Source organism: Nyctereutes procyonoides, unplaced genomic scaffold, assembly GCF_905146905.1.
Source record: "Nyctereutes procyonoides isolate TBG_1078 unplaced genomic scaffold, NYPRO_anot_genome, whole genome shotgun sequence".
NCBI lineage: Eukaryota > Metazoa > Chordata > Mammalia > Carnivora > Canidae > Nyctereutes > Nyctereutes procyonoides.
In genome coordinates this window covers 21188354-21317736 of record NW_026575034.1, presented here as the reverse complement: position 1 = coordinate 21317736, position 129383 = coordinate 21188354, and the positions used below count along the sequence as shown (strand labels likewise).

Below are 129383 nucleotides of genomic sequence, written 5' to 3'. Positions count from 1 at the left end.
ATGGGATGTGTCTTCAGCTATATGTTTTATCTTAAGAGACAGAGATGGTCTAAAATAATCATATTTTTCTATGTAAGGTAGAGAGAGGTTCATGTGTCTATACATAAAAAGAGTCAAGAAAGACTCAGCTACTGCAGATTGTGCATCTATAGATCACTAAAAGTGTCTTTTTTATGAATCAATGATGACTACAATATTGTCCCAAATCTCTGAACATGTAAGTTACAAAATCTGAAATGACAAGTGGACACATAACCCCTAGTCAGTTTCCTTCCAGATTCAAATCCACTTATAACTGCAAGTAACAGTAACATATTTTTATTCAGAACTCCAGGAGAATCTTATAATTACCAAAATTTGCATTTCAGTGCTTAACATTCTACACAGTGAGAATGTTAAGTCTTTGTCTTAACTACATCCTCTCTGCTGCAGGTTTTAGCCCATGTCTCAGTTTTCAGCTGAGGGGGTCAGAGAACACCTGTACATTTGTGGAAGATAACCCATTGCTTTGATAGGAGCAATGTCAGCAGAGCAGTAGAGGATGTAGCCAAAAACAGTAGGTAAAGGAAACAGCAGACACACAGGTACCTGAGTACAACAGCCCCTTTATGCTGTGTGATTTGTGAATTCAGAGCAAAAGCCTAGGACTATTTCTTAAAAAGTAATTGTTAAAGTCAACAAGAGATCTCCCCGTGATTCTTAGAGGAAAAGCAGACCAAACTTACTCCCAAGAACCTAAGTGAAGAGATATTTAGTTCTCTGAAGCAGAGGACAATTAGCAAAGAACTGAAGTTGTACATTGCTATTTATTTATTCAGATAAATCCTGCCCAAGTAACCTGTCTTCTGTAAAATCATCCCCAAATTCTGTAAGGCAGCATGTCATGTCTCCTTTTCTTTCCTATCAAACCACTTTATCTGTTGTGTCATTGCACTGACTCCCTTGCACTGGAAAACCTGTCAGTGTGTTAGTCCTTGAAGACCAGGGACTGTGCCTTGCTTGGGGCAGCAGTCCAGGGCAAGTTTCAGAAGTGCCAGAATCTAATTGGTACTTTTAATGTTTGCTTAACAAACAAATATCCACGTGATTATATTACAAATAAATAGATGAATATATTTTTTAAAAAAACAAGAATTACAGGAACTTGACAAGATAAAAACTTAAGGGATATGAGTCATTAGAAGATAGTGGATATCTGAGGGATGAACTGGATTGGGCCTCAGTGCCCCTCACCTGAAGTGATACTGTGGGTGTTTCATGGCAGAAGGAACCCTGTTGAATCTCTATCCCAGAAAGGCTATAGCAGAATCCTGGCTGTATGTCAGAATTGAGGGACACCCGGGGTCACTGCTGGTCACTTCTGCCATTGTCTCTGTCACTGCAGCCAGGGAGGACAGGCAGCCCACTGTGGGCTGTGGCTTGTCCCTATTTCCTTAATCTCCTTTATAGTAGCATGGACTTGATGATAGTGGCAAAAAGGAGATGCAGGGACGCAGATTATGGGAGGGCACAGAAACAGTGGGTTCACAATTATGACCTACTAGGAAAGGGAGACACAGAAATAAAACCCTCAGAGCCAGAGTTCAGGTGTTTAATACAAGACACATAAACAATCAGTAAAATATGCCTGGTGCAGCTGTGCCATTCTCCTGATCTCTGGGCTATCTCTGAGGATGCATACTTCACAGTTTTGATTCAGGGTTGAGGGAAATTTAGCAACTTGGAGAGAACTGAGAAAAAGGAGAAAATTATCAGACTCAAAGATTCCATTGTGATCCTCTCTGCTCAGCTGCAGAAATATCCTGAATCCCCAGTTTAACCTCTATGCTGACTGTCTGCCCAGCATGGGAATAACAATGATGAAGGGGATTTTATATTCAAAAGGGCTATACAAAAAATAATAATAATAAAATAAATAATAAAATAAAAAAAGAAGGGCTATACAGCAATCTCTGAATACCAAAGGGAAACCAAACAAATCACTCAAGTCCTGAAGATAAAGATTTCCAGGGTGAGCTCTTTATAACTCTGGTGGGTTTGGGGTAAAATGGGCAAATTAGTTAGGTCTACATGCATTATATATGATGATGAGGATGCCAAGATATGATACTAAAATTCTCTGTGAGTGACCGTGAAGATTCAGCCATGACTTTGGTAAATATTGTCAAGCTCAAAGCTTGTCTTACAGCAGTGTGTGGTCTGAAGTGCAGTAGCTAAGGGGAATCAAATAGCGTTAGTTTTGAGAAGTCAGACCTGGTTAGAACAGTTAATCTGAGGCAAAAGGAAATAAGTTTAAAACAACTAAAATGTGTCAGAACAGATGTATTGGAAGACTCAGAGCCGTAGTAGCCAACCAAGAAATAGCTCTTATCACAAGGACTATAACAAAGGCAGAAGCTAGCTGTCAATAGGCTTCCCCAAAACTGTAAGCCTCAAATATGACCTCAATTCCCACACCTGAAATCCTGTGCATGGACCTTTAGCAGGTTCTGTTATCTTCATTCTGAAAGGCAAGTCCATTCTTGATAGTTCTCCAAAGTTGGCGACTGTAAACAAGGCACTGGGCAAGCAAGATGTTATACCAATTGGCAGGTCCCAGAGGACACTGTAATATACCTGGACAGAACCCAAGTTAGCCTCCACATTAGCTAGAGGCATGCAGCACTAAGTCTACTGCACCCAGGATAGCTGATTGGGCAGGAGAGGTGGTTATTTCCCTGAAATAACCATCCTGTCCTATATAAGAGGAGAGAAAAAAACTAAAAGACACTTGTGAAGTTCACAGTCTAATAGACACTTGTGAAGTTCACAGTCCAGTGGTACTAAAACACTGAGATCTAAATACAGTACTATAGAACACTTCCCCTTCCTCTACATTTTACTACCATATTATGAAGGTCTATATATAGCAGCTGGAGGGGTGGTTAGGTTTTTGTTTTGTTTTGTTTTTTGCCTAATATATCATGTCCAGCTATCAATGAAAAATTACAAGGCATTTAAAAAGCAAAACACACAATTTAAAGAGACAAAGCAATCATGGGGCTCAGACATGGCAGGGTAGTTGGAATTATCAGACTAGGAATTTTAAATAATTATGAATAATAGGCTGAAGACTCTAATAGACAAAGTAGACATCATGAAAGAGCAGATAGGCAATATAGGCAGAGAAATAGAAATACTAAGAAAAAAAACAAAAAGAAGCGCTAGTAATTAAAAACAACACCAACAACATTCTATTTCTTTTCTGTAACAGAAAGGAAAAATGACTTTGATGGGATTATTTGTAGATTGGATATGGCAGAGTAAAGAGTCTCTGAGTTTGAGAATAGATCAATAGAATCTTCAAAAACTGAAAAGCAAAGGGAACAAAGACCGAAAAAAAAAAACAGAATATCCAATGAGGGGGGAGGGGCAAGATGGCGGAAGAGCAGGGTCCCCAAATCACCTGTCTCCACCAAATTACCTAGATAACCTTCAAACCATCCTGAAAATTTACGAATTCGGCCTGAGATGTAAAGAGAGACCAGCTGGAACGCTACAGTGAGAAGAGTTCGCGCTTCTATCAAGGTAGGAAGACGGGGAAAAAGAAATAAAGGAACAAAAGGCCTCCGAGGGGGAGGGGCCCCGCGAGGAGCCGGGCTGAGGCCGGGGCGAGTGTCCCCAGGACAGGAGAGCCCCGTCCCGGAGGAGCAGGAGCTGCACCAACCTTCCCGGGCGGGCGGAAAGGGGCTCGCAGGGAGTTGGAGCAGGACCCAGGAGGGCGGGGATGCCCTCGGGCTCCCGGGGACACTAAGAGACACCTGCGCCCCGGAGAGTGCGCCGAGCTCCCTAAGGGCTGCAGCGCGCACGGCGGGACCGACCGGAGCAGCTCGGAGGGGCTCGGGAGCGGCTCCAGGGAGGGGGCTGCGGGGCGGGAGCGCGAATCCCACAGCGCAGGCCCCGGAGCACAGGGCGCCGGGACACAGCCCAGGATCCGGCCTCCCCCTGGGACAGGCAGAGGCCGGGAGGGCCCAGGACAGCAAGGACGCTCCTGCCCCGAGCTGAGCACATCAGCGGCCCCGCCCCGGAGCCTCCAGGCCCTGCGGACGGAGAACCGAGAGCCCCGAGCCCCGTAGTTCCTGCGGAGACTGAATCCAGGCTTCCAGAGTTGCCATAGCAACTGCGGCTGATCCTCCTGGGGCCTCACGGGGTAAACAACCCCCGCTGAGCCCTGCAGCAGGCAGGGGCAGAGCAGCTCCCCCAAGTGCTAACACCTGAGAATCAGCGCAACAGGCCCCTCCCCCAGAAGACCAGCTGGACCGACCAGTGATACTCCCCCGTGTTCCAATACAACTTGTTTTTGGCCACTCTGCACTGAGCAAAATGACTAGAAGGAAAACCTCACTTCAAAAGAAAGAATCAGAAACAGCCCTCTCTCCCACAGAGTTACAAAATCTGGATTACACTTCAATGTCAGAAAGCCAATTCAGAAGCACCATTATACAGCTACTGGTGGCTCTAGAAAAAAGCATTAAGGCCTCACGAGACTTCATGACTGCAGAATTTAGATCCAATCAGGCAGAAATTAAAAATCAATTGAATGAGATGCAATCCAAACTAGAAGTCCTAACGACGAGGGTTAACGAGGTGGAAGAACGAGTGAGTGACATAGAAGACAAGTTAATGGCAAAGAGGGAAACTGAGGAAAAAAGAGATAAACAATTAAAGAACCATGAAGACAGATTAAGGGAAATGAACGACACTCTAAGGAAGAAAAACCTACGTTTAATTGGGGTTCCCGAGGGCGCCGAAAGGGACAGAGGGCCAGAATATGTATTTGAACAAATCCTAGCTGAAAACTTTCCCAATCTGGGAAGGGAAACAGGCATTCAGATCCAGGAAATAGAGAGATCCCCCCCTAAAATCAATAAAAACCGTTCAACACCTCGACATCTAATAGTGAAGCTTGCAAATTCCAAAGATAAAGAGAAGATCCTTAAAGCAGCAAGAGACAAGAAGTCCCTGACTTTCATGGGGAGGAATATGAGGGTAACAGCAGACCTCTCCACAGAGACCTGGCAGGCCAGAAAGGGCTGGCAGGATATATTCAGGGTCCTAAATGAGAAGAACATGCAACCAAGAATACTTTATCCAGCAAGGCTCTCATTCAAAATGGTAGGAGAGATAAAGAGCTTCCAAGACAGGCAGGAACTGAAAGAATATGTGACCTCCAAACCAGCTCTGCAAGAAATTTTAAGGGGAACTCTTAAAACTCCCCTTTAAGAAGAAGTTCAAGTAACTCTGAACGTGAATGGGCTTAATGACCCCATCAAAAGGCGCAGAGTTTCAGACTGGATAAAAAAACAGGACCCATCTATTTGCTGTCTACAAGAGACTCATTTTAGACAGAAGGACACCTACAACCTGAAAATAAAAGGTTGGAGAACCATTTACCATTCAAATGGTTCTCAAAATTTACCCTAAAAACTGCAGAACACTTCTGAAAGAAATTGAGGAAGACACAAAGAGATGGAAAAATATTCCATGCTCATGGATTGGCAGAATTAATATTGTGAAAATGTCAATGTTACCCAGGGCAATTTACACGTATAATGCAATCCCTATCAAAATACCATGGACTTTCTTCAGAGACTTAGAACAAATTATTTTAAGATTTGTGTGGAATCAGAAAAGACCCCAAACAGCCAGGGGAATTTTAAAAAAAGAAAACCATAGCTGGGGGCATCACAATGCCAGATTTCAGGTTGTACTACAAAGCTGTGTTCATCAAGACAGTGTGGTACTGGCACAAAAACAGACACATAGATCAATGGAACAGAACAGAGAACCCAGAAGTGGACCCTGAACTTTATGCTCAACTAATATACAATAAAGGAGGAAAGACGATCCACTAGAAGAAAGACAGTCTCTTCAATAAATGGTGCTGGGAAAATTGGACATCCACATGCAGAAGAATGAAACTGGACCACTCTCTTGCACCATACACAAAGATAAACTCAAAATGGATGAAAGATCTAAATGTGAGACAAGATTCCATCAAAATCCCAGAGGAGAACTCAGGCAACACCCTTTTTGAACTTGGCCACAGTAACCGGAGAAGGACAAACAGTGTATGTTCTCATTCATTTGGGGAATATGAATAATAGCGAAAGGGAATATAAGGGAAGGGAGAAGAAATGTGTGAGAAATATCAGAAAGGGAGTCAGAACATAAAGACTTCTAACTCTGGGAAATGAACTAGGGGTGGTGGAGGGGGAGGAGGGTGGGGGGTGGGGGTGAATTGGGTGACGGGCACTGAGGGGGACACTTGACGGGATGAGCACTGGGTGTTATTCTGTATGTTGGTAAATTGAACACCAATAAAAATTAATTTATAAAAAAAAAAAAAAGAATATCCAATGACTGTGGGACAACTACAAAAGGTATAACATATATATATAATGGGATTACAAGGAGAAAAAAGAGAGAAAGGAAGAAATATTTGAAGCAATAATGACAGAATTTCCTCCAAATGAATGTCAGACACAAAACCATATCCAGGAAGCTCAGAAAATACCAAATAGGATAAATGCCCCCCAAAAACCACATCTAGGCATATCATTTTCAAACTACCAAAAATCAAAGATAAAGAAAAAATAATGAAATAAGTCAGAGGGGTAAAACACCCTTTCTATAGAAGAACAAAGATAAGAATTACATCTGACTTTACCTCAAAAAATATGCAAGAAAGAAAATAGAAAAGTGAAATATTTAAACAATTGAATGACAGAACACAACAAACCAGAATTCTCTACCCTGTAAAATTAGCCTTCAAAAATGAAGGAGAAATAAAGATTTTCTCGGGCAAACAGAAATCTCACTGAGTATGACACACTACGAAGAGGACGACACATCTGCATTCCACATGCCCCACTGCAATGTAACATTGATAATTCCTCCCCTTGAATCGAGCTGGCCATGGTGATCCACTGACAATCCATAGAATGTGACAGAAGTCTGCACTAGTAAAGGCCATGCAGCATCTGCCTGCATGTCTTGGAATGTTTCCTCCCTGGATGCTCCCTCCAGTAAGCTCCCTCTTAGAATCTACCTGCTATGCAATGAGAAATCTAAACCACATGAAGAGGCCTTGGGTAGATCCTCTAGTCAACACTCCTAATTAAGACCAGTTTTAAAATAATGCCAGCCCAGGAGCAGACATGTGAGCAAAGACACCGTCCACTGATTTCAGCCTCTAGCCCCTTGATTACTTTTACCTGTTTGAGTAGAAGGAAGCCACTGCACTCCACTCCATTGTACTCCTTTTAAACTCCTGACACACAGAATCTGTCAGAGTGATAAAACAGATGTTATTTTATGCCACTATGTTTATGATGGTTTGTTAAAGAAAGTAGATAACCATAACCCTGGATTTTACTAAATAATTTGGGATTTTACTTATGAGTCATTATTGATGATTTTTTATTTTTTTAAGATTTTATTTATTTATTCATAGAGTCACAGAGAGAGAGAGAGAGAGAGAGAGAGAGAAAGAAAGAGAGGCAGAGACACAGGCAGGAGAAGCAGGCACCATGCAGAGAGCCTGACATGGGACTCAATCCAGAGTCTCCAGGATCAGGCCCTGGGCTGCAGGCAGTGCTAAACCGCTGAGCCACCGAAGCTGCCCTATTATTGATGATTTTTTAAAGCATGTGCTTCTATTTAAAAAATTTGGGAGGTGCTTGGGTAGCTCAATTAGTTAAATGTATACTTTCCATTCAGGTCATAATCCCAGATCCTGAGATGGCAGGCATTAAGCTCCCTGCTCAGCAGGAAGTCGGCTTCTTCCTCTACCCCTCCCCCCTACTTGTGATCTTTCTTTCTCTCTCATGCTATCTCTCTCTCAAATAAATAAATAAAATCTTTTTAAAAATAAACGTTTTTAATTTTTAATATAGTTCACAATAACACTAGCAAAATTCTTTTCTATTTGGCTGTGAACCTTTACTAAATCCTTTGTGTTTTGTTCCTTTAATATATCATTCTGCATACAATCAGAAGAGACAAGCCACATGATTATTTATTTATTTGTTTGTTTAAGATTTTATTTATTTATTCATAGAGCCACAGAGAGAGAGAGAGAGAGAGAGAGAGGCAGAGACACAGGCAGAGGGAGAAGCGAGCTCCATGCAAGGAGCCCGACGTGGGATTCGATCCCAGGTCTCCAGGATCACGCCCCAGGCTGCACGTAGCACTAAACTGCTATGCCACTGGGGCTGCCTGCCACATGATAATTTAAATATGGAAAGTTAAATATAAATAATTTTCAACTATAACAAGGAATCAGATTATCAAGGGATTGGCTAGTAAATAAAGAGTACTCCAAAGAATATATCAATAGCAGATGAAAAGAGCAGCCCTTACCACTAGAGATAAGACAGATTGCCCAGGAAGACCCATCCTGAGCTGAGAATCATTTCCTGTCAGAGAGGGAACAAGGTAGTACACTGAATAGAAAAGAAGTTGTTGTAATGGTATATCAGTGGAGTTGAAATTGCTGGAAATCCACATTCTAGGACGCTGAGGACAGTTGTTCACAAGAAAGTACCTTGCCAGATGCTTTGCCATAAACCCACTCCAGGGAGATGGTGCATGAAGCACCTGGCCACTGGGCACTGCTGGCTGCCAAGCACTACAGAAGCTGGGTACTTGGGAAGATGAGTGCACTGCAAGGCCTGGGCACTCAAGAAGCTGTGCATACTTCAGCAAAGTCTGCCAGACAATCATATAACAACTAGGAACCAAAACCCTTTCCGGTGACTTCAGTGAAATAGTAGACTAAGGAACTACAGAGCTTGTTCCCCCACAAAAACAGCAAATAATCTATCCCAAACTACTAGAATCAGCTTTATCAGAACCTCGGAAACTAGTCAAAGATTTGCAGCAAACAGGTGAACACTTAGTCAAGGAAAAGGTGGTTGAATCTAAGTAGGAGAGCTCTGTGACATTTTAACTCACCCTGGCTTCATCCCTCCCTCTTTAGTTCAGCAGTGCTCTTGAAAATGGTAGCCCATGTTACCCATGTAGATCCACGGAACTGAAAGAAGCAGAGCAGACCTTGTTCTCAAAGAATTATAGTTGTTTGCTTTGACCTATCTTGTGGTTTCCTGAGGATAGGTGCACGGAGGTTGCTTTTATTTTACATAACTCAGAACTTCCCCAGGATTAGGTGGTAGCTACTTATGAATATTTGTCAAAACATTTAAAGACAAATGGATTAGCCTCTGCCACCTGAGAGAAGGAATGATAGTTGGGGAAGCAATAGATACACCAAAAATGTTGGAGGAAGGCTAGGGAGTGAGAGGTCTCATTGGAATAGGGGCTTACTTTGAAAAGTTCTCCTGTATTCCTGGGAATCTAGAAAGCCTCAAACATGTCCAGGACTTAATGCATGCTCAGAAAAGACCTGAGAAGGCCCTTAACTCTTATCTCTGCTGACCCTTGGTCTCTGTGCAAGCAGAAAATCAATACTAAGGTAGCATTGCAAAGTGCCTAGCTGACTGTTGAAGGTATGCTTTAACACACACAGAGCCCACCTGCAAAGAATGGAAGTTTTTCATTCTAGACAATTAAAGAAATTTCTGTTGAATCTAGCTGACCACTAAGCTAGTCCATAGAGACTTTAGTAACTACAAAAACAAAAACAAAAACAAAAACAACAGCCTTTACAAAATTTGTGTGGAATCACTAAAAAGCAAGAGCACCACCACAAGGAGTCACTGTTTAGTGTCCTTTCATTTCATCCTAAAGGACTCCTTTCATCCCAGGGTCCCACAAATTCCAGAGGGGGAGAATTTGAATTCCACAGTTGCTACATTATAATATTCAAAATGTTCACTTTTAACCAAAAATTATGAGGTATGCAAAGAAATAAGAAATATGTCTTATACACAGGCATAAGAAAAGGAATTAATAGAAACTGTCTTAAACATTTTTAATGAGCAGAAGAATACCATGAATAAAAAACTAGAGCAAACCAATATAACAATATCTCACCAAATCAAGAATGTCACTAACAGGAAAGAAATTATATAAAGAGACCATATAAAAATTCTGGACTTGAAAAGCACAATAACTCAATTAAATCTCACTAGATGGATGCAATAGCAGATTTAAGCAGGCAGAATAAAGAATTTATTAAACTGAAGAATCCATTGGGATTAACCAAAATGAGAAGCAGAAAAAATAGAATGAAGAAAAGTGGACAGAACCTAAAAGACCTGTAGGACACTAATAAATCACATCAACACACACATAATGAGAATGGCAGAAGGAGAAAAAAGAAAAAGGAATATTTGAAGAAATAGTTACAAAAAGCTTCCCAAATTTGGTGAAAGATTTGAATCTATCCATTCAGAGTTCAATAAATTATTTTAGTGTAAACTCAGTGAGATCTACAATGAGACATATTATAATCAAACTTTAAGAAGACAAAGAAAAAGAATCATGATGGTAGCAAGAGAAAGGTCTTAAGAGAGCCTCAATAAGACTAACAGCTGATTTCTTATCAGAAACCATGGAGACTAGGGGCACCTGGGTGGCTCAGTCAGTTGGGCATCTGACTCTTAGTTTCAGCTCAGGTCACAATCTCAGGGTTGTGGGATCAAGCCATGTATCAGGCTCTATGCTCCAGGTGGCATCTGCTTGAAATTCTCTCTCTCCCTCCTTCTGCCCCTTCCCCTACTTGCCCCTGCCCCTCCTCTCTCTTTTTCTCTCTCTCTCAAATAAATAAATAAAATCTTAAAAAAAAAAACATGGAGACTAGAAGTCAGTAGGATGGCAAATTAAAAGTGCTAAAAGAAAAAAATCTCAACCAATATTTCTGTATCTGGTAAAATTATCCTTCAAAATAAAGGAGAGTTAAAATATTCCCTGCCAATTCCCAAAAAAATAAAAACAGAATTCATAACTAGTAGAGCTACCCTACCAAAAAACGCAAAAGGTGTGAGTCCTTTAGGATGACATAAAAGGACTCTAAACAGTAACTCAAATCCATATAAAGAAACAAAGAATAGCCTTGGTCTGGCCAAGAGGCATGGCGTGGGCAGAGGTCAGGCCACTGAAATACAAAGGGAGGAGCCTGAGCCACTGCTGCCACCACCACTGCTCCTGCCAGAAAGAAGCAAGTGTGCAACTTGAGCCAGGAAAATGAAGATGGCCACCAAATCATGACTCGATTACAACTAACAGGTTCCTGTTGCATGTAAATCTTGTCTCTGTGGTTATGTACTTATTAATAGGAAACTTCTAAAAATAAACATCTAAGATAAATCATCACCTTTTACTGATGTGAACATTATCGTATCTTTGAAAGATTTCTGAATACTTTTTTTTATATGATCTTAAACAAGGATACAATGCATCTATAGTAAGTAGAAACATCAAGTCTATCTTTTGAGAAGGCTCTGTTAGTAAAAGGTCTATAGAGTGGTGGCATGAAATTTTTGTTTTGGAGAGCTGAGTCTGAAAAATGACCCTGTAGGAAGACCCAAATCTGTTTTAAATGAAGATCAGCTGAAAGCCATGGTGGAAGCTAACTCCAAAACAGTAAATCAAGGCCTTCCAGCAGACTTCAGAATTTCTGCTACAACAGTTTCTCAACATCCAGCTTCTGGCTGCAATAGGAAACGTGAAAACATTGGACAAGTGGGCAGGTATCACACCATGATGGATGATCACAGATGATTAGAAATGTGCTCATCTCTTAGACTTGAAAGAGGAGAGAACTGTTTTGGAGAGGATCATGAGTTTTGACAAAAAAATAAAATTGAAAGTGATCTGGACAATAGTTGGATGTTGACAAAGTTCCCAAATACGTGTTAAAGCCATCATTGGAACAAAAAAAACTTCCAGTAAATGTATGGTGGCCTGCAAAAAGGGCATTTCATTACTGCTTTTTAAATAAGCTTAAACTAACTTCTTATTGTCAAGAAATTGAAATTGCATACCAAAAATTGTTTTAAAAGCCCTCTGCTTTGGTTAGTAAACATGCACCTATATTTTTCCATGATAATATTTGACTATAGACATCACAAAATACCATAATAAAATTAAGTGAATTGGGCTAAGAAATTCATTATACTCACCTGAATCCCTTTCAACAGATTAACACATTTATTTGTCATTTGAATCTCTTTATAAGAAAGAGACATTCAGAGGCAGGGCAAGATGGTGGAGAAGTAGGATTCCCAAGTCACCTGTCCCCACCAACTTACCTAGATAACTTTCAAATCATCCTGAAAACCTATGAATTCGACCTGAGATTTAAAGAGAGAACAGCTAAAATGCTACAGAGAGAAGGGTTTGCGCTTCTAAGAAGGTAGAAAGTCAGGGAAAAAAATTTAAAAAAATAAAATAAAATAAATAAATAAAATTAAAAAAAAAATTTTAATCCAGTGGGGGAGGGGCCCCCACGAGGAGCCTGGCTAAGGTCAGACAGCGAGAGCCTCCAGGACAGGAAAGCCCTGTCCCGGAGAGGCAGGAACTTTAAAAATCCACGCTGCATTCATCCCAGATGGAAAGGTACTCACAGGGAACTCGGGCAGAACCACAGGAGGGGCAGTGGAGCCTCCAGGTTCCTGGGTCACTAACAGAGGAAGTGCGCCCCAGAGGAGAGCGAGGCACACACCGCGGGATGATCTCGGTAAAGGGCTGGTGCGCGAGCCCTGCCTGGCCTCAGGAGGAGCTCAGGTCCCCGAACCCAGGGCCTGGGGGACACAGCCCAGGATCCAGTGCTCCCCGGGGACAGGCGGAGGCGGGGAGAGCACAGGACAGTGAGGATGCTCCTGCCACCGGGCACCCTGAGATGTGCAGATCAGCACCCACCCCCCACCTCCCCCAGCATCCAGGCCCCTCCAGACTCGGAGACCGTGGTAGTTACCTTAGGTGCTGACTCCAGGGCTGGAGAGCTGGCCGCCGCTAGTGTTGTTCTCCCTCCTGGTGTCACCCGGTGCCAGGGACAGAGCGGGGCCACCAGGGAACAGGGGCCTCACAAGATAAACAGCTTCCACTAAGCCACGTACCTGGCAGGAGGTGGGGCAACTCCCTCAGGTACACACACCTAAGAATCAGCACAGCAGGACCCTCCCCAAGAAGACCAGCTGGGAGGATACGGGAAGAGCAAGTTCTTGGCCAAGCAGCACTAGAAAGCTCCAGCACAAGTCATAGGATTTACAGTATACAGAACCAGAGGATACCCCTCCTTGTTTTCTTTTGTTTTGTTTTCTGTTTTTTCTTTTTTTTATTTTTTCTTCCTTTTTCCAGTATATTTCCTTTTTAGCCACTCCGCATGGAACAAAATGACTAGAAAGAAGAACTCATAACAAAAGAAAGAATCAGAAACAGTACTCTCTGCCACAGAGTTGCAGAATTTGGATTACAATTCGATGTCAAAAAGGCAATTCAGAAGCACAATTATAAAGCTGATTGTGGCTTTGGATAAAGCATAAAGGTTTCAAGAGACTTCATGACTGCAGAAGTTAGATCTAATCAGGCCGAAATTAAAAATCAATTAAATGAGATGCAATCCAAACTGGAGGCCCTAACAACAAAGGTTAATGATGTAGAAGAACGAGTGAGTGACATAGAAGACAAGTTGATGGCAAGGAAGGAAGCAGAAGAAAAAGAGAAAAACAATCATGAGGAAAAGGTAAGGGAAATAAAAGCCTCAGAAGGAAAAATCTACATCTAATTCAGGTCCCAGAGGGTGCTGAAAGGGACAGAGGACCAGAAAGGGTATTAGAACAAATCATAGCTGAGAACATCCCTAATTTAGGGAGGGAAACAGGCATTCAGATCCAGGAGATAGAGATATCCCCCCCTAAAATCAATAAAAACCATTCAACACCTCGACATTTAATAGTAACTTGCAAATTCCAAAGATAAAGAGAAAATCCTTAAAGCATCAGGAGACAAGAGATCCCTAACTTATATGGAGAGAAATATTAGATTAACAGCAGCCCTCTCCACAGAGACATGGCAGGCCAGAAAGGGCTGGCAGGATATATTCAGGGTTCTAAATGAGAAGAACACACAGCCAAGAATACTCTATGCAGCAAGGCTCTCATTCAGATTAGAAGAAGAGATAAAGAGTTTCCAAGATAGGCAGAAACTGAAAGACTATGTGACCACCAAACCAGCTCTGGAAGAAATATTAAGGGGGACCCTATAAAAGAAAGAGGAAGCCCAAAGAAATAATTCACAAAAACAGGGACTGAGTAGGTATTATGATGACACTAAATCCATACCTTTCAATAGTAACTCTGAATGTGAATGGGCTAAATTATCCCATCAAAAATGCAGGGCATCACACTGGATAAAAGGCAAGACCTATCTATTTGCTGTCTACAAGAGACTCATTTTAGATGTAAGGACACCTACAGCCTGAAAATAAAAGGTTGGAGAACCATGTACCATTCAAATGGTCCTCAAAGAAAAGCAGGGGTAGCCATCCTTATATCAGACAAACTAAAGTTTATCCCGAAGACTGTAGTAAAAGGTGAAGAGGGACACTGTATCATACTTAAAGGATTTATTCAACAAGAGGACCTAACAATCTGAATATTTATACCCCTAATGTGGGAACTGCCAAGTATATCAATGAATTAATAACCAAAGTAAAGACATACTTAGATAACAATACACTAATACTGGGAGACTTCAACACGATGCTTTCTGCAAATGACATCTCTTCTAAGCACAACAACTCCAAAGAAACAAGAGCTTAAATGATATACTGGACCAAACAGATTTCACAGATATTTACAGAATTTTACACCCAAAAGCTACTGAATACACATTCTTGTCAAGTGCACATGGAACTTTCTCCAGAATAGACCACATACTGGGTCACAAAACAGGTCTCAACCAATACCAAAAGATTGGGATTGTCCCCAGCATATTTTCAGACCTTATTGTTTTGAAACTTGAACTCAATCACAAGAAGACATTTGGAAGAAATTCAAACACGTGGAGGTTAAAGAGCATCTTGCTAAAAGATGAAACACTCAACCAGGAAATTAGAGAAGAAATACAAAGATTCAAGGAAACTAATGAAAATGAAGATACAACCATTCAAAATCTTTGGGATACAGCAAAAGCAGTCCTGAGAGAGAAATACATCGCAATACAAGTGTCCCTCAAAAAATTGGAAAAACTCAAATACACAAGCTAACCTTGCACCTAAAGGAGCTGTAGAAAGAACAGCAAATAGAACCTACACCCAACAGAAGAAGAGAGTTCATAAAGTTTCAAGCAGAACTCATTGAAATAGAGACCAGAAGAACTGTGGAACAGATCAACAAAATCAGGAGTTTGTTCTTTGAAAGAATAAATAAGATAGATAAACCATTAGCCAACCTTATTAAAAACAAAAGAGAAAAGACTCAAATTAATAAAATCATGAATGAAAAAGGAGAGATCACCACCAATACCAAGGAAATACAAACGATTTTAAAAACTTATTGGCTATATGCCAATAAATTAGGCAATCTAGAAGAAATGCACGCATTTCTGGAAAACCACAAACTACTAAAACTGGAACAGGAAGAAATAGAAAACCTGACCAGGCCAATAACCAGGGAGGAAATTGAGGCAGTCATCAAATACCTCCCAAGACACAAAAGTCCAGGGCCAGATGGCTTCCCAGGAGAATTCTATCACACGTTGAAAGAAGTAACCATACCTATTCTACTAAAGCTGTTCCGAAATATAAAAAGGGGTGGAATATTACCAAACTTGTTCTATGATGCCTGCATCACCTTAATTCCAAAACCAGACAAAGTCCAACCAAAAAAGGAGAATTATAGACCAATATCCCTGATGAACACAGATGCTAAAATTCTCACCAAGATACTAGCTAATAGGACACAACAATACATTAAGAAGATTATTCACCATGACCAAGTGGGATTTATCCCCAGATGCAAGGCTGGTTCAACACTCATAAAGCAATCAATGTTTTAGATCATATCAACAAGAGAAAAAAACAGGAACCATATGATCTTCTCAATAGATGCAGAGAAAGCATTTGACAAAATACAGCATTCATTCCTGATCAGAACTCTTCAGAGTGTAGGGATAGAGGGAACATTCCTCAGGATCTTACAGTACATCTATTAAAAGCCCATATCAAATATCATTCTCAATGGGGGAACACTGGGAGACTATCCCCTAAGTTTAGGAACATTATAGGGATGTCTACTGTCACCACTGCTATTCAACATAGCACTAGAAGTTCTAGCCTCAGCAGTCAGACAACAAAAAGAAATAAAAGGCATTCAAAATGGCAAAGAAGAAGCCAAACTCTCCCTCTTTGCAGATAACATGACACTCTACATAGAAAACCCAAAAGACTCCACCCCCAGGTTGTTAGAACTCATACAGCAATTCAGCAGTGTGGCATGATACAAAATCAAAGCCCAGAAATCAGTGGCATTTTATACACTAACAATGAGACTGAAGAAAGAGAAATTAAGGAGTCAATCCCATTTACAATTGCACCCAAAAGCATAAGATACCTAGGAATAAACCTAACTAAAGAGGTAAAGGATCTATACCCTAAAAACTACAGAGCACTTCTGAAAAAAATTGAGGAAGACACAAAGAGATGGAAAAATATTCCATGCTCATGGATTGGAAGAATTAATATTGTGAAAATGTCCATGTTACCTACGGCAATTTACACATTCAGTACACTCCCTATCAAAATACCATGGACTTTCTTCAGAGAGTTAGAACAAATAATCTTAAGATCTGTGTGAAATCAGAAAAGACCCCGAATAGCTAGGGGAATATTAAAAAAGAAAACCATATCTGGGGGCATCACAATGCCAGATTTCAGGTTGTACTACAAAGCTGTGGTCATCAAGACAGTGTGGTACTGGCACAAAAACAGACACATAGATCAATGGAACAGAATAGAGAACCCAGAAATGGCCCCTCAACTCTATGGTCAACTAATATTCAACAAAGCAGGAAAGACTATCCTCTGGAAAAAGGACAGTCTCTTCAATAAATGGTGCTGGGAAAATTGGACAGCCACATGCAGAAGAATGAAACTAGACCACTCTCTTACACCATACACAAACTCAAAATGGATGAAAGATCTAAATGTGAGACAAGAATCCATCAAAATCCTAGAAGAGAACACAGAGTGTTGGAACTTGGCCACAGCAACCTCTTGCAAGATACTCCTATGAAGGCAAGGAAAAGAAAAGCAAAAAAGAATTATTGGGACTTCATCAAGATAAAAAGCTTCTGCACAGCAAAAGAAGCAGTTAACAAAAAAAGACAACCTACAGAATGGGAGAAGATATTTGCAAAGGACGTATCAGATAAAGAGCTAGTATCCAAGATCTATAAGAACTTAGCAAAGAAACAAACAATCCAATCATGAAATGGGAAAAAGACGTGAACAGAAATTTCACAGGAGAAGACATAGACATGGCCAACAAGCACAGGAGGAAATGCTCCGCATCACTTGCCATCAGGGAAATACAAATCCAAACCACAATGAGATGCCACCTCACACCAGTGAGAATGGTGAACATTAACAAGATGGGAAACAACAAATGTTGGATGTGGAGAAAGGGAAACCCTCTTGCACTGCTGGCGGGAATGTGAATTGGTGCAGCCTCTCTGGAAAACTGTGTGGAGGTTCCTCAAAGAATTAAAAATAGACCTGCCCTACGACCCAGCAATTGCACTTTTAGGGATTTACCCCAAAGATTCAGATGCAATGAAACGCCGGGACACCTGCACCCCGATGTTTCTAGCAGCAGTGTCCACAATAGCCAAACTGTGGAAGGAGCCTCGGTGTCCATCGAAAGATGAATGGATAAAGAAGCTGTGGTTTATGTATACAATGGAATATTACTCAGCCATTAGAAACGACAAATACCCACAGTTTGCTCTGATGTGGATGGAACTGGAGGATATTATGCTGAGTGAAGTAAGTCAATCGGAGAAGGACAAACATTGTATGGTCTCATTCATTGGGGGAATATAAAAAATAGTGAAAGGGAATAAAGGGGAAAGGAGAGAAAATGAGTGATAAATTTCAGAGGGGGTGACAGAACATGAGAGACACCTAACTCTGGGAAACGAACAAGGGTTGGTGGAAAGGGAAGCGGGTGGGTGGGTTGGGGTGACTTGGTGATGGGCACTGAGGGGGGCACTTAGCAGGATGAGTACTGGGTGTTATGCTATATGTTGGCAAATTGAACTCCAATAAAAAATATACCAAAAAAAAAGAAAAACAGGAGAACATTCTCCAATTGAGTAGCAGTAATAAGAGAATTTAATAAATTTTAACAATGCTGATATATGGTATTATTTAATATTTGGAGAAATTTATCATTTAGGGAAAGTGGCTAATGCTAACAGTGGATGTTTCGGCTGAATAAAACTTTCCTTTTTCGAAAGAAAGTTGAATGTACATAAGTAAAGTTTACAACATGTGTATGTATAAAATATAATTAATCATCTAATCACTAATCATCAAAGAAATGCAAATCAAACCACAATGAGATATCACCTCATACCTATCAGAATGACTAAAATCAAAAACTCAAGAAATAAGTGTTGGTGAAGATGTGGAGAAAAAAGAACACTCATTCACTGTTGGTGGGAGTGCAAACTGGTACAGCACCTGTGAAAAAACAGTATGAATATTTCTAAAAAACTTAAAAACAGAATTACCATGTGATCCAGTAATTCCACTGCTGGGTATTAGCCCAAAGAATATGAAAATTCTAGTTCAAAAAAATATATGTGCCCCAATGTTTATTCTAGTATTATTTACAATAGCCAAATTATGAACACAGTCAAGTGCTCATGGATAAATAAATGGATAAAGAAGATGTGGTATATATCCATACAATGGAATTCTACTCACCCTTTATAATATAAAGAATGAAGTCTTGCCATTTGCAACAATAGAGATGGATCAAGAGAGTACAATGCTAAGTGAAATAATCCAGTCAGAGAAAGACAAACACCATATGATTTCACTCCTATGTGGAATTTTTTTTAAAGATTTACTTATTTGTTTGTTTACGAGAGATAGAGTCATGGGGGTAGGGACAGAGGGAGAGAGAGAGAGAGAGAGAGAGAGAGACTGTCAGACTGCCTGCTGAGCATGGAGCCTGGCATGAGGCTAGATCCCATGACCCTGAGATCATGAGCTAAGCCAAAACCAAGTGTATGATAATTGACCGACTGAGCCACCAAAGTGTCCCCATATGTGAAATTTAAGAAACAAAACAAATTATCAAAGGAAAAAGAAACCAAAAAACAGACTCTTATCAATGAGAACAAACTGACGTTAGGAGAGGAAAAGTGCAAGGGAGGATGGGTAAAATAAGTGAAGGAAATTAAGAGTACACCTATTGTTATGAGCACAGAGTAGTGTACAGAATTGTTGAATCACTATTTTGAATACCTGAAATCAATATAACTTTGCACATTAACTACAGTGAAATTAATGTTTTTAGCCTTTTAAAAATACAATTATAAATTTACTAGTAAACGACTTTTTATAATTTAAAGTACAACTATAAAACAACAATTATAAATTTATGTTGTGGGCATATAAAAATGTAATTTGTGACAACAACAAGATAAAGGGAATAGAACTATATAAAAAGCAAAGTATTTTGAATACTATTGAAACTATATTGATATCAATTCAAACAAAATTATTATAAATTAATATGTTAATTATAATCTCCAAAAAATGTATATATTGTTTCCTCATATATATATATATATGAGGGAAAAAAAGAAGGGAATCAAAATAGTATACAATAAAATATTTGTATAACACATAGAATTGAGAAATTCAGGAATACAAAAGATATAAGACATGTAGAAGACAATTCGTAAAATGGCAGAAGTTCTCCCTTATCAATAATGACTTTAAATTTAACTAGGTTAGATCTCCAATTATAAGGCATAAATTGGCAGAATAGGTTAACTAAAACATGATCTAACCATATAGTGTCTACAAAGAGACTCACTTTAAAACCAAAACAGAAATTCATTGAAAGTGAAAGAAAAGAAAAAGATAATCCATGAAAACAGTGACCAAAAGAAAGCCATGATATATATATTAGTATACTTAATATTAGATTAGACTTTAGTGGTAAAAAATTGCTACATGGGATATAGAAAGACATTATATAATGACAAAAGGTAAAAATCCATCAAGAAACTGTGACAATAATGCATATATACCCACCAAATAACAAAGCCTCAAAATATAAAAAGAAAAATTGACAGAATTGAAGGGGAAAGTAAAGAATTCAACAATAATACTTGAGGATTTCAACACTTTCAACAATGGATGGAACAATCACACATAAGATAAGGAAATAGAAAATTTGAACATTATAAACCAACTTGACTTAATGGTTATGCATAAAACATTCAACCCAACAAGAGCAAAATGCACATTCTTTTTAAGGTCACATGGAACATTCTTCAGGATAGGCCATATATTAGGCCACAAAACAAGAGTTAATAAATATAAAAAGACTGAAATCATACAAAGTGTCTTCTCTAATAATAATGGAATGAAATTAGAATTCAATGATAGAAGGAAAACTGGAAATGTAAAAGAATGTGATAATTAGCACACAGTTTTTAAAAGTTGAGTCAAAGAGAAAATCAAAAAGAAAATTAGAAAATACTTGATAAGAATAAAAATGAACATACGCTGTTCCAAAACTTTTGGGATATGGCAAAAGCATTGCTCAAAATTTATACCTACAACACCTACATTAAAAAAATAAAATAGATCTTAAATAAAAAACCTAACTTTTCCGCTTAAGTAGCTAGGAAAAGAACAGCAAACTAAACACAAAGCAAGAAGAAAGATGGAAAAACTGAAGATTACAGTATTACAGTGGCAATAAATGAAATAGAGAATAGAAAAGAATAATGAAAATCAACCAAACCAAGATTCAGCTCTTTGAAACAATCAACAAAATTGACAAACCTTTAGCTAGACTGACTAAGACAATTAGGCAATGAAAAAATAAAAGTAAAAAGTATCCAAATAAAAAAGGAAGAAGCAGCACTATCTCTAATCACAGATGATATGATATTATACAGAGAAAATCCTAAAGAATACACACACACAGGGATCCCTGGGTGGCACAGCGGTTTGGCGCCTGCCTTTGGCTCAGGGAGCGATCCTGAAGACCCGGGATCGAATCCCCTATCGGGCTCCCGGTGCATGGAGCCTGCTTCTCCCTCTGCCTGTGTCTCTGCCTCTCTCTCTCTCTCTCTCTCTCTCTCTCTCTCTCTCTGACTATCATAAATAAATAAATTTTTAAAAAAATTTAAAAAAAATAAAAAAAAGAATACACACACACACACAACACTAGCACTAATAAATTCAGAAATTTTGCAGGATACATTAGCATAAAAATCAATGTATTTGTATGCATTAGCAAAGAAAAATTCAAAAATGGAATTAAATCCATTTACAATACCATCAAAAAACATAAAATACTTTTTTTAAAAAAGTATATAATACTTAAGAATTTAACCTAGAAGTTACAAGACTTGTACAATTAAAACTACAAAACATTTCTAAAAGACATTAAAGTATGAAAACAGAGAAGGATGCAAACCATAGGAGATGCTTAACTATAAGAAACAAACTGAGGGTTGCTGGAGGGGACATAGGTGGGGGGGATGAGGTAATTGGGTGAGGGGCATTAAGGAGAACACTTGATATAATGGGCACTGGGCATTATATGCAACTGATGAATCACTAAATTCTACCGCTGAAATTAATAATACAGTATATGTTAACTAAATTGAATTTAAATAAATAAATCAGCAAATAAATTAAAAAATGAAATTAAATTAGAATTAAGTGAATGTAAAGATTCATGATTGGAAGACTCAATATGGTTCAGATGGCAATACTCCCCAAATTAATCCACAGATACAATACAATCCTAGCAAAATACTAATTGCATTTTTTTTCTTGAAGAAATGGACAAGCTGATCATAAAATTCATGTGGAATTGCAAGGGACCTTGAGTCAAAACAATCTTGGAAAAAATCAAGTTGGAGGACTCAAATGTCCCAATTTCAAAACTGACTACAAAGCAAAGTAATCAAAACAATGTGGTATTGACATAAAGATAGACAAATAGTTGAATGCAAGAGAATTAAGAGTCCACCTATAGGGTGCCTGGGTGGCTCAGTCAGTTAAGTGTCTGCCTTCAGTTCAGGTCATGATCCAAGAGTCCTGGGATCAAGTTCGATGTCGGGCTCCCTGCTCAGTAGGAAGTCTGCTTCTCCTTCTTCTCCCCTTCCTCCTTGCTCATGCTCTCTCTCTAGATAAATAAATTAATTAAATCTTTGGGGGAAAAAAGAGTCCACAAGTAAACTCGTACATTTATGGTCCACCAATTTTCAGCAAGGGTGCCAAGATCATTCAATAATAGAATAGTCTTTTCAACAAATTATTCTAGAAGCACTCAACATCCATGTGGAAAGAAAGAAAGAAGTTGGATGCTTCCTGGCACCACATACAAAAATTAATTTAAGATGAGTCACAGACCTAAATATGAAAACTAAAACTACAAACCTCTCAGAAAAAAATGTAGAAGTAAATCTTTATGACCTTTGTTTTGGCAAAACCTTCCTAGCTATGATACCAAAAGCAAAGGATAAAGGGGAAAAACAGACAAATTGGACTTCATCAAAATTAAAAAACTGTTTGTACTTCAAAGAATATTATCAAAAAAGTAAGAAAACAACCCAAAGAATAAGGTAATAATTTTATAAATCAAAGTGACAAAGAAATAACTCCATACTTTGGCATGTTGTGATAATTGCCCTTGAGATAAAGGGAAGTTGGGTGGATTCCTCCTGTGTGTACCACCTTGCAGAAGGATAAAGGAAAGAATGGGACTGCCATTTTAGACATAATTATCAACAAATACCTTTCTCATTAAGGAGCATCTGATCTGATTACATGTTCAATATCACTCTTTCATTTCAGTTTAATTAACACTAAAAGTACCATATCATGAAAGACAAGAGAGGTTCCTAGAAGGAACCAATCAACACAGACAAATACTAGAAAGAGCTCAGGTAAGATGACATTCTAAATCCATTATTTTTGGCAATTTGAGAGCAAGCATTAGCAAGAATAATTTCTGTGCAATGTTGAAATAAAAATTAAACTGTGAAATAAGTATTAAGGAGATGAGGAAGAGTTAACAAAATAAAGAGGTTACTCACAAAGTTTGTGAAGGGGAAAATAGATGGGGCAATCTCTAGAAGGAATATGAAGGAAAGATATACTTGAAGGGGGGATTCTTCAGAAATGTCCTTTAATCTGAAGGGCATTATTTGTCAGAGAAGAGTGAGTTAAGCTCTGGGGAGTCTGGAATAGAAAGCTGTCCATCTGGTGGGCTGCTCTGAGATTAGTGTTGAATGGATCTACTTCCTGAAATTACTCAGCTAAACCCTAAGGGCACTGGAGCCCTTTTCCCATTTCAAAATAAAAAAAGCATTAGACCCAGGAGGATGCTTAGAATAGAGTGGTGAGGGTTTATATAGCTGCACACAAAACCAGAGCATCCCCAGCACCTTATTCTAAAACTCCACTCCAGAGATGTCAAACAAAGCTACAGATCTGAACAACAAATGACTGAATACAGACAGCTGAAGCAGCTACAGAAAGCAGTGCTTGTCTGAGAGAACCTTTTCAAAGATCCTATTGGAAAGGAAACCAACCAATAATATACATTCCAAGAGGTGAGGGGATGGGTGTGTCCCAAATTCCAGTATTTCTGTCCTGATCTCTGAATTTGATTAGTGTCTTATCTTTGGCTTCCATGGCTGGCTTTCCTTATTCGATTCTTCACTTCCAGTACCTTCCTCTCACAAGCTCTTCACTTTTATAAAGACTAAGGTCTATGATCAGAAAATAGAACCGGGTGGGCTCCTGGGTGGCTCAGTAGGTTAAGCATATGCCTTCCACTCAGGTCATGGTTCCAGAGTCCTGGGATCCAGCTCTGCATTGGGTTCCCTGCTCAGTGGGGAGCCTGCTTCTCCTGCTCCCTCTGCTACTGCCCCTGCTTGTGTGCTTGCTCTCTCTCTCTCTCTCTCCCTCGAATAAATAAATACAATCTTAATTTTAAAAAAAAGGCAGGAATCACGGACAACCTCAAAAGGGTGGGATTTTCCAGTCAGAAGCCCTTACAAACACTTTTTACTTTATATCTCAAGAGAGGAACTAAGACTTGGGTGGATTCCTCCTGTGTGTACCACCTTGCACAAAGGAGAGAGTGAGGCAAGAAAGAGGGGAAAAATGCCATGAAAATTTCTGCAATTTTGAGTGTAGCATTTCCTTGGTTGGGCACTTACCTGTTTCCTATAGATCCTGACTTAGTTTCTCAGTTTCTAAAACTTCCACAAAGCTATTTTGGTCAATCTGTTGCTTGGTGTTCTGTAGTAGAACAAGGACCTAGAGGTTCCTAGTCCACCATTTTGCTGACATTCGTCTCTTAAATACACTTTTTGGTACACTTATTTGAAAAGTTTTCCAAAGATTAAAGAATTAATGAAATCAAGAATGTAAAAATGAAGAGGACCAAGTGTGAAAGGGCCAAGGGTAAGCCATGAAATTCCTTAGACAAAGAAAAAAAATGTTTATGTGCAAAAAAAAAAAAAATGTATGCTGTGTTTCCAACTTGTACCATACAGAAATATAGCTTGTTAAAAGTTTATTGTCACTTGGAATTTAAGAAATAAAACAGATGAACATAGGGAAGGGAAGGAAAAGAAAATAAGATGAAAACAGAAAAGCAAACCATAAGAGATTCTTAACTCTTGGAAACAAACTGAGGCTTGCTGGAGGGGAGGGGGCTAGGGGTGTAGGGTGATTGGGTGATAGGCATCAAGAAGGATACTTGATGTACTGAGCACTGAGTGTTCTATGCAACTGACAAGTCACTAAATTCTTTCCTGAAATTAATAGTACACTATATGTGAACTAATTTGAATTTAAATAAAATCTTGAAAAAAAATAAAAGTTTATTGCCACTTGTCCCTCCTTCTATCTTTTGTTAATAAAATTGGTGATTTAAAAATACAACTCTAGGTATTTTAACATTACTTTAATAATCAGAAGAGGAAACATGCTATTCTATAGGGTACTGACGTATCCACTAAGATTTTATGGAAGGAATGTTGGATTTAAATGCATAACATTAAAATTTTACTGTAGCTTTGACACTTATTAGTGATTTCAATACATGATCCTTATATAGACAAATCATTCAGTCCATTTCCTCATATGAATAACATTTATATATGGTGAAAATTAAATGAAGTGCTTTATGTCAAAAACTATTTTCCAGCAACAAGGCACTTAGAAAGACTGATCAGAGCTCTAATTGCAGCTACTTATTCTCTTGCTGAAGATCCCCAGGAATGGAGACATCACCTCTACTCTCCAACTTTACTTACTTGTTTTGGCTCAATTGTATCCCTCAATTCATGCATTGAAATTATAATCTCTAGTACCTCAGAATTAACAGCTTTGTAGAAAACGTCTTTAAAGAGGTAATTGAGTTAAAATGAATCTTGACCACAGGCCCTAATCCAATGTGACTAGTGTTCTTAAGAAGAGTAAATTTGGACATGTGCATTCACAAAGAGTGGATGATATGAAGACACCAGAAGATAGCTATCTAAAAGTCAACAAGAAGGGACTTAGAAGAAACCAGGACTACCAACACCTTGATTTTGGGCTTCTAGCTTACAAAACTGTGAGAAAACAAATTACCATACCGGATTTCCAGCACATAAAATCAGTGAATCTCTACTTTTATTATATTACATTTTTAATCTTATTATCTATATTGGACCTTTTTTTATTCTTAGGTAAACTTTCCCCAGAATCTCAAGGAGATAAAGGATACATTATATTTCAAAGGATTGAATTACTATTGGTGAATCTTACACCTGTACACAAATTTTGACATTCACCTAAGCTAACCATAGACTGTCCTTGCTTCTCTTAATCCATAGGCAGATGCTGAGAAGAAGACATTCCATAATATGGATATCACCCTGAGTATAAGCAATAGCTCCAGGTTTCAAGTACCTGAATTCATCCTCCTGGGGCTCCCAGGCATTCATGAGTGGCAGCACTGGCTCTCTCTGCCCCTGGCTCTGCTCTACATCTTAGCTCTTTGTGCTAACATCCTCATCTTAATCACCATCCAACTTGAGCCTTCCCTGCACCAGCCCATGTATTGGTTCCTTGGTGTCTTGGCTATAGTGGACATTGGCCTGGCTACCACTATCATACCCAAGATCCTGGCCATTCTCTGGTTTGATGCCAAGGCCATCAGCCTCCCTGAGTGCTTTGCTCAGATCTATGCCATCCACTCTTTTATGGGCATGGAGTCAGGCATCTTCCTCTGCATGGCTATCGATAGATATGTAGCCATTTCTTACCCCCTTCGGTACCCCTCCATACTCACTGAGGCTTTTGTGATCAAAGTCACACTGTCCATGGTGCTCAGGAATGGCCTGTTGACCCTCCCAGTGCCTGTATTGGCTGCCCAGAGACACTATTGCTCCAGGAACGAAATTGACCACTGTCTATGCTCTAATTTGGGGGTCACTAGTCTGGCCTGTGATGACATCACTATTAACAGATTTTACCAGTTGGCCTTGGTATGGGTTATGGTTGGGGGTGACATGGGTCTGGTCTTTGCTTCCTATGCTTTGATTATTCGCTCAGTGCTGAGGCTGAACTCTGCTAAAGCAACATCAAAGGCCCTGAGTACCTGTAGCTCCCATCTCATCCTCATTCTCTTTTTCTACACGGCTGTTATTGTGGTGTCTGTCACCCAGCTGGCAGGAAGAAAGGTCCCCCTTATCCCTGCTCTCTTCAATGTGCTGCACAGTATCATGCCCCCAGCCTTTAACCCCATGGTTTATGCCCTCCGGACTCAGGAGCTGAGAGTGGGCTTCCAGAGGGTGCTTGGTTTGGGTGACAATGTGTCCAGGAAGTGAGCCAGCTTTAAATTGCTGGTTTTTATAACTGGTATTACAGAAAGAGCACAGGCTTTGGAGTAAAACAGCCCTGGATTACAATTCCATGTCTCCCAATTGCTAAGAACATCAATTCAAATTAATTCACCTGTTTTATACAGCATATACTAAGTTCCAAGCACTGTAAACAGTTCACAAATATTAATTCATATAATTGCATAACAATCCTATGAAACAAATACAATTGTTATTTAGATGACACAATTGTTACTGAGAAACTTGCCCAAGTCCAATGGAAAAGAAGTTGACAGTGACATTAAAATCCAAGCAGACCCTGTTCTTAACCCCTTTCTCTCTATTCAACCTTGCTACTAACTTTTAAAAACATAAATTGACAATAAGAAAGAATGATATCCAAGTAAAATTTTAAATCACTTGTCTTTTAATAAAAGAATATTCCATTTAAAAGTTGACATCAATTTTCCTGTCCAACACAACACATTTTAAATCCTCTCGAGTCAACCTAGAAGATCCTGTTATATAAATGTAAGTCAAGAACTTGACAGTATTTTGTTACTTTATAAAATCTTTACCAACTCTTGAGTTTATTTTCATTAGAGTCCAAAGAGGAATATTGCAACTGCTTTTTGTTATCATTCAACATTACTTGAATTTCTCTACTGAATTGAGAAAATCCCAATGATATCCATCGGTTTACTGAAAGTATAAAGGACACCAAAAGTACCTAAAGAGAAACTTTTCCCATAAGAGAAATGATATATGTTTGGGGAAAATTGGTCAATTTTTTTTTATTTATTTCAATGCCAGAGTATATATCAGTAAGGGTGCAATGCTGACTCAAGATAATATGTGGATATGATTGGGTTTCATGCTGACCCAATCACATGGCATTACGGCAGACTTTTCAAAGTGAATCCTAATTTATGCCAGTAAATTTGGAAGCTCAAATGTGAGGATAAAATTCTCACATTAATCCTTAAGGAATTGAATCATCTTTCCTTTGAACAGAGCAAGTTAGATAGAGTTTTATATCTAATGTCAAGGCAGAATTGGACCATGGGCTTTCACCTGTTTTTAATTGTGATCCTATATACCAAAAACAAAAGCACTGACAACTGACAAAGAGTAGTGCGCTAATGGATAGGTCAAAGCCTTTTACTGTTTCCATGTGATATTTGGACCAGTCCTTGAGATCCTTTGATATTTCAGGGAGAAAAAAAAATAAGCCCTAAAAGAAAGATACTAGAATCTCTTTTAATCTGGCCCTCCAAGAGGTTGGATTTCATCTCTATTAATGGCTGAGAGGATAATTCAAAGATTCCTGGTGAGAACAAGTAGAGATGATGGACAAATCTTTAAAGGGTTATAGAGATTTTAGAGAACTAAGAAATCAGTAAAAATTATGTGAGAATAAGAGACTTCCTTTTGCTGCAACTTGTAAAGGAAACTCAGAAGTTGTCACTCACATTCTTACATCAAGATAAAACTGGACAAATGGAAAACTAACCACTTTTCTTGGACCCATCAGAGAACTGAGGTCACAGGATTAACTGACTTCCTGGAGTCAGAGGAATACAGTTCCCCTAAATTGGGTATGGCTCTAATAAGTCTCTTCTCCTGGAGACAAAACCTTTATCATGGAAAATGCTCTGGGATTATTTCACAATGTTAACTTTTCCCCTCCCCCTGCCACGAGTGTCCTCTTGGATCTTTACTAGGAGAATCTGCTGAGTTTGCTGGCTATAAAGTGTGGGGCCTCTCTAAGACTGTAGCTCCTGATTATTTCAAAATTACCTTTGAACTCTTCCTACCAGTTTGTCACTCCAACAGCTTCTTCTCTAAGTAACCAGATAGGAAAACCAGTGTTTTTGTATCTCACCAAATTTTAGGGTGGCATTTTGCCTGGCAATAATCAGTTCCCTGATCAATACAAGAAAAATTATTAATATTCCTTTTTCCTAACGTTTCTTCTTGTAACTTCTAAGTTTTTTACACATCAGAAGTCCTAGTACTCAGTTAATACCCAGTGTACAAAATAAATACCGTAAGTCCACACTGATATAAATGGATGATGCAATAAATAAATGAATGGAGAATAATAGACAAGTCTTCCATGTAAAAAATTTCCAAATAATTTATGTACATACATCACCCTGAAATAGGTGAAACATAATTCCTTACTTCTCTCCAAAGAGCACAGTATGGGAAGTGGGAGAAATAATAAGTTTACAAATGAAGAAACCCAACAAACACTATGTCAGTTAGTTGATCAAGTTTATATCAATATGATACATCATGTTCATAATAAGTCTCTTTGATATAATATGATGAGAATAGCATCATTTTACCCCTATGGTTTTTCTACAAAAACACATAACCTTGATCTAATCATAAGAAAACCATCAATCAGGGATCCCTGGGTGGCGCAGCGGTTTGGTGCCTGCCTTTGGCCCAGGGCGTGATCCTGGAGATCCGGGATCGAGTCCCACGTCGGGCTCCCGGTACATGGAGCCTGCTTCTCCCTCTGCCTGTGTCTCTGCCTATCTCTCTCTCTGTGACTATCATAAATAAATAAAAAAAAAATAAAAAAATTAAAAAAATTAAAAAAAAAAAGAAAACCATCAATCAAAATGTTTCTAAATGTGATATTATGTCCTGGTGGAATCCCAGAACAGAAAAAAGACATTAAGTGAAAACTAAAAAAAAAAAAAATTGAATAAAGTATGTACTCTAGTTAATATTGTATCAAATATTGGTCATTAAAGGTGAAAAATGTACTGTACCAGATAAATAATTAATAAAAGAGAAACTGAGAGTGGCAATATATGGGAACTCTACACTATCTTCACAACTAACACAATTCTAAAAATCTAAGATCATTCTGCAATAAAGAGTTAATTTTGGGGGTGCCTGGGTGGCTCAGTTGGTGAAGCATCTGATTCTTAATTTTGGCTCAGGTCATGGTCTCAGGGCCATGAGATCAAGCTCTGAGTCAGGCTTCATGACCAGCTTAAGACTCTCTTCCTCTCACTCTGCCTCACCCCTCACTCCCTCCTCAATCATATGCAGGCTCCCTCTCTCTCTCTCCAAAAAAAAAAAAAAAAAAAAAGTCCATTTCTCATTTGCTATTATCTACCCTTTTTGATGATAGGCATTCTAGTTGATGTGAAGTGGTATTCCTTTGTGGTTTGGATTTGCACTTCCTGATGGCTAATGATGTTATGCTTATTGACCATATGTATCACTTCTTTAGAGAAATGTTCATTCAATCTTTTTCCCATTTTTGAACTGGATTTTTAGTTGGTTGGTTTGTCCTTTTGTTATTGAATTGTAAGAGTTCCTTGAATATTCTACATACAAGTTCCTGATCAGATACATGATTTGCATTTGCATGTATATTCTCTTATTCTGTAGGTTGTCTTTTGAATGCCTTGCTGGTATCCTTTGAAGCATGGATATTTTTAATTTTGATAACATTAAATTTATATATTTTCTTTGTTTGATTGTTCTTTTGGTTTCATAGGTTTTGCCTAACCCAATGTCATAAATATTTGTTTCTACATTATCTTCTAAGGGTTTTATAGTTTTAGTTCTCACATATTATATATGATGTGTGAGGAAAGGGTCCAACTGCACCCTTTTGCATGTGGATATCCAATTATCCGAGTATCATCTGTTGAAAAGACTATTCCTTCCATTGAATTGATTTGATAAATTTGTTGAAAACCAGTTAATCATAAGTGTGAAAGTTTATTTCTGAATTCTCAATTCTATTCCACTGAATTATATGCATATCCCTATATCAATACCATCCTGTTTTGATTACTATAACTGTGTAGTAAATTTGAAGTGTGAGTCCTCCAACTTTGTTCTTTTTTAAGATTGTTTAGCTGTTCTTAGTACCTTGAATTTCCATGTGAATTTTAGGATGAACTTGTCCATTTCTGCCAAAAAGGCAGTTGGGATTTTGATAGGGATTTCATGGAATCTATGGATCTATTTGAGGAGTATTGCCATCTCAATGATATTAATACTTCTAATCCATGAACACAAGATATCATTACCTTTATTTAGTTCATCTTTAATTTCTTCAAAATGTTTTGTTGTTTTCAGAGTACACACTTTTTATTCCTTTTATTACATTTACTCCTAGATATTTCATTATTTATGTTTTCAATGTAATTGTTTTATTTCAGTTTTGAGTAGTCCATTAATAGTGTAAAAAATACAAATAATTTTTGTACAAATGACTTCATATCCTGCAACCCTGCTAAACTCATTAATTAGTTATAATAGTTCTAATAGTTTTGAGTGGATCTTCTACATACAAGATTATGTTGTTGGGGTGCCTGGGTGGCTCAGTGGTTGAATGTCTGCTTTTGGCTCAGGTTGTAGCCCTGGGTCTTGGGATCAAGTCCCACATCAGTCCCACATCAAGTCCCTTGTTGGGAGCCTGCTTCTTCCTCTGCCTATGTCTCTGCCTCTCTCACTGTGTGTCTCTCATGAATAAATAAATAAAATCTTTTTTAAAAAGATTATGTTGTCTTCAAATAGAGATAGTTTTACTCTTTCCTTTACAATTAGAATGTCTTTTTTTTTAAGTACAGGTTCTGTCAGATTTAATTTTAAAAATGGAAATCTTACACAAGGATCTTTTTAGAAATGTAGTCACTACAGGAGGTGCACAGACCTATAACTCATGGGTTACAGAGTGTATAGACAATTTTGTAAGGATTTGAAAAACAATTCAAAAATAATTTACAAAGAGAATCAGGAGGCAGAAGATGCTTCAAGAGGCATGATACTCAGAAATTGTTCTGGAATGCTGGCTCCCTTGTATCAGTGTCATGTTCCTGGTTCAATTTCTTGAACTCACCACTTGGAAGAAGATATGCTCAAAAGAATATGTTTGGCATCTTGTTGGTCCTTTGGTAGTTTATTAGTTACTCCAAGAATGTCACCACACTTTCTGACATAGAATTCCAGGTCTTCTTCAGTACATTTATTGGTAATCTGAACAAGGCGGGCCTTCTCAGAAGAAAATGTCTCATCTAAGTCAAATAGCTCCAGTGGAGGAAACTGAAACAGGGAAAGAAAACCACTGGCTGAAGGGCTGGCAGTGGCCTCTCAAACTGAGGTTGGATGAGCTGGAGAGGTTCATGTTTCGCATTCAGCTGTTCATGGGCCTTCATGACCTTGGGGAGGGAAGTGGTATCCAGTTGGTAAATGAACAGGTTGAAGAGGATGGTAAAGTGTCTCGGGTTCTCATTGCCCTCCAGGAGACACACTCGAAGCTGCTCTGACAGGGTGTCTGCTGGGCAGCATCATGTTGTCAGAAATCTCTGGGTCCTTAGCATCGATCTGGTTTAGGTGGATGTCTCCCATTGTGAGCCACTGGAAAACAACATCCATGATTTTGCTGCTTTCTTCTTTATCCTAATATTAGTCACTGAACATGTGACATGAGCCAAGGACTACCAGCTTCCCACCTTGGTTCTTCGAGTGACAGAAAGCCAGAATGGGTCTGTTAAGTGATACATAGAGCCTGTGGACAGAACAGCCACTGCTGGTTCCATGACACTCAATGTGGCACCAAAAGGATAGACAAAGGTGAGAGCCTGAGCATAGTTTTCATTGCTTTCCTCATCAATGATTCCAGGCACAGTGTTCCCTGCAGCTCGGCTAATTTCCCTATTCAGGACTCCATTGGAAACTAGAGCTTCTTTAGGATGGAAATACTTATAATATACATTTCTAACCACAGCATCATTATTAACCATGATCCCATATTATTCTAGGAGAAAGTTAATATTGGTGTCAAATCTGGATTCTCCCCCTCTCTTAGCATCACAAGGATATCACCACCACCATGAAGGTATTTCTTCAGGACTTCAAACTCAGCTGCAGTAAATTTTTCCTTTGGCCCAGTTTTACTCCAATTAGCTTCTCAGATGTGATTTCATCTTTTAAGCTCTGAGTCTTCCAATTACTCTGAAGTCTTCTCTGCATGGATTTATAGCCATTGTTGATGGTATATACTTCTTTCTTCTATGCATTGAAAAGAATGGTGATCCGAAGCTCTTTCTCCATGGTTACCTGAGGCCCAGTGACCACCATCTTCACCTGACTCTGCCCAGCATCAGAATTTTTTTTTTAAGATTTTATTTATTTATTTGAGAAAAAGAGAGATAGCAAGAGAGATCATGAGCAGAGAGGAGAGAGAAAAGCAGGCTCAACACTGAGCAGGGAGCCTGACACTGGGCTTGATCCCAGGACCCTGAGATCATGACCTGAGCCAAAGGCAGATGCTTGACTGACTGAGCCATCCAAGTGTCCCCAGAATGTCTTTTATTTCAGTTTTTTCCTTCTATCTTGGATAGAACCTTAGTATAATGTTGAATAGAAGTGGTGGGAACAGATATCTGTATTTCATTCCTGATCTTAGAGGGAAAACATTCAATCTTACATCATCAGTGTGTTAGTTGTGGGGTTTTAATAGAGGCCCTTTAACAGGTTGAGGTTGAGGGTTTTCCCTTCTATTCCTAGCTTGTAAATATTTTTATCTTGAAGGAGTATTAGATTTTGTCAAGTGCTTTTTCTACATCCTGAGATGATCATGTGGTTTGGGTTTATATTCCATTGATATGGCATAGTACATTGATTTTCAGATGTTAAATCAATCTTGTATTTCAGAGATAAAACACACCTAATTAAAACATATAATCATTTTTATGCATTGCCGAATTCTGTTGCTAATATTTTCTTGAGAATTTTTGTGTCTAAACATGCATTTTGAATGCTAACAATTTCTTTAATCAAACGGACTCTCCCAAACTACTGAGACATAGGACACTGCAGACATAAGACCTTTATTTACAACTGGAGTTACTGGGATGCCTGGGTGGCTCAGGAGTTGAGTGTCTGCCTTGGACTCAGGGTGTGATTCCCAGTCCAGGGATCAAATTCCAGATTGGGCTCCCTGCAGGGAACCTGCTTCTCCTTCTACCTGTATCTGCCTCTCTGTCTCTCATGAATAAATAAATTAAATCTTAAAAAAAAAAAAAACCTGGAGTTACCATATGGCTGCGAACCACAGAGATGCATGTTACAGAAACAAGAAGAGAAAAAGAGACTGAGCTCTACATGCCCATCATTTTTCTTCTTTATATTACTTACTCATATCGAGACACTCCTACTCTGGAAAGAGGGTGAAGGGTGAACAGAAGCCAGTAGTATTCTAACAATATACTGGCCTACATAACCAGTGAAATATCAAGAAGGGAAACGTGTGCCTCACTAATATTAGTCAAGAATTCATTAGGATTATGTTTAGCTGTATAAGAGACACTAGATTATAGTGGCTTAACCAGACTGAAGTTTATTTCTCTCATCACACACACACACACAGAGAGAGAGAGAATCAGAAGTTCAGAGTTGTTATGACACTTCCATTATACCAACAAAAGACAAGGCTTTTTCTATTTTTCTGCTCTGCCATTCAAAGCAATAACCACCATCCTCAACATTCAACTCCAAACAAAAAAGAAAAGATGGAAAAGGAAGCTTCCACAGACCTTTATATGTGATTGGTAAGAAATTAATCTGATGTTCATATCTAATAGCAGAGAAGATTCCCAAGTACTTTAGCTTTCCAGTATCTATGATAAAGGAAAGTTATACAAAGGTGGATTTGAATGAACGTTGAATAGCTAACACTCAGTAATAACAGATAATGTACATCATGTTCTTGGCATGTCTTATTCTCAGACATTGATAAAATTATAAGTCATGAAGAAAATCTCAAAAATTCTAAAGAGTAAAAAAGTTGCAAAGATCTCTGGATCAACATGAGAAACTTAGCACTCCCTTCCTCCTCCAACTCTAAAACCTATCAATACTGACAAGATATTCAAAAATAAATCAACGCATAATAACAAATGGAGAGTGTTTTATGAAACAGAAACACGAGGCAATTCTAAAAGATGAAAGATTACTGTGAAAGAATGATAGAAGCCCAAAAGGTGCACAGGAAAAAATGCCACAAAAATAATGCTGAATCAGATTCAGAGATCCCTGATGCTACAAGAAGCAGAGAGCCATGAGAAAAATCAAGCTGCTGATAAATGAGCAGCTCAGGGTAGTAGGCAGGTCTGTCCTCCTGCACATACATTCCTGAAGAAATAGGCCAAAAGTCAAGAAACTGTGGTGGATGTCTCAGAATATTAAAAATTGGGTCAGAAAACAGGACAGTGACCCACATGGCTATAATCATACCCCATGAAGCACAGGGAATAAGCTCAAGTATAAATCAAGCTATTAGCACACCCTACATCTCCTGTACTGCACCAATCAAATACAGCAGCTTCCTGAGATTGCCTACTAGGAAAAAAACCAAGAGATCAAAATGGCTAAACTTCAGACAGTTTCTGCAAGACTATAGGCCAATGTCCTTTGTTTTCTTAGAGCACTTGCTGGAGCAAATTTGTAATTATAAGTTCTTTCTGTGTCCCTTTACAGTGTATAGAAATCTTGTCCTAACTTCTTGCCAGTTTTGCATCCTAGGAAATGTCCTCAAGAACCTGGGAATTATCTAATGTAAACACTGAAATAGATAGCACCCTATCTCCCAGTCCCTATAAGTGTACCAGTCTAATTTCTAAGGGTGCCAATTAACAAACACAGATGGCCTAATCACAGACAAAAACATTGGCAATCTCAGGAATAATTCAATGTGCTTGACACATCCCATTGATCAATCTCCCACCGAAGTCCTCCAGTACATTTTCCACTTGCTCACCCCAGGGCTTAAACCCATTCCACCTGACACCTTACCCCAGCTCAGCTCTGCCTTTGTGTTAATGAAACTCGGTATTCATACTTGATCTGTGCTCTCTTCTCCATTGTTGGCATTAGTGTACAAATAAATTCAACTTCTACTTGCTCATCCTGTACGTTGCAATTTAACACCAAAAACAACCAGATATTTGAGCAAAATCAACATGAGAAAGTGGCATCAAAGTTAATAAACATAATCCATGACTGAAGAGATAGAATAAATTCAGCATCAATCAAAAAGTTCCTTTCAAGGTGATCTTCTCTCTGCCAACTCCCTACTTCAAAAATCTAGTGACTCCTCCCTTCACATCTAAAGCTGGTAACAAGTGCTGTTACTAACCCAAGGTCACTGCATTATCTTTTAGAGTCTTTTACTGATGACATCCTTATAAATAGTCCCTTTATACATAAATCCTTCTCTAATTGTTTTACTTTGAGTGGGCCATCTAGTCCCTATTGGGACTCTCTCTAATTCAACGCTCATTCAATTAGGCAATACGGAAGTTATTAGCAAAAGCAGTTTCAATATAGCAATAGGACAGATTTTATTTTTTTAAGATTTTATTTATTTATTCATGAGAGACACAGAGAGAGAGAGAGAGAGAGAGAGAGAGAGGCAGAGACACAGGCAGAGGGAGAAGCAGGCTCCATGCAGGGAGCCCGACGTGGGACTAGATCTGGGGTCTCTAGGATCACGCCCCTGGCCAAAGGCAGGCGCTCAACCACTGAGCCACCAGGGCTGCCCTAGGACGGATTTTAGATGATCACAGATTTAAAATGTGAGGAAGTGAGAGCAATATACAAAGATGACTCTTGCAAGAGATTGAGTCAGTGAAAGACAGATCCTGGAAATGCAGGTTGCAACTGGGAAATGCCATGAAAGGACTCAGGCACAAGTGTGTGCAATAGAGATTTTTTTTTAAGTTCTCAGTCCTTGGAATCTTCAATTATTGAGCTAAAAGATTTAGGAAAAGACTACTGACACAGGCAAAGGAAGATACAGTCCCTTCCCTTCTGCTATCACTTGTTTTGAATGCACAACACCAGTGATACACTACGAAACAACTTGAGGACAACTGAATTTCACTTTTGCCTTTGTGCAATCCAAACACAGAAAATTGCATCAAGCTGAGAGTAAGCATCCTAGGACACACACATACACACACACACAGACTTCTAACATCCACCAGCTACCTTCTCTCACTTCACAACTTTTTGAGTTCAGACAAAGCTCTTTATACCACTTCACCGTACCTCACAAGCTGAAGCCCTTCCACACACTTCCACAAGCAAATTTCATGTCCTTCACAAAGTATTATATTAATCGCAGTATTTGTATTTCTTATGAAACTTTGACACTTTAATATGTGTCAAACTATACTAGGTTTATACTAGTTTTCTTTTTTCCGTGTCACTGATAACATTTTTGAGTACTATGCTCCTAATTCCATTTTTTTCATAAATCCTGTGGTTTCTCATGGGGGGGCGTTGCATAGCCCAGTGATTCTGAAGAACTCCTGTGTCCCATTACAAAAGAATAGACAACTTGCTAGAGTCAGTGGAGAGGAAACCAAGCCTAGACAAGAAAGGCAAACATGATCTCTTCCAACATTTCAACCTGACAGAGCAGTCCATCTGCTGGGCCCATGCCCTGGGCCTAGGTTTGTTCTCAGAGTGGCTGAGGCAGGCCTCCAAAGTCACTTGGGGCCCTTCCTGCTGGAGTGAGACAACCTGCCCCAGGGGGAGTTGGGTGACACTGAGGAGTGCTATGTTTTATGCATGGGGCAGGGGGGAGGGGGCAGTCACATCAAGACCAGGTGATTTCAGAGCTGTGATTTACATCCAAACCCCCAGGAGTGGTAGGAGAGGGACATATCTGCTCTGAGGAACAAAAGGCCCAGCATAGACAGCAACAGCCAGGAGAGGGGAAGCAGCCCAGAAGTTAAGAACCAGCCTAAGGGCATCTTCATGGAACCTCCTGCAGGAGTAAGTAAATCAGCCACTATCACAGACACTGGGATGGGACTCAATGGAGGTAGTTCCCTTCTGAGGATTCTGTCCCTGTCTATGAATCTGGTTCACTGTCCTTGGATTTCTCAACTTGCCTTTCCTTACCTTCCATCAGTCTCTTCATCTGGGCAGGGGTTAAGAACTGTATGTGGGGATGAGGGCAAAGAGTTGCTGCTGAGCTCTGATGTGACCATATTGCAGACAGTGGGGCTCTTGAGCCAGGGGAATGTGCAAGGAAAACCCCTTGGCTGCCATAGTGTCAGGCACACAGGAGACTTAGACAAAGTTTCTGAGTTTTGTGATCTTAGGTAACTCCTCACACTGTTCCACCCCCTTCTCCAAGCTATCTGGGAATACTCCTAGTTTGGGAGTCCAAGAGGAGCTGATGAGCTGGGTCTCTTGGGAACCTTCATCTCACCGTATGTTATGGTGCTACTGGGTGCTAGTAGTTGTGATGTGAGTGACAGGATTTGAAACTGACTTGAAATTCAAATCTGTATCCATCTACTTGATTCCATAGATCATCCTTCTAAATATTATACCACTAGCAACATCCTGAAATTTTATTTTGAACCTTTCCAGAATTTCTTAACAAAACTATATTTTTTTCCTGCTTTTCACAGTATCCTGTATTGAACTCCACTGTTTGATATCTGCATGAGTTTGGGCAGCTAATTCACCCTATATAAAAGTAGTCATTGGATTTTTATTATTATTATTCTTTTTTAAAATTTGTTTTATTTATTTACTTAGCAACATATAGTATAAAACCCAGGGCTCATCCCCTCAAGAGCCCTCCTCAGTGCCCATCATCCAGTTACACCAACCCCCTGTCCAACTACATTTATGCAATCCTTTGTTTTTTCCCAGAGTTAGGAGTCTTTCATGGTTTGTCTCCCTCTTTAATTTTTCCCACACAGTTCATCTCCTTTTCCATATAATCCCTTTCACTATTTCTTATATTCCCGTGTGAGTGAAACTATATGATGATTGACCTTCTCCGGTTGACTTATTTCACTCACATAATAACCTCCACTTCAATCCACATAGAAGCAAATGGTGGGTATGCATCCTTTCTGACAGCTGAGTGATATTCCATTGTATGTATATATAGAATATCTTTATCCATTCATCTTTCGATGGACACCAAGGCTCCTTTCACAGAATGGCTATTGTGGACATTGCTGCTAGAAACATCGGGGGGCAGGTGTTCCAGCATTTCACTGCATCTGTATCTTTGGGGTAAATAGCCAGTACTGCAATTGCTGAGTTGTAGGGTAGCTCTATTTTCAAATTTGAGGAACCTCCACACTGTTTTCCAGAGTCGCCCTACTAGTTCACATTCCCACCAACAGTGCAAGAGGGTTCCCCTTCTCCACATCCTCTCCAGCATTTGTTGTTTCTCATCTTGTTAATGTTCCCCATTCTCACTGGTGTGAGGTGGTATCTCATTGTGGTTTGGATTTGTATTTCCCTGATGGCAAGTGATGCAGAGCATTTTCTCATGTGCTTGTTGACCATGTCTATGTCTTCCTCTGTGAGATCTCTGTTCATGTCTTTTGTCCATTTCATGATTGGATTGTCTGTTTCTTTGCTGTTGAGTTTAATAAGTTCTTAGAAACTTATAGATCTTGGATACTAGTCCTTTATCTGATACGTAATTTGCAAATATCTTCTCCCATTCTGTAGGTTGTCTTTTAGTTTTGTTGACTGTTTCTTTTGCTGTGCAGAAGCTTTTTATCCTGATTAAGTCCGAATAGTTCATTTTTGCTTTTGCTTGCCTTCATAGATGTATCTTGCAAGAAGTTGCTGTGGCCAAGTTCAAAAAGGGTGTTGCCTGTGTTCTCCTCCAGGATTTTGATGGAATCTTGTCTCACATTTAGATCTTTCATCCATTTTGAGTTTATCTTGGTGTATGGTGTAAGAGAATGGTCTAGTTTCATTCTTCTGCATGTGGCTGCCCAATTTTCCCAGGACCATTTATTGAAGAAACTGTGTTTTTTCCAGTGGATAGTCTTTCCTGCTTTGTTGAAGATTAGTTGACCATAAAGTTGAGGGCCCATTTCTGGATTCTCTATTCTGTTCCATTGATCTATGTGTCTGTTTTTGTGCCAGTACCACACTGTCTTGAGGATCACAGCTTTGTAGTATAACCTGAAATCTGGCATTCTGATACCTCTGGTAATGGTTTTCTTTTTCAATATTCCTCTGGCTATTTGGGGTTTTTTCTGATTCCACACAAATCTTAAGATGATTTTTCCTAACTCTCTAAAGAAAGTCCATGGTATTGTGATAGGGATTGCATTGGATGTGTAAATTGCCCTGGATAGGCAATTTTCATTTGACATTTCACAATATTTATTGTTCCAGTCCATGAGTATGGAATGTTTTTCCATCTCTTTGTGTCTTCCTCGATTTCTTTCAGAAGTGTTCTGTAGTTTTTAGGATATAGATCCTTTACCGCTTTCATTAGGTTTATTCCTAGGTATCTTATGGTTTGGGATGCAATTGCAAATGGGATTGATTCCTTAATTTCTCTTAATTCAGTCTCATTGTTGGTGTGTAGAAATGCCACTGATTTCTGGGCATTGAGATTGTATCCTGCCACACTGCTGAATTGCTATGAGTTCTAACAATCTGGGGTGGAGTCTTTTGGGTTTTCTATATATAGTACCATGTCATCTGTGAAGAGGGAGAGTTTGGCTTCTTCTTTGCCAATTTAAACGCCTTTGATTTCTTTTTGTTGCCTGATCGCTGAGGCTAGGACTTCTTGTACCATGCTGAACAACAGTGGTGAGAATGGACATCCCTGTATTGTTCCTGATCTTAGGAGAAAGGCTCTCAGTGTTCCCCCATTGAGTATGATGTTTGCCCTGGGATTTTCATAAATGGCTTTTAAGATATTGAGGAATGTTTCCTCTATCCCTACTTTCTGAAGGTTTTTAATAAGGAATGGATGCTGTATTTTGTCAAATGCTTTCTCTGCATCTATGAGAGGATCATATGGTTCTTGTTTTTTCTCTTGTTGATAGGATCTATCACGTTGATTGTTTTAACGAGTGTTGAACCAGCCTTGCATCCTGGGGATAAATTCCACTTGGTCATGGTGAATAATCCTCTTAATATACTGTTTGTTCCTATTGGCTTGTATCTTGTTGAGAATTTTAGCATCTATGTTCATCAGGGATATTTGTCTCTAATTCTTTTTGGTGGGTTCTATGTATCATTTTGGAATCAAGGTAATGCCTCATAAAACAAGTTTGCAAGTATTCCCTCCCTTTCTATCATTTGACACAGCTTTTGTAGAATAGGTATTATTTCTTCTTTAAACGTTTGATAGAATTCCCCTGAGAAGTCATCTGGCCCTGGACTTTTATGTCTTGGGAGGTTTTTGATGACTGCTTCAATTTCCTCCCTGGTTATCGGCCTGATCAGGTTTTCTCCTTTTTCCTATTTAGTTTTAGTAGTTTATATGTTTCAAGAAATGCATCCATTTCTTCTAGATTGCCTAATTTGTTGGGATATAGCTGCTCATAATACATTTTTAAAATCACTTGTATTTTCTTGGTATTCGTTGTGATCTCTCCTCTTTCATCCATGATTTTATTAATTTCAGCCTTTTCTCTTCTCTTTATAATAAGGTTGACTAGGAGTTTATCTATATTATTAATTCTTTCAAAGAACCAGCTTCTGGTTTTGTTGATCTGTTCTACACTTCTTCTGGTCATTATTTCATTGAGTTCTGCTCCAATTTTATCATCTCTCTTCTTCTGCTCCATGTAGGCTTTACTTGATGTTATTTCTCCAATTCCTTTAGGTGCAAGTTTAGCCTGTGTATTTTAATTTTTTTCCAATGTTTTGTGGGAGGCTTGTATTGCAATGTATTTCCCTCTCAGGACTGCTTTTGCTGTATCCCAAATATTTTGAATGGTTTTATTTTCATATTCATTAGTTTCCATGAATCTTTTTAATTCTTCTCTAATTTCCCAGTTGACTCTTTCATCTTTTAGCAGGATGCTCTTTAACCTCCATGTGTTTGAGTTTCTTCCAAATTTCTTCTCGTGATTGAGTTCAAGTTTGAAAGCATTTATGATCTGAAAATATGCAGGGGACAATCCCAATCTATTGGTATTGGTTGAGACCTGTTTTGTGACCCAGTATGTGATCTATTCTGGAGAAGTTCCATGTGCACTTGAGAAGAATGTGTATTCAGTTGCATTCGAATGGGAAGTTCTGTAAATATCTGTGAAATCCATCTGGTCCAGTGCATCATTTAAAGCTCTTGTTTTTTGGAGGTGTTGTGCTTAGAATATCTGTCATTTGCAGAAAGTTCCGTGTTGAAGTCTACTACTATTAATGTATTATCTAAGTATGTCTTTACTTTGGTTATTAATTCATTGATATACTTGGTAGCTCCCACATTAGGGGCATAAATACTCATGATTGTTAGGTCCTCTTGTTGGATAGATCCTTTAAGTACGATATAGTGCCCCTATTCCTCTCTTACTACAGTCTTTGGGATAAACTTTAATTTATCTGATATGAGGACTGCTACCCTAGCTTTCTTTTGAGGACCATTTGAATGGTAAGTGATTCTCCACCCCCTTCATTTTCAGGCTGTACATATCCTTAGGTCTAAAATGAGTCTCTTGTAGACAGCATATAGGTGGGTCTTGCTTTTCTATCCAGTCTGAAACCCTGCGCCTTTTGATGGGATCATTATCCCATACACGTTTAGAGTTACTATTGAAAGATATGAATTTAGTGTCATCATAATACCTATTCAGTCCCTGTTTTTGTGGATTATTTCTTTGGGCTTATTCTTTCTTTTACAGGTTCCCCCTTAATATTTCTTGCAGAGCTAGTTTGGTGGTCACATATTCATTCAGTTTCTGCCTATATTGGAAGCTCTTTATTTCTCCTTCTATTCTGAATGAGAGCCTTGCTGGATAAAGTATTCCTGGTTGCGGGTTCTTCTCATTTAGGATCCTGAATGTATCCTGCTATCCCTTTCTGGCCTACAGGTCTCTGTGGAGAGGGCTGCTGTTAATCTAATATTTCTCCCCTTATAAGTTAGGGATCTCTTGTCTCTTACTGCTTTAATGATTTTCTCTTTATCTTTGGAATTTACAAGTTTCACTATTAAATGTCAAGGTTTGACATTTGTGAAATATTGTGAATAAAATGAATGATTTTTATTGATTTTAGGGGAGGAACCTCTCTATATCCTGGATCTGAATGCCTGTTTCCTTCCCCAAGTAAGGGAAGTTCTCAGCTACAATTTGTTCAAATATGTTTTCTGGCCCTCTGGTCCTTTCAGTGCCCTCTGGAACCCCAATTAAACATAGATTTTTTTTTTCCTTCTGAGGCTGTCATTTATTTCCCTTAACCTGTCCTCATAGTCTTTTAATTGTTTTTTCTCTTTTTTCCTTGGCCTCCTTCCTTGCCATCAACTTGTCTTCTCTGTCACTCACTGTTTCTTCTACCTCATTAACCCTCATCGTTGGGGCCTCCAGTTTGTATTGCATCTCATTTAATTGATTTTTAATATTGGCCTGATTAGATCTAAATTCTGCAGTCATAATTCTCTTGAATCCTTTATGATTTTTTTCCAGAGCCACCAGTAGCTTTATAATTGTGCTTCTGAATTGGCTTTCTGACATCAAATTGTAATCCAAATTCTGTAACTCTGTGGGAGAGAGTACTGTTTCTGATTCTTTCTTTTGTGGTAAATTCTTCCTCCTAGTCATTTTGCTCAGTGCAGTGTGGCTAAAACAAGTTGTACTTGTTGGAAGCACAAACTCTTCTCTCTGTAGCCTTCCAGCTGTTCTCTTTAAATCTCAGGTCAAATTCATTGGTTTTTCAGGATAATTTGAAAGTTATCTAGGTAAGTTGGTGGGGACAGGTGACTTGGGAACCCTACTTCTCTGCCATCTTGCCCCACCCCCTATGGCCTGGGTTTACATTTTTAGTTGACTCCAACTTGAATGAAAGTCTGAAGAGTGTTCAAGAGCCTCCATCAAAAAGATAATATGAAGACATGAAGGAATTAATTTATGTATAATACATGAGTCCAGCACTATTATAAGTTTTATTTATATATTGATTCCTCTAACCTTCACAAGAATCTTATGATGTAAGTGTGGTATTATTATTTTCATGTTCAATAAGGAAACTAAGACTCACAGAGATAAAGTGATTTTTTAAAAGTAACACAGTTTATGAGTGATGGTGCTGGGATTTTAACTCTGGTAGCCCATTCTACAGACTTTTTCATCATAGCACCCTGCTCTCCATTCTACATCACATTGGTGGCAATTTGCATTATTGAGATGTCATATTGATAAACATTTCACAGATGTTTCATTTTGTGCTGATAAGGTTTTTCACAGTGATGAGCCAATTCTAGATTCCTATTTTGAGGATCTGCTCTTGGGTCACCTTCTAGTACCAAATACTGTATCATGCAGGGTATAAGCAGGAAACAGTACTAGGAAAGGGTTTCACTGAAAGGAATTTAAAAACAGAGTATTTATAGAGGTGTTGGCAGGGTCAGGAACCAACAAGAAGAACCCAAGAGCTAGCAACGTCAGGAAGCTACTACCACCCAGGTCTGAAGGGGTAAGGGAAGGGAGTAATATTACTCCAATATGAGGGACTCCAGAACTGTGGAGGAGGGACTCCTTACAAGGATCTCTGGCTAGGAAGAAACAAAAACATGGCTAGAACTGTATCAAACCAAAAGGTGGGGTAGGAATAAGTACCCCAGCCTCCCTCCTCCCATATTTGATTTCCTGCAGGTGACTCCTGTTGTCTGAACTTGGAAGTTGGGGAACCTAGCTGAAGCAGGACACAGAGATCAGCTTCCTTGAGCACAGAGCAGGACAAAGAAAGAGGAAATGAATTTGTGGCTAAATAGAGAATAAACAGCCAAACTGTTTGCTTTTTCTGTGGTTGAACTCAAGAGATAAAGGAGAAAAATGTCACACAATGAATTTGAATGGTTTTCCTTTAACTTCTGCATCTCAAATCCCCAAGAGATACTCAATAATGTCTGTGATTAGAATACCTAATCAGTAATGTGGTTCTAATTACACTGAGGAGGTAGGAAATCAAATTATATATGACTTTGATTTCATTAATAAACATTATGTAATGTTTTGATCTTACTACATTCTAAACTGTGTTTGATACCACGTTAATGGGAAATAAAATTGACATGGATCCAGTGTTCATGAAGCTAACTGTCCAGTTCGGGTGTAGTGTTGGGTAGGCCATATTAAGAAAGTTTTATTTTAGGAACAGTGAGAAGGTACTGATACTATAATGTAATATAATTACTATAAGGGAATCCTAATGCAGGCAGGGACCTTACTTTACTCACCTTTATCCCTGTGACTAATCTAGGACTGAACATATAGTTGATAATAGAAAATGGATACATATGGTATACTTGAAACTGATGTGACATTATGTGTGAACTACACTTGAATAAAAAAATTCTGATGGAGGGGCATGATAATGGAAGAGTAGGGGTCCTCAACCCCACAAACACCTAGACAATCTTCAAAATATCCTGAACACCTATGAATTCGACCTGAGATTTAAAGAGAGAACAGGTAGAATGCTACAGAGAGAAAGGTTTTTGCTTCTTACAAGGTTGAAAGGCAAAAAAATAAAAAAGAATAAAGTGGGAGAGGGGAACTGAGACTAGCAGGGATAAGGTGGAATAGCAAAAGCCTCCGGAGCAGGTAAGCCCAGCCATGGAGAAGCAGGAACTTTAAAAATCCACACGGAGTTTTCCCTGATGGAAAAGTGCTTAGCCAGGAAATTGTGCAGAATCGCAGGAGGGGCAGTGAAGCTTCAAGATACCTGGAGTCACTATAAGAGGAGGGGCACCTGGGGGAAAGATCACTGCAAACTGCAGTCTGGTATCAGTGCTGCAGCCTTCCAGGGCATTTGGGAGAAACCAGTTGGTTAGGTGGGCCGGCTCCAGAGCTCCTTTACCTTAGAGCTGGGCAATGGATAGAGGTGGCTGTACTCTGATCCCTTCTGGTAGGTGGTCCCCAGGAGCATGGGTCCAGCAGCACAGGGCCCTGGATCCCAGGATGCCCAAGCAGACAAAGCCCATGATCTTTTGTTCCCCTTGAGACAGGCAGAAATAGAGAGGGCACAGGAAAGCAAGAACTCTCCTGCTGCTGGGCGCCCCACAAGCTGTACAGATCAGTGCACCCATGACTGCCCCCAGGAACATCTAAGCCAGTGACGACTGGGAGACTGCGGTTAGTTACTTGCAGGGAGGTCAATTCCATAGCTGGAAATCTGGCCACCACCATTGTTGTTTAATCAAGATAAAAAAACTTCTGCACAGCAAAAGAAACAGTCAACAAAACTAAAAGACAACCTACAGAATGGGAGAAGATATTTGCAAATTACGTATCAGATAAAGGACTAGTATCCAAGATCTGTAAAGAACTTATTAAACTCAACACCAAAGAAACAAACAATCCAATCATGAAATGGGCAAAAGACATGAACAGAAATTTCACAGAAGAAGACATAGACATGGCCAACGTGCACATGAGAAAATGCTCTGCATCACTGGCCATCAGGGAAATACAAATCCAAACCACAATGAGATACCACCTCACACCAGTGAGAATGGGGAAAAATAACAAGGCAGGAAACAACCAATGCTGGAGAGGATGTGGAGAAGGGGAACCCTCTTGCACTGTTGGTGGGAATATGAACTGGTGTAGCCACTCTGGAAATCTGTGTGGAGGTTCCTCATAGAGTTAAAAATAGATCTGCCCTACGACCCAGCAATTGCATTGTTGGGGATTTACCCCAAAGATACAGATGTAGTGAAACGCTGGAACACCTGCACTCCAATGTTTATAGCAGCCATGTCCACAATAGCCAAACTGTGAAAGGAGCCTTGGTGTCCATCAAAAGATGAATGGACAACTTAACTGGGCTAAGGAATGCCCAGATAGCTGTGGTCTATGTATACAATGGAATATTATTCAGCCATTAGAAACGACAAATACCCACCATTTACTTCAACATGGATGGAACTGGAGGGTATTATGCTGAGTGAAGTAAGTCAATGGGAGAAGGACAAACATTGTATGGTCTCATTCATTGGGGGAATATAAAAAATAGTGAAAGGGAATAAAGGGGGAAGGAGAGAAAATGAGTGGGAAATATCAGAGAGGGTGACAGAACATGAGAGACACCTAACTCTGGGAAACGAACAAGGGGTGGTGGAAAGGGAAGTGGACGGGGGTGGGGGGTTGGGGTGACTGGGTGACAGGCACTGAGGGAGGCGCTTGTCGGGATGAGCACTGGGTGTTATGCTATATGTTGGCAAGTCGAACTCCAGTTAAAAAACATACTCCCCTAAAAAAAAAAAAAAAACCCCAGGCCACTAGCTGATGCCTACTTGCTCCATTTATATATATTTTTTCTCATTATACTATCATAAAGAGAGTCCAAGCTAGACTTACAAATCACATTGTTGGAGAAAAAACACAAAGCCTGGAAGGGGAAGGAAGGAGTCTCTGGAAGTTCGTATATCTCATGGTTAGTTTTATGTGACAACTTAACTGGGTTAAGGAATGCCCAGATACCTGGCAAAACATTGGATGCATTAGATGGATGCATCTAAGGGTGTTTTTGGAAACGATTAGCATTTGGTTCAGTAGACTGAATGTTGGTGGGCATCAACCAATCTATTGAAAGAGTTACTAGAACACAAGAAGAGAAAGGAAGGTTTCCTTGAGCTGAGCTGTCCATTTCCTCCCTTCCTATGACTATCAGAGCATCTAGTTCCTGAGCCTTCAGATTCAGAGACAACACTAGCAGCCCCCCAGTTCTCATACCGTTGGCCTCAGACTGGGATTTGTGCCAGGAATCTCCTGGTTCTCAGGCCTTGGAACTCAGAATGAATTATACCACTGGCTTTCCTGGATTTCTCTCTCTCTCTTAAAAAAAAAAATATATATATATATATATATATATTTGACAGAGAGATAGAAAGAACCAGAGAGCACAAGCAGGGGGGATGGCAGAGAGATAAAGAGAAGCAGAGTCCCCACTGAGCAGGGAGCCCAATGCAGGGCTCAATCCCAGGGCTCTGGGATCATAACCTGAGTCAAAGGCAACCACTTAACCAACTGAGCCACCCAGTAACCCTTCCTCGTTCTCTTGCTTGCACACAGATTGTGGGACTTATCGGCCTCCATAACCACATGAGCCAATTTCTTTTTTTTTTTAATTTATGTATGATAGTCACACAGAGAGAGAGGCAGAGACATAGGCAGAGGGAGAAGCAGGCTCCATGCACCAGGAGCCCGACATGGGATTCGATCCCGGGTCTCCAGGATCGCGCCCTGGGCCAAAGGCAGGCGCCAAACCGCCATGCCACCCAGGGATCCCCCATGAGCCAATTTCTATAATAAATTTCCTCTTAGGGGCACTTGACAGGATGAGCACTGAGTGTTATGCTATATGTTGGCAAATTGAAAATATAAATAAATAAATAAATAAATAAATAAATAAATAAATAAATAATAAATTCCTCTTATATCTACCTATATCCTATTAGTTCCGTTTCTCTGGAGAAATCTATTACAATACAGTCTCCCTTAAAGGGATCTGAGAAGGAGACATCCTTAGTTGATCATTAAAATCATAATAAAAAAAGGAAGAAAGTTGAAATGGAGGGAAGAGAGAGAGATGGGGAAAGAAGGAGGGGAAAAAGAAGGAGCTTGGAGAGGACAAAAAGAGAGAGGGGGAGGAGGAAAGGGGGAAGAAGAGAATGGAAGAAAAGGAGAAAAATATTTTCTTTGAAAAAGAAAAGACTATCCCTTGAAAATTCCTAAACATAAATCTGTCCTTAGGATATTTGAGGGCTAGAATTCATATGACATGTGCCTTAAAATCTCATAAGTAAATTGCTGGTTTTGTTGGTTTAATTGGTTTAAAATTGTAACAATCCTTTATTATCCTTTTAATATTTTGTATTGTCTGTATAATTTCTTCAATCATCATATTGATCTTCTGTGTGGTTTTCATTTTCTAAGTCTTAGCAGAGCTTTATTAATTTTATTAATCTTTCCAAAGAAACAACTTTGTTCTTTTGTTGATTTGTTGATTTTCTCTATTGCTTCTGTTTTCAGTTTTATTGATTCTGTTCTTGTCTTTATTAATTCCTTACTCTACTCTTATTTACCTGGGCTTAATGTATTCATTCTCTCTCTAAATTCTCAAGTCATCAACTTAAATAATTGCTTTTAAATTTTCATTCTTTTCTGGTGTAAGCAGTAAAAATAAAAATTTACCTCTAATTTCTTTGTAGCTGTGTCCTACAGTTTTTGTTATTTGTTATTAAAAATCAGTCTGAAATATTTTCTGACTTTTTCTGTGATTTTTTTAAAAGATTTTATTTATTTATACATGAGAGATGCACAGAGAGAGGCAGAGACATAGGCAGAGGGAGAAGCAGGCTCCTCACAATGAGCCCAATGCAGAACTCGATCCCAGGACCCTGGGATCACACCCTGAGCCAAGGCAGATGCTTAACCACTGAGATACCCAGGTGTTCCTTTTTCTGTGATTCTTATTTAAGCCATGGATTATTTAGAAGTGTGCTGGTTAATTTCCAAGTGTTTGGGGCTTTAATAACTTCTCATTGGTATTGTTTTCCAACTTAGCTCTGTGTTTGTTAAGATAATATACTCTGTAATGTTTTGTTCTCTTTACATATATTTTTTAAAGATTTTATTTATTTATTTATTTATTCATGAGAGACACACAGAGAGAGGCAGAGACATAGGTAGAGGGAGAAGCAGGCTCCCTGTGGGGAGCTGGATGTGAGACTCAATCCCAGAATCCTGGGATCACAATCTGAGCCAAAGGCAGACACTCAACCACTGAACCACCCAGATACCCTTCTTGAAATTTACTGAGACATAATTATGATGCAGCAAAGAAAAATTTTTCCTGCCCCTACCCCAAGCTATTTTTCCAACCCTGCCTCTCACCATGTAACATTATCAATTTCACTCAAAAGAATGTGAAAGAAGTCATCTGCTGCCGATTGTGGAAAAATCTTATTTCCTCCTCTTTGCTTCCAGAGGAAGGCTTTTCTTCCCCTCACCACAAGAGAAAAATAATAGGAGTGAAACTTCTCTATCTTTCCTTCCTCCTCTCCCTTGCTTGGTTTTCCATATGGGAAGAAGGATCACTAATACAATTGGACAAGGATAACTGGGAGCAGTGGGTGAGGTTAATGCATCTCAAACATGAAAAATGTTCTGTCTGTTTCACTGCCTGCCTAGAGGACCTTTAAGTATAGCAGTGGATTCTTGTACATTTTACTCCAATATCACATACACATCTGCAGAAGAAGCTTGAAATATACTTCTCAGAGAGAAATCTCTAGAAGCCAACAATTCTTTTTGTATTTTATATTCTGTTCGGGGGAGTCCTGCGACCCTCCTTGAAGATAGCTGGGTAATTGCACCAAAAGCCTAATTTTCACATCAAATCTCCCTATGTAAATGTCAGGGGGAAGAAAGAGGAATGAATCCCAAGATGTAGAATTAAGAGAATGAAATTGAAGACCTCACCTTTGTCTGCTGGTCCCATGTATAATTTTGCACTCATGACTTACTGCAAACGGAAGTTACTAGGTTCTAACCATCATTACTTTGATCAATCTTTAATTCCTTGTAAGTAACATCAATGACTAAGAACACAGAGGAGCTAGAGTGAGAAATCTGCACTTTCAATTGCTCACCACATTTCTGAGCTTATTTATATCAAGAGACACCATGTCTCCATCAGATGATTAGAATCTAATTCTAGGATGGGATATCTGTCCTCCTCAATAGAAAATCACACTAAAACTTATTTTTTTTAAAAAAAAAGGAAGAAAGAAAGCACTCATGACAGAGGTACCAAGTTTGTGCATTCATCCTGTATCACAAATAATTATTAAAATTTTTGTTGTGTGGGGGACTAAGTCAGGCACTTGATATTGAGAAGTAAATGACATATAGAGACTCCTGTCTTGGGGCACATGAATGGCTCAGACAGTTGAGCATCAGACTCAGTTTTGACTCAGGTGATGATCTCAGAGTCATGAGATCTAGCCCTAAGTTGGGCTCTATCTCAGTGCAGAGTCTGCTAAAATTGTCTCCCTTCCTCTCCTTCTCCTTGCTTGCTCTCTATCTCTTGCCCTCTAAAATAAATGAATAAAATCTAAAAAAAAAAAAAAAAAAGACTCCTGTCTTTTTGGAGCCTAGTCTAGAAGATATATACAACACAAGTGATATATACAGGATTAAGTTAAAATTGTAATAATTATGATTCAAAATGTTGGACTGAAAACATGATTTACTTCCCATACCTGTTAAGGTTTCCCTTTAATAGCTACGGAAATATGAAAATAAGAACATTCAATCCAGTACTACACATAGGGAAATATACAAGGATAGGTTCAAATACTTTGAGAAATTTCTGGAATTTATAATTCACGCTGGATTGGCTTTATAGAAAAACCAGAATGATGAGGCTGGAAACCCATGTAGGTATCTGTGTGGAGAATTATGAGTTAGGGAAAGAGAAATTGGACAAGTTAAAGCTTGATGCAGAGATGGGAAATGTGTTCATTAAGTGATCCATGGATTACTCCAAGTTTAAAGTCAATGGAAATAGTGACAGAAATTGAAAGTAATCCTTAAGTGAATTGATGATGTAATTATTCTTGTATTAACTGGACAGGTGGGTAGGTATAGTCTTCTATAGTCACAAAGGGACTAGAACATCAGCTCTCTATATAAAAGGATGACACTGACTTCCAAACTCTGTCATTGAAGTGAGACAAGATAGAACCAAAATCAATTTTAAGGTAGGATCCAAGTTAGAAATGGACAAAAAGTATGGAGGGCTCCACACATCAGCAAAGCATACTGTACCATCTCTGGTTCCATGTGTAAAACCTTCTATACTTCAGGAGAAGAAGAGAAAACTCAGTACATTTTTATTTTCCTCTTGACAACCAGAGGGGAATTCTACTTGTAAGCACATCCCAGGACAATGACCTACAGTGTCCCTACAACCAAGGAACAAGAGCTGTGACCCACCCAGCCTCTGAGGAAACTGCCACCATCTATCCAAACCAATAATTCTCATCTATGAACAGACATATAAAAGAATCTACAGACAGTTGAGGAACATTGGCCTCATGAAAAGGAAGAACCATGCTAAATCAGAAGAAAAGCTAATCCATTAGAGATAAGAGTGAAAGTAGAAAAAAAAGACATTTATAAAACATGTAACCATATTTTTAATGTCTTTTTAAATATATCTTTAAAGTGATAAAAAGTAAAATAATATAACTCAGAAAAGTGAAATCAAAAAAAGCCAGTGCTAACATTAAGTGGCTATAAGTTTAAACATTTAAATATTTTCATGCTATTGAAAAGTGTTTAACATGGATGAGCAAGGAAATCAGGGAAGACACAAATAAACACCACCAGGAATGAAATGGGGGATATACAGGGATATACCATAGCCACAATAGAAAATAAAACAGTAAAAAAAAATGATATAAACATTTTCTGATAGTAAATTTGTATGAGAGTAAAATAAACAGATTTTTAGACAAACAAGAACTAAAAACCTTTTCAAAAGGAAATTCTAAAAGACATCCTTCAGGCAGAAGAAATATCCCACTTGGATGATCTGAGATGAAAAACATCTACTCCTTAGGCTATAGGTTAGTCAGTTGCAAAAAGATGCCCAAAATATAGTGGCTTAACCCAGATAAAAGTTTCTGCCTCAGGTTTAAGTCAGGGCTGATGGCCCAGACAGCGTCAGAGACATAGGCTCTTCTATGCTGTAGCTCTGCTTGCTTCAGCAAACATTTCCATCTTGTGATCCAAGGAAGATCTTCAGATCCCACCTTCATACCCACATGCCAAGAGTCAGCAAGTGGTATAAATGGAAGGAGAGAACAAACTACTACTTTGAATAACCTACCTAAATTAAGTAGCTGTAGGGCCAAGACAGCTGTTTTCCCATGGATATAACACAACATACACCACAGCCTGGGCTTCCCTGGACAACCCACCAGAGTTCAAGTCCTAGGTCTACAACCAAGGTGATGAGAATGTGTGTAATTACTCCTGCAATAAATAAGAACTCATATGACTCCTCCCTAACTCACCCATATATGCCAACCAAACTGAAGACTTCACACATCTCTGTACCTGAAAACTGTTTATTAGGAGTAAAATTTACCAAGAAAGGAGAAACTATAACATTAACCCATCCACTCCCTGCTTTTGACCACTATGGAGTCTCAGGATAGGACCTTCTCAACACCAGAGCATCCTATCTCAATGCAGCAGTGACTTGCTTCTTCTAGGTCTGAACAAAATGTATTACTTTTTAGGATTTTATGGCAATATACAACAAGCAGGATGCAATATGCCAATTGTGATGATCCTCTTGTAAGCTTTACCCAGTTCCTATTACTAGAAATGGGGAGCATCTAATTGACATCATTCATTATCCACATCTCAGAAAGAGAAATTCTCTTTTTCAAGTGTCATAACTAGTTCTATATTTATTAATAAATATAATAATAATTTATAAATTTAATAGAAATTTTCCAATACCAGACACTAGCAAATTTTATGATTATTCCATCCTAATAATTACATGGTTACTTTTCCTTTGTTAAATTAACTTATAAAACATACATATATTCAATACTTATTCCCTCCTTGTCCTAAGCAAAACATATAAATAAATCAAAATATATCAAAAATACAAATAGACCTTTTTAAAAAAGAAATCTACTATATATACATATAGGTTTATATTTTGAAAATAAGAATCATAACATATTATTCTTAGAGTCTATTACAGTACCTGCCCCACTTAGGTCTGTTTTAAATAAATGAGTAACACCTATATTGTAATAAAAGGTATTTTCTCACAGAGTGGACATGTCAAATGCTTTGAGAACACTTTCTTACTACAAAGGAACCCAGTGACCTAGAACTCACAGAATTTTGAGTATTTGAAGACACTCTAAACTAAAACCATGCAACTGTTGGGACCTCTCATTCCTTTACTAAATGATGTTCCACAGTCACTGGGTGAAGGCAGGGGAAAAAATGGCAATCCAGAGGCATAATCTATTGACTTTATCTGAAGTCCCACAACACAAGGAGTAGAGAAATATTGGGATAAAGAGGGAAAAAAAAGATGGGGAAAAATATCACAAATCCTTCCATCTAAGTAACCCAAACATGGATGGAGCCAAGTGCCCAAGGGTGTTCTTTACTATGAGACTAGCAGTACTCAAAGGACTCCTTATTGTGGAATGGTCCCTAGCCACATAGCCTAGACCAGCCAGGGGCTCCTGGCAGTAACTTTGGCAGGAGCTTCAGAAGAAAATGACTGTTCAGATCTATCCTTTTAGGGAGAAAACCCTAAGTACTCGCTGGCGGATCTGTTGAGTCTTCACCCCATAGACAAGAGGATTGAGTGCAGGTGGCACAAGGAGGTAGAGTGTGGCCAGAAGAACATGGATGTGGTGGGGTACATGGTGGCCAAAGCGATGCGTGAGGAAGGAGAATATTCCAGGAACATAGAAGATAAGGATAACACAAATATGAGACCCACATGTGCTAAAGGCTTTAAGTCGGGCCTCACCCCCTGGTACCTTCAGCACTGTCTGCAGGATGAGGGCATAGGAAATACCAATGGCCACGACATCTAGCCCAACCACAAGCAGGGCCACTGCCAACCCATAAGCTCGGTTCACTGTGGTTTCTGAGCAGGCAAGTTTTACAACAGCCATATGTTCACAATAGGCATGGCCTATGATGGTGGCCCGGCAGAAGAGGAGTCTCTGCAACAGGATAGGGAAGGGGAGGAGGAGGACTAACCCCCGCACCAGCACTGCCATCCCAATGCGCCCGATGATCCCCGGATGCAAGATGGTGGAATGATGCAGAGGGTGACAAATGGCTACATAGCGATCCAGAGCCATGGCCACAAGTACCCCTGACTCCATGGAAGAGAACGCATGGATGAAGAACATCTGGATCAGGCAGAAAGTGTACCCAATCTCATGGGCATGAGCCAGGAGCACCGCAAGGGTTTTGGGTGCAGTGGAGGAGGCCAGCACCAGGTCAATGCCAGATAGCATGGCCAGAAAGAGGTACATCGGCTGGTGCAAGGATGAGTCAGTCCAGATGATGAAGATGATGGTGACATTGCCCATTACAGCAAGGACATAAAGGACACACAGTGGCAATGCTATCCAGTGCTGGCTTTCCTCTAAACCGGGGATGCCCATCAGGAAGAAAGAAGGCTGGAGTAGCCTCCAGCTAGAATTACTAAAGGTCATCATCAATGGCTTGGAAGACAGAAGAGAGAAAAGAAGCCAAAATCATGATTGCCCCATTCCTGGTGGGTCATCCAGTGTCTAGATCTGGCTACCATCTTCATGAGAAGAAACAAGCTGAAACTGAAACACAAGAAAATAAAGTGAGATACAAAGAAGAGAATCCCCTTTTCTTGAGACAAGGTCTTTAAGGTGAGACATCCACATGTCTGAACTATGATAGGCCTAGTTTCATTTACAGATAAGAGTAAACATGCTGCTTCTAGAGAGATGTTTAGACTCTACCATTCAATTACTCCTCATTTGGAATGTCCACTTGAAAGGATCTTCTGTATCCCCTCTTGCCATTACTAAACACTGCATATCAATTTGTTATCTTTTAAAGTATTCTCCCTCAGTTTCCATAACACAGCACCCTACAGTTAGTTGTTCCTCCTATATCTCCCATCCCACCACCTTCTCCATCTACCTCTCCCTTATATGCGGCTGATTCCAGTGCCTCATCCTCTCCTCTTTCCCCTGTTCTATACAGTGTCTCTGATTGAGCTCATCCATTTACCATATTTTGACCATCTATATGTTTTAATTTCTTCCAAATCTAGGTTTCTGAGTCAAATACCTCTCTGAAACCCAAATCCACTTTCCATTTAACTATGCCTAAATATCTATACCACATGCTCATCAAATTTGAGACTGAATTAACTTGCATATTCTTCCCACTGCAAATCCACTTCACCTTCCTCATGCTCTTTCATGTAGAAACTCAAAATGATTCTTATTCATTCTTCTCTTTCATCCTTTTTACATTTTCACCAGTTCCTGTTGACTACTTTTTAATGTCTTAATATTCACTCATTCCTCTCACCCTCCACCTTCACAGCCTAGTGCATATTCCTAACTTCTATCACCTGGATTCTTTCCTTAGATCGGTCTGAGTTTGCCATTAACCCCTTCCTATCCACTGTGCATTCTTAAAGCAGAGGATTATAAAATACATCAAAACTTCTAAGATTAAAATCCTTCAGTCCATTTAATCCATAGAATAAAATTAACATTCAAGAATGGCAAACAAGGTTTTCAAAGGCTATCTTTTGTATTACTTTGACTTATACTTAAACAAATTTCCACATATATGTTTTGAATGAACTATTCCAATGTTCTTGGAATTATATGAGTACATCAATTTATTTTACATATGCCTTTTGTGTATTCTTCTTATTCCTCTATTATTTTAATTGGTCTTTCTTGTCCTTCAAAATTTAGAGTCTACTGGCTACTGTCTCTTAGAAAGGACCCATTAGCTCTATGAGGATCACACTAATCAAGTTAGGAGAACTCTATTTTGTGAATTTTTTTTTGTTCATCCACAATTTTCTGTTTTATCTAATTATAGAAATCCTTTCAATGCCTAAATGGTTTGTCTCAAGAAAAGAACAGCTTTTCATTAAACTTCATAATTATAAACTAGCTAGTACAGGCGCCACAGTACAGGGGATAGACACAAAGTTTGTAGGCAGACAACTATGCTTAAAATCTGTCCCTTTCATATTCTATAAATGAAACCATGGTAGGCTACTTACACTCTCTGAGTATAGATTGCCTAACCTGTTGGTAGAGCAAATAATACAAATCTTAATGGTTTGTTATAAATATTAATTAAATGATGTATATAAAGTTATGATATATAGGTTATTCTAAAAATAATGTGCAAATTTATACCTAGTTCTGCAATCTTACCATGCAAGACAAGTCCATTCTTGATACTTCCCCAAGGTAGGTCTAGTGACTGTGAATAAGACACTGAGTGGGGAGTATGTTATTACCAACTGGCATGTCCCAGAGGACACACACACACACACCTCTAGACAAAGCCAAAGTTAGCATCCAGATTGGATGGAGACCCACAGAGCCAAGTCAACTCCCTCAGAGATAACTAGTTGGGCAGAAAGGCAGAGAGGGAGTGGAACCAGGTGGCTCATGTTTGTCCAGGGTTGGTCAAACTTCTAAGTCTATCCACTTTGATGCCTGTCATAGGAAACTGCATGCTCAGTGAGCTAGGAAAGCTCATATTTCTCTGTAAGCTCAGATTTCTCATTCTCACAGGTCAAACTCAGAGTAATAAATTCATTAGTGGACTCTGGTTAAATGTGTTCATTCCCCCATTGCTGAGAGTGTGGGCTGCTAAAAGTTCATAATTGAGTCACTCACCCTTGAACAGAGAGCTGCCTCACCCAAGATTACTTTTCCTTTCTGAGTGCAACTCTCACCCAATGACCTATCTAGGTACAAATACAAAGAGCTGAACCTCTCTCTTTTGAAACAACATTGAAGTATTTTCTCAGATCCCCATGGAATCAGCTCAGGCATCTGGGGTAACTGGATCATAGTTTAACTTCTTCTTTTTCCATCCTGTTCCCCTTACTCCCTGACAAGTGTAATTTGTATACTTCACGATAAGCTTCCTGCATGCAAATCTCTGCTTCAGTGTCTATTTCTAGAGGATCCAATCTAAGACAAATTGCACCTGTCTCAAGTGAATTAAGCACTCTACTTCTCTTCTGAGGGTTTGCTACAGGTCCACAGATATCAAGTCTACCATGGCAAATATGGGATAGATATTGATTCTCAGAATCCAATGAGATGGCTAAGACCTCTTTTATCGTATCTCTCCATTACCAGACAGATCCTTCCCTTGGATATCTGATAAAGCAGCTACAGTTCACTCCAACAGCCACATTCTCCTTTGGAATAATTTTTCAATTGCACAGTCTTTTTACTTAACCAATCAACAAGTATGTCATTCATAGCTGGTAGGAAGTTTGATTTATTCATTCATTCATTGAGTAGTATTAAATACCTACCAAATCCATATACTCTACTAGATGTTAAACAAAACAAATAATATGATAAACAATCCTTGTCATCATAGCTTATGGGATGGAATATATTACGTATGTAATCACAGAAACCTAATAACAGTTATAAGTATTATAAATTAAAGCCACAGTATGTCAAACATATAATAAGAGAAACTTCTCATTCTCGGGAGTGCAGGAAAATCCCCCCTAATTCAAGTTAGGTACCAGAAGAATGGGTTAAAAGTGAAGGGAGTTGTAGGGGTAGGCTAAGAATACAAAACCCTGAGGCAAGAGAGAAGGGAGCTTGGTATTGCCAATGCTTGAAAGAATCATGAAATTTGGAGATATTCAGGAACTGAGCCTGGGGTATAAGCAGGAACCATAGTAGCACATTTTAGGTCATGTTAAAGGACAGTGGGAAGTGGAAGTCAGGAAGATTTTAAGCAGAAGATTGAGACATGAGCAGAATCTCATTATCAAATATCATGCTAGGAGTATGCATAAGAAAAGGTCAAGTACAGATGCTGAGAGATGTCTTGGAGACAAACACAGTGATCTCCAGAGAGGTTCAAGGATATGTCATGGGAATGGGTAAATGAGGGAAGGATCTTGGGAGAAAGAACTCAAGAATATGAGAATGCAGAGTGTTTAATGGGTCATTTGCATAAATCCTGAAGTCTTGCACCAGGGTAATGGGGAGCCAAAAAATAGAGAAGATATTAACTTAGTCATCCTTACTGAAGAATAGCAATAAGGAGATATACCAGTAACTGGGAGTAGTAGAGAATGATCTGCATGAAAGATATCAACAGCAAAGTACCAGTCCATGCTTATTCCTTTGCTAATCTGTTTTTCCAGAGGAAAAAATAAACCTGAAAATTGCCTTGGGGAACAAGAACAGTGAACTCACTGTAAACGCACTACCAAAGAAGAAGTATGAGAAGTGTGAGAAAATAAATGGTCTCCACTTAGTAGGAACCATAACATTTCTATCAGAAAAAAAAATGGATGTGTGAGTATCAACTTCATATGCATTTTGTAAACATTAAATAAGACAGCTTATATACAAAGTTTTTTTTACCTCAAGGGCTCAATGTACCATGGAGTAAGAGCTGAACAACAGGAACTGCTCATATCATCAAGATTTTACACTAGGGGCACCTGGGTTGCCCAGTGGGCTAAGCATCTGCCTTTGGCTCAAGTCATGATCCCAGGGTCCTGAGATGGAGCCCATGCATCAGGTTCCCTGCTCAATGGGGAGTCTGCTTATGCGTGCTCTCTCTCTCTCTCTCTCTCTCTCTCTCTCTCTCTCTCTCTGACTCTCGTTCTCCCTCTCTCTCAAATAAATAAAATCTTTAAAAAACAAAAAGATTTTTACACTAATATAAAATATTCAGACTAAGATTGCTTAAAACAAGTTTAGGGCAGCCACAATGTCTCAGCAGTTTAGCACCACCTTCTGCCCAGGGCGTGATCCTGGGGACCCAGGATCAAGTCCCGTGTCGGACTCCCTGTGTGGAGCCTGTTTCCACAGGCTTGTGTGTGTGTGTGTGTCTCTCTCTCTTATGAAAAACCAAATAAAATCTTTTTTAAAAATAAAATAAAATAAAATAAAACAAGTTTAGCTAAGGCACATAAAGGACTCTACATCCATTGGTAATAAGTACATTCATCCATCCTCCCACTAAGGAATCTTCCTCTGGGGGCAGCCCGGGTGCTCAGCGGTTTAGCACCACCTTTGGCCCAGGGTGTGATCCTGGAGACCTGGGGTCGAGTCCCACATCGGGCTCCCTGCATGGAGCCTGCTTCTCCCTCTGCCTGTGTCTCTGCCCCTCTCTCTCTCCCTGTGTGTCTCATGGATAAATAAATAAAATCTTAAAAAAAAAAAAAGGAATCTTCCTCTGGAATCCTACTGCACATCTCCAGCAGCTCTTTCTTTCACTCCAACCCATGGAATAGAGTTAAGAGAAGAGGGAGGTCTCCACTTTGCCTTTTCTTTGAACTCCTATTTTCTTGGGGTTTTGTTGTTGTTATTTTTTATTGTGGAAAAATATATTTAACATTATATTTATCATTTTATGTTACAATTTTATATTTAGCACTTTTAAGTTACAATTTCTGTGGCATTAGGTACATTTACAGTGTTGTGCAGCCAACACCAATATCTATTTCCAAAATTTTCCCCATCATCCCAAACAGAAGCTCTGTATCTATTAAATAATTCCCATCCTTCTCTCCTCGAGCCCCCTGGAAACCTCTATGCTACTTATGTATGAATTTGCCTATTGTGTACTTCATATAAGAGGGATCATACAATATTTGTTATTTTGTGTCTGGCTTATTTCACTTCCCATAATGTTTAAGGTTCATCCATGCTCTAGCATGTGTCAGAATTTCATTCTGCTTAAGGGACTACTAATACGTGTATACTGCAGTTTTGCTAATCCATTCATTAGTTGATGGATACATGGGTTGTTTTCACCTTTAGCTACTGTGAATAATGCTGCTGTGCTATCTTCTTACTAATAATATTGAAAATTAATACTCAACAAAGGAAACATGGGATCACTGAGTATGGCATAGAGCAAAAGCTAATTAGGAGAAAGACTGAGGTAGACTCCCCCTAGGGACCATAAGTTTAGCCATAACTCTCCATCTGCCCACACGACAACCTAGACTCATACTCTTTTAAACCTTGGTCATTTATAGCATCTCTTTAACCTAACCCAACCCATGTCCCTTTCCTGCCCCTTACTTCCCATTCAGTGACTTGGAACCAACATCCACCACAGCACTATCACATTTTATCACAGTTTCTCTATTTTCAAGGTCATTTCATCATCACAACGAGAGCCTGGTAAACACTCAGGATGAAGAAGAAAATAATGGAGAAAACAAAAGCAAATGAAGATAAGAAGGAAGACAAATGTTATTTTTCTGATTTTATTCTCTATTTATACACAGCATCGAGTTTGCCTTAGAAGTGTAATCATATTCTTCCATTCATCTGCACAGTGTCCAAAATATCATCAATTGAAATTTTTTTAAAACATGAAATTACATTTGAAAGTTGAAATAGTGATCATCACAATGATAGCAGTAAAGACAGTAGTGTTAATAGTGATTATGACTTCAATGTTAGTTTTGTGACAATTTATTTAATTTCCTCAATAAAAAAATTACTGAGTACCTGTATCACATTTTGAGATTTATGTATTCATTTAATCCAAAACACACATATGTCAATACGACTGATGAGGAAACATGCTAGCAATGATATAGTCCATTAAAAGAACAATATTTATTTATTAAATAAACATTTATTGAGTGCCTATCATGTGCCAGATACTATGTTAAGGATACAATGCAGTTCACCATTTAGTAGAGATGGGGGACAGAGATCATTCAACCAATCACTATATATATATATATATATATATATATATATATATATATATATAATTTTTAAGATTTATTTATTTATTTTAGAGAGAGAAAGAGTATGAGCAGGGGAAGGGACAGAAAGGAGAGGGAGAGAGAATCTCAAGCAGACTCCCCACTGAGCAGGGAACCCAACTCAGGGCTCAATCTCACAACCCTGTGATCATGACCTGAGTTGAAATCAAGAGTCCAATGCTCAACAAACTGAGCCACCCAGGCAGCCAGATAGGTAGATTGATAGATGATAGATGATAGATAGATAGATAGATAGATAGATAGATAATAGATAGATGATAGATAATTTTAAATCCTGATAGATAATGAAAGAAATATACATGGAGCTCCAAATTCATAAAACAAGTGACCTGATCTAGTTTTAAAACTCTTCTTCAAAGAGATGAGATTTGATCTAAAGTTCAAGATGAGTACGAATAGCAAGGATAAAGACAGGGAGCTGCATTCCCACTAGGAAAAGCCCAGACTACGCATGCGTGGAAGAAGCAAGGACATATGAGCTACTAGAGAAGGAAATTTATGTATATTAGGAATACATAACACTCAATCAACACTATATACATTGCAAGGATACTTAAGAACGTACAATAAACATATTAAAAAGTGAGTGCCTATAGTAGAAACTGGAAGAGAATGGCCAAAAGAATTACCAAAAGACTAAAAATGAAAAAAATGAAAGAAAAATTATCATTACTATTAGAGATTAAAAATACATAATACTATAGAAGTCAGAGATCATCCATCTCAAAAACAGGAATGAAAGCACATGGACCAAAGTATTTCTAGAATCAGATGGAACATGAATATTTTAAAGTTTCTTTCATGAATCTGAAACTCTAAAGAGTTTCTATAGTTTTCCACCCCTATTTCTGTGATGCCAAAGTTTCACTGATAGAGAAGACCTATCAGCTCCCACAGATTGTCTATGTATCAGTGTCATGATGGTGGGAAGTGGCCCATATTCTCGTATGTATAAACAGGCACTCAGTTCATCTCTCCCTGATCTAAGTCACTTATTCCAGGTCTATAGAAATCTTCATTGTTTCTTAATTTCCTGATGCATTTATCTTGTCAACACAAGTAAATCACAAACTCTTAGAAGAAAGATGTCTTCAAAAAATTACTTGCTTGAGACACCCCAGCACTTCCGTTTCCCATCCCAGTATCTAAACACTAAATATACCTGAGAAGAGATTTCCCAACTTCCAAACACTCAAGAAAACTTAATTTTCTTTCTCTTTACTGTCCCTGATATTTACCAGGTAAATATCCTGGGCTATGAGGCTCCTGCTCCACAGGGGAAGACTACCCTTGCCCTGAGAGCCAGATGATGAGAACTATACTCAGGTGGGATCAATCTGCTTGGGCCTTAGCATTTTAAACAGCTGATCACGGATCTGTTTGGTCTTGACCCCATAGACAATGGGGTCCAGGGCAGGGGGAAAGAGCAAGTAGAGATTGGCAAGAATAACCTTAGCAGCAGAGGCTGTGGGTGGGCCAAAGCGCTGCATGACCACAGAAAGAAAGCCTGGTCCATAGAAGAAGAGGATGACACAGACATGAGCTGTACATGTGCTGCCTGCTTTAGCACGTGCCTCAGGTGAAGGAAAATTAATCACAGTCCTCACAATCTGCCCATAGGAGTAAGCGATAAAGGCCACATCCCCCACACCAAGAAAGATTGCCACAGCAAAGGCATAGAGATTATCCACAGTGGTGGCGCCACAGGCCAACTTTACTACTGCCATATGCTCACAGTAGGTATAGGCAATTGTATGAGAGCCACAGTAGGGCAGCCGACGAGCCAAGGTTGGAAAGGAGATGGTCAACCCCACACCTCGCAGAACCACCAGGCCTCCAATCTTGGCAACAACAAATGGTGTAAGAATAGTTGCATAATGTAGCGGGTTACAGATGGCCACAAAGCGGTCCATGGCCATGGCCACCAGCACTCCTGACTCCATAGCAGAGAATGCATGGATGAAGAACATCTGGGAAAGACAGGAGTGGGAGCTGATAGCTGTAGCACTAAACCAGAAAATGGCCAGCATCTTGGGCAGAGTGGAGAGGGAGAGAACCAGGTCGACAAAGGAGAGCATGGCAAGAAAGAAAAACATGGGCTGGTGAAGGCTGCGCTCTGTCCGGATAAGAAAAAGCAGGACACAATTCCCAGTCATTGCCAGGAAGAACATGAAGCAAAAGGGAAGTGAGATCCAAATGTGGGCAGCAGTCAGTCCTGGGATACCAGCCAAGAAGAAAGTATGTGGGAAGTGAGAATTATTGGAGAGAATCATGGTGATCATCTCACTTAGAAGAGTGAAGAGCTACTGCAAAGAAAAGAGACAGGTTAAATTCAGTGATAGGGAGCTCAAAATATATGGTCCCACTAACACACTGTCACCATCATTCTTCCCCCATAGGTTTCAGTAAACAGTGAAAAATAATTTTCAGTTTGGTTAATATCTCTGCAGGATCTTCAAATACAGAAGAGGCAAGTCACTTGGTCCAAAAGGAAATGCACTGGACAAGAAGTTCAGAAACCAGGTCCTAGATTTAATATGCTAATATATTTATGACCTGAAGCAAATGACATAACCAGATTTTAGCAGATGCCCAGAAACTAATGTTAAATAAAAATCCTTCCCATAATGCTCACATTCTCAAATTCTGAATGCTGGCACTAGATTTAATTAAGACTGACCTCACATGGTCATTTAATCTTATATCACTAACTTCCATTTGAAATTGCCAAATATCCTAACATCTGGAAACTCCCTTAATATGGAGAGACAATACTCCTCCAAATTTCACTTCACTGCCAGATTACAGAATAAATGGTCCCTGAAAACTCCAACATTGATTAGGTTCTTCCCTGAATTATTCCCCAATCATTTCACAGTTTATATCTTATTTCTCTCCCCAGTATCTCAATCCTGTATCTCTCTCTCCTTCAATGCAGTGGTATACAGAGGTAGACACAAAACTCAGAGTTGTGGTGACCTGGAAAAAAAAACAGAAGTTCTTGGTAATAGCTATCATGTGAAAGCCAAAGAATTCTAAATCATGCCAAATTAATGAGAACAAAAGAAAAAATGGCAGATATTCCCTCCAGTCCCATTTCTCACGTATCCACAAAAAGTGTACAAAATTATTCATCTCTGCAATACATCCTGTGCTCAAAATCATTGTTTTGTAGGTTAGAAAACTGAAATCTAAAAAGAAATAAATGTCCAGGGTCACAGATCTATTTAGTGATAGAATCAGACAAGAGCTTACATCAACGGATCCCTGATCCCTGGTCTAAGCAGTCATCACCCTCTCTGTGTGTTAGCAGAGACTACTGCAGGGCCAAGGAAAAACATCCAGGGCTGGGTGGCCAAGGCTGGGCAGTAGAGGAATCAAATAGCAGGGTAGATAAGGAATAATTTAAGGAGTACAGACAGGTCTCCCCAATATCCCTCGATACCTCCAGTGGCCCAATGCTCTCATGTGAAAGAAAAACACAGGAATACAGAGAGACCTGGGTCTAGGTTCTGTGAGGGCTTTGGAGCATAAGATAAGTGATTCACATTCCAGGCAGAGAAGATGCATCTGGGTTGATCTAACAATTCCAGGGACAGCAATAAGTAGTTTCTAAGCATGATGGAAAGAAGTCAGCCAGGAGCATAATCCAAGAAAAAAGAAACAGCACAGCTTAAAACAGCCAAGAATGTTTTACTTTTCTCTCCAAGAGAAGCTATGTGATTGTTGGCCATACTTTCACCACAGCTGCTAAGAAAACTGCATAACCTCCACAGAAGGCAAGAGAACTGGGAAGATGAGAGATTAAAGTAGACCTATAGTTCTAGTGTCATGGAATAAACTCTGGACCAGGAGTCAAGGTCCTGATTTTCAGTACTATTACTGCCATATGTCAGCTCTATAACTTGAAGCAAATCATCTGTTTCCAAGTCTTAGTTTCCTCCATGTGTAATGAATATACTAAAATCTGTCTCAAAAGATCATTATGAGAATCCAATGAGATACAATATGTGAAAGTCCTTTGTCAAGAGCTGAAAATAGTAATACTATATCCACTGAATTGTAGGAAATGAATAACCCATTTGGAGGAACCTGGTTAAGAGCAACAGAAACTTCAGAGATTCAGAAACAATGCATTTGATTTGACAAGGGATGATATATTCATCCAGTGAGTGGGTGTGTTATATAGTAGTAAACCAAAGACAAATAGTCAAAAATACCATATCCTCTCCAACATTGCTTCCCTCTTTCCTCCCAACCACATGCTGTTCCCCTAAGCACCCCCAGGGAATATTGCAGTGTATGTTGGTGGTAGGGGAGGAAAGGTCAGATAGTATCAAGAAATGTGGCTCTGATCACCTGAGTGTCTGCTTCAAATTATCCTCAAAGCTGCCCATCCTTAAGCCTCTGCCCACTTTGTGGAACATAACAGTATCTTCAGAACAGTTTAAGAAATAATTACCTCCAATGCCCCTCAGGACCCAACAAATATCCCTCATCGTAACCTTGTGCCTCAAGGAAAAGTATGATTCAGTAGGCTCAGCTCCTTTACTTCTATCAGGGAAGAAGGTTAAGGGAGGTAAGAGGTCCTAGAACCAGAATAATCCAGGACACAGAGTGAAGTGCCTCCATAAATGTTTCTCTATGACTCACCCTGTGTGCTTTGAAGAGGAACAGATTTACAAATAGCTTACTATTGAACCAGGACTAGAAGGATATTTGCCTGCTTGAGAGGAAGTAATTCTCACACACCTGATCCCTCTCTTGCCTGTGTCCATATAACACAAAAGGTCCAAATAGACTTTTAATGATGTACACATCATCAACACTGATGGTATTTCCAATTTCTCCCCGTGATATCAAGACCATGCATTTTCACCCCAGACAGTCTATTAGATTATCCAGATCAGGAAAGGTTGGTGGAAAGTTAATTTGTGGATGAAGCCTATATGTATCTCTCCTCCTTGGGCCTACCCTTAGCCATTACTCACCAAAGAGCTGCACTGTTTAAACTACAGAAGGATGAGAAATTAAGCTACCAGTCAAGTTCCAAGAATAGGGTATTTAATGGGCACCTTTTCAGGCATTGCCTGTAGGGATCCAAAATGAAGCCCTCACCACCCAGACACCAATTAGTACTTCTGCCTCTTCTTCAAACAAAGGTTTAACAAGATCTCTCTTACTGGGGCCCCTGGGAAGAGCCACAGCAGGGAATATTTTGAACAGCATACTCCAGGGTGCCATGCCCAGAGACAGCCAAAGTCTTGCAGCCAGAAGCAAGGTAAAGTTTCCTACCATTGGGAGTAGGACTAACTGATGTGATGGCCAAGCAAGATCTGATCTAGGATGAGTGAGGAAGAAAGCAGGGATGAGGAGGGCCAACACTAGGATCAACATACAACATTACGTAAATGATTCTCCCCCGACCATTCTATAGATGGAACCATGAGAGAAAGAATGGATTAATAAGTAGAAGACTTTGTGAGAAAATAGAACCTGGCCAGGGAATAAGAGTGAAGACAAAGTCAAATACCTGAACTCAAAATGATAGGTATAAGAATAGGCCAAGTCTTGTAGATATTACCATCTATACACTATCTCACCTTAAGTGAAATTACATACAACTCGGTCCCCTCTTAACCAACCCCTCTACATTTGACTCTCATCTCAGCCACCAAAATCACTCCTGGAAATGGTGCCAGGTTAATCTATGGGAGAATATTCAAGAGTATGAAAGATCTGGATTGAGAAGGATTCAATAGATTAAGAGGAATTTTAAAAATTGAATGTGTGCAGTTTACACAAGAGAACACTTGTGGTGGCGTGCAAGATTTTTCATGTGTTCAAGTCCGGGAAGAAACTCCCTGTGAGGGGAAAAGTTCTTTTTTATGGAGCCAAAGTAAAAAACAAGAACAAATTCATGCAATTTTATAGTTCAGGACTCAGTGAGACTTGTTTATCTGCAAATGATAGTCCCTTATCAGAAAGGCAAAGAGCAACGCAGGCTATCTGGGAAGGGAACAGCACAAGGTTTAATGGGAAGGATCAGTACCCAAAATCAGGTCATCCATTTCTGAGAGCCATACTTTAAGGGTACTGACCCAGTTCCAGAAAGAAGAAGACATAGCAGAGGTCGTTTCAGGTAGAGCCAAGATTAGGAACCCTAGCCTAAAGCAGTCAGTTTTCTAACAGAGAAGTCAATATGGAGAATAGTGAGCTTAGAGCAGATGATGCTGTGTTGTCTGAGACTTCAGAGAGAGGTATAATTAAGCAGAAAATACTGGCCCAGAACCCCAGCAGAGGAGGAAGGAGTAGGCAGAACAAGTAGCAAGAGCAATACAAAGCCCAGTTTAAGAGGCAATGGTAACAGACATAGAAATTCAGGCCCAGAAAATAAAGAAAAGTCTCATAACTAGAACTCTAGATTAGTGTGACTATTGATTGGCTGACTAAAACTCTGGACCTTCACCTAAAGTCAGAAATTGTGTAAAATATTGAAAGATGGAATTGGCCAAAGCTCCAAAAATAGTCACAAGGACTGGGATCAATAATTTGTATTGAAAATATATATTTCCTGAGCTCCTCTTAGGGTTGTGGAAAGAAATTCAGAGATTTTAAATGAGGTCAAGTGGAAGATACACATCAAACTAAGGCGAAGTACCACCAAAGGTAAAGCAGAGGCATTTGGCCACACCATGGAGAGATTAGAACACCCAGGAGAGAGAGCATCTAATTATACCTGTGGGGATCAGGCAAGGCTTCACAAAAAAGGAAACATTAAAGAGGAAAGTTGAAGAGTAGAATAGAATATTCCAGAATGACTCGTTAGCACTAAAAAGGACTCCAAACTCACAAAGTATGAAATTCTGGATGAAAGGCTAAGAGAGCAATATTGAGGGAGCAGTACAGAGGGATGAGGCTTGAGAGGAAGGTTGACCCTGACTGTAGCAGGTTTTGAGTACTCTGCCCCACAGCCCTACATGGTAATAAGAGGACAGTGGCACAGATTGATTCACACTTTAATATATTTCTTTCACAGACTTCTGGACATTAAATGATGTGATATCAGAGTGGGTGAGAATTGGTGAAAATCTGGAAGAAAGCATTGGCAATGGGGTAATTTGGAGGAAACTGAACTAAGTCTTTATGGCAAATTCTATTAAACTCTTACAAAAGAAACCGTGGCAATCCTTACAATAGAAATAACAATGCAGGGTTGGAGAAGATGGAGGAGGAGTAGAGGCCTCAACTCATTCGATCCCACCAACTTACCTAGATAACTTTCAACCAGTTTCAACCAGTTCTGTTCTACAGTTCTTCTGGTCTCTACTTCATTGAGTTCTGCTCAAGTCTTTATGAACTCTCTTCTTCTGCTGGTGTAGGTTTTATTTGCTGTTCTTTCTCCAGTTCATTTACCAGAAAGCTTAGCTGGTGTATTTGAGTTTTTTTCCAATTTTTTGAGGGACGCTTGTATTGTGATGTATTTCCCTCTTAGGACTGCTTTTGCTGTATCCCAAAGATTTTAAATGGTTGTATCTTCATTTTCATTAGTTTCCATGAATCTTTTTAATTCTCTAACTTACTGGTTGACCCATTCATCTTTTAGTAGGATGCTCTTTAACCTCCACGTGTTTGAGTTTCTTCCAAATATCTTCTTGTGATTGAGTTCAAGTTTCAAAGCACTATGGTCTGAAAATATGCAGGGGACAATCCCAATCTTTTGGTTTCAGTTGATAGCTGGTTTGTGACCCAGAATGTGGTCTATTCTGGAGAAAGTTCCATGTGTACTCGAGAAGAATGTGTATTCAGTTGCATTTGGATGTAGAGCTCTGTAAATATCTGTGAAATCCATCTGGTCCAGTGTATCATTTAAAGTTCTTATTTCTTTGGTGATGTTGTGCTTAGAATATCTGTCACTTGCAGAAAGTGCCGTGTTGAAGTCTCCTACTCCTAGTATATTATTATCTAAGTTTTTCTTTACTCTGGTTAATTGATTGATATACTTGGCAGCTCCCACATTTGGGGCATAAATATTCATGATTGTTAGGTCCTCTTGTTGGATAGACCCTTTAAGTCTGATATAGCATCCCTCTTCATCTCTTACTACAGTCTTTGAGATAAACTTCAATTTATCTGATATGAGGATTGCTACCCTAGCTTTCTTTTGAGGACCATTTGAATGGTAAATGGTTCTCCACCCCTCATCATTAGGACCTCCAGTTTAGGAGTTCCTTGTAATTAGGATTGCATCTCATTTAATTGACTTTTATTTATTTATTTTTTTTAAGTTTCTCCTATGTTATTTTTTTTTATTTTTATTTATTTATGATAGTCACAGAGAGAAAGAGAGAGAGGCAGAGACACAGGCAGAGGGAGAAGCAGGCTCCATGCACTGGGAGCCCGACGTGGGATTCGATCCCGGGTCTCCAGGATCGCGCCCTGGGCTAAAGGCAGGCGCCAAACCGCTGCGCCACCCAGGGATCCCTTAATTGACTTTTAATTTCAGCCTGATTATATCTAATTTCTGCAATCATGAAGTTTGTTGAATCCTTTATGCTTTTTTTCCAGAGCCACTAGTAGCTTTATAATTGTGCTTCTGAACTGGCTTTCTGACATTGAATTGTAATCCAAAATTCTATAACTCTGTGGCAGAGAGTACAGTTTCTGATTCTTTCTTTTGTGGTGAGTTCTTCTTTCTAATCATTTTGCTCTGTGAAGAGTGACTGTATGAGTGGCCTGCACAAGAATATCAACCACAACCTAGGTAAATTTTCCCAGATGTTTCTGCCGAGGTCAGAGACCAGAAATTGAAAACAAAGATCAGAACAAAATAAAACAAAAGGACCACTAAAGTGAAAAATAAATTTTTAAAGATTTTATTTTTTTATTCATGAGAGACACACAGAGAGAGAGGCAGAGACACAGGCAGAGGAGAAGCAGACTCTATGCAGAGAGCCCCATGTGGGACTCGATCCTGGGTCTCTAGGATCTCGCCCTTAGCTGAAGGTGGCTCTAAACCACTGAGCCACCTGGGCTTCCCGAAAAACAAATTTTAAAATAAAGTAGTAAAAAATAAAAGGCCAAGAATCCCAAAGGAAAAAAAAAAAGAATAAAAGGGAGAGGAAACAAAAGGGTGTGACTGGGAGAAGTTGGTGGTGATGAAGTTGTAGTAGAGGGAGAATGTAGTTTACCTGAGTGGTTCTAGAGGGTGATCCTCTTCTTTCTGAGTATATTAAGTTCTGTATGTTAGAAGATGCTTAGTCCCAAATTTATATAAACCAGAAATACTTGTAGAGGGCCCCAACACTGACCACCAAAACATAAATGAGATAAAAGAGGGGGGCAGAATGGGAATGAGGAATTTCACAGAATGAACCAGCCTGGTATACCACTTGGTTCTGGGTGTATACTGGTCATGTTTTAGAAGGTATTAACTTCTGCCATTGTAGAACAAAATAAGGCAGAGAAAACAAAAAGCAAACAAACAAAAAAATATATATCTTGTATATCTCCCAAAATTAAGTTGAGTATGTTGAAGGGAATCTAGAAGTGGAAAATATATCTAGGACCTGTCATTGTAGAAATACGAAAGTCAAAGAGGAAGAATCTTAAAAATGAAGAGGTGATAAAATATTGTAGTTAAGGTGGAAAAAGAGAAAAAATTGGAAATTTATAGTCTGATATAAAAACGAGTTGTACTGGAAAAAGGAAGAAAAAAAATAGGAGGGGTGTCCTCTGGTTCTATATACTATAAATCCTCGACTTCCCCTGGAGCTTTCCAGCGCTGCTGGGCCAAGAACTTGCTCTTCCCCTGACCTTCCAGCTGGTCTTCTGCCAGGTGCCGGGCTGAGTGGGAGCTGTTTATTCTGTGAGGCCTCTGTTCCCTGGCAGCCCGGCTCAGTCCCAGGCACAGGGTGACACCAGGAGGAACAATAACACTGGCAGTAGCCAGGTCTCCGCCCTGGAGTCGGCTCCCCCAGTAACTCCCCCAGTCACTCCCACAGTCTCCCAGTCCGCGCTGGCCTGGATGCTCTGAGAGTGAGGGTGGGGGTGGGGCTCCGATCTGCACAGCTTGGGGGCACCCAGTGGCAGGAACGACCTCACTGTCCTGTGCCCTCCCTGCGTCCATCTACCCCTGGGGGATCACCGGATCTTGGTCTGTGCCCTGCACCCTGGGATCCGGGGCCTGAGCTCCTGGAATCACGCTCCCGGGCCCGCGGCTCCCGAAGGCAGCAGGGTGCAGCCCCCTCCCGGAGCCCCCGCCTGAGCTGCTCCCGAGGCCCCGCCGGGCGCTCCAGCCCTTTACCCGCTGGGCCCGCGGTGTGGGGCGCTCTCCCCTGGGGCGCGCTTCCTCTGTTGGTGACCCCGGGGACCTGGGGGCCCCACTGCCCCTCCTGCGGTTCTGCCCGAGTTCCCTGCGAGCGCCTTTCCCTCCGGGAAGAATCCGGTGCGGATTTTTAAAGTTCCTGCTTCTCCAGGGCGGGGCTGTCCTGCCCCGGAGGCCCTCGCCACCGGCCTTAGCCCGGCTCCTCGCGGGTCCCCTCCCCACTTGGTTCTTCCCCACCCCACCCCACCCCGCCTTCCTACCTTGTTAGAAGCGCAAACTCCTCTCTGTAGCATTCCAGCTGCTCTCTTTAAATCTCAGGCCGAATTCGTAGGTGTTCAGGATGGTTTGAAAGTTATCTAGGTAAATTGGTGGGGCCAGGTGACTTGGGGACCCTGCTCCTCCACCATCTTGCCCCTGTTGGAGAGTTGATTAAAGTAGTTGGATTTGATGCTGATATTTTTACTATATATTATTATACATAACTGAGTACAGAGTATGGTGTTATAGCAACAGAAAGAAAAAAAGATTCAATATATTTATTGAACGTCTATGATCAGCCAGCTACCCTGAAGGAAATGAGGGAAAAAAATAATGGATTAAATAGGCACAGCCCTGCTCTCACAGAGCTTAAAGTAACGGAGAAAAGAGGCATATAATTCCAATTATAATTCTATCCAAAGATTGATAAAAGGGGAAGTTTTGGACATTATGGTTGTACACAGGAGTGGGATCAAAAAAGACTTGGAAAATCAGGGAAGGATTCTTAGAAGTGATACCTACATGCAAAGCAAAAGATTAGTAGAAATTATCACATGAACATAAAAAGGGGCTCATGAAGAAAAAAAAGCATCAATAAGAGAAAGGATAAGAACCATATGATCATTTCACTAAATGCAGAAAAAGCATTTGACAAAGTCCAAAATCAATTCATGATAAGACCCCTTAACAAAGTAGGTCTGGGGAGTCCAAATGTCCTTCAGTTAACGAATGGATAAAGAAAATGTGACATAGATAGATAGATAGATAGATAGATAGATAGATGATAGATATAAAATTAAAAAGCTATAAAAAAGAATATATATATGAGTAATATACAATGGAAAATTATTCAGCCATAAAAAAGAATGAAATCTTGCCATTTGCAGTGACATGAATGGAGCTAGAGTATTATGCTAAGCAAAATAAGTCAGAGAAAGACAAATACCACATGATTTCACTTAGATGTGGAATTTAAGAAACAAAAGGGGAAAAAAGAGAGAGAGATCAAGAAACAGACTCTTGATTATGGAGAACGAACAGATGGTAATTGGACAGGAGGTGAGTAGGGGGATGGGTTAAATAGGTGATGGGGAGTAAGGAGTGCAGTTGTCATGAGTGCCAGGTGATATATGGCAGTGTTGAATTACTATATCGTACACCTTAAATTAATAAAATACTATATGTTAACTATCTGGAATTAAAATAAAACTTAAAATTAAAAGAAACCAAGTAAATAGCTAACTTTCAAATTAAAAAAAGAAAATTTAAAAGCAGAGTGACCACCTAATAGGCCTTTCCATGGGACTGGGGGCTGAGTACTTCTATTCCTTGAGCCAAGCTTGACATACCTCTAAGAGCTTTGGGGGCCATTTGGGGCTATGGCAAAAAGACACCATGCCTTGATGTACACAGGAACAAAGATTACAGAGAGCCTCATGGAGGACCTAGAGAGTAGCCGAGAAGGTCTATGGCAAGTCTGGGCTCCAATCTGTGAAATAGCCTAGGCCCCAAGGGAGAGGAGAAGTTGTACTGTCAGCAACAAAAGCATAAAAGACAGATGTAGCCAAAAGAATAGAAGCAGCTATGGAAGGCAGTTCCATTAGGGGAGGATCTCTACAGGACCTCATAGCAGGAAAAAAACAGGGGACAAGGGAAAGAAGAGGAGGGGAGGGGGCCACTTTCTTGCTCTGTGTTTCTAACTCTGGGTTCTGGTTGCCCTGCCCCTCTTTTTCCCCATTCTTGGCTTTCTCACTTTGCTTTTTTCTTTTGATCCTCCTGACTTTGGCCTTCTTTTTCCTTAAGATCTTTCCTACAGAGACAAAAGTCTGAGATATGGAAAACAAGGGACAAACATGAGACAAACATGACACTGAGCAAGCCTCTGGATATATTAGAGTGAGTAGAAAACCCTGCCTAACAAAAGAGTAACCAAAGGCTACCTCTCAGAGCCTGACCGAGATATGCTATCAAAGCGGAAAGAATGGTGCCAGCAGGAGATCCTTGCATTTAAATTATGGATCCAAGATCCTGAAAAGAGATAGGATTGAATTTGCCCATTTCTGATTTTTTTTTTAAATCAAGAACTAGAAATAAACATCAAATCACCAAAACTAATAGAGACCATTCATCAGAAAACCATTAGCCAGTGACACTGAAGGGAAAGCTTCAAGTCCAGACATTCTACTTCAAGTCCAGACTTAGACACAGATGTTGACTATTACTGTTTCCTTGTTTAGAAACATATAAATAGAAACCTATAAACTGTTTAGAAACCTATAAATATTTTAATATGATGCAAAATAAAAAGTTACAATAGGGGCAGCCTGGGTGGCTCAGCGGTTTAGCACCGCCTTCAGCCCAGGGCCTGATCTTGGAGATCCAGGATGGAGTCCCACATCGGGCTCCCTGCATGGAGCCTGCTTCTCCCTCTGCCTGTGTCTCTGCCCGTCTCTCTCTCTCTCTCTCTTTCTCTCTCTCTCTGTTTCTCATGAATAAATAAATAAAATCTTTTAAAAAAACTTACAATAGTCAAACTTACCTAATGGTAAGGATATATATTCTTCTATTCAAAAAAATGTGAAATGGAAAATTTACTAAAAAACCATTAGCTTTGGAAAGCAAGAGTGTAAAAGAACTATATTTTGAAAAGTATCTTAAAAAATAATAGTTATCAGAAGGTTTCTTAGGTAACTGTAGCCAATTAGGAAATAACAAAGGGAGACAAAAGTAATAATAATAGAAAAAATTCCAAAACTATGACAAAAAGGAAAAACAGATTTCTGACTGGAAAGAGTCAATGAGTAAAGATGTGAATTCCTCTATAATTAATTTGTACTTTTAAATATAATATTCCAAAAAAATCATTTAAATTCATATTACTTTAAAGCACTTTTGAAGTAATACTAAGGGGATGCCTGAGTGGCTCAGCGGTTTAGACCCTGCCTTCCGCCCAGGGTGTGATCCAGGAGTCCGGGGATCAAGTCCCACATCGGGCTGCCTGCATGGAGCCTATTTCTCCCTCTGCCTATGTCTCTGCCTCTCTGTCTCTGTCTCTCTCTGTCTTTCATGAATAAATAAATAAAATCTTTTTTTAAAAAAATGAAGAAATACTAAGAATCTCCCCTACCATGTGGTAAATACGTTATTCAATTGGTAGTGACACTAAAAACAGAAAAGACTGTCCTGGGAGGCAGTGTTCTTTGAATATATGTTGGAATTTAATATATGACCAAAAAAGGGCATTCAGAACAATGGGAAGAAAGAAGCCTCATTTACTGAATAGTGCTGAAACAATGGTCTAACTATAAGTGGGGAGAAATTAATTTAGATACTTTTTCACTACAATGTGAAATTTCCAATTCTTTTTTTTAAATTATTTATTTTAGAGAGAGAGAGAACAGGGAAGAGGGGCAGAAAGAAAGGGAGAGAGAAACTCAAGCAGACTCCCCACTGAGCATGGAGCCTGACACAGGGCTCAATCTCACAACCCTGTGGTCAAACCTGAGCCAAAACCAAGAATTAGACAATCAATTGACTATGCTATCCAGGTATCTCTGAAATTTCCAATTCTTTTAAAAATTAAATTTTCATAAAGAATATGCTAGTGAATGTTTATTAAAATACTAGATTTTACATTATTAAGAGTCTAAAAGTCACAAAAAAATACAAAAAGTACAGTTGTTATGACCACATAAAAGTTTCTGTATACATGTGTATAAAATCATTTTTTAGAAAAGATAGAGCATAATGGAAAATGAATTGGAGGAAATATTTCCAGAAAATTCAAGAGAGGTATATATCTTCTCTTAAGGTATATCCTTAAGATATTATGAAATCCAAAAAAAAAAAAAAGATATAATGAAATCCATACAAATTAATAAGGTTGTACTGTGAGACTCCCACTGAGTATTAAATGAAATAATGTTTTTCAAGTGCTATGAGATATGTTGCACATAAAAACAAAAGAGAAAATCAGCGAGGAAGCACATAAGTGGAAAATAAATCTTTGAAAATGTCAAAGTTAAAAAAAAAAAGAAAATGTCAAAGGTCACTCAATAGTGAAGTGAAAACTGAACCAAAATTGAAATATCAACTTTTACTTACTCTATTAATAATTTTTAAGTTAAAATTCTTAATTTGGGTTGTGATGAAATGGATGGATATGGTGAAATAAACACAGTCCTGAGCAAACTGTGGTTCTATACACAGATACAGTGTATCTATGAAGCAAAATTACAGTACACATCAAGAGCATTAAGATACCCATATTCTCACACAGGGGCAAAATAACTTCTTGAAAAACAATTTGGCAATATCAATCAAAATCGTTCTTTTTCCATTTCACCCCTCACTACCTTCTTAGAAATTATCCTGTAAATAAACTTATACATATGCATAAAGATAGATGAACAGGTACATTTAGTTCATCAATTTTTTACAGTAACAAAATACTGGGAACAAATTGAATGTCAGAAGTTTTCATTAAATTATCAGATACCCATGTGTCAGGAAATCATGCATGTAACAGTGAGGCATATCTAGTTTGTGATATGGAGTAGTCTCCAAGATAATTAAGAAAGAAAAGGAAAGGAAACAAAGGATAAAGGATATAATTAGTATGCTAACATTTACTTTTCCCTTTTATGAGAAAACATATGTATATTCTTGTTCATGCAAAAACTATCTCTGGAAGGACTCCTAAGAAACTAAGTTACTGGCTGCCTCTGGTAAAAAGGAAGAGATTGGGGAGACTCAAGCACAGAATTCTTCTGCCCATTGTTTACATTTTTTTATTTTATTTGAATTTTAATCGTGTACATGTATGACATTTAAAAACAAAATACTACTGAAAATAAAATTTTAAGACGGCTATGGTTTTTGTATGTATCACTTTTATATAGTTTTTAACATTCTACTTAAAGGAAATAGTCTGAAAATAAGATAGTGATGAGTAAATTATGGAACAGCCAAATATAGAAAAAAAGCAGTCATCAAAGTTAAGATTCTACATTGCTTTTAATGATACTGGGAAGTTATGGTTTATTTATTCATCCATGTTATAAATTTTTACTGAGTACCTATTCTATGTTCTAGAACACACTACTAAAATACAAAGGCAAGATACAACATTATCCTCATATAATAATATAAACTGCCTATATATAAAATAGAAAAATGGAAGGAAACCAATTATTAATATTTGTTATCTGTTAGTAAAAAGATTATTCTTGATATGTATATTTGAACATGTTTATTAGACACATAAGTGGTAATGATAAATGGTTTTTATGTTTAGAACAAATTTTGGCTTGTTTTATTCCTCCTCTGTGGAATATATTTCCAGGAGCAAAAAAAAGTTGAGGGCTATTCACACAAGTCCACCTTGAAGAATAACTTCCTAGATGATAACTCAGGACTGAAGCAATACCATGAGTTCATCCTACCAGGGAAGTGAGCAGCATGGGGCAGCACAGCAGATGTGCAAGAAGTCAGTCCATAATGTGGAATGAGCCATCCTAAGAGTAACGATTGGAAATTTACCCATGAGCAGAGACTATAAACCTTCTCCAAAAGGAGCTATTACCTCACCCTTGACCAACAATGACCAATGATTCAGATGTGAAGCACTCCTCCAGTAAGAGAAGGTATGCAAGAGTCACTGAAAAGGGCTTCAACTTAAGCCAGCCTCCACTGTTTGTAACCTGAATGAGTAGAGTAAAAACAACAGCTAATCTTGAAGAGTTCTTTACAGTTTGCAGAACACTTTCCCAAAATGGATCAACTAATTTCATTCAGTCTTCATAGCAGCCTTCTTAGTTAGGAAGCATTACTATTATCCCTTTTTCACAAAGAAATAGGCACTCATATTGAATTATTTTACAAGTTAATCAGCTGGTAAATAGTAATCTTGAGCCATCCTCAAAGTTGCCTCCAAACTTTCATTCACACATTTTTTTTTCATCTATTTATTCATTCATTCAAAAACACACAGCACGAGTCTACATATAGGAGCCCAACGTAGACCACTTACAACAACTCTCTGAGGATGTGTCTCTCAGTTCTTTTTTTTTTTAATTTATTTATTTATGATAGTCACAGAGAGAGAGAGAGAGGCAGAGACACAGGCAGAGGGAGAAGCAGGCTCCATGCACCAGGAGCCCGACGTGGGATTCGATCCCAGGTCTCCAGGATCGCGCCCTGGGCCAAAGGCAGGCGCCAAACCGCTGCGCCACCCAGGGATCCCTGTCTCTCAGTTCTTTTGAAAATATGTAAACATCTAACATCCAACCTGTACTCTCAGCAAAAATTCTGAAACAAGAGAAAGATAAGCACAGTTCATTATTCGCTCCACTCTATGCGCCATGAATATAAAAAAGGATGTGCACTGTTTTATCTTTATAAACTATTCTTCTTTATCACATGTTTTATATTTATCCACTTGCTTTGCTTTATGTGATTTTAATACCATCACTTTATTTTATTTTTAATTGCCTATTTGTCTTGTCTAGTACATTTATTTTCTTTCTTTTTTTAGTACATTTATTTTCATACCCAGTTGATAATTTAATTTGAACCTGTCTTTTCAAAACAGTATTAGCTAAGTCTTCATTACTGCAAAACAAAGCCACAATAATATACTTCTTCATACCCAGTAGGATGGTTATAAGTAAAAATACAAATAGTAAGTGTTGGTGAAGTTATGGAGAAAATCAAACACTCACATGCTGCTGGTGGAGATGTAAACTGGTACAGTGGTTTCAGCAGTCTGGCAGCTCTTTGATTAACCAAGAGTCACCACACAACCCAGCCATTCCACTGTTAGGTACCACTCAAGAGAATTAAAAACATATATGTCCACACAAAAATGTTTCCATGAACATTTATAGCAACATTATTCATAACAGCTGAAAAATGAAAACAACTCAAATGTGCATCAACTGATGAATTCATTAAAAAAAATGTGGTGTACCCATACAATGGAAAATTAGCCAGCTAGAAAAAGTAAAGAAGTGCTGACACATGGTATATAACATGGATGAACCTTGAAAATGTTAGCCTAAAGGAAAAAATGCCAGACAGAAAAAGACACATATTATATGATTCCATTTATATGAAATATCTAAAATAGGCAAATCTGTAAGGAGAGAAAGCAAATAACTAATTACCATAGGTTAGAGGAAAAGGGAAATGAGAAATGACTGTGTACAAAAGGGTTTCTTTGGCGGATGGTGAAAATTTCTGTAATTAGAAGTGATAGCTGTGAATATTCACAATATTGTGAATGCACTAGAAGCCACTGAATTAAATTCTTAAAAATGATTAAAATGCTGAATTTTTTATTTGAATTTTACCTCGCTTAAAGACAACTTCTCTTCTTATGATGGCTCTCCAGTGCCCTCTACTGCCAAAGTTTAGCATCTTTTCCAGAGGACAATGGTATATAACATAAAGGACCCAAATCCATTTTCATAGAGCAAGCCAAAAAACATGTTTTGTAACTGAGGCACAATAAGTAGATTAACAGCCTATTTCACACCTTTGACTACTCACTCAGCTTCCATGGGCACCATTTCACACACCTTTGAACTCCCACACAATAAAACAACTCAATACTTGTATTTTAAGATAGCTTAAAAAAGTATACATACATAGATAAATGATAGATGATGATGATGATAGATAGATGATAGATAGATAGATAGATGATAGATAGATAGATATAGATGATAGATAGTTGATAATGAACATAAAAGATACAGCTATTCTTCATACAAAGAAGTTCTCATCTTTTCCCCAAGATAACAAGATGCACAATCCTGAGAGTCATTGTATACATTGCTGGAAAAATGACCCTATTCCTCAAATTCAGTCAGAGTCCAATCAAATATTCTGTTGCCTAAAGACTAAACTATAAAGCTAACTTCCAATAACTTGTAATATAAAATAAAAATGGAAACAAAAAAGGCTTCATATATAAAAATAGAAGTTTGCATATAAAAAGCAAATACAAAATATTCAAAGCTACTACAGCTCTGATTTCTGTAATTGTTGACAAGGTGATAATTGATGTCTATAATATTTATCCCAACTCTGCCAAAACTTGGCAGAGTATCCAAAACCTTCATTCCCAAAGGGTATGAATTCTCAAACATCTTGCCCTTTATTAGTTGGTATATTTTTCTATTAACCCTCACTAGTGGGCATGGAAGCACCTAAGAGGCACCTCAGGGGATATCCTGGGTTCCCAGCATAGTCTAGCTGTCCCTGTTGCATAGAAGCAACCTAATCTCACCTTACTTATTGGGTTTAATCATTCCAAATAATAGATAAACTTCTTATTCTCCTCTGGTTCCATGGAGTAAGGAAATAAAATGGGTCTCAATTATTTTTTATTTTTTTAGTTTTTATTTAAAGTCCAATTATGTAATATTAGTTTTTAGCTTCAGGTATACAATTCAATAATCCAATACTTTCATACAACACCTGTGCTCATCAAAACAAGTGCACTCCTTAATCCCTATCATCTATTTAACCCATCCTCCCAGTCCCATCCTGACTGGTAACCATAGTTTGTTCTCTATAGTTGAGAGTTTGTTTCTTGGTTTATCCTCTTTTTTTACCCCTATGATCATTTGTTTTGTTTCTTAAATTCCACATATGAGTGAAATCATATGATTTCCAAGCTTCTCTAACTTATTTCACATAGTACACTACTGTCTAGCCCCATCCTCATCCTTGCAAATGGAAAGATTAAATTCTCTTTTTATTGGCTGAGTAATATTCTATTGTTGTTGGTTTGTTTTTTTTTTTTTTTTTTTCGTGTCTTCTTTACCCATTCATCAGTCAATGGACATTTGGGCTCTCTATACTTTAGCTATTGTTGATAATGCTTCTATAAATATTGGCGTCCGTGTATCCCTTCAAATCAGTATTTTTGTATCGTTTGGGTAAATACTTAATAATTCAATTGCTAGATCAGAGAGTAGTTCTATTTTTAACCTTTTGAGGAACTCCTGCTGTTTTCCACCAGTTTTAATTCCCACCAAAAGTGCAAGAGGGTTCCTCTTTCTCCATATTTTCACCAACACCTATTATTTCCCATGTTGTTAATTTTAGCCATTCTGACAGGTGCACAATGGTATCTCATTATAGTTTTGATTTGTATTTCCCTGATGATGAGTGAGGCTGAGCATCTTTTCATTTGTCTGTTGGAAGATGGGTCCCTTGATATAAGGATATAAAAACAGAGGATCCAAATTAAAATACTTTCTGTTCCAACCCTTGATGGTATTTGAATCATTTGCTTCCACGACCAAATATGCACTTTGAAATCCGAAATAGACACCTATCACTGTCAGGAACCATTAATACCCTCCACTTGCTAGCTACATGTCAATCTGGTAGTGGCCCTTTGTGGTCTTGAGTCTCTGGTTGTCCCTGTCGACAAACAGAATAATTCTGAGCTTCAGAAGGAGTTAGTGGATTAGGCTGATTTATTTATTTATTGTCCATAATTGCATCACTAAAATAATCTCATGACTACTAATCTCAGATAACCTAAGAAGACTCCTCCAAAAAGTGGATTAAAACATCTATTTGTGGGATGCTGGGGTGGCTCAGCAGTTGAGTGTCTGCCTTCGGCTCAGGACCTGATCCCAGGATCTGCAATCGTCCTACATTGGTCTCCCTGCAAGGAGCCTGCTTCTCCCTCTGCCTATGTCTCTGCCTCTCTCTTTCTGTGCCTCTCATGAATAAATAAATAAATCTTTAAAAAGATAATTTTTTTAAAAAAATCTATTTGTTGATGCTAGGCTGCTTCTGAGTTCACAAAAGGGTTTTGCAAATGAGCAGCAATACACCCATCTTTATATTCTCCTTTTCCAAGTTCAGAGTGTTCCATAATCTTGCACACCATACTGAGATCCATCTTTTTTTTTTTTGCACACCATACTAAGATCCATTTTATTATTCTGTCTTCAAAGGTCCAATTCAGACCACATTGCCAATTCATTGCTTGTGATTGAAAATATGCTTAATTCCATCCTATTCTATTGTCATTATCACTTAGTCCCTCTTATGCTGTGAAGAAACTCACTTAGCATATTTACCTTTCATTCTGGCAAGTTCATGATGAAACTATAGACAATAGTCATTCCCAGAGCAACTAACATTCTATTAGGGAAAGTAATTTTAGAATATTTGTAAATTTTCTGAGATACCTTGAAATTTCAGGGTAGAGAATAAGTCTATGAAATGCTTATCAATGTTTTTCCTTTGGAAATTATACCATTTCTCTCCATAGCACTTTCCACAGTGTCCTGAACAACACATTGTTATTCCCAAGTCCTCCTTGGTTGTGACTCCACATTTTTTATCAATATACAAATTTATTTTTACCGAAATTAAGAATATAAATAATTCCTGTTCCACCAGAACTGCTTACTTCCCTGACCATGTTTTTTTCTACAGCCTAGAAGCAAATTTCCCTAATGTTCTGACTGACTTTCTTTGGTTATAGCTTGACAATAATAATTTATGACTGGGTATATCTTAATTTTAGCAAGTTACACCTCACTTTGTAACATATTACAAAACCCAAGCAATGTAATATTCTATTAAAATTGTTAAAACACTACATATCTTTGATCATAGCAAAAAAAATGAATTTCATACATGGATAAAATTTTGATTCCATTCCAAAACTGGGCAGTAACATGTAAAAGAATGAATCTGGACAACTTTCTTAATCTATACACAAAAATAAATTCAAAATGGATTAAAGACCTAGATGTGAAATCTGAAGCCATAAAAATCCTAGAAGAGAACACACAGATAGTAACTTGTTTGACATTGGCTGTAGGGACTCCCCTGAAACAAGGGAAACAAAAGCAAAAATAAACTCAGGACTACATCAAACAAGAGCTTCTGCACAGCAAAGGAAACAATCAACAAAACTTAAAGGCAACCTGCAGAATGGAAGAAGACATTTGCAAATGGCATATTCAATAAAGGGTTAGTACCCAAAACATAAAGAACTTATAAAGCTCAACACCCAAAAAACAACACAATTAAAAAGAGGGCAGAAGACATAAACAGACTTTTTTCCAAAGAAGACATAAGGTGGCCAACAGACACATGAAAAGATGCTCAATATCACTTATTATCAGGGAAATATAAATCAAAACTACAATGAGGTATTACCTCTCACTTGGCAGAAGGCTGAAAATGATAACACAAGAAATAACAAATGTTCGTGAGAATGTGGAGAAAAATTAACAGTAGCGCACTTTTGGTGGGAATGCAAACCGATGCAGCCACTCTGGAAAATTGTATGGAGGTTCCTCAAAAAGTTAAAAATAGAACTACCACACAATCTGGTAATTGCACTACAGGTATTTAGTATACAAAGAATACAAGAACACTAATTCAAGGGGATACATGAAGCCCCATATTTATACTAGCATTGTTTACAATAGCCAAGAATGAAAACAACCCAAAAGTGTCCATCAATTGATGAATGGATAAAGAAGGTGTGTGGTATATATATACAATGGAATATTATTCAGGCATGAAAGAGAATGAAATCTTGCCATTTGCAACGACACGGATGGAACTAGAGCATACTACTATGCTAAGCAAAGTAAGTAAGTCAGAGAAAGACAAATTTGATTTCCCTCAGGTGTGGAATTTAAGAAACAAAAGAAGCAAAGGGGAAAAAAATAAGACAGAGAAATGAAGAAACAGACTTTTACATATAGAGAATAAACTGATAATTATCAAGAGGAGGTGAAGAGGGATGGGTTAAATAGCTGATGGGGCTTAAGGGGTACAATTATCTTGATGAGCACAGGGCAATGTATGGAAGTGTTGAAACACTATATTGTACACCTGAAATTAAGATAACGCTGTATGTTCACTAACTGGAATTAAAATAAGAACTTAAATACATATTGATTCCATTCCATCACAATATTACTGTGTTTCAAATAATTTTTGACCCTTAGAAACCGTAACAGCAGTCTTTAAGCAACAAAGAAGTAAATGGGAGTTTCATAAGCTAATTTTAGAAAATTAAAATAAAAATTAAAGTTTTATTTATTAATAGTATATGTAGATAAAATACATGTATTATTAAACAGAAAAAGGTAAAATTTCACTACATATGAACACAAGCATCACTCTTGAAATGCCTCTAGACTGCTTCTCTATTCACTCTTTTCAATATTCATTCATCCACTTGACAAATAGTCATAAAATAATTGCTATGTGCAGGAAATGGTCTAGGTCCTGGGGATAGAGCAGTAAATAAAAATTACAAAAAGTATGCTTTTGGGGAAGTTACATTTTAATGTGAAAAAGAAAAGAGAAACAAATAAGTGACTTTATGACATTTTGCAATATGTGCCATAGAGATAAATAGAGGAGTCAGGACTGCTATTTTAGATAAAATGATCAGAGATAAGGAACATTTGATCTAAATAGAAATTCTATATCAGTTTTTTATTCCAGTGTAATTAATACTAAAATTACAATGTCATGAAAGATAAGAGAGGCAAGTGGTCCTAAAAAAGGAACTGGTCAACAACAAATACTAGAAAGGTTTCAGATAAGATAACATTCTAAAAAATATCCAATATTTTTGGTATTTGAGGTCATTAGCAAGAGCAATTTCTATGTGATGCTGAAACAAAAGTTAAACTGTAGTGAGACAAGAAATCTTGTGGTGAGGATGAGGAAGCAACATAAAGAGGTTATTCATAATGTGTGTGATGCAGGAAATATATAGGGGCAGTCTCTAGAAAGGATATAGAACAAAAATATATTCTGAGATAGAGAGACTTCAAAACATTCCTAGGATGAGGAGCTCTATTCATCAGACAAGAGTGAATTAATCCTTGAGGAACCTGGAGTGAAAATCTGTCCATCTCGCGGGCTGCCCTGGGACCAGATTTGAATGGACACAAACATTTTGTGACTAAATCCTAAGAGCACTTGGGTTGTATTCCCACTGCAATTCAAAAGAAAAAAAAAAAAGGACCCTGGAGGATGCTTGTTATAAAGTAGGAAGGGCCTAGATAGCACCTCACCAGGATCAGGCACCTCACAGATCTAATATATACAAAACCCCCAAACACCAGGGGTGGCAAGCAAGGACAGGAATCTGTTCTGAACAACAAAGGCTAAACCAGGCAGCTAAAGCCAGGGGAGCAGAAGCAGCTACAGAAGGCATTGCAACCTGAGAGCCTCTTCCAAGACCTTCCTGACATAGTAAGTAAACCAGTCAATGACCTGCATGTACCCTGAGAGGTGAGGGGATGGATGTTCCCCACCTTCCTATAAATAACTCTGTTCCTCATCTCTGAATTTGATTAGTAGATGCCTTTTCCTTGCCTTCTATGGCTTTCCTCATTTGATTCTTCACTGCTAGTACCTCCCTTCTCTCAGGCTCTAGATTTTTGTAGAGACTAAATTCTGTGATTAGGAAACAGGAGAGAAATGAGAGTTCCAAGATTTACTGTTCCAAGATCAGTAAATCAATGATAAACCAACAGGCCTAGAATAATAAATTCCATACCCAAGATTCCTAGAACAAAAAGCAACTTTAAACAAAATACTGCTTTATTATACTCAATAAAAAGACATATGACTGCTTTTAAAAGACCTCATATTTAATATAAAATGAAGCCGAGTTCCCATTAAATCAACCAAAAAAACTGAAGATGTTTGCCATCATGCTTGTTTTACAATGATCATGAATTTCCAACCGTTTTATTGAGACATGAAACAAAGATTAAGATATATTAATATTTGTAAGGAGGAAAAATAGTGTTGTTTGCAGGCAAATTTTAAAAAGGTATTTGTTGCACTTCTTTCTTTTTAAGATTTTATTTTTAAGTAATCTCTACATCCAACATGGGACTCTAACTTACAACCCTGCGATCAAGAGTTGTATACTCTATGAACTAAGTCAGCCAGATGCCCTGGAAGCAAATGTTTGTTATAGCTAGAAAATCAGAAAAAGAGCATCAATGGGAAAAATTTAAAAATTGATGATAGTTCAGTAAAATGGATGATACACAAGACAGAAATAACAAAATAAATAAAATTGCACTTTAAAAAATAATAAACCCAAAATATTTGAATTACCAGCAACCATTAATTGGTTGAGGTAATACAGAAAAAACTCACAAAATGTTTGAAAGTAGTACAAGTTTAGCAAAGTGAATGAATGCAAAAAGAAATAATAAAAACCAACATAATAACACTAAAAAAAGATAAATTAACTAGATTTCTATAGGTCAGAAATATATATTGGAATACATAATTTAAAAAACATTCATTTAAAATATCTCAAAATAGGGCAGCCCTGGTGGCTCAGCGGTTTAGCGCCGCCTTCGGCCCAGGGCGTGATACTAGAGACCCAGGATCGAGTCCCGCATCGGGTTCCCTGCATGGAGCCTGCTTCTCCCTCTGCCTATGTCTCTGCCTCTCTCTGTGTGTCTCTCATGAATAAATAAATAAAATGTTTTAAAAAAATAAAATAAAATATCTCAAAATACTAATAATCATAAGAACAGTGCAGAAGTACAAAAATTTTAATAAAAAATTTTAAAGATTTAAGTAAAGGCAAAAGAGAATCCACATTTGATGAATAAGAAGACTTTTATCTTCCAAAATCAAGGTACAAATTTGGCAGAATCCCAACCAAAATTGCTATTTTAGAACTCAATATAGGAATTCTAAGTTTATTCTGGAAAATAAACATATGAAAAGGACTTTAAAATTAAAGAGAATAAGTAATACGGAAATATAGTCCTCTTGTGTATTACATTTATTGTAAAACTAAAATTTTTAATTCAGTTTGATATTGTCACAAAATTAACCAGAAAAAAATTTTGAAACAATTGAGTGCTCACATAGAATTTATACATATGAAAATTTATTATGTTACAGAAGAGGCATAATAATCACTTGGTAAGATATGCATGAACCATTGTTTAATTTTGCAAAATCACTTTATTTACATGTCTCTCTTTAACAGAAAAATCAATTCTATGTAAATAAGTTGTGTCACAAAACCAAAGCTCAACCATTAAAAATTAAAAGTCATTGGGAAGTGAATTTTGGTCAAAATTTTGAGTAAATAATGGTCTTCTGTAACTGTTTTTTGGTTGAATCATGGAATGTTTTGAGAATTTGATGAAAGCTAAACAGTTCCTATCCCCAGGATAATGTAAATATAGACAAAGTTTTTCCATATAAATTTAAGAAATTCACAGATTCCCATGGAGACTACCCATAAATTCTTAAAGAGTTCTATTTAAGTTCTATTAAGAAAAAAAAACATTTAAAATTGTGTAAGGTACAATATCCATATGTCCATATATATGTATTTTAAATATGTAAGCAGGATGTAAAACCAAACAAAAACTGGGGAAAATGTTATGGTATCATCTAGTGGCCATTGAAAAAAATGTTTATAAAATTTCCCAATGAATCAAGAAATTTATTTGTACTATGCTAAGAAAAAGCACAGGATGAAGAATTCACTTACATTCACTTTGTAAGATTTTCTTTCAGCAAGAAAAATGCTGAAAATTAAATATTCCAAAATATTAAAAGTCGTTACCTTGATTTGCTGGAATTTTGACTTATGGTTACTTTTCTAAATCTTTTGTTTTCTACAAGTACTACTGTTTTATTTATTTTTATTTTTCAATTTCATGAGTATTTCATGTTTATTATAAATGGCATGGTCATTCATTCTTCACAGAGGCGGTGAGGAATGGAGCCTTTATCTTACATTTAATGCCATCAAATGAAGCAAAAGTAGAAATTAAATATTTATATCTAAATATTTGACAAGGGAAGGTATTATTCACAAATAAAAGTTAAAGAAAAAAGAATTCTTCAAGTACTGAAAGTTTCCAAAACTACAATGCCTGCACACTTTTTGATACAAACTATTGAAAATAGTATGTAACAATTCAAGAGTGAGTGAACAAAATTGAGAAGGTGAGAATGAGGAGAACCAAGTATTTAAAGGACCAAAAATGAGACATTGTTAAAATACTTAAACTGTATAAATGTGTGTGATAAATGCCTATTGCTTTAAATCTACACCACAGAAAAACTCTGGAAGAGGTGGGAAGTCTGATGGTAATTTCTCTCCTTATATCTTCTATTAATAAAATTAATTATTTTAAAATATAGTTTTATGTATGTCTTTAACATTACTTTCATAACTAGAAGAGGAAACAAATTATATTCCTACAGAGTACTGACCTTTTAGCTATGATTTGATGCCAGAAATTAAAATTTTGCTGAATCTTTCTCACTTATTAGTGTTTTCAATATATAATTCTTATGTAGACAAATCTTTCAACCTCTGTATCCTTATATGTAAATAACTCCTGGTGGATGAAGATTAAATGACATGAATTTTGCCAGAAATCATTCGTCAACTACCGGCACTGTTTAAAAGAAAATGTGATCAGGGTTCTTCCTGTGGCTGCTTGGTCTCCTCCAGAAGATTCCAACAATGGAGAAAACACCTCTGCCCTCTTAACTTTGAGTTCTTTATAATGTACAAATCTTCTGCTTTGTATCTGTATCCCCTCCAATCCCCTACCTGCCCCCCACACACAACCAATCTACCCAGAATTTACAGAAAACAAAGCCAGTAAATCTTCACTTTTATTCTGCTAAAATCTTTATCTTAGAATCTATTTTGGCTCTTCTATTATTGGTCTTATCCAAACTTTTTTCAGCAGTCCAAATGAGTTGAGGATACATTATGTTTAAAAGGACTTATTGAGTTATTATTGATGAATTTTCTACCTCTACACAAATTTTGAGCCTCTTCTGAGCTTACCACAGCCTATTCTTATTTCTCTTTAATTCACAGGTAGATCCGAGAAGAAGACATCCCTGAGTATGATGATATGGGTATCACCCTGGGTATAACCAATAGCTCCAGGCTTCAAGTACCTGAGTTCATCCTCCTGGGGCTCCCAGGCATTCATGAGTGGCAGCACTGGCTCTCTCTGCCCCTGGCTCTGCTCTACATCTTAGCTCTTTGTGCTAACATCCTCATCTTAATCACCATCCAACTTGAGCCTTCCCTGCACCAGCCCATGTATTGGTTCCTTGGTGTCTTGGCTATAGTGGACATTGGCCTGGCTACCACTATCATACCCAAGATCCTGGCCATTCTCTGGTTTGATGCCAAGGCCATCAGCCTCCCTGAGTGCTTTGCTCAGATCTATGCCATCCACTCTTTTATGGGCATGGAGTCAGGCATCTTCCTCTGCATGGCTCTCGATAGATATGTAGCCATTTCCTACCCCCTTCGGTACCCCTCCATACTCACTGAGGCTTTTGTGATCAAAGTCACACTGTCCATGGTGCTCAGGAATGGCCTGTTGACCCTCCCAGTGCCTGTATTGGCTGCCCAGAGACACTATTGCTCCAGGAACGAAATTGACCACTGTCTATGCTCTAATTTGGGGGTCACTAGTCTGGCCTGTGATGACATCACTATTAACAGATTTTACCAGTTGGCCTTGGCATGGGTTATGGTTGGGGGTGACATGGGTCTGGTCTTTGCTTCCTATGCTTTGATTATTCGCTCAGTGCTGAGGCTGAACTCTGCTAAAGCAACATCAAAGGCCCTGAGTACCTGTAGCTCCCATCTCATCCTCATTCTCTTTTTCTACACGGCTGTTATTGTGGTGTCTGTCACCCAGCTGGCAGGAAGAAAGGTCCCCCTTATCCCTGCTCTCTTCAATGTGCTGCACAGTATCATGCCCCCAGCCTTTAACCCCATGGTTTATGCCCTCCGGACCCAGGAGCTGAGAGTGGGCTTCCAGAGGGTGCTTGGTTTGGGTGACAATGTGTCCAGGAAGTGAGCCAGCTTAAATGGCTGGTTTTTATAACTGGTATTACAGAAAGACCACAGGCTTTGGAGGGCAACAGCCCTGAGTTAAAATTCCACGTCTCCCAATTGCTAGGAACATCAATTGAAATTACTTTACTTGTTTTATACAGCATATACTATATGCCAGGTACTGTAAACATTTCACAAATATTAACTCACATAATTGCATAACAACGCTATGAAGCAAGTACAATTGCTATTTATATATTTTGCAGATGAGGCAAGAAAGTTGAGAAACTTGCCCAAGGTCAAATGGGAAGGAAATTGCAGAGTGAGATTTAAACAGGCTCCAGAGTCCCTGTTCTTAACACTTTCTCTCTATTCAACCTTGCTACTAACATTTAAAACAGGAATTAAGATGACCAAAAATAAAGGAATGATATCTAAACTAAATGAAATTATATTATCACTTCCCAATTAATAAAAGAATATTCCATTTAAAAGTTGGCAGCAATTTTCCTGTCTGATAGAAAATACAGAACATTTTAAATGCTCTCTTTTTTTTTTCATCTTCATGTGTTTTTTCGCAGAACATACAAACTCATCTTCTCAGAGAATAAAAAACAGAAATTTCACTCAGTGACTTCAAGATGGGCACAGCCAGCTCACCCTGTCCCCACATCTACTAAAAAAAATTCCCTGGTGAGGGATGCCTAGAGTGCACAGCACCCCCTGGCACAGAGGCCGTGCAAGCTCTAAACAAGGCTCTCAACTTGTTTTTTTATAATCCGAAAGGACAAAGAGCTGTCGAAATGACATAGTCCGAGGTTCCTAGAGAACCCCACTAATTCTATATAAGTCAAGAATTTGACAGGAATCATTTTGCCACTTCATAAACTCTTTGACAATGCTTGAGTTCATTTGATTAAGCACTAAGAAGACTATCCCACCCACCCTCCCAATGCTGCAATTTAGTGGCAGTATAAAGGTCAGCAAAGTTCTCTAAAGTAGAACTTTCCCCATAAGGGAAATGATACAAGTTTCTGGACAGAGAAAAGAAAAATAACTTGGTAAAACTATTTTTTAGTTATTTTAATGTCAGAATATAGACCAGCAAGGGTGGGTTTTGGGCTCCAAAGTGACATATGACTAAGTTTAGGAAATTCCCCTGACCTAATTACATGGCATAATGGCAGACTTTCACCCAGCAGCATGTCTGAGAATTCAACTCAATTCTAACAGGATCTACTGGGAAACAGTGTCAGATTCCACAGGTTAAGGGTTTAGTCCTACAAGACTGCCCTCCATCCCCTGCTTCAGTGCCAGCACTTCTTTCTCTGGTTCCACTAATTTGCTAGAGCAGCTCACAGAACTCAGAGAAACATTTTACTTACTAGATTATCAGTTTATTATAAAAAGATATGTCAGGAACAGCCAGATGGATGAGATGCAGAGGGCAAGGTATGCATTAAGTGATATGGAGAACAAAGGCAAAAGAATAAAAAAATTAAACATCCTTATAACTTACAACCCATTGGCAAGTACTTGGGACAGGCAGGGTGACCTTACTCCAGGAACTTAGCTGCCTCCATATTAACACTTGTCTAGAAGTAAAAGGCAACCTTAACTTGGCATTAGCCAGACTTCCAGAATCCTGTAAGTCTTATTTAACACACAAAAATCCCTTTGGAAACTTCCTTTATCTCTACCCACCAAGATGTATGTTAGCAATCATCCTCCAAGCATATGACCCACTGATATACATCTGAAGGAGTTCATGACTAAATTTTATTAGAGAGTAGTAAATGATCTTTTCCTAACAATAACTAGCTCCTCAGGGTCCTGGAAACCTTACTTCCAAATTCCTTATGCTATCCCCAAACCTGGTCCAACTCAAAAGTATATAATCAGCCACTCCTCACAACTCCAATGCAGCTCTTTCTGCCCACAGGTCCTGTCCTTGTGCTTTAATAAAACTACCCTTTTTGCACCAAAGACCTCTCAATAATTTATTCTTGATCTTTCATTCCTGAAACTCAACATTTCACATCATTAAGGGCACAGAGCTTCCATGCCCTCTCCAGGTACAACATCCCCACATCTCTATCTGTTCATCAACTGAGAGAAGAGATCTGAATCCAGTCCTTTTTTATGGGGATTTCATTATATTGTCATGTTTGACTAAGTCATTGGCCATTTGCTGACTCAGCCTCTAGGCACTCTTCCCTCCCCAGAAGTAGGGGAGCAAGGGCTGAAAGTTCCAACCCTCTAATCACAAGGTTCCTTCTCCAGGGAAACAGCCCCCACCCTTAAATTACAGAAGAGCTTTCCCAAAATTGCCTAATTAACATAAAAAAGAGGGCTTTATCTACCTTATCACAGGAAATTCCAAGGGTTTTAGGAGCTAAGAGCCAGGAACTAAGGTTGAAGGTCAAATACATAGGAAAATATATTACTAATCACAAAGTCACAGAGCCCAAGACTGAGAAACTTAAGCCATTAAAACTCAAGGAACTGGGGCACCTGGGTGGCTCCATCAGCAAAGTGTCTGCCTTTGGCTGGGGTCATGGTCCCAGGGTCCTGGGATCTAGCCCCCAACCCCAACCCCTGCCATCCCCCCAACCCCCAACTCTGCCAGCCCCAGCTAGCCAACCCCCAACCACCCTCCCACCTCCCCACCCACCCCCCACATGGTTCTCTGCTCAGCAGGGAGTCTGCCTTTCTCTCCCCGTCTGCCTCTCCCCCAGCTCATTCTCTCTCTCTCTCTCTCTCTCTCTCTCTCTCTCTCCCTCCCTCTCAAATAAAAAATCTAAAAAGAAAAAACTCAAGGAATTATCTTTCTTTTAAAAAAGTGAATTAGATAGCAGGGTCTTTACTATATCCATAAACAAGACAGAATTGGACCATGTGCTTTTACCCGTTTTTAACAGTGATCTTTGGGGTGCCTGGGTGGCTCAGTCAGTTAAGCCTCTGCCTTGAGTTCAGGTCATGGGATGGAGCCCTGGATCAGGCTCTGTTCAGCAGGGAGTCTACTTCTCCCTCTACCTCTGTGCATGCACACTCTATCTTTCTCTCTCTCTCTCTCTCTCTCTCTCTCTCTCTCTCTGGTGCTCAATTTCTCAAATAAATCTTAAAAAAAAAAAAACCAGTGATCTTTGTAGAGGCCGCTCTTAGGCAGTGTTGAGCTATGGAATGCAGAAAGGGCTACAGTGACCACCTGCCTGAATGCACACAGGCCCATCAGGTGACCCACCTCAAAATACCCATAGACCCTTAACTGACCAATGGGCTATTTACAACCAAGCACAGTTACCTAAAAGGGGAGAATTCCTTATGTCACCATACCTCCTCATCTAACCCCTTTATTTATGTTTTGATTTTTATTTTCTGTTTTATTTTTTTTTATTTAAATTCAATTTATTTGAATTCAATTCAATTCAACATATAGTATAACACCCAGTGCTCATCTCATCATGTGCCCTCCTTAATGCCCATCACCCAGTTACCCTTTCCCCCCACCCACCTCCCCTTCAGCAACCCTTTGTTTGTTTCCCAGAGTTAGGAGTCTCTCATGGTTTGTCTTCCTCTTTACTTTTTCTCTACTCTTCCCCCCCCCCATATAACCCCTTCAAAAACAGCTCCCATCCACTGCCTCCTTGCAAACAGCTCTTTTTCTGCTGTCTTGTCCATTGCTCCCTTGCAATGTATTCAGTAAACTTTGATCTACTTTGAACAGCCTCAGGTGAATTTTTTAACCACCATGCCACAGGCTTCCTCCCAGTTTTGTCACCTGACATTTGGGGGCCCCCTTTCAATAGGGATAATCACCCCATTTAGACACCACAATCTTGATGAGAGGTGGAAGTAGAAAAATGTTCACCTTTAGACTGAAAGTCTGGATAGTCCTAATAGGGATTAAATACGTGCTATTTGCTGCATTCTTAATGGGTCTCACGACTGCCTATATATTAACTGATAGTAATAACCAACTGAGTGATAAGCACCAGAAAAATCTTGTGGAAGTAGTTTTACACGTAGAAATTCAAAGAAACATTTGTAATCTAATATACCTTACATGTTCCCTCCCTCTTGAGCTAAGCATATAACTACCAGCTTCATACAGCAAAAAGTGCAGCTCTTCTGCCCAAAGGACTTGTCCCCATACTACTCAGATAAACTTATTTATTTGCACCATACAAAGTCTTAAAGAATTTTTTCTTGACCTTTGCAGTTGACTTCCCCACAACAATCCCATATATCAACAGGAGCACTGACTGCTGATAAATAGTGGTGCACTAGTAGATGGGTAAAATTGCCTGTTACTCTTTCTGCATAGTGTTTGGACTAAGTCCCTGAGATCCTTTGACATTTCAAGGAGATAAAAATAAGTCCCAATAGAATTTCTTCTATTCTGGCCTTCCGAAAGATTGGATTTCCACTTCCACTAATGGCTGATAGGACAATTCAGACAAAGACTCATTGTGAGAACAAGTAGAAATGATGGACAAAACATCTTTAAATGGGTATAGGGAGATTGGAAAACTAACGAGTTAGTAAAAATTGTGTGAGACTTCCTTTCAGCTCCAATTTATAAAAAAAAAAGTTTAGAAGTGTCACTCCCATTCTTACATCAAGAAAAAGCTGGAAAACCAACCACTTTTCCCAGATCCATCAGAGAACCAAGGTCACAAGGCTAACTGACTTCCTGGAGCTAGAGGAATACCTTTCCTCTAGGTAGGATATGGCTCTAATAATATCTCTTCTCCTGGGGATGAGACCTTTATCATGGGGAATACTCTGGGATTATTTTACAATGTTAATTTTTCCCTTCCCCCTGCCAGAGCCAGGGAACCACTCTTGGATCTTTATTGTGAGAATCTGCCAGCATTGCTGGATATAAAGTGTGCCCCCACCCCCGCAAGACTGCAACCCCCATAATCATGCTTTAGACCACACTCATACTCCAGGATATGTCAAAGTTACCTTTGAAGTACCTACCAGTCTATGTCTTCAGCACTTTGGGCTTCAACTAGCCAGATTCTTTGTATTCACCTGTCTCTTCAAATTTGGGGGTGGCAGTTGCCCTGTAATGTCACTTCTTTGATGGGTCTATGAAAAGTCATTGATTTCCTTTTTTTCAGCCTTTTTCATTTTAAGGACAGGTGTGATGGTTCAAAGATCTTTACATGTCAGAAGCTCTCATATTAGTTATAACTGAGGCACAAAATAAGTATCCCTGAGTCCATACTCATATAAATAAATGATCTAATAATTAAGTATATAGGGAAGAATAAGCAAGTCTCTTATGCAGAAAATTTCCAAATAAACTATGTAGCTACACCACCCTCAAGTAGGTAAAGCATAAGTCCTCACTTCTTTTTTTTTAATTTCTTTAAATTTATTTATGACAGTCACACAGAGAGAGAGAGAAAGAGAGAGAGAGGCAGAGACACAGGCAGAGGGAGAAGCAGGCTCCATGCACCGGGAGCCTGACGTGGGATTTGATCCCGGGTCTCCAGGATCATGCTCTGGGCCAAAGGCAGGCGCCAAACCGCTGCGCCACCCAGGGATCCCAAGTCCTCACTTCTTAAGCACATAGTGACTTCTTTCCAAAAGCCTGTATTGGCTTTAAGTAGGAAAAGGGGAAAAAAAATTTTTTTAACCACCAAAACATGTATTTTTGATGCCCACATTATAGATTTGTATACTTTCTTCCTCAGTATGCTCTTTCAATTACTAACTGTTAACAATTTCTTATTACAAATAAGATTTTTTTTTCTTTTTCACATTAACTGCTCAGATTAAGACAGTGCATACTGTGGAGAGTGAGTAAAAAGTAAACAGAGAGCAGGAGTCATGACCATGGACTAGCCAGCCAGCACAATGGCACAAAACATCAGAAATGGAAAACATGCATCCTTACTCTTAGTACAAAAGCTGTCAATTAGGATTGTGTTTAACTGTATATAATGGACAGCAGAGTATAGTGGGTAGGCAAAAAGAGAGTTTATCTCATGACACATATGTGCACATGCATGCAAACACATACACACAAGGAATTAGGCAGTTTGGAGGTATTAAGATGGTTCTACTGTGCCATCAAGTGACCAGCCTCTTTCTACTTTCTGCTCTGACATTCTAAACTATGCTACTATACTCCACATTCAACTCCATATTTCAGAAAAGAAGAAAGAAATTTAAAAGGAAGTCTCAATAGACTTTTACTCACATCTGATTGATCAGAAATGAGATTGATGTTCATTTCTAGTTCCAAGAAAGACTCAAAAATCAAGTCTTTTAGATTTCCAGCCTCTATGATAGTGGAAAGTTATGCAAAGGTAGGTTTGAATGGGTACTGGGTAAACTAACTCCCAGTAAAAACATAATATACATTACATTCTTTCATGCAATATTTTCAAAAATTGATAAAACATTGGACCACAAAAAAAGTTTCAAAACTTCCAAAGAGTGAATAAGTTCTAGAGATCTCTGAATCAACATGACAAACTCAACACACCACAGGTTCCTACTCCCACTATAAAACCTAGCAATCACTAAGAATATGCAATAACATATCAATGAATAACATCAACTAATAACACAAAACAAATGGAGAGCTACTGATGAAAGACACACACACACACACACACACAAATAGGAAAACTCCAAAGATGAAAGGCAATTGTGATGGAATTGTCGAAAAATGAAAGCCCAAACAGTGCATGGTAGATTCAGACTGAGAAATGTCTGACTAAGAAGAGCAGGGGACCTTGAGAAAATCAACCCAGTGATAAATGAGTAGCACAGTAGAAGTAGCCAGATAAGTCTCTCCTGCTGCACATACACTCCTGATCCAAGAAATAGACCAAAATTCAAGAAACAGTGGTGGATGTTCCAGAACATTAGACATTGGGTCATAAAACATAGCAGTGACCCACATGGTTATAAAGGCCATACCCCATGAAGCATGGGGATAACCTGAAGAATAAATCAAGATATTAGCAAACCTCATATCTCTCTTAAAACAGGTTCCATGAAACAAAGACAGCAACATCCCCAGATTGCCTACTAGAAAGAAAACCAACCAACCAGAATCAAAAATGGCTTGGTACAAACTTGACAAAGGTTTCTTCCTGAATGTAAGCCCCTTGTCTCCCCTTTCTTAGCGCATTTGCTTCAGAAAACTTGTAAATTCTTTCTTTGCCCCTTTGCAGTGTACATGTCTACTCCTAACCTCTTGCCAATTTTGCAACCTAGGAAATGTCTTTCTCAAGAACATGTGAACTATCTCCTGAGATGTAAACATTGAAAGAGATAGCACCCCATCTCCCAGTCCCTGTAGAGGGTACCAGCCTAATTTCTAATGGTGCCAATTAGCAAACACAGATGGCCTAATTACAGGCAAAATCATTGGCAACCTCAGGAATAATTCAATGTACTTGACACATCCCATTGATCAACCTCCCACTGAAGTCCTCCAGTACATTTCCAAGTGCTCATTCCAGGGCTTAAACTCATTCCACCTGACACATTACCCCAGCTCAACCCTATCTTTTTATTAACAGAACTGGGTATTCAGATTTGATCTGTGCTCTCTTCCCCATTGTTGGCAATAGTATAAGAATAGTATCAATTTCCACTTGCTCATCATATTCAGTGCAATTTTATTGAACACTAAATACAACCAGATATTTGAGCAAAATCAACATGAAATAAAGTCAATAAGCAAAACTCACACCTAAAGAGAGAGGAAATTAAGAATCAGAAAAACTCCTCTCAAGGTAAATTTCTCTGTGCCAACTCTCTACTTCAGGATTCTAAGGACCCATGCCTTCACATCTAGGGATGATCACAAGCACTGTTACTAGCCCTAGGTAACTACACTACCACTTAGGATCCTACTAGTGACATCCTTATACTAGTTTCTTTGTAAGTAAAGCCTTCTCAAATTATTCCAATCCAATTAATTTGAATTATCATATTCAAATTGTTTTAATTTGAGAAATCATTAGCATTGGCAAGAATGTGGAGAAAGAGAAACACTTGTGCACTGCTGGTGGGAATGTAAATTGGTACGGCCACTATTGAAAACAGTATGGAGGTTCCTCAAAAAATTAAAAATAGAACTACTATATAATTCATCAATTCCATTTCTTGGTATTTACCCAAAGAAAATGAAAACACTATTTCAAAAACATGTATGCACCAACATGTTCATCTCAGCATTATTTGCAATAGCAAGGATATAGAAACAAGTTAAATGTCCATCAATGGATGAATGGATAAAGAAGATACAACATACACACACACACAGAGAGAGAGAGAGAGAGAGAGAGAGAGAGAGAGAGAGATACTATTCAGCCAAAAAAACCCTGAAATCTTGCAATTTACAACATGATGGACATTGAGGGCATTATGCTGAGTGAAATTAAGTAGATAGAGAAGACAAATATTGTGTGATCGCACTTATACATAGAAAGAAAAAAAGAAAATAGTTTACTGATACAGTTAACAGGCAGAGGAAGTGGTTACCAGAGGCAGGGATGGGGTGGCAAAATGTGAGAAGGGAGTCAAAATTACAAACTTGCAGGTATAAAATAAGTCAGTCCTGGGAATGTGATGGACAGCATGGTAACTATAGTTAATAATACTGTACTGCATATTTGAAAGTTCCTAAGAGAGAATAATTTTTGAAAGTCGTCCTCACAAGAAAAAAAAGTCTGTAACTATATATAGTGATGGATGGTAACTAGATTTATGTTGGAGATCATTTCCCAATATATACACATGCTGAATCATTATGCTGTACACCTGAAAGTAATATAATGTTATATGTCAATTATACTTCAATTAAAAAGTTTTTTAAATTATTCTAATTTGAGTGAGCCATCTGTTCCCTATTAGTACTCTATCTACTGCAATGCTCATTCAATTAGGCAATATGGAAGTCATTAGCAAATGCAGTTTCAATATACCAATAGGACAGATTTTTATGGTCATAGATTATAAAGGTGAGGAAGTGAGAGCAATATACAAAGATGATTCTTACAAGAGGCTGAGTCAGTGAAAGAAAGACCCTGGTGATGCAGGTATGACTGGGAAGTGCCATGGAAAGACTTAGGCATAAGTGTGTGCAATACAGATTTTTTTTAAAGTTTTCAGTCTTTGGAATCTTCAACTAATGAGTTGAAAGATTCAGGAAAGTAGAAGACAATTGACACAGGAAAAAGGGATACAGTCCTTGCTGCTGTATCACTTGGTTTGAATATACAAACATGCTCTGACACCAGTGATAAGCTATGAAACAATTTGAAGATAACTGAATTTCACCTTTGCCTTTGTGAAATCCAAACAGAAAACTGCATCAAGCTGAGAATAAGTGTCCTAAGATAGACACACACACACACACACACACACACTCCTAACACCTATCAGCTACCTTCCCTCATTTCACAACTTTGAGTTTAGACAAAGCTTTTTATCACTTCACCATAGCTCACAAGCTGTAACCCTTCCTCCTACTTCCATAAGCAAACCTCACGTCCTTTTCAAAGTGTTGTATTCATTGCAGTATTTGTATTTCTTTAACCTTTTAGCATGTGTCAAACTCTGCTAAGTTTTGTCCTAGTTTTCTTTTTTTATGTGTCACTGATAATTTTTTTTAAGATTTATTCACTTATTTTGAGAGAGTATGGATAGGAGAGGGGCAGCAGGAAAAAAGAGAGAGATTCTCAAGCAGACTCGCCACTGAGCATGGAGCCCAAGGTGAGGCTCTATTTCATGACCTAGGAAATCATGACCCGAGCCAAAATCCGTCAGACACTCAACTAACTGAACCACCCAGGCATCCCACAAATGTTTTGAGTACTATGCTCCTAATTCCATTTTTCCATAAATTCTGTGATTTCTCATGGGGCTTTGCATAGCCCAGTGATTCTGAAGACCTCCTCTGTCCCATTACAACAGAGTGGACTATTTGCTAGAGTCAGTGGAGAGGAAACCAAGCCTAGACACAAGAAAGGCAAACACACTTTCTTCTAACAATTTAGCCTGGCAGAGCTGTCCATCTGCTGGGCCCATGCCCTGGGCCTAGGTTTGTTCTCAGAGTGGCTGAGGCAGGCATCCACTTAGGGCCCTTCCTGCTGGAGTGAGACAACCTGCCCCAGGAGCAGTTGGGTGACACTGAGGAGTGCTATGTTGCAGGCATTGGGCAGGGGGAAGGGGGCAGTCACAGAAAGACCAGGTGATTTCAAAGCTGTGATTTACATCCAAACCCCCAGGAGTGGTAGGAGAGGGGCACATCTGCTCTGAGCAACAAAAGGCCTAGCATAGGCAGCAACAGCCAGGAGAGGGGAAGCAGCCCAGAAGTTCAGAACCAGCCTAGGGGCATCTTCATGGAATCTCCTGCAGGAGTAAGTAAATCAGCCACTATCACAGACACTGGGATGGGACTCAATGGAGGTAGTTCCCTTCTGAGGATTTTGTCCCTGTCTATGAATCTGGCTCACTGTCCTTGGATTTCTCAACTTGCCTTTCCTTACCTTCCATCAGTCTCTTCACCGGGGCAGGGGTTAAGAACTGTATGTGGGGATGAGGGCAAAGAGTTACTGCTGAGCTCTGATGTGGCCATATTGCAGACAGTGGGGCTCTTGAGCCAGGAGAATGTGCAAAGAAAACCCCTTGGCTGCCATAGTATCAGGCACACAGGGGGCATTTAGTAAAACTTTGGTGAGTAAATGACCAAGCTAAATAATTTTTGAATAATAAATTATAAAGCAAAGATTCTCAAAATAAAAGGATTTTATGAATCATGAGTCTCAAATCTTCAATGACGTGGAAATTTTGCAGTATATAAAATGCATACTTAACTGGTTTTATTTGTACAAGAAAAAAGCCAACACCACTATCAATGTAAAATATTTTATTAAATCAGCCAAAGGGGGAAAATGAGATTGGCTGCTATCACTATTGTTTTATGTTGTTCTGATTAAAACAAAGCAAAAAATATAAATGAGAGCTATATTTGGAAAGGAGAGCTCCAAGTTATCATTTTTATACCACTAATGAGGTCTTACTAGAAAATCAAAGAGAAAAAAACTGAACTAGAAAGTATTTATGGTGGACAATAAAATAGTGAAGTTAATCACTAAGCAAAACTTGACAAGTTTCCTATGTACTAGCAACAGTTAATTTGAAAATAAACTCTAGAGGGGCAACTAGGTGGCTCAGTCAGTTGAGAGTCTGACTCTTGATTTCAGCTCAGGTCATGATCTCACTTCAGATTAAGCCCCATGTGGAGTTCATGGTCAGCGCGGACTGTGCTTGAGATTCTCTCCCTCTCCCTCTGCCCGTCTTGCTGCTCACTTTCTCTCTCTCTCTCTCTCTCTCTCCAAGTTATGGAATGTGTTAATTTTTATAAATTAGTTTTCATATTTCATAGGATCCAAATTAAATTTGGACATTCTTGAAATCAACAAAAGAATTTAAGGTGCTGCTGGTAGTCTAAACATAAGAGTTTTAAATTTTCAATGTAAAATATTAAGTGGAAAAGAAATCTATATGTCAGATTGATGTGGGGAGCAAAAGCAAAAAAAAAAAAAAAAAATTTAAATTTCCTTACAACTTATAGCTTGTTGACAAGTCCTTGAGGTAGAGTGATCATCTAGGAAATAACCACCTTGATGTTAACACTTTGCTACAGGCAAAAAAGAATCTTAGCTTAACATCATCCCAACAACCAGGATCCTTTAAGTCTACTATTACATATTAAAATTCCCTTGGACTTGTGTCTTTTGGCTTGGAGAAGGTGAAGGTACAATTGTCTTTGGTCCTCTCAAATCCAAGTTTATCAGACACCATCTGCCTCCACCATGCCACCCTAGGTTTGACCTCAATGAGATTAAAGTCATATACCTGAAGTGCAATAGTGGCAAAGTTGGTGCCACATCTGCCCTGGCCCTAAGATTGGCCTTCTGGGTCTGTCTTCAAAAACGGTTGGTGATGACATTGCCAAGGCAACTGAGGATTAGAAGGGTTTGAGGATTACAGTGAAACTGACCATTCAGAATAGGCCCAAATAAGAGTGATGCCTTCTGCCTCTGTCCTGATTATCACAGCCCTCAAGGAATCACCAACAGACAGAATGAAGTGGAAAAACATTAAGCACTGTGGAAATATCACTGTTGATGAGTTTGTCAATATTGCCCAACAGATGTGGCACTGATTTTTAGCCAGAGAATTTTCTGGAACCATTAAAGAAATCCTAGAGACTGCCCAGTCTGTGGGCTTTAATGTTGATGGCTACCACCTCGTAACATCATAGATCACATCAATAGTGGTACAGTGGAATGCCTGTTAAGAATTATAAAGGAAAATATTTCAATAAAAGATCATTTGACAATTACAAAAAATTCCTTTGGAAACGTATTTTATCTCTACCCACCCCCAATTGTGTTAGCAATCATCCTCCAAGCATATGGCCCACAAATATACATCTGAAGGGTCTCATGACTAAGGTTTGATTAGACAGTAATAAATGACCTTTTCCTAACAACAGCTAGCCCCTCAAAGTCCTGGAAACCTGGATTCTAAAATTTGGAGACGTATGCTATCCCTAACCTCCTCTAAGTATATAATCTGCCACCCCTCATAACCCTAATGCAGCTCTTCCTGCCTGCAGGTCCTGTCCCTGTGCTTTAATAAAACCACCTTTTGCACCAAAGATGTCTCAGGAATTCTTTCATGATGGTTTGTTCCAAACCCCAGCATTTCCACATTAAAATCTCTTCTATATCTAGAGAAGTTTTGCTCACAATAGAAATCTCATCACAATTCACAAATAGAAAAATGGAACAGAATAAATAGACCTAGTACATATAAAAACTTACTGCACAGAAAAGGAGGCATCAGTAGCTAATGGGAAAAGAAACTAAAACTACTGTTTTGCTATCTGGAGAAAAATAAAACAATACAATATATTCTTCCTCCTGTAGTTCAAAATCTATTCATAATAAACGAATTATATTTTTTTGTAACGAACCATTAAAAACAGTTTTAAAAAAGGTAATGAAAATAATAATAAAAATTCTGAATTGAAGATGATTTTCTAATTCACTCAAGATATACTGCCTATTTTCTCTTGCTATTAAAATAACTTGAAAATGTTCTATAGTCATGCAATAAAGACCTCATAAATGAGGAGGTATTGTTAGGAAAAGTTATATGGTGAACATTGGTTTCACTTAAGTATAAATATCTAAATATTTAAATGTCAAAATAACTATGGTAATTATAGTAATTAAATCTAGTATATGTTAAAATTCATTTAAGGAAATATATGGTATTATGTATTTTTAAAATAATACTCTAGCCTTCTAAAACCTGAAAGTTGGGGGAAAATTGTTAGTGGTTTAATTATCTTACATATCTCAGTATTAAAAAAATCAATAAATTGAAAAATATAGGTTTTAATATGTTTTCAATTTAACTTTTGTAATCAAAAAGGAAAAAAAGGTTATACTTTAAAAGAACCATTTTTGTCTATGCTATCCAGAGCAATCTACACATTCAATACAAAATAACATTGACATTTTTCACAGAGCTGGAACAAATAATCCTAAAATTTGTATGGAACCTGAAAAGACCCCAAATAGCCAGAGGAATGTTGATAAAGAAAACCAAAGCTGGAGGCATCACAATGCCAGACTTCAAGCTATATTACAAAGCTGTGAGCATCAAGACAGTGTGGTGCTGGCACAAAAACAGACAGGTAGATCAAGAAAACAAACTAGAGAACCCAGAAATTGACCCTCAACTCTATTGTCAACTAATCTTCAACAAAACAGGAAAGAATATCCAATGGAAGAAGGACAGTCTTCAATAAATGGTGCTGGGAAAATTGGACATCCACATGCAGAAAAATGAAACCAGACCATTCTCTTACACCATACACAAAGATAATCTCAAAGTGGATGAAAGACTTAAATGTGAGACAGAAATCCATCAAAATCCTAGAGGAGAACACAGGCAGCAACGTCTTCGACCTCAGCCACAGCAAATTCTTGCAAGACATGACTCCAAAGGCAAAGGAAACAAAAGCAAAAATGAACTTTAAAAAAGCTTAAAAGCTTCTGCACAACAAAGGAAACAGTCAACAAAACTTAAAGGCAACCTATGGAATGGGAGAAGATATATCCAAATGACATATCAAGTTCAAAAAGGGTGTTGCCTGTGTTCTCCTCTAGGATTTTGATGGAATCTTGTCTCACATTAAGATCTTTCATCCATTTTGAGTTTATCTTTGTGTATGGTGCAAGAGAGTGGTCTAGTTTCATTCTTCTGCATGTGGATGTCCAATTTTCCCAGGACCATGTATTGAAGAGACTGTCTTTCTTCCAGTGGATAGTCTTTCCTCCTTTATTGAATATTAGTTGACCATAAAGTTCAGGGTCCACTTCTGGATTCTATATTCTGTTCCACTGATCTATGTGTCTGTTTTTGTGCCAGTACCACACTGTCTTGATGACCACAGCTTTGTAGTACAACCTGAAATCTGGCATTGTGATGCCCCCAGATATGGTTTTCTTTTTAAACATTCCCCTGGCTATTCGGGGTCTTTTCTGATTCCACACAAATCTTAAGATAATTTGTTCCAATTCTCTGAAGAAAGTCCATGGCATTTTGATAGGGATTGCATTGAACATGTAAATTGCCCTGGGTACATTGACATTTTCACAATATTAATTCTGCCAATCCATGAGCATGGAATATTTTTCCATCTCTTTGTGTCTTCCTCAATTTCTTTCAGAAGTGTTCTGTAGTTTTTAGGGTATAGATCCTTTACCTCTTTGGTTAGGTTTATTCCTAAGTATCTTATGCTTTTGGATGCAATTGTAAATGGGATTGACTCCTTAATTTCTCTTTTTGAACTTGGCCACAGTAACTTCTTGCAAGATACATCCAGGAAGGCAAGAGAAACAAAAGCAAAAATGAACTATTGGGACTTCATCAAGATAAGAAGCTTTTGCACAGCAAAAGAAACAGTCAAGAAAACTAAAAGACAACCTACAGAATGGGAGAAGATATTTGCAAATGACATATCAGATAAAGGGCTAGTTTCCAAGATCTATAAAGAACTTATTAAACTCAACACCAAAGAAACAAACAATCCCATCATGAAATGGGCAAAAGACATGAACAGAAATCTCAGAGGAAGACATAGACATGGCCAACAAGCACATGAGAAAATGCTCCGCATCACTGGCCATCAGGGAAATACAAATCAAAAACCAATGAGATACCCCCTCACACCAGTGAGAATGGGGGAAATTAACAAGGCAGGAAACAACAAATGTTGGAGAGGATGTGGAGAAAGGGAACCCTCTTGCACTGTTGGTAGGAATGTGAACTGGTGCAGCCACTCTGGAAAACTGTGTGGAGGCTCCTCAAAGAGTTAAAAATAGATCTGCCCTATGACCCAGCAATTGCACTGCTGGGGATTTACCCCAAAGATACAGATGATGTGAAACGCCGGGACACCTGCACCCCGATGTTTATAGCAGTAATGTCCACAATAGTCAAACTGTGGAAGGAGCCTCAGTGTCCATGAAAGATGAATGGATAAAGAAGATGTGGTATACTTATACAATGGAATATTACTCAGCCATTAGAAGTGACAAATACCCACCATTTGTTTCGAGTGGATGGTATTAGAGGGTACCATGCCGAGTGAAATAAGTCAATCAGAGAAGGACAAACATTATATGGTCTCATTCATTTGGGGAATATAAAAAATAATGAAAGGGAATATAGGGGAAAGGAGAGAAAATGAGTGGGAAATATCAGAAAGGGAGACAGAACACGAGAGACTCCTAACTCTGGGAAACGAACAAGGGGTGGTAGAAAGGGAGGTGGGTGGGGGGTTTGGGGAGACTGGGTGATGGGCACTGAGGGGGCACCTGATGGGATGAGCACTGGGTGTTATGCTATATGTTGGCAGATTGAGCACTGGGTGTTATGCTATATGTTGGCAAATTGAACACCAATAAAAAATAAATTAATTTAAAAAAAGACATATCAGATAAAAGGCAAGTATCCAAGATCCACAAAGAACTTATCGAGCCCAACACCCAAAAAACAAAAAATCCAGTCAAGAAATGGTCAGAAGACATGAACAGACATTTCTCCAAAGAAGACATACAAATGGCCAACAAACATATGAAAAAATGCTCAACATCACTTGTCATCAGGAAAATGCAAATCAAAACCACAATAAGATATCACTTTACACCAGTTAGAATGACTAAAATTAACAAGATGGGAAAAAACAAATGTTGGCAAGGATGGGGAGAAAGGGGAACCCTCTTACACTCTCGGTAGGAATGCAAGCTGATATATTCCATACTCTGGAAAATAGCATGGAGGTTCCTTGAGAGGTTAAAAATAGAGGTACTCTATGACCCAGCAATTGCACTACTACGTATTTACCTCAAAGATACAGATGTATTGAAATGAAGGGGCACCTGCACCCCAGTGTTCATAGAAGCAATATCCACAATAGCCAAACTGTGGAAGGAGCCAAGATATCCTTTGACAGATGAATGGAAAAAGAAGATGTGATATAAATCAATTGGAGAAAGACAATTATATGGTTTCACTCATATGCAGAATATAAGAGATAGTGTAGAGGATCATAAGGAAAATAGAGGACACTGAATGGGGAAAAATAATAGACAGGGAGACAAACCATGAGAGACTCTTAACTCTGGGAAACAAACAGGGTTGCTGAAGGGGAAGTGGGGAAGGAGGTGAGGTAACTGGGTGATGGGCATTATGGAGAGCACATGACATGGTGAACACTGGATGCTAAACACGATGAATTATTGAAAACTACATCTGAAACTAATGATGTACTATATATATTGGCTAATTGAATTTAAAAATTAAAATAACCATTTTTATTAAGCCATCAGCAATAGTTTAACAAAATGTGCATGACAGCTAAATACAGAATGCTAAGATTTTAGCTCCAGTGTGTTTATCATTTAAAACTGGAGCAGCCCCAGTAGCTCAGCTGTTTAGCACTGCCTTTGGCCCAGGGCATGATCCTGGAGACCCAGGATCGAGTCCAACGTCGGGCTCCCTCCATGGAACCTGCTTCTCCCCCTGCCTGTGTCTCTGCCTCTCTCTCTCTCTCTCTCTCTCTCTGTGTGTGTGTGTGTGTGTGTCTCTCATGAATAAATAAATTTTAAAAAATTGTAACCACAAATAAATCACTTAATTTCTATGAACATCAATTTCCTCAAATTTGGAAAAGGCCTCTTTCAAAGGAGTTTTTGTGCAAACATCTAAACCCTATCCAAAACAAAACCATTATGGTAATTTCTGTTTTGATTTCTTGTTCTTCCTTGGAAGACCTCTATTCTATCCTTAATTTTTACCTCCAGAGAAATCAGAATATTCAGGACTGAATACTCTCCTACTTTATCTACACCAAAAATACCTACAAAAATACCACTGAGTGACCTGAAGCTGGTAACTAATTTTGTTTCTCCTGTCATCTTCCTTTTAGGACTGTTTTGGCCATCTCAGTTACTCTTTTCTGAACATATTCCAGAGACAAGAGACATGGTGTAATATCATGATGACAGGAATTATGAGTGAATCTTATATCTTTAAATTAAATCTGAATCACAGCTGAACGCTTAACCAAGTTTCCTTATTTCCCTCTATCTACAGACAGACGCTACAGTTTCAGATGTCCCAAGATAGGGATATCTCCCAGAATGCACCCAACAGCTCAAGATTTCAAGTGTCTAAGTTCATCCTGATGGGGCTTCCATGCATTCATGAATGGCAGCTCTGGCTTTCCCTGCTCCTGGCTCTGAGATGTCTTAGCTCTTGGTGCCAACATTCTTATTGTGATCACTGTTCACCATAAGCATAACCTCTAGAGCCCATGTATCAATTCCTTAGTGTCTTGGTTATAGTGGACATTGGCTTGGCTAAAATCATCATGCCCAAGATTCTGGCCATATTCTGGTTTGATGTCAAGGCCATTAGCTTCCCTGAGTGCTTTACTCAAATTTATGCTGTTCATTGTTTAATTAGCATGGAGTCAGGCATCTTCTTCTGCATGGCTGTGGATAGATATGTAGCCATCTGCCACTCCACTTAAATACTCCTCCATAGTTACTGAAGCTTTTGTGGTAAAAGCACAGTGTTCATGGTGCTTAGGAATGTACTGCTGACCATCCCAGTGCCTATACTGCCCGGAGACACTATTGCTCCAGGAATGAAATTGAGCACTGCATGTGCTCCAACCCAGGGGTTACTGGCTTGGCCCATGATGATATTACCATTAATATGTTCTATCAATTGGCTTTGGCATGTGTCCTGGGTAGAAGTAGCAAGGTTCTAGTCTTTATTTCCTATGCTCTAATCTTTCGTTCTGTGCTGGCGCTGCACTCTACTGAGGCAATAATCAAGGCTCTGAGCACCTGCCGTTCCTATCTCATCTTCATCTTCTTTTTCTACACAGTCATTGTGATGGTATCTATAGCTCATCTGGCTGGAAAAGCAGTTCCCATCTTCCCTGTTCTTCTAAATGTGCTCAACATTGTCATTTCCCCAGCCCTCAACCCCATGGTATATGCTCTTAGGGCTCAGGGGTTAAGAGTAGGCTTCTGGAGGGTATTTGAGTTAGAAAGGAACATGTCCCCAAAATGACACAAACTTAAAGAATGTGATATGTCATGTTACAAAAGAGCACAGGTTTTGAAAACCCAGGCTGCAGTCCAATTTCCCTCTTTCATTAGGAAATACAATTTGCTAGCCAACAAAAATTCACACTGTCTAGAAATAAAAATGTTGTAAATTAAATAGATATGAGAGGCAGTTCTTGACTAAATGGAACTATATACTTGTTTTTAATGGAACCAATTTACATTTAAAACCTACAAACTTAGGGAAGGGCATGGTCCCCAAATCACCTGTCCCCACCAAATTACCTAGATAACCTTCAAATCATCCTGAAAATCTACGAATTCGGCCTGAGATTTAAAGAGAGACCAGCTGGAATGCTACAGTGAGAAGAGTTCAGCTTCTATCAAGGTAGGAAGACGGGGAAAAAGAAATAAAGAAACAAAAGGCATCCAAGGGGGAGGGGCCCCGCGAGGAGCCGGGCTGAGGCCGGGGCGAGTGTCCCCAGGACAGGAGAGCCCCGTCCCGGAGAAGCAGGAGCTGCACCAACCTTCCCGGGCAGAAAGGGGCTCGCAGGGAGTTAGAGCAGGACCCAGGAGGGCGGGGATGCCCTCGGGCTCCCTGGGACACTAACAGACACCTGCGCCCCGGGAGAGTGCGCCGAGCTCCCTAAGGGCTGCAGCGCGCACGGCGGGAAGAGGAAGAGGCTCCATGCAGAGGGGGCTGCGGGGCAGGAGCGCGAATCCCACAGCGCAGGCCCCGGAGCACAGAGCGCCGGGACACAGCCCAGGATCCGGCCTCCCCCGGGACAGGCAGAGGCCGGGAGGGCCCAGGACAGCAAGGACTCTCCTGCCCCGAGCTGAGCAGATCAGCGGCCCCGCCCCGGAGCCTCCAGGCCCTGCAGACGGAAAGCCCCGTAGTTACTGCGGGGCTGAATCCAGGGCTCCAGAGCTGGCCCAGCCACTGTGGCTGTTCCTCCTGGGACCTCACGGGGTAAACACCCCCACTGAGCCCTGCAGCAGGCAGGGGCAGAGCAGCTCCCCCAAGTGCAAACACCTGAAAATCAGCACAGCAGGCCCCTCCCCCAGAAGACCAGCTGGACGGACCAGTTCCAGTGGAAGTCATGGACTTAAAGTCTACAGAATCAGAAGATACTCCCCCGTGGTTTTATTTTTATTATTTTTTTTTTTTATTTTTTATGTTTTACTTTTTGATTTCTGTTTGCTTCCCCCACCCCTTTTTTTCCTTTCTTTCTTTTTCTTTCTCTTTTTCTTCTCTTTTTTTCTTTTTTTCTTCCTTTTTCTTTTTTCTTTTTCTCTTTTCTTTCCTTCTTCTCCTCTTTTTCTCCTTTCCCAATACAACTTGTTTTCGGCCACTCTGCACTGAGCAAAATGACTAGAAGGAAAACCTCACCTCAAAAGAATCAGAAACAGTCCTCTCTCCCACAGAGTTACAAAATCTGAATTACAATTCAATGTCAGAAAGCCAATTCAGAAGCACTATTATACAGCTACTGGTGGCTCTAGAAAAAAGCATTAAGGACTCACGAGACTTCATGACTGCAGAATTTAGATCCAATCAGGCAGAAATTAAAAATCAATTGAATGAGATGCAATCCAAACTAGAAGTCCTAACGACGAGGGTTAACGAGGTGGAAGAACGAGTGAGTGACATAGAAGACAAGTTGATGGCAAAGAGGGAAACTGAGGAAAAAAGAGACAAACAATTAAAAGACCATGAAGACAGATTAAGGGAAATAAATGACAGCCTAAGGAAGAAAAACCTACGTTTAATTGGGGTTCCCGAGGGCGCCGAAAGGGACAGAGGGCCAGAATATGTATTTGAACAAATCCTAGCTGAAAACTTTCCTAATCTGGGAAGGGAAACAGGCATTCAGATCCAGGAAATAGAGAGATCCCCCCCCCCAAATCAAGAAAAACCGTTCAACACCTCGACATCTAATAGTTAAGCTTGCAAATTCCAAAGATAAAGAGAAGATCCTTAAAGCAGCAAGAGACAAGAAATCCCTGACTTTTATGGGGAGGAATATTAGGGTAACAGCAGACCTCTCCACAGAGACCTGGCAGGCCAGAAAGGGCTGGCAGGATATATTCAGGGTCCTAAATGAGAAGAACATGCAACCAATAATACTTTATCCAGCAAGGCTCTCATTCAAAATGGAAGGAGAGATAAAGAGCTTCCAAGACAGGCAAGAACTGAAAGAATATGTGACCTCCAAACCAGCTCTGCAAGGAATTTTAAGGGGGACTCTTAAAATTCCCCTTTAAGAGGAAGTTCAGTGGAACAATCCACAAAAACAAGGACTGAATAGATATCATGATGACACTAAACTCATATCTTTCAATAGTAACTCTGAACGTGAACGGGCTTAATGACCCCATCAAAAGGCGCAGGGTTTCAGACTGGATAAAAAAGCAGGACCCATCTATTTGCTGTCTACAAGAGACTCATTTTAGACAAGGACACCTACAACCTGAAAATAAAAGGTTGGAGAACCATTTACCATTCAAATGGTCCTCAAAAGAAGGCAGGGGTAGCCATCCTTATATCAGATAAACTAAAATTTACCCCGAAGACTGTAGTGAGAGATGAAGAGGGACACTATATCATACTTAAAGGATCTATCCAACAAGAGGACTTAACAATCCTCAATATATATGCCCCGAATGTGGGAGCTGCCAAATACTTAAATCAATTATTAACCAAAGTGAAGAAATACTTAGATAATAATACACTTATACTTGGTGACTTCAATCTAGCTCTTTCTATCCTCGATAGGTCTTCTAAGCACAACATCTCCAAAGAAACGAGAGCTTTAAATGATACACTGGACCAGATGGATTTCACAGATATTACAGAACTTTACATCCAAACTCAACTGAATACACATTCTTCTCAAGTGCACATGGAACTTTCTCCAGAATAGACCACATACTGGGTCACAAATCGGGTCTGAACCGATACCAAAAGATTGGGATCGTCCCCTGCATATCTCAGACCATAATGCCTTGAAATTAGAACTCAATCACAACAAGAAGTTTGGAAGGACCTCAAACACGTGGAGGTTAAGGACCATCCTGCTAAAAGATGAAAGGGTCAACCAGGAAATTAAGGAAGAATTAAAAAGATTCATGGAAACTAATGAGAATGAAGATACAACTGTTCAAAATCTTTGGGATGCAGCAAAAGCAGTCCTGAGGGGGAAATACATCGCAATACAAGCATCCATTCAAAAACTGGAAAGAACTCAAATACAAAAGCTAACCTTACACATAAAGGAGCTAGAGAAAAAGCAGCAAATCGACCCTACACCCAGCAGAAGAAGAGAGTTAATTAAAATTTGAGCAGAACTCAACGAAATGAGACCAGAAGAACTGTGGAACAGATCAACAGAACCAGGAGTTGGTTCTTTGAAAGAATTAATAAGATAGATAAACCATTAGCCAACCTTATTAAAAAGAAGAGAGAGAAGACTCAATAAAAATCATGAATGAGAAAGGAGAGATCACTACCAACACCAAGGAAATACAAACGATTTTAAAAACATATTATGAACAGCTCTACGCCAATAAATTAGGCAATCTAGAAGAAATGGACGCATTCCTGGAAAGCCACAAACTACCAAAACTGGAACAGGAAGAAATAGAAAACCTGAACAGGCCAATAACCAGGGAGGAAATTGAAGCAGTCATCAAAAACCTCCCAAGACACAAGAGTCCAGGGCCAGATGGCTTCCCAGGGGAATTCTATCAAACGTTTAAAGAAGAAATCATACCTATTCTACTAAAGCTGTTTGGAAAGATAGAAAGAGATGGAGTACTTCCAAATTCATTCTATGAGGCCAGCATCACCTTAATTCCAAAACCAGACAAAGACCCCACCAAAAAGGAGAATTACAGACCAATATCCCTGATGAACATGGATGCAAAAATTCTCAACAAGATACTAGCCAATAGGATCCAACAACACATTAAGAAAATTATTCACCATGACCAAGTAGGATTTATCCCGGGACACAAGGCTGGTTCAACACTCGTAAAACAATCAATGTGATTCATCATATCAGCAAGAGAAAAACCAAGAACCATATGATCCTCTCATTAGATGCAGAGAAAGCATTTGACAAAATACAGCATCCATTCCTGATCAAAACTCTTCAGAGTGTAGGGATAGAGGGAACTTTCCTTGACATCTTAACAGCCATCTACGAAAAGCCCACAGCAAATATCATTCTCAATGGGGAAGCACTGGGAGCCTTTCCCCTAAGATCAGGAACAAGACAGGGATGTCCACTCTCACCACTGCTATTCAACATAGTACTGGAAGTCCTAGCCTCAGCAATCAGACAACAAAAAGACATTAAAGGCATTCAAATTGGCAAAGAAGAAGTCAAACTCTCCCTCTTCGCCGATGACATGATACTCTACATAGAAAACCCAAAAGCCTCCACCCCAAGATTGCTAGAACTCATACAGCAATTTGGTAGCGTGGCAGGATACAAAATCAATGCCCAGAAATCAATGGCATTTCTATACACTAACAATGAGACTGAAGAAAGAGAAATTAAGGAGTCAATCCCATTTACAATTGCACCCAAAAGCATAAGATACCTAGGAATAAACCTAACCAAAGAGGTAAAGGATCTATACCCTAAAAACTATAGAACACTTCTGAAAGAAATGAGGAAGACACAAAGAGATGGAAAAATATTCCATGCTCATGGACTGGCAGAATTAATATTGTGAAAATGTCAATGTTACCCAGGGCAATTTACACGTATAATGCAATCCCTATCAAAATACCATGGACTTTCTTCAGAGAGTTAGAACAAATTATTTTAAGATTTGTGTGGAATCAGAAAAGACCCCGAATAGCCAGGGGAATTTTAAAAAAGAAAACCATATCTGGGGGCATCACAATGCCAGATTTCAGGTTGTACTACAAAGCTGTGGTCATCAAGACAGTGTGGTACTGGCACAAAAACAGACACATAGATCAATGGAACAGAATAGAGAACCCAGAAGTAGACCCTGAACTTTATGGTCAACTAATATTCGATAAAGGAGGAAAGACGATCCACTGGAAGAAAGACAGTCTCTTCAATAAATGGTGCTGGGAAAATTGGACATCCACATGCAGAAGAATGAAACTAGACCACTCTCTTGCACCATACACAAAGATAAACTCAAAATGGATGAAAGATCTAAATGTGAGACAAGATTCCATCAAAATCCTAGAGGAGAACACAGGCAACACCCTTTTTGAACTTGGCCACAGTAACTTCTTGCAAGATACATCCAGGAAAGCAAAAGAAACAAAAGCAAAAATGAACTATTGGGACTTCATCAAGATAAGAAGCTTTTGCACAGCAAAGGATACAGTCAACAAACTAAAAGACAACCTACAGAATGGGAGAAGATATTTGCAAATAACATATCAGATAAAGGGCTAGTTTCCAAGATCTATAAAGAACTTATTAAACTCAACACCAAAGAAACAAACAATCCAATCATGAAATGGGCAAAAGACATGAAGAGAAATCTCACAGAGGAAGACATAGACATGGCCAACATGCACATGAGAAAATGCTCTGCATCACTTGCCATCAGGGAAATACAAATCAAAACCACAATGAGATACCACCTCACACCAGTGAGAATGGGGAAAATTAACAAGGCAGGAAACAACAAATGTTGGAGAGGATGCGGAGAAAAGGGAACCCTCTTACACTGTTGGTGGGAATGTGAACTGGTGCAGCCACTCTGGAAAACTGTGTGGAGGTTCCTCAAAGAGTTAAAAATAGACCTGCCCTACGACCCAGCAATTGCACTGTTAGGGATTTACCCCAAAGATTCAGATGCAATGAAACGCCGGGACACCTGCACTCCGATGTTTCTAGCAGCCATGTCCACAATAGCCAAACTGTGGAAGGAGCCTCAGTGTCCATCGAAAGATGAATGGATAAAGAAGATGTGGTTTATGTATACAATGGAATATTACTCAGCCATTAGAAGTGACAAATACCCACCATTTGCTTCAATGTGGATGGAACTGGAGGGTATTATGCTGAGTGAAGTAAGTCAATCGGAGAAGGACAAACATTGTATGTTCTCATTCATTTTGGGGAATATAAATAATAGTGAAAGGGAATATAAGGGAAGGGAGAAGAAATGTGTGGGAAATATCAGAAAGGGAGACAGAACATAAAGACTCCTAACTCTGGGAAATGAACTAGGGGTGATGGAAGGGGAGGAGGGCGGGGGGGGGGTGAGGGTGAATGGGTGATGGGCACTGAGGGGGGCACTTGACAGGATGAGCACTGGGTGGTATCTGCATGTTGGTAAATTGAACACCAATAAAAAATAAATTTATTATTAAAAAATAAAACCTACAAACTTAGAAATAATTCAAACATGCATCAGCTGATGGATGGATAAATAAAATGAGGTATATCCACATTTTGGTATATTATCCAACAATAAAAATGAATGAAGTGTTGATACATGCTACAATGTGGATGAACCTTTAAAACATCATGTTAATTGAAAGAAGCCAGACATAATAGGTCATATATTGTATAATTTTATTTATGGGAATTGTGTTTAATAAGCAAATCTATAGAGATAGAAGTTGATTGGTGTTTATCAGAGACTGAGAATGTTGGGTGTGGGAGCAGAGGGATCAATGCTCTTAGATAACCTTTCTTTTTGTGGTGATGAAGGTGTTCTGGAATTATATAATGGTGATAGTTGCACAATTCTATGAATATATTAAAAACCATTGAATTATACACTTCAAAGTGTAAAACAATAGTATGTGCAATACAATTTTATTTTTTAAATTTTGCCAGAAGCTTGTCTAACATTGCAGGCAGCAGACTTTCTTCTAGAGATCAGTATAATAAAAATTAATTATATGTGGCAAGCATATAACATACATTATTTTGTGACTTGACAAAGGGTGATCTTTCTCACTATATACAGAGCCAATTTTTATTTGATCCAAGGAGGCTTTCTGGAAGAGAAGTAATGAGACCACCTGCCCCTATAATCTCTTCATTTTAGATTTTAATATATGCCTTTTCTCAAAGAGTGGATGATGATCCCAACAGAGTCTAGACCTATCTGCATCAAAGATCATAGAAAATTTCTCAAGGGGAAATCTCACCATCAGTTAAGAGAGAGAGTATGTGTTGGGAGGAAGTAGAACTGATGTCCTGGGACCAGTATCAAAATCCAGATGGACAAGGGAGGGTTGCCAGATTTAGCAAATAAAAATATAGAACATAAGTTAAATTTTAATTTCAGAAAAATAGCAAATGTTTTTTAGTAATAGTACATGCCATGCAACATTTGGTATCTACTCATACTTAAAAAATTATTTATTGTTTATCTAAAATTCAAACTTGACTTGGTGACCTAAATTTTATCTGGACTTCCACCAGGTAGTAGATTGCTCACAGTCCCCACATGGCTGAGGGTGTGAGACTCTCTCTTAGTCTCTCCAACTCTATGGGAAGACTGGGAAGAGTATTTTTCATAAGATGAAGCATGTAAGTACAAGGTAAAGGGCTGTCAACTTGGGAGTCTCAGTATGGAGCGTGCTTGGCCAAACATACTGAGGAAATGTATTCATCTTACCACAAAGAAATTTTTAGGCAATAGACAGTGGTAATGACAGTGTGGAGAAGTCATAAATTTTCTTCCTAGGAAACTATAAAATTAGAAATAATTATCAGAAATACTCACATCATGGTTCTGGATACCACCCAGTGGAAAAACTACATATTGAGAGGCATTTATTGAACAGCTGCTAAATGTTGGGTAGAAGACACAGGACTCTTTTGTTCTTGCCTGGAGTGACTCCCATGTAACCTCTTCCAATCCCACTTGGTCAGTATGACAATGTCACCAGCAAAAGACTCGGTGTAAAAATAGCAGCTTCATTGTCAGAGAGGCTGATTATTTGGAATGAAGAGTGGAAAACCCTTTTCCAGGGTGAAGGGGAAAGCCCTGCAGTCATCCTAGCCAGAGAATGATGTCCTGACTGGGGTTAGCACCAGACTAGAAGACTGGCCAGATGTTCACAGGGAGATATTAGCAATGAGAGAAGCTTAGAGGCTTTGATTAGCTCTTCACACATGCCCCACTGACTAGAAGTTTGTACAGACTTTCAAGGGAGAACAAAGAGACCCCAAATTCTCCACACATCCTAAGCTGCCCAGAGGCTAAGTGCAGAAAACACTTGAGAAGACTGATGGAAAATTAAAGCCAGGGCAGACTTAAAAATTGCCTAAACTTTGAATGTAAGCACATTCCAAGCTGAACACAAATCCACAGCAGAGGAGACAACTATTACTAGCTCAAGGTATTTAGACACATCTGATAAATCACTGGTAGCCTACTAAGCTATGCAGACACAAGGAAACTCATTAAATTCTAGGCTTAATAATAAAATTTTAAATTTAAAACTTTCAAGCAGAGAAGTCAGGTGAGCACTGTGGGAGAGACAGGTTTCACAGATGCCAGGAAAAGTTACTTTAAAAAAAAAACAAAACATGGATCCCTGGGTGCCGCAGCGGTTTGGTGCCTGCCTTTGGCCCAGGGCGCGATCCTGGAGACCCGGGATCGAATCCCACATCGGGCTCCCGGTACATGGAGCCTGCTTCTCCCTCTGCCTGTGTCTCTGCCTCTCTCTCTCTCTCTCTCTGTGACTATCATAAATGAATTAAAAAAATTAAAAAAAAAGAAAAAAATAGTATATTTAAACTTAATGTTGTGAGTTTTAGTATACTTACTTTTTAATTGTGCTCAATTTTTTTCAACAGTGTTCCATTTTTATAATTTTTTAAACATTTATTTCTTTCTTTGACAGTGTGTGTGTGTGTGTGTGTGTGTGTGTGTGCGCGCGCCCATGTGAGTCAGGGGAAGGGCAGAAGAAGAGAATCCTCAAGCAGACTCCCCACTGAGTGTGGAGCCTAACATGGAGCTTGATCTCAAGACCTGTGAGATGACCTGGGCCAAAACCAAGTGCCAGACACTTAACCAACTGAACCATCCAAGAGCCCCCAGTATTCAATATTTTTTTTAAACCACTGTTAATTCTGGAAAAATATTTGTTATACCCCCAATCCTGTATAGTAAAAAACATATGTAGCAGGTCAAGATGTCAAGATGTATGTACTTACACTACATTATCCAGAGGAATCAAGATCTGATCTGAATCAATAGTTTATTAAGTTTATTCCAGAAAAACCTACAATTCCTAGGAATGAAATATTTATCCCCTTCCTAGAAACTTGCCCCAGTTCAAGAGAAAGTTCTTCCTCAACATATGAAAGAAGCTGACAAATAGATTCTGGAGTGAAATAGGACAGTATTTGAACCTCATCCACAGGAATCTCTGCAAGGAGAGAGCTTCTATTCCACTCTTTAGGGAGCATCTGCTTTAATCAGAGAGCAGCAGACCCCAGCAGGACCAATCTCCAGAGATCACTCACTCAGGAACCAGAGAGAGTGGGCAATCTAACTATGCCCTACCTATAGCAGTCTATACATACTGCATCTGTTAAAGACCCCATGTCTCTGGCGAAAATATGGGCAGAGTGGATTTGAGTTGCTGCTAGTCAATACATAGAACGTTGAAACCCTGCCTATACCAGCTAGACCTCAATGTACATACAAACCTGTGAAGATGTAGAAATAAATCAGAAGGAACTAAGTCAGGGGGGGTGTGTGTGTGCATGTGTGTTCAAATGATTTTCAGTCATAAAATTAGATAATATTTAACAGTGAAGGGTCCAGAAGTCAACCACTTTATAACATTTAATATTAATCAATCCATAAATATACATAATTAATCCTGTGCTAGATGTTGGAACTATGACGATGGGTAAGACTTATTCTTTGCCCTCACAGAACACAAGCTCTGATGGTTTCATGGAGTAATTAATATTCATTTGAAACATAAATGTTATTGCTATGAGAGACAAAGGACAAAGTAATCACCTCTGACTTGGGGGGATTGGCAAAGACTTCTAAAGGGAATTGACATCAATACTCTACCATTTCTCAGCTGAGTGGCCTTCATTATTCATCCTCTCTGACACTTGGGTGCCCCTGTGTATATAACTGATAGCAAAGATACTATCTCATAAGGCTATGTAAGTATTAAATAAGTTAATACATCAAAGCATTTAACATGGCTCCCAGCATTGATTAATCCCTTAATAAATATTAGCTATTGTCTTAATTATAATTATTAATATTATTATATACTAATGCATTACTATATAGTGGTATGTTTTGAGATAGAAATGGAAAGGTAATTTAGGACTACTTACTTTAAGTTAATGCTTGGCTTAGAAATTACCTTGTAGTCCTATGATTTCTAAACTGTGGTTAATGGAACACTACGTTATTTTAGAGGTGTAAATTGATGGGCTATCAGAAAAATGAAAAATGACAAAGATATGGACACAAATATCTATCTTCACATTACTGTGGGATATGATGCAAACTCTAGCTTTCCCTTGGACAGCCATGTGAATAACCCACGGAGTGTCAGTACATTTCACTTATTTGACCAAGGAACTTTTTTATAAAGCATCTATTATGATATCTGCTATTTCTGCAGAATATTCTATGGAAAACATTTCTGTAAATAATGAAGATTGCTTGAAAGTATTTGACAGAAGCTCTGCCTTCTCAAATGTTTAACTTCAAGTCAATTTATAGTTTACCTATATAATATGCCTATATAATTTATAGGTTACAGTGTAAATGACTGAAAACATGAAATCATTAAGAAGCTAATGTTTTATCTGAGATGAAAGATGATAACAGACATTAGTAATTGGTAGAAGCAATGTGAAAAAGAAAACTAACAATACTAAGACCTTAGCATTAATGAAATATTTCTCAGATACTTACTATGAGCCAAGGATTAAGTACTAGCTATGTGGTTTATTTCATTTCAACCCTGTGAGGTATTATTGCTATCCCCATGACAGATGGAAGAAATGAGAACTAAAAATATTAAATATGTTTCACACATTCACACAGCTAGAAAATAATAGGGACATGACAATAACAATAATCCTGACAAGACTCCAAATATTATCCACATAACTATTTAGTGGTATAATAATCAATATTGGTAACAATCATTAACTTCTTGAGGAACAGGACAGAGAGGAAGAGGTTGAGTAACTCCCCCAGGGTTTCCAGCTCAGCTACGTTGATGGAATCAGCATAATCTAGTTCCTAAGAAAAGGAATTGAACAGGAAGAAAAGCTAGCCTCAATGGGAGCTCCATTTCCTGGAGGAGATATCCAGTTGATAGATATATTTATCAAAAAAGAGTTCTAGGATGAAGAGAGGGATGTTAAACTCATTTGTGTCAATGGTAGTTGAAAAAATGAGTATATATGCTCTCTTCTGAAAAAGCATGAAAGAATGACAGGCAAGACTAAACTCCAAGAGATTATTACTTTAATATTGCTAAACTGGCCAGGAATAATGTGCTATAATTCCTAATACTGAGAAGGGTCAGAGACCAGTTTAGAAAAGAAAATCAAAAGTGCCCTGTTTCCTCTTACACTAGTCTATTCCCTGGTCTCTGTGTTACAACAAAGGTGTAAGAAGTAAGACGCTCCGCAACCCGCAGCTTATTTGCCTCCCTGACACCAACTGCCTTTGTGAGGAACTGATTTACTCACCACTGGTTTGTGGACTAATTCAGCTGATCATTTGAGTGCATAATAGAAATGCATGTTCTAACATCAGGAGGTAATTGTGCTCTCATTCATTTTTTCAAAATTTATCATGTGCCAGGCATTTTATAATGCACTGAAGTACAAATATGAAGGATACTCACTCTTCTGATTTCAAGGAGTTAATAGTCAACTAGGGGTACAAATAAACAACTCATTATAATTTACTATATACATTTTGGGATTTGTATAAGGTGCAATCAGTATACAAAGATACTAACCTTGGATTGCTTGGAAAAATCACAAAAAGAGTTTTCAGGGAAGCTAGTTCTTAATTTAAAATTTGAAGAATGAACAGTTTTTCAGGGGGCTGAAGGGCATGCATGACTGTTTTTCAAAAACACTTGCCATTGTAAAAGTGAGGAGAGAGCTACTTGAGTCTGTACAAAGAATCAATGCACATTTAAAGATATTTTTAAAATAACTGGAACCCCTTCAAATGTTAAATATAAAATTATTCTCATCCTTGTGTTTATAACCCGCTTTCTGGTGTGTTTAGTTCTCTGTGTTTCTGGAGTACGTCTGGTCTACTGAAGGTATCAATATTCACATCAGGGGCATGTATACTTAGTTTTTATTTCTGGGTTATAGAGGAGGGATATGAGAAAAGAAGATACAGAAAACAAACAAACAGGAGAAGGAGGCAAAGATGTAGAGTCAGAAGAGGAAAAAAAAGAAAAGTTGGAGGGGGATGACAACAAAGAAGGAAAAGAAAAAAGAAGAGAACTAAAAAGCCCTCTCTGTCCAAAAAATGTCTATATTCCATGCCTTGTTTCCTTGATAAAGCTTGGAGTGCAGATTCGTGGAGAGCCATTAGCCCAGAGGGGAAGCACAGCACCAAGTCTTGATGTCAAGAAACCGGTGGGCTACACCCTCCCGGATCTGCTTAGTCTTCACACCATAGACGATGGGGTTGAGCATGGGTGGTACCACCACATAAAGATTGGCCAGCAGGATATGGACATGTCGAGGAATGTTACGTCCAAAGCGGTGGGTCAATAGTGTAAAGAAGGATGGAACATAAAACATGAGGATGACACAGAGGTGGGAGCCACAAGTGCTGAGGGCCTTGTGCCGGGCATCCTGGGAGGGCAAACGAAACACTGCTTGGAGGATCAGTGAATAAGACACAGCAATGAGGATCACATCCAAGATGACCATAACAATGGGCACTGAGAAGCCATACCAGATGTTAATGGTGATGTCAGCACAGGCCAACCGGGCCACTCCAATATGCTCACAATAGGAATGGGGGACAATGTTGGTCCGGCAGAAGGGCAGCCGCTTCAATAAGAAGATCACTGGGAAGATGATGCAAAAGCTTCGGGTGACAATGGCCAGAGCAATCCTTCCCACAACTCGCCATGTTAGCACTGTTGTATAATGCAAGGGAGCACAGATGGCCACAAAGCGGTCAAAGGCCATAGCTAATAGGATGGCTGACTCCCCTACAAACATCACATGGACAAAGAAAACTTGGGTGACACAAGCATCAAAAGCAATATCATGGGCATGGAGCCAAAAGATGGCTAGAGCTTTGGGTACAGTAGTGGTAGACAGCAGGATGTCCGTGATGGCCAGCATAGAGAGGAAGAAGTACATGGGCTCATGAAGATTACGATCTGTGATGATGACCACTATGAGGATGGTGTTCCCCAGGACAGCAGTGATATACATGAGGCAGAGGGGTACTGATAGCCAAATGTGGTAAGCCTCCCACCCAGGGATGCCCAGTAAGACAAAAACTGCAGGGTGGAAGATGGTAAAGTTGGAGTGAGTCATGATGCACTTTAGGGTTCTTTATAATGACTCAGAAGCTGAAGAGTCTGCTGAAAGTGACAGAAACAGAAAAGACCTCTGAGTGTATGCAGAGATCATAAAAGATACGATCTCTAAACTGTGGGACTCTCCAGGCAAGTTCTCCCAGAGAATGCTCAGTTGGGCGTAGGAATGACTTCTGACCCATGGTGCCTCATTACCATGTAGAGCTTCTGTGCCAATCATTCTTCAAGAACTAAACAGAAGCTTCACCCTGCCTCTAGCTACTCTACTTCCAAAGTTTGGCCCCACTAGACTTTTCTGATCTCATTCCACCATTTCCACCCAAATGACATATGCTCCCTTGATTGTTTTATACTTTTCCTTCCCCCAAGATCTTGCTCCTTCTCTATTTACTTGAATTTCCCCTTCTCTTCCACTTCTACTTACTCAAATTTTAACCTTAAAATACCTTCTTATATTCATTTGGGGATTATAAAAAATAGTGAAAGGGAATAAAGGGGAAAGAGAGAAAATGAGTGGGAAATATCAGTGAGGGTGACAGAACATGAGAGACTCCTAACTCTGGGAAACGAACAAGGGGTGGTGGAAGGGGAGGTGGGAGGGGGGTTGGAGTGACTGTGTGACGGACACTGAAGGGGGCACTTGACGGGATGAGCACTGGGTGTGATGCTATATGTTGGCAAATCGAACTCCAATAAAAATATATGCAAAAAATAATAAAATTATAAGATATTTGAAGTAAAAGAAAAAAAACCTCCTTAAAATATACCACTTTGCAGTGGCCTATATTTATAACAATGTATCTCCTTTCTGAAGACCTATTAGCTAAACTATATTGTAACTTGATTATTTAATCATGTTAAATTTATCTGGCTATTACTTTGACCGTTTCACATGATACTAACCTAGTATCTTGGCACTTGTGGCTTCCTGTTCTTGAAAATGGAATACCAGGTGGATATCCAGAAGGAGCCTAAGGTATGTATTTCTCCAGTCTGGCCCAAATTCAAATCTTCCCTAAAAGCAGCAAAGAATAGAGCAACCAATGAAATTGAGAGAGACCATATTCATTGCCTGCTCCTTGTGACTTCTCATGCCCCTCCACGAACGGTTCCATAAAGGTGTGTCTAGTCTAGATCTTTTTATCCTTCAGAGCCCCTCCCCAGGAAAACTATTCTGGGTACAAGAATCAGTACACTTCCCTATAGATCCATTAATATAGCCTTCCTCCTGCCCAACTTGTTTCTTACCCTCAAAAATATTCAAGTCTCCCTTCTGCTAAGAAGAGTTAAGCATAAAGCTCTCTCTCCTTAGCTTTTCCCAACTTTCAGGTAAGATTGGTTTCCTGCTGCTGAAGCTCTGGACCAACTGTTAGCTATTGGAACAAGGGAAGATTAAAACTCTGGACGGGACATGGAGAAAAGGGACCATAGAGAAAATAAGGAGAGAATCAGGAGTATAAAGTTATCAAATAAATACTAGATGGGTCTACTGATAATCAGAGGGCCCCAGGGAGGAAGGCATCCAAAGGAATGAAAGCCCGGGATGCCTGGGTGGCTCAGTGGTTGAGCATCTGCCTTTGGTTCAGGGCATGATCCTGGAATGCTGGGATCGAGGCCCACATCGGGCTCCCTGCATGGAGCCTGCTTCTCCCTCTGCCTATGTCTCTGCCCCTCTCTCTCTCTGTTATTCTCTCATGAATGAATAAATAAAATCTTTTAAAAAAGGAATGAAAGCCCCTATTTATGTCTGTCTCCCCTGCCTCCATACAGATGTACTTGCTCAGAATGTGACGGGCTGTGTGGAGGGAGGGATGGACTAAAAGTGGGTACAGAAAAGGAAACAGGCCAGGTTCAGGGAAGTATGGTCCCCAGGTAAGTTAATAATATGTCATCTTTCAAGCCAGTATATTTTACTTTTTTAAGCCAGTATATTTTAAATATTCACTCAACTTCTATTTAGAGGAGAGGCTGAACTTTGCTGAAATAAGCACAGAGAAGGATCACTGGTAGCATTGCTCTGCCTCTGTCCTAAAGCATTGGCCCCAAATTTATATAAACAAAATCCCCACCAGAAAACAAATTCTTTTTCCTTAGAAAAAAATTTACTGAAAATTTTCCTTATCACTTCTCCCAACCCCATTAGCTGTTAATATATCCCTTCTCAATAAAAGATACCTGATAAAAGTCCTCATAAAAATAACTCTAGCTCTCTGCTATCATGCTAATGATATTTTAAAACCTCAACAGTGAGACAGCAAAGGCAGGGTGGAAAGAAGGGCAACAATGCCTGAATGACTGTTATTGAGCTTCCAGAAAGGAGGTTGCTGTATATGAATAAAGACTTTCATTTCATTCAATGGCTTCTGAGGGCTCCATGTCAGCCCTGCTAAGGGTTCTCAGCAGGAGGGTTGTTGGCTCATTTAGGAAGAGGGATGAGAAAAGAGGAAAGTCACAAGCACCAAGAAGCACATCCAAAGTCTCATAGAAATTACTTCCCAGAACCCTCAGAGAATATCTACATGAGCAAGAAAAAAAGATCCATAATGGTGGAAAAGGGGCAGGGAGCCATACTGAATGGGAAGGAGCAGGTATAGTAGGTGAGGACACCAAGTTCTGGAGCCAGACTTCCTGGGCTAATATTCCAGTTCTTTCCTGACTAGCTGTATGATCTTGGGCAGTTACTTTACTCCCTGTTTTTTCATTTGTAACATGTGGGTGACAATAAACTGCATGTGGTAATCAGTAAGATTAAATGAGTTAGTTCAGATAAAGTGTTCCAAAGGTTATTATTCTTGTTATTATTATCTATAAATCTCTTTGGCTATCATCCCATTATTTTTTCAAAAGGCAAAACACTTCAATGAATATTCAACAACATTAAAATCTTATTCTTCACCTAAATATGACCAAAGGAAATTCCTTTCCAAGGATAAAGAAGAGTCAAGGAGGGCAGCCCCGGTGGCGCAGCGGTTTAGCGCCGCCTGCAGCCCAGGGCGTGATCCTGGAGACCCTGGATAGAGTCCCACGTCAGGCTCTCTGCATGGAGCCTGCTTCTCCCTCTGCCTGGGTCTCTGCCTCTCTCTCTCTCTCTGCATCTCTATGAATAAATAAATAAAATCTTTAAAAAAAAAAAAAAAAAAGAAGAGTCAAGGAGAAAAGTGCCCAAAGAGAGAAAAACAGCCTCAGAACAGATCTCTCAGAAAGACCCAGTGTCTCAGAACCAAGACCCGAGGGCTGGGTGGTACACCAAGCAGGTCCACCACTGACAGAGTTCGGTTGGGTCATAACTAGCTGGCAGGTTTCCCTTAAGTGCTTTGAAAAACACCCATATATCTAAGCAGAAACAGAGACTGTCTCCATCATTTATAGAATGCTGGGGGCAGGGCAGAGTGATGGGAGTTGGAGTTTTAGCTCTAAAACCAAGGAGAGCCAGGAGTAAGCATCAGTGAGCATTCAGTCCAGGCTAAGGAGAAATGAAGCCATTTCTTCCCTGTAACCCCTGAGCAGATTTTGCTGTCTCCTTTCCTCCTGGTATCTTCCTTTCTTCCTGCGAATCCCAACCAATTCTATTTTTTGGTTATGCCCCTTCTCTCTTTAGGGGGTTATGTAAAAGCCTTTTATATCTTCATGCAGTCTTAATTTTGGAAGACTCTCCTGACACAAGAACATTAAAATGCACTCACAAACTTCATTAGGGATAATTGTTAGACAACTATATAGAAGTCGAGTCCATTACTTTTCTGCCTAGTTGTATTATGTAGATATTTATTTAAACAAATAGTAATTTATTTTGCCATTTTCTTTGTACATATGCTTCAGATCTCAAATGTTTTTCACCATTCTTGGGTTTTTTAAAAGGTACAGGCTCTACACACTGAAGTCATGTCCCTAATGGATAAAACAGCCTGCCCCTGGCTCCACATTACAAGGGTGGCCTCTGTTTGCACCACAATATATTGGAAAGATTAGTTATGAGATCTGTCACAAGAAATTCCTTTCAATACATAAGGTACAAAAACTTGTGAACATTTATCTTTTCAATAAATTGGAATAAATGCAAATTTATTTCTCTAATAACCTCACTCCTGCTCACATCCACTTAAACCCAGAATGTAAAATGTTTTCATAATCTAAAGCCAGTGTTAGCTATACTGCAGAGGTACTGATATACCCTTAATTCACTGACATAGTGACTTGTGTTTTTTAATAAACATCTCAAGGAAAATTTCCACCTACCCGTTGTTTCACTTCAAATGAGCATTTTAAAGATTTTGTAAAAAAAAAAAAATCTGTGTAAACATATAGTGGTGTAACATGTATAAATATCATCCACCATATTCTTATGTTGTGATGGCAAAAATATGGAGAACACTGCTCCAAGGCACAATCTCTTGTTTCAATCTCTATACCTATTCTACAAAGTACAGGACGGGAGACAGAATAAGTAGGACTTTCCTGGCTTATACACACCTGACACCCAAATTACCAAGAAAAGTTTCCTCAAGAGTCCTCCTCACTTTGGGACTGGGAGTTCACAGGACTAAGCACAGAGTCTGGCACATCATAAGTACTTAGGAAATATCTGAACAAATGAACCCTGGAACTGGTGAATTAATCTTTAAACACTAACTTTGTCTGTTTCACCAGAAGTATTGATCAAAATCTGAGGCATTTTCATGAATAGCTTCTATTGATAAACTCTGTCTTGATACGGCCTGATGCTGACTGCTCTGTGAAGTACCATCAAACATTTACCACGGGGGTCCGGCTGGCTCAGTGGGTAGAACATATGACATGACCTCAGGGTTGTGAGTTCAAGCCCAAATTGGGTGTGAAGCCACTTTAATTTTTTTATTTTTTTTTAATCAAGAAAAGTCTCTTCCTTCACATTCCCCAGTGCTTTTCCTCCCCCATTCTGCATTACCCTTCCTAACTAGTGCCACCTCCTGGTCCAACTGACATCTCCCCCTGTGCCCACCTTCCTCACCCTGTACTCTGCCATGCTGCATTCCCTCTCTCATCTTTTGTCTCATTTCCACATCTCTACTTCCTCTCTCTCAGCTCTAGTCTCTGGCCTTCACAGATACTCCTGAATACGCACATGCTCACACTCACACTTCTGTCCACCCCTCCCCTGCCACCTTCAATGCTCTTAAACTCACCACCAAATCATAGTATCAGCTGAAGGACTGAGAAGGTGGTAGAGCAAAGCTCAAAGCATTGCTTGTTCTGAAAGAAGAGGAATGAGAAGAAAAGAGAAAGCTGGAGATTGATCATGTTGGCATGAGGGGATATCACTATTCCTGCTCTGTTCAGGGTGCTTATATTTAGACTAAGAAGACACAGGCTTTCTTCTTCTGGAAGCAGGTGTCAGGGTCACCCCTGGGATCATTAAGCATGGAGCCAATGAGCCAAAGGAGAAAAGAAAACTCTTCCCCTAATGCCAACAGGGAGCACTAACTCTAGGGAAAATTAGTAACTCCAGACAAAATGCACAGAAAGTATATGAAGACACAGCATAAGAGCAGTGACAGAAATCCCAGTGATAAAATAATAACATAATGACAGTTAACATCTAATGAGTCCTTATTACATCCTTGTCACTGTATTAGAGCTAAACATAAATTATCTCATTTAATTCTCACAGCAATCCAATGAGATAAGGACTATTATTATATCCATTTGGCAGATAAAAAGATAAAGGTTTAGAGAGATCAAGTAGCTGATAAGAAAAAAAGACAAACACCCCCAGATGAGCATGTCAAAGTGTTCAGACCCAGTCTAGAAACTCTGATAAAAAGAACTAAGCGGAATAATCTGGAAGCAACCTTGCAAGATCAATCACTTACGGTAAGTTTAAGAAAAAAGAAATAGTAAATTAAAGATTGATTAAAATATTTATCCAATAAAAGCAAAATTTATTTTGTGTGAGCACTTAATTAAAGTACTCTAAAATTTTGGGGAAGAGAGTACTTCTTCCCAACTCATCATGTAACTTTTGGAGCAAAAAGTTGCTAGGAACCCAATAAGGAGAAAAGAAAATGACATCAACTGAACAATCCCATTTTCAGGTATTTACCCAAGAGAAATAAATCGTAAACCCACAAAAGCCTTGTACGCAAGTGTTCACAGCAGATTTATCCTTTTTAAAAATGATTTTATTTATTCATGAGAGACAGAGAGAGAGAGGTAGAGACACAGGCAGAGAGAGAGGCAGGCTCCATGCAGAGAGCCCGATACGGGATTCGATCCCAGGACTCCAGGATCACACCCTGGGCAACGCTGAGCCACCCAGGGATCCCCAGCAGCTTTATTCATAGTAGCCAAAAATAGAAACAACTCAAATGCCTATCAACAGAAGGATGGATAAAAAAAATTGTGATATATTTATACAACGGATCCTGTTCAGTAATTAAAATGAAAAAACTATTAAAACATGCATCAACACAATTTAAACTCAAGATCATCATGTTGAGTGAAAGAAGTTAGATACAAAGGCTACATACTGTATGATTCCATTAGTAGGAACTTCAACAACAGACAACCTGTGGTGACATAAATCAGAGTGCTTGCCTCCAGGGTGGAAGGAAGCAGGGGGAGTTTCTTCGGTAAAAATATTCTACATATGGAGATGTGTGAGTTTCATGTGTGTCTGAATTTGTCAAAAGAAGGATTTAAAAAAAAAAAAAGAAGGATTTTTTTTGAGCATCAGAAACAAAGATCCCATTTAAAATTGCACCAAAAACCATTAGAAACCTAGGAATAAACCTAACCAAAGAGGTAAAGGATTTGTACTCTAAAAACTACAGAGTCTGGCACATCACAGGTACTTAGGAAATATCTAAACAAATGAACCCCTGGAACTCATGAATTAATCTTTCACCACTAACTTTGCCTGTTTCACCAAAAGTATGATCAAAATCT

The 129383-nt window shown here is 38.9% G+C and overlaps 6 protein-coding genes and 2 pseudogenes across 6 annotated transcripts; 4 read left to right on the top strand and 4 right to left on the bottom strand.

Moving 5' to 3' along the window:
- The first annotated feature begins 26136 nt into the window (after positions 1 to 26136).
- On the top strand, positions 26137 to 27102 carry LOC129505060 (olfactory receptor 688-like). The gene has a single exon (XM_055317990.1). It carries the CDS (start codon positions 26137 to 26139, stop codon positions 27100 to 27102), a length of 966 nt encoding a protein of 321 aa, XP_055173965.1.
- Positions 27103 to 31907: 4805 nt separating this feature from the next.
- LOC129505059 (intraflagellar transport protein 52 homolog) lies at positions 31908 to 33192 on the bottom strand (annotated as a pseudogene).
- A 21247-nt stretch (positions 33193 to 54439) lies between these two features.
- LOC129504834 (olfactory receptor 52L1) lies at positions 54440 to 55393 on the bottom strand. Its single transcript, XM_055317715.1, has one exon. It carries the CDS (start codon positions 55385 to 55387, stop codon positions 54440 to 54442), a length of 948 nt encoding a protein of 315 aa, XP_055173690.1. The 5' UTR covers positions 55388 to 55393.
- A 7645-nt stretch (positions 55394 to 63038) lies between these two features.
- On the bottom strand, positions 63039 to 63989 carry LOC129504785 (olfactory receptor 52K1-like). The gene has a single exon (XM_055317654.1). It carries the CDS (start codon positions 63987 to 63989, stop codon positions 63039 to 63041), a length of 951 nt encoding a protein of 316 aa, XP_055173629.1.
- Positions 63990 to 89247: 25258 nt separating this feature from the next.
- On the top strand, positions 89248 to 90213 carry LOC129504833 (olfactory receptor 688-like). Its single transcript, XM_055317714.1, has one exon. It carries the CDS (start codon positions 89248 to 89250, stop codon positions 90211 to 90213), a length of 966 nt encoding a protein of 321 aa, XP_055173689.1.
- Positions 90214 to 91620: 1407 nt separating this feature from the next.
- Positions 91621 to 107785, top strand: LOC129504832 (60S ribosomal protein L12-like; annotated as a pseudogene).
- Positions 107786 to 107937: 152 nt separating this feature from the next.
- On the top strand, positions 107938 to 108908 carry LOC129504830 (olfactory receptor 688). Its single transcript, XM_055317713.1, is given in 6 exon segments — positions 107938 to 108068; positions 108070 to 108128; positions 108131 to 108345; positions 108347 to 108392; positions 108395 to 108445; positions 108448 to 108908. Coding segments are annotated over 6 exon segments (963 nt in total).
- A 12580-nt stretch (positions 108909 to 121488) lies between these two features.
- LOC129504778 (olfactory receptor 52B2) lies at positions 121489 to 122457 on the bottom strand. The gene has a single exon (XM_055317646.1). The coding sequence runs from the start codon at positions 122455 to 122457 to the stop codon at positions 121489 to 121491; it is 969 nt and encodes a 322-aa protein (XP_055173621.1).
- Positions 122458 to 129383: the final 6926 nt, after the last annotated feature.

Excerpts from the sequence above, each read along its gene's own strand:
- LOC129504834 (XM_055317715.1), bottom strand. The coding sequence starts at position 55,387 with ATGATGACCTTTAGTAATTCTAGCTGGAGGCTACTCCAGCCTTCTTTC.
- LOC129504778 (XM_055317646.1), bottom strand. The coding sequence starts at position 122,457 with ATGACTCACTCCAACTTTACCATCTTCCACCCTGCAGTTTTTGTCTTA.
- LOC129505060 (XM_055317990.1), top strand. The coding sequence starts at position 26,137 with ATGGATATCACCCTGAGTATAAGCAATAGCTCCAGGTTTCAAGTACCT.
- LOC129504833 (XM_055317714.1), top strand. The coding sequence starts at position 89,248 with ATGGGTATCACCCTGGGTATAACCAATAGCTCCAGGCTTCAAGTACCT.
- LOC129504785 (XM_055317654.1), bottom strand. The coding sequence starts at position 63,989 with ATGATTCTCTCCAATAATTCTCACTTCCCACATACTTTCTTCTTGGCT.